Source organism: Esox lucius, chromosome 11 (assembly GCF_011004845.1).
Source record: "Esox lucius isolate fEsoLuc1 chromosome 11, fEsoLuc1.pri, whole genome shotgun sequence".
Classification (NCBI taxonomy): domain Eukaryota; kingdom Metazoa; phylum Chordata; class Actinopteri; order Esociformes; family Esocidae; genus Esox; species Esox lucius.
Window position 1 is genome coordinate 47,091,182 of NC_047579.1, and position 144,179 is coordinate 47,235,360.

The following is a 144,179-nucleotide window of genomic DNA, read 5'->3' on the forward strand; positions in this document are numbered from 1 at the left end:
GATGCAGGCAGCATCACAGATCATCTGAAACAATGCAATGTTTCCTATTCAGTATACATTTCATGCACAGACTACATTTGGGCTAGTTGACAGTAACTAAATAATTTTTACCTGAACATTGATACTGTGGAAGGATTTTCTGTTGACATAATCTCCCTCGTGGGCCCCTGAGGGGCGTTTAATGCGGATCTGTGTGCAGTCCAGCGCACCAATGACATTAGGGAAAGCTGTAACACAAAATAGTCTGAGTATATCCTGCGACTGTTGTAATGTAACACGTTTTTGTAATCTATAAATCATGTTACCTGCAATCTTGTAGAAATCTCTTTGATGAAGCACATTCTTCTGTGGCCAGCGAAGGTAATAAAGATGTGTGCCAAGGATTTCAGTGCCAAACACACTTCTGACACAACGGCAAATAGTGCCTTTATTTAGGATTTCGGCATGTCCCACGGCATATGAAAACATGCCACTTCTAAAAAAACGCAGTGCCACACAATAACGGATTCCATCTCTAGTAAATCGATACCTCACATGCGGGTACTCTAACGCTAAAGGGTCTGATCTGTCCCGAAACACCCTCTCACGTTTGAAAGCACGTCTAAATATCAGCGCTTCTTCATCCAAAACGTCATTCAGAAATGGGCATGCCATGGTGCAGGGAGAAACACCGGTGAATGGGACTTCATATATTGCCCTCATCACTGACTTCATTGAAATCCCCGTTGCAAATTATCAAACATTTCAAACCATCTAAACTGCAATAGTAGGATTTAAATCAAACTAGCAATAGTGACAAGTAATGCGTGTCAATAACAATAAAGCAGAACACATTCCGAAGACAACGGAACGACTGTTAAAGACGTTTATTTCGGATCAGAGCGGCAGCTGATTTAACACATAAGACTCCAGGATTAATCTTAGCCTGGCTGTTAGCCTGCTCTGGAGCAGGCTAGCTGCAAAGAATAAATCTCCATGGTTACTTGGCTGGGTTTAATTCAGCCTGCTTTTGTGCAACCAAGTCAAAGCTAAAATAATCCAGGATAACTTGGATATCCTGGCTTAATCCCTTATCCTGGTTTTGTGCAACAGGCCCCTGGTGTGAAGGATTGAAAACATGTGACAGTCCGGGATGTGTTTGTGAGGTATGGGAACTGAGAAACTATGGCACGGTGGCGCTGCTGCTCACCGCACCATGACACAGTGTGCTTAGAGAAAGACATTTTTGATTAGGATGGGCTGGTAAAAATCTATCCAAATGGCTTCAGTCCCCGGTATATTTGTTCCATCGTGGGTTGTTTTGAGATTCCAATAATGGTAATATACTTATTTTATAACATTTTTATTATTTTTATGAGTAATTAATTCGTATTATGGAGTTCATAGTTCAACGTGATTTCAAAGATTGAATTAACTCCTGTTGATCTTGTGGTTGACATATTGTACCTTAGATATATAGGGTGGTTTGGGGTTAAACCCCTCCCTGGGTTAAACTTCCCCCTTTATTCTCCATCAAATCACCAAATGACTGCACATTTTAGTTTCACACATTCCTTGGTTGCCACTATTCTTGTTCATCTAGAAAATGTTGTTGAATCATCAACTGAGCAAGCAATTCCACAAAAACGATTTTGACAAAGGTTTTTCTTAGTTTTTGTCATTTAGAGAACATTGTTATGGGATCTCTCCGGGACCCTATCGTGGTGGAGAGGTTTGTGTGTTCCTATGAACCTGAGGGCTGTGTTGTCCGGGCCTTAGTGCTCCTGGTAGGGTTTCCCATTGCAAAGTGGTCTTAGGGGAGGAGCCAGACTAAGAATGGTTCAAAATAACCCTATGAACAAACGAGGAGGAGTTACCATGCCTGGAGGAAGCCCGGGGCACCTGTCTGGAGCCAGGCCCAGAGGGAGGGCTCGCCGGCGAGCGCCTGGTGGCCGGGTTTGCAACGGAGCCCGGTCGGGCATTGCCCGAAAAAGCAACGTGGCACCCCCCTCTCCATCCTATGGGCCCACCACTCATGGGAGGAACCGCTGGGGTCGGGTGCGCTGCCATATGGGTGGCAGTGAAGGCCAGGGGCCTCGACGGACCAGACCCGGGCGGCAGGGGCTGGCTCTGGGGACGTGGAACGTCACCTCTCTGTGGGGGAAGGAGCCAGAACTTGTGAGGGAGGTGGAGCGCTATCAGTTTGATCTGGTGCCCCACACACAGTCTTGGTTCTGGAACCGTACTCCTGGATAGGGGATGGACTTTATTCTTCTCTGAAGTTGCCCAGGGTGTGAGGCACCGGGCGGGGGTAGGGATACTCACAAGCCCCTGGCTGAGTGCCGCTATGTTGGAGTTTACCCCAGTGGATGAGAGGGTTGCCTCCCTATGCCTACGGGTTGTGGGGGGGGGGGGGGTCTCTGACTGTTGTTTGTGCATATGCCTCGAACAGCAGTTCGGAGTATTTGGCCTTCTTGGAGACCTGTATGGGGCTCCAGTAGGGGACTCCATAATTCTGCTGGGGGACTTCAACGCACATGTGGGCAATGATGGAGACACCTGGAGAGGCGTGATAGGGAGGAACGGCCTCCCTGATCTGAACTCGAGTGGTCGTCTGTTGTTAGAGTTCTGTGTTAGTCATGGATAATCTATAACAAACACCATGTTCGAACATAAGGATGCTCATAAGTGTATGTGGTACCAGAGCACCCTAGGCCGAAGGTCGATGATTGATTTTGTGATCGTGTCATCGGATCTGAGACCGCATGTTTTGGACACTCGGGTAAAGAGAGAGGCGGAGCTGCCAACCAATCACCATCTGGTGGTGAGTTGGGTCAGGGGGTGGGGGAAGACTCTGGACAGACTGGGAAAACCCAAACGGGTAGTGCGGGTGAACTGGGAACGTCTGGAGGAGGCCCCCGTCTTCAACTCCCACCTCCGGTGGAGCTTTTCTGGCATCCCTGAGGAGGTTGGGGGCATTGAACTTGAGTGGTCGATGTTCAAAGTCTCCATTGCCGAAGCTGCGGCGGGGAGCTGTGGTCTAAAGGTCTTAGGTGCATCAAGGGGCGGTAACCCTCGAACACCTTGGTGGACACCGGTGGTCAGGGAAGCCTTCCGACTGAAGTAGGAAGCCTTCCGGGATATGTTATCCCGGAGGACTCCGGAGACGGTTGCAGTTGCAGTTTACCGACAGCTCCGGGGATTGACGAGATCCGTCCAAAAATTTTGAAAGCTTTGGGTGTACAGGGGTTGTCTTGGATGACACGCCTCTTCAACATTGCATGGGAGTCTGGGAAAGTGCCTAAGGAGTGGCGGACCAGGATGGTGGTTCCCTGTTCAAAAAGGGAGACCAGAGGGTGTGCCAATTACAGGGGTATCACACTTCTCAGCCTCCCTGGGAAAGTTTACTCAAAGGTACTGGAAAGGAGGGTTCGGCAGATAGTCAAACCTCAGATTGAAGAGGAACAATGCAGATTCCGTCCTGGTCGCGGAACAACCGACCAGCTCTTTACTCTTGCAAGGATCCTGGAGGGGGCCTGGGAATATGCCCATCCACTCTACATATGTTTTGTGAATCTGGAGAAGGCGTATGACCGGGTCCCCCGGGGAGAAACTGTGGGAGGTGCTACAGGAGTATGGGGTGAGGAGGTCCCTATTGAGGGCTATCCAATCCCTGTATGTCCAAAGTGAGAGCTGTGTTTGGGTTATCGGGTAGTAAGTCAGACTCGTTCCAGGTGGGGGTTGGCCTCTGCCAAGGCTGCGCTTTGTCACCAATCCTGTTTGTAACTTTGATGGACTGGATATCGAGGCGTAGTCGGGGTGGGGAGGGGTTGCAGTTCGGTGGGCTGGGGATCTCATCGCTGCTTTTTGCAGATGATATGGTCCTGATGGCATCATCGGTCTGTGACCTTCAGCACTCACTGGCCCAGTTCGCAGCCGAGTGCGAAGCAGTTAGGATGAGGATTAACATCTCTACATCTGAGGCCATGGTTCTCAGCAGGAAACCGATGGAGTGCCTCCACCGGATAGGGAATGAGGCGTTACCCCAAGTAAAGGAGTTCAAGTATCTCTGGGTCTTGTTCACGAGTGAAAGGACAATGGAGCGGGAGATTGGCTGGCGAATCGGAACAGCGAGGGCGGTATTGCATTCGCTTTGCCCCCGCGACCTGATACCGGATAAGCGGGTGAAGATGAGATGAGATGTTATGTGATAGGCAAGCAGCTTGGTGAGAAGGCAACAACTGTTGGCAAAATTATTAGAAAATGGAAGAAGTTCAAGATGACGGTCAATCTCCCTCGGTCTGGGGCTCCATGCAAGATCTCACCTCGTGGGGCATCAATGATCATGAGGAAGGTGAGGGTTCAGCCCACAACTACACGGCAGGACCTGGTCAATGACCTGAAGAGAGCTGGGACCACAGTCTCAAAGAAAACCATTAGTAACACACTAAGCCGTCATGGATTAAAATCCTGCAGCGCACGCAAGGTCCCCCTGCTCAAGCCAGCGCATGTCCAGGCCCGTCTGACGTTTGCCAATGACCCTCTGGATGATCCAGAGGAGGAATGGGAGAAGGTCATGTGGTCTGATGTGACAAAAATAGAGCTTTTTGGTCTAAACTCCACTCGCCGTGTTTGGAGGAAGAAGAAGGATGAGTACAACCCCAAGAACACCATCCCAACCATGAAGCATGGAGGTGGAAACATCATTCTTCTGGGATGCTTATCTGCAAAGGGGACAGGACGACTGCACTGTATTGAGGGGAGGATGGATGGGGCCATGTATCGCGAGATCTTGGCCAAGAACCTCCTTCCCTCAGTAAGAGCATTGAAGATGGGTCGTGGCTGGATCTTCCAGCATGACAACGACCTGAAACACACAGCCAGGGCAACTAAGGAGTGGCTCCGTAAGAAGCCTCTCAAGGTCCTGGAGTGGCCTAGCCAGTCTCCAGACCTGAACCCAATAGAAAATCTTTGGAGGGAGCTGAAAGTCCGTATTGCCCAGCGACAGCCCCGAAACCTGAAGGATCTGGAGAAGGCCTGTAGGGAGGAGTGTGTGCAAACCTGGTCAAGAACTACAGAAAACGTACGATCTCTGTAATTGCAAACAAAGGTTTCTGTACCAAATATTAAGTTCTGCTTTTCTGATGTATCAAATACCTATGTCATGCAATAAAATGCTAATTAATTACTTAAAAATCATACAATGTGATTTTCTGGATTTTTGTTTTAGATTCCGTCACTCACAGTTGAAGAGTACCTATGATAAAAATGACAGACTTCTACATGCTTTGTAAGTGGGAAAACCTGCAAAATCGACAGTGTATCAAATACTTGTTCTCCCCACAGTATGTCTGCTATTAGATGAGGCAGCTGTTACATCTGTAACACAAACAGAAAATGCATGATTTTGTCTCAAACACAAGGAGTGAAATGTTACAATCCACCCAATTGTCTGGGTTAGTTGTAGCATACCCTGAGGTGGAATGGTACATCAGGATATACACTGGGGTGAATTGTAACATTATTAAATAAGATTATATAAGATTATGACATAAAATTATATTAAAAGCTTTTTATTCAAAACCTAAACTACTTTTTAACATAAGGTGTGTGTGTGTGTGTCAGTTTGTGTGTGTGAGTGTGTGTGTGTGTGTGTGTGTGTATGTGTTTGTGAGAGAGAGAGAAGTATTTTCGTTACTGTCAGTTATAGTAGTGAGATAATTGAACATAATACATTTGAACAAAACTAGACAGACATATGACACACTTGGAGTGCAAGCCTAATGGGCACACAGAGTAGCCTGCAGGTTCTACACTAATATTAGGTTTGAATGTGATATTAATACCAGACAAAATGTGCAAAAGTGAACTAACTTGAACAATTAAACATTAGTGTGTGTATGCCAAGTTATAAGTCACCATCAGAGTCAAAATGGTGACAGATGTATGGTACTCCTGGAGTGCAGGCTTCGTGGGCCCAGAGACTACAGGTCATACACCGAACCCAATCTTCTTCTGGCTTTGAGTTATTCAAGTGTTCCATGCACACAATACAGAAATTCTCATCAGCATCTTAAAAATCTGTGTCCTGTGGCTCGATGTTATGCATTTTCTGACTTTTCTTTCCTGATACTTTCTTAGAGACCCTAGGTCGTTTTTGGTTTGAGTTGATTTGTCTTGTTTCTTTCCAAGACTTCTCTTTTGCTAACTGTTTTTCTGTTTCACCTTGTCAGACCTCTGCTCGTCTTCCAGGGCCATCTTGACCGGTGTATTTTTTTTTCCTCTTCCTGCGTTTTACAGGGATTTTCCTTGGTCTGGCTTTTGGTAATGGTCGCACGAGAACTGGGCTAAAGTACAAGTGACTCAGTGTTTCTCCAGCACAGCTTGACAGGGTGGTGGCCTGGTTGGCAGCTGGAGGAGTGGCCTGGTTGGCAGCTGGAGGAGTGGCCTGGTTGGCAGCTGGAGGAGTGATCTGGTTGGCAGCTGGAGGAGTGGCCTAGTTGGCAGCTGGAGGAGTGGCCTGGTTGGCAGTTGGAGGAGTGGCCTGGTTGGCAGCTGGACGAGTGGCCTGGTTGGCAGCTGGAGGAGTGGCCTAGTTGGCAGCTGGAGGAGTGGCCTGGTTGGCAGCTGGAGGAGTGATCTGGTGGGCAGCTGGAGGAGTGGCCTAGTTGACAGCTGGAGGAGTGGCCTGGTTGGCAGCTAGAGGAGTGGCCTGATTGGCAGCCAGAGGAGTGGCCTGGTTGGCAGCTGGAGGAGTGGCCTGGTTGGCAGCTGGAGGAGTGGCCTGGTTGGCAGCTGGAGGAGTGGTCTGGTTGGCAGCTGGAGGAGTGGCCTAGTTGGCAACTGGAGGAGTGGCCTGTTTGGCAGCTGGAGGAGTGGCCTGGTTGGCAGCTAGAGTAGTGGCCTGGTTGGCAGCTAGAGGAGTGGCCTGGTTGGCAGCTGGAGGAGTGGCCTGGTTAGCATTTAGAGGAGTGGCCTTGTTGGCAGCTGGAGGAGTGGCCTGGTTGGCAGGTAGAGGAGTGGCCTGGTTGGCAGCTAGAAGTGTGGCCTGGTTGGCAGCTAGAGGAGTGGCTATGACGAAATAATTACATGTGGATACAGCATTAGTTTCTTATCTATCGTGGTGTTAACCCTTGTTTCTGTTTAGACCAATGGTGAAGTCACATTTTAGGTTGTTTTTATAATGCATTTTCAGATGTCTTATCGTGTTTCCTTGGACTCAGAGGTACTTCAGCTCCTTCGGTAACCTGTCCTCACCCGCTGCCATCACGGGTAACCCCAACGTGGCTAAGCATGGGAGGACCGTGATACACGGACTGGACCGAGCTGTTCGGAACCTGGATGACATCAAGAACACCTACACTGCCCTGAGTGTGAAGCACTCATGATATATGGATAAAAAAAATAAAAATAAGAGTAGTTAGTCTGTTTGATATTTTGGAGAAAACAATCGTAGAAATTGCCTACATTTTAATGTTTGATTCCCCATGCGGTTATGTCCCGTTTTCACAGCTCCTCGGCGAGTGTATCACCGTATGCGTTGCCGCCAAACTCAGCCCCTCGGTTTTTCGATGCAGACACTAATGAAGCCTTCCAGAAGTTTCTGCATGTTGTTGTGTCGGCTCTCGGCAGACAGTACCACTAGGGTATTACTTGACAACATGAAAATGGAAGAGAGACTTCAAAATGGAACTCCAACTTCTGTCTATTAGCTTGGAAGCTGTGCCATATCTAAGAATATTGAAATAATAAAATCTATTTTAAAGCGTTCTTCATTGGATTCGATTGTTTATTGTGTTTTTGTGTTTGCATGTGCGCGTGTGTGGGGGGAGTTGATGCAATATTTGCAATACTATTTTTTTTTACTCCCACTTTCCATCTGTAGATTTTCTCTATAAACTATATAATACTTTATATTCTACTTTATAAACAAACTTTCATTACATCTGTTGATAAGCAGCTGCCTGCTATAGATTAAGATTGGGATAAAAGTTAGTGTTAGGGTTGGTAGATAGTAAGTTAAAATGTTACTGATAGTCTCTTGATAATGTCTAGAGCATCTACAGACAGAACAGACAGAACATTAAAACCCTTAAAAGTGTAGGCCTTTCCTTTAGAGAAATTGCAAAGAAAGCCAAGGTGTCAGTGAATACAGTTTCTTAAACCATCAAGAAGCACTAGCAAAGTGGAGGAAACCCAAGTTTCTGAGTGTCAACAGCTTGTGTGATAGGCGGCTCACAGGACAACTTCAGTCACAGCTTAAAAATGGTCAAAGTAAGCAAGTCTCTGTTTCATCTGTGAAGAGAAGATTTCAAGATGCTGGTTTGACAGGTCAGACATGGGGAAACAAGTGTGATGGTCTGGGGCTCTTTTGATCTAGAATCAGTGCCATCTGGAAAAATATCCTCCCAAAATCTGCTGACATTGGCAGGGGCACTGACAGAGGCCCCAAAATAATTATTAGAACATTAGGTAAAAAAAATTCAACATTCAGTTATTCACCTTTACTACTTTCTTTTCTTGTTTTTTGGCAAAAAGCTAACATCCAGAGAGCCTGTGTATTTCTCAATGCGGACCCCTCCCCCACTCACATGAAATGAAACGGTACCTCCTAGCACTGGATTACGAGTGAGGAGGGCCAGTGGAGCACCAATGATCTTTCAGCTTACTAAAGAAAAATCTGGTTCCCTAAAATGAAAAGAAAGAAATGGAGAGAGAAAAGAAAAGGTGATAGTACGTTACCCAATTTTTCACAAAAGAAGCTGGGTGTAGCCCGTGAGTAGTCCATAGCGAAACATGCTACTTTTGCTCCACTATAGTTATTTAATATCTTCACAGAAAATTCTGAGTCTTTACGTTCCTCTTTAAGCCGACATTGAATCAATGCAGGCAAACTTTTAACAAGCTATTGATACAGAATCAGTTGTCCCTGCCCCTGCCTGGTGCCACGCTCTACAGATGCAGCTTCAGGCACAGCAGCCCTGTCTGTCCATATACACCTGTACCAGCCCTACTCCCAACTGAAGGAGATGAGGAGCCTTGTGTTGAATGACATGTCAGGTGGCATAATCACAGGGGGCTGTGGGATTTGTTCATATTATGAAAAAAGAAAAATGATTACATAGGAAAGTTTTGAGTGAGGAAGAGAAACGTTCAATTTGCATTGGTCTCTTAATTTTAACCCTTCTGTTCCTCACTCAAAACCTTCCTTTTCGACTTTTATGGAAAGGAAAGAAAAAGGTGCAGTAGTGGTCTCTTAATTTTTTCCGGAGATGAAAAAAACTTAGAAGAAAATACATTTCCCATAATGTGAACTTCACATACGATTATCTGATATACAATCTAAAAGCAAGTCCTTTTTCGAAACGTATCAAGCATCCCGAGAAGCAGTCAAATATTCCGCATTGCAAGACGTGGCTGCAGTTGTAAATAAAATAAAGTGGTTAAAGATCAATGTGGACGCGAGAAAGCGATTTGCTACACTCCAAAACTACAGGATGTAGGCAGTGTGACATATATTTCTCCAATTGAGTAGCAAATCGCTGGCATCGTATGGGAGATCTGAGTGGAAAAGTCCTAGATGAGGACACCGACATGTCACTGTGGGAGGGTTGCATTAAGGGATAATTTGCCATTAGGCTAATTATAACATGTCAACCTCACATTCAAGAAACATGTCAATACAGACCTAAAATCAAAGTGAATTGGTCAAGCCCAGTTCAAGTCATATGGGCCTAGGACTCAGCCGTTATTTTCGCTAGAGAACAAGAATATGCAGCGGCCTATATTGCGGGGTTAGTTTGGCAGCGGTCGGCATGGTTTCGGGTGAGGACTTATCGGTTCGTGTCTTGAAAACGCAATCTCTGTTAAAAGAAACAGTAATGTAGAGAATGTGGCCAAGAAAGTGTATTACATTTCAGAAGTTTTATAGAAGATCAATGACTCTTGCAAAGACATTATGTTAAAGTTATTGTTCCATTTTAGTGTAATGCATTTTTCGTTTGATGCTGCATAGCTAGGCCTAGCCTACATACTAGAACTTTTATTTACAGTAGGGCTGTTAGCTGTTTTATTCGATTTGTGGTGAATAAGCGTACGTAGGCCTAGCCTATTTTGCTTTATTCATTTTAATTTTGTGAGAATTTTTAACAAGTCATTTCGGAAATGTATTGTCACTTTTGTCAAATTACAAATTGTAAGCCAACGTGTGTTAACGAAGCATGTAATATCTGCAGATGTATTCTACTACTAGCCTACTTATGCATCAGTTGGAAAATGTAATACTCGAAGAAGTGAAATTTAGGGTGGACGAAGCTTTTACGTTTGTGCTCATAAATGTGCATACTCTGGCAGAAATTCTGTAATTGATTTTGAAAATATGACTGACCTTGCAAAAAACTATTTTATTTAAGGATAGTGATCATATGAAGCCATTTATTATCACATAGTTGTTTGGATCCTTTTTAAATCATAATAACAGAAATCACCCAAATGGCCCTGATCAAAAGTTGAATGTTTCGCCTTGTTACAGACACACAAGGTGACACACAGGTGAAAATGGCAATTAACGGTGAATTTCCAACACCTGTGACTTTTAAAATTGTAGTTAGTGTCTGTGTATAAATAGTCAATGAGTTTGTTAGCTTTCACATGGATGCACTGAGCATGCGAGATATTGAGCCTGCGTAACAAGGTAATGGAGATTAATAAAGATGGAAAAGGATATAAAAGGATGTCCAAAGCCTTGAAAATGCCAGTCCGTACTGTTAAATTACTTATTAAGAAGTGGAAAATTCGGGGATTTCTAGATATACCATTGTATACAATGCGGAGTATTCAGACCAGTCTAAATAAATGTGCCTAAATAGTAACTGTTTCGATCACTCATTGCCTGAGGGAGGCGCTATTTCACACAAACTGTAAAGTGTCTGTTAAGATGAGCTAATGAGTGATTCCGAACACTCGTTAACCAGCGATGTTGCGTGCCAGTGAAGTAACCATGCTTTCGGGAAACGCACCGATAAAATAAAGAGGCACTTATGTGCATTTTACGATCATCTTAGTGTTTTGGGAAACCGGGCCCAGGTCTACTCAACCCTGTTCCTGGATATCTACTGTACTGTAGGTTTTCTCCAACACCATTTGTGACTAACCCGGTTAAGCTGGCTAGAGAACCTACGGCAAGTTTTATTGCTTCTATTATCAGCACATTTGCAAAAGGGATTTCTTAAGATCACATAGCCTTTTCAAATTATGAACTTGGATTAGCAAACACAACATACCACATAGGACAGTTTTTTGCTGGTAATGGGCCTCCGTACGCCTGCAAATATTCCATAAGAAATCGGCCGTTTCCAGCAATGGTAGTCGTTTACAACATCTACACTGTATTTCTGATCAATTTTATGTTATTTTAATGGACAGAAAATTTATTTCTAAAATAAGGACATTTCTAAGTGACCACAAACTTTTAGTGAGTGTACACACACTACCATTCATGTCTTCAGCATATGTATATATATAGGCTATATATATATATATATATATATATGCAACTAGTCTGTGTATAAATAATCAATGCGTTTGCTAGCTCTCACATATACAGGTCTGAATTTTTTTTAGATCACTGCACCTTTTTCTTTCCTTTCCAAATAGGTCGACAAGTAAGGTTTTTAGTGAGGAACAGAAGCGTTCAATTTGCAGTGGGCTCTTAATTTTAACCCTTCTGTTCCTCATTCAAAACCTTACTTTTCGACTTTTTTGGAAAGGAAAGAAAAAGGTGCAATGGTCTCTTAATTTTTTCCGGAGCTGTATGTCTTACCCAAGACATATATGGTCTAAAATGTTCAGTGAATTTGAATTTGATCGTTTTATTACATAACATAATTAACAGTTAAATGCATTTACATTACATATACTATGACATCTAAAAGTAACCTATAATGTCTAGAGTGTAGCCTAATAATTTAATAATGTAAATTCGGGGAAAAAACAAATGACAAACGACAAAACACTTTGAATTCATTTATTTGTTTATTGTAGCTTTCTTGTCAGTATGCAGTGCTATCAGTGTTTCACTAATGGATGGCTATCGGACGACAGACTGACAGCTGAACTCCTGTTTAGCGGTACTTCTCGGACAGGGCCAGAGCAATTTGCTGCAGGAACTTGTCCACGGACAGATGGATCTCTGGGGTGAAGTCGTTGGGTAGGTAGGCGGCAACTACCACAAGCAGGCTGTGAGCCAGGATCTGCGAAGTAAAATATCATAAAATATAATTGGCTATTACACCTACACACAGAAAGAAAGCAATATAAAAAAAAATATTTCCTATCCTACCTTGAAGTTTGCGGGATCCACCCTCAGTTTGGTGGCGTGCAGTTCACTGAGACTGGACATGTAAGAAACCAGGTCATCCATGTGGTTAACACAATCATCGATCTTGTTCATGATGGTGTCGCCGTGCTTCCTAACTTGAGCGGATCCGGGGGTCAGATCAGCGAAGTGGGAGAAGTAGGTCTTGGTCTGGGGGTAGACGACCAGCATCCTGTGCCCGACATTAGAAAAATAATTTAGACTAGGCTATAAGTTCAGTAATCTTAAATAATAACTCGTTATATACGTAAGTGCTCGAGGAAACATGCAAGTCAATCAAAGCTTACATGAAACTGAGCTTTGTGTTAATACATTCTTCAATGTTCTATCACATCCTATATATATCATGATGTAATTACCTGGAAAGAGCCTGATCTCCGATGTCATCGGATTTAGGGAGAATCTTGTTCCAGATGGACTTCACATTGGCTTTGTCCTTGGCTGAGAGACTCATGGCTGCGTCTTGTCTGTGTATCCACTAAAATTAGGATGCTAAGAAGTTTGTGTGCATTGATAATTCGGAGGCTGTTTTTATTGAGACACGAAGAAGGCGCACCCTGATAAAATAATGGCTCCACCTCTGATTGGGCATTTCTCCAAGACATGATTAATGATGTTTTATGTCATTTATGGAACGGAGCCAATTTGTCTAATGTCCAAAATAAGACAATTTGCAAATAACCTAGCTGAAATAAACATTTTGAAAACAATAATTCCCTTAAAATTGTTTTTACAACTAAGGTGTAGTAGGTAGGCTTATATAGCACCACTCCATAGCCATGTTTGCCTGGTATTAGATCAACGTGAACAGATGAGCACTAAAATATAGGCTTAATTAGCGATAAAAATGCTTTTTCTGGTAGAAAATCGCAGATTTTAGTTCTATCACAAAATATTCGGACAATTTCGTTGAATTTGAAAAGAATAATAGCCTAATCATTTACCGTGTCGTTTAACAATGTCCAAATTGAAGTGTTCAGATTCCCCTGAAAAAGACTATTGCCAACGAAACAATTTCCCCCAACTGCCATTAAGGTTAATCACTCACAAAAATACAATGTACAAGGAACTATCAAATGGGTGGAGCCGTCTGAATATTTAGATAAAACATGTGTTAAGTCATGCTTTATTCTAACGTTTGGCCGAATACCCATATTTTATTTGTCAAGGCTTTAGTACAAACGTTGTATCTCGGACCCTAAATAAACAAATAAATATTAATAATAAATAATGATTTTTAAAGAATATATATATATATTTTTTTGGTATAGGTTTAAGCAATAAACTTTGTTGGGCTATATACTTCAGGCTACATCCTGAAAATGTTTGATGAACTAATTGCGTCTTTTTTAATTTTTAATTTGACTTCTCCGTCGTTTTTTCTGACACAGCAGTTTTTTATTCCATCGATAATTTGAACTTGGAAACGCCTGAATGAAAAAACCTTATCTTTACAGATGGGACGATGTTGCCACAGTGACAATGTGCCACACCCAAGGACCTTGCCTCTGAACTCAATTATCCAATCATTTATTGTGTTCAGTTCAGGGCGGTGATACTGAAATCAATAAATTGGACATTCAATTAGTCAAAAAACTCAGTGATCCTTTGGAACATTTTGCTAGTGCCAACGGAAATCAACAAACAAACGTCATCATGGTCGACTGGACAGATGCTGAGCGCAGTGCCATCCTTGGTCTTTGGGGAAAGTTGAGCGCGGACGAGATCGGACCCCAGGCCTTTGCCAGGTCGATGATTATCAAATATATATATATTAGATAATAATATATAGCAACTTGTGCTATATTACCATGTAATTATTTGTGTGTGTGTGTGTGTGTGTGTGTATATATATAAATAATTACATGGTAATATAGCACTAGTTGCTTACATATCGTATTATTAACCTTTGATGCGGCTCAAAGTTGATTGTGAAGTAGATGTTATTAAAGCAGACTGTTTTATTTACTTTCAGATGTCTGATCGTGTTTCCTTGGACTCAGAGGTACTTCAGCTCCTTCGGTAACCTGTCCACACCCGCTGCCATCATAGGTAACCCCAACGTGGCTAAGCATGGGAGGACCGTGATGCACGGTCTGGACAAAGCTATTCAGAACCTGGATGACATCAAGAACACCTACGCTGCTCTCAGTGTGAAGCACTCCGAGAAACTGCACGTGGATCCTGACAATTTCAGGGTGAGTACTAAGAATTAAACGAACATATCCACTTTCTGGTGGGCTTTTTTCACAGTCGTGATACATTAAATTTTAGACGTTACGCTGTGAGCCGCTTCTGTGAATACATACCAGTATGAGGCGACCTTTGTCTGTAGGCTATATGAAGCTTATAACAATATTTTATTCTTCATTTGGTTATTGGCCCCATTCCACAGGTCCTCGCCGAATGCATCACCGTGTGCGTGGCCGCAAAACTCGGGCCCGCGGTTTTCAATGCTGATACTCAGGAAGCCTTCCAGAAGTTCCTGTCTGTCGTTGTCTCGGCTCTCGGCAGACAGTACCACTGAGCAGCATTCCACAACATCAATATGGAAGAGAGATGATACTCAAACGTCAGTCTATTCGGCTGAAAGCGGTGCCATATCTACAAATATTGAAATAATAAATAGATTTTAAAATTAATGCTTGTCAAGTATTGTATGTTTTACGGTAAACGCTCTGTTGCAACATTAAAATGTTTTGCATACGGCTTTTGAAAACCCACACCATCAAGTAATACTTCCGTAGTTTTGATAGAGATATGCCAAACAACCAGTCATTATGACAAACACATTTTATGTTAGGCCTATTTATCATTAATTGAAATAGTTTAATATTTAACATTCATGCCTCCTTATTGTTGTCAAAATTCATTCATAACAGCTTTTTTTTTTATTAACATACTTGATCGTTCAGATTAAACTGTTTGAGGAGGCGAGAAGCACATGAAACACATGCAGTGTGCTTACAGAAAGACGTCTTTGATTAGGATGTGCTGGTAAAAATCTATCCAAATGGCGTCAGTCCCCGGTACATTTGTTCTATCGTGGAATGTTTTGAGATTCCAATAATGTTAATATACTTTTATTTATTCTGAGTTTCCAAAAGCGCGTGAAATTCGTGCACAAAATATATTTAAGTTTACCATATTAAACCTAATCATCCATTTGCTTTTAGCGTTGAAGCATCATCCAGACCGTTTCTTTGGTATGCGCATACAACTCAGCTAAATAAATCTCTGAAACTGAACTTTTACCAAAATAACTGTCTGGATGATGAGTGAACACTAAAAGCGAACAATTCAACCGTTCCTATCATTAGGTTTGTATGGAACTAATAAACCGCGATTACTTGGAGTAGGGGATAGGTGTAACATGGGTTAGTTGTAACACATCCAATTTCTCTAATTTAGGAATAAATTACGAATAATCTGATTCACCCTGCACATGCTCAATTTAATCATTTTTTCACATGTGAAGAAGTAGCAATGGCAGACACAACCATTCTTCAAAGGAAGCGAATTTTGAAAGTTTTTTTTTTTACCTCATTAACTTTTTGTGATAGTATTGCCATGTATTGCTATGTAATAAAATTCATCAAACTTAAATCACGTTTATTGTGTGTCTATCTAGATATCTTCCATGAAAGTTGTTAGTGATAATGTTTAACCTGTTAGCTGTAAGGTAAGCTAGTTCATGACAATAGGAGTCTGGGTTAAAAGTTTTTCTTTTACCTCATTAACTTTTTGTGATAGTATTGCCACCTATGTAATTAAATTCATCAAACTTAAATCACGTTTATTGTGTGTCTATCTAGATATCTTTCATGCAAGTTGTTAGTGATAATGTTTAACCTGTTAGCTGTAAGGTAAGCTAGTTCATGACAATAGGAGTCTGGGTTAGTTGTAACGACAAGAGTCTGGGTTAGTTATAACAACAATTAAAATGTTATAACCTACTATATGCAAATGTATTTACATTTTTTTTAAATTTCATTATTCCTAGCCCGGTAACAAACAAGCACAGACACACAAACTAATATTCAGTAATGTTCATTTTGTTCAAATGTACCATGTTCAAATGTCTCACTACTATGACTGACAGTAACTAACATACTACACATACACACACATCAATTACATCTGCTCCAGCTTTTGAAGATTCGGCCCAAGACTTTGGATGTTTGCACCCATAATTCACAGCAAGTTCTCTCACCTGTAATTTTATATCACAAAAAAATAAAAATCAATCCCCATCCTTTAGATTTTGAATTGCCACCAATATACAGTATCTCACAAAAGGGAGTACACACCTCACATTTTTGTATATATTTGAGTATATCTTTTCATGTGACAACAATGAAAAAATGACACTTTGCTACAATGTAAAGTAGTGAGTGCATAGCTTGTATAACAGTGTAAATTTGCTGTCCCCTCAAAATAACACAACACACAGCCATTAATGTCTAAACCGCTGGCAACAAAAGTGAGTACACCCCTAAGTGAAAATGTCCAAATTGGGCCATATGTGTCAATATGTTGTGTGGCCACCATTATTTTCCAGCACCGCCTTAACCCTCTTGGGCATAGAGTTCACCAGAGCTTCACAGGTTGCCACTGGAGTCCTCTTCCACTCCTCCATGACTACATCACGGAGCTGGTGGATGTAAGAGACCTTGCGCTCCTCCACCTTTAGTTTGAGGGTTTAGGTCATGGAGACATGCTTGGCCAGTCCATAACCTTTACCCTCAGCTTCTTTAGCAAGGGAGTGGTCGTCTTGGAGGTGTGTTTGTGGTCGTTATCATGTTGGAATACTGCCCTGCGGCCCAGTCTCCGAAGGGAGGGGATCATGCTCTGCTTCAGTATGTCACAGTACATGTTGGCATTCATGGTTTTGTCAATGAACTGTAGCTCCCCAGTGCTGGCAGCACTCATGCAGCCCCAGACCATGACATTCCCACCACCATACTTGACGGTAGGCAAGACATACTTGTCTTTGTACTCCTCACCTGGTTGCCGCCACACACGCTTGACACCATCTGAACCAAATAAGTATATATTGGTCTCATCAGACCACAGGACATGGTTCCAGTAATGTCCTTAGTCTGCTTGTCTTTCTTGTGCATCATCTTTAGAAGAGGCTTCTTTCTGGGATGACAGCAATGCTGGCAGCACTTATACAGGTGCTGGTCATAAAATTTGAATATCATCCAAAAAGTTGATTTATTTCAATAATTACATTCAAAAAGTGAAACTTGTATATTATATTAATTCATTACACACAGACTGATATATTTCAAATGTTTATTTATTTAAATTGTGATGATTATAACTGACAACTAATGAAAATCCCAAATTCAGTATCTCCGAAAATTAGAATATTACTTAAGACCAATACAAAAAAATATTTTTTAGAAATGTTGGCCGACTGAAAAGTATGAACATGAAAAGTATGAGCATGTACAGCACTCAATACTTAGTTGGTGCTCCTTTTGCCTGAATTACTGCAGCAAAGCGGCGTGGCATGGAGTCGATCAGTGTGTGGCACTGCTCAGGTGTTATGAGAGCCCAGGTTGCTCTGATAGTGGCCTTCAGCTCTTATGCATTGTTGGGTCTGGCGTATCGCATCTTCCTTTTTCACAATACCCCATAGATTTTCTATAGGTTTAAGGTCAGGCGAGTTTGCTGGCCAATTAAGAACAGGGATACCATGGTCCTTAAACCAGGTACTGGTAGCTTTGGCACTGTGTGAAGGTACCAAGTCCTGTTGGAAAATGAAATCTGCATCTCCATAAAGTTGGTCTGCAGCAAGAAGCATGAAGTGCTCTAAAACTTCCTGGAAGAAGGCTGCATTGACCTTGGACCTCAGAAAACACAGTGGACCAATACCAGCAGATGACATGGCACCCCAAACCGTCACTGACTGTGGAAACTTTACACTGGACTTCAAGCAACGTGGATTATGTGCTTTTCCTTTCTTCCTCCAAACTCTGGGACCTTGATTTCCAAAGGAAATGCAAAATGTACTTTCATCAGAGAACATAACTCAGCAGCAGTCCAGTCCTTTTTGTCTTTAGCCCAGGCGAGACGTTTCTGACGCTGTGTTTTGTTCAAGAGTGGCTTGACACAAGGAATGTGACAGCTGAAACCCATATCTTGCATATGTCTGTGCGTGGTGGTTCTTGAAGCACTGAGTCCAGCTTCAGTTCACTCTTTGTGAATCTCCCCCACATTTTTGAATGGATTTTGTTTCACAATCCTGTCCAGGGTGTGGTCATCCATATTGCTTGTACACTTTTTTCTACCACATTTTTTAATGATCTTCGCCTCTCTATTAATGTGCTTGTACACAGAGCTCTGAAATAAATCAACTTTTTGATGATATTCTAATTTTATGACCAGCACCAGTACACCCACCTAAAGGATTATTAGGAACACCTGTTCAATTTCTCATTAATGCAATTATCTAATCAACCAATCACATGGCAGTTGCTTCAATGCATTTAGGGGCGTGGTCCTGGTCAAGACAATCTCCTGAACTCCAAACTGAATGTCAGAATGGGAAAGAAAGGTGATTTAAGCAATTTTGAGCGTGGCATGGTTGTTGGTGCCAGACGGGCCAGTCTGAGTATTTCACAATCTGCTCAGTTACTGGGATTTTCACGCACAACCATTTCTAGGGTTTACAAAGAATGGTGTGAAAAGGGAAAAACATCCAGTATGCAGCAGTCCTGTGGGCGAAAATGCCTTGTTGATGCTAGAGGTCAGAGGAGAATGGGCCGACTGATTCAAGCTGATAGAAGAGCAACTTTGACTGAAATAACCACTCGTTACAACCGAGGTATGCAGCAAAGCATTTGTGAAGCCACAACACACACAACCTTGAGGCGGATGGGCTACAACAGCAGAAGACCCCACCGGGTACCACTCATCTCCACTACAAATAGGAAAAAGAGGCTACAATTTGCATGAGCTCACCAAAATTGGACAGTTGAAGACTGGAAGAATGTTGCCAGGTCTGTTGAGTCTCGATTTCTGTTGAGACATTCAGATGGTAGAGTCAGATTTTGGCGTAAACAGAATGAGAACATGGATCCATCATGCCTTGTTACCACTGTGCAGGCTGGTGGTGGTGGTGTAATGGTGTGGGGGATGTTTTCTTGGCATACTTTAGGCCCCTTAGTGCCAATTGGGCATCGTTTAAATGCCACGGCCTACCTGAGCATTGTTTCTGACCAAGTCCATCCCTTTATGACCACCATGTACCCATCCTCTGATGGCTACTTCCAGCAGGATAATGCACCATGTCACAAAGCTCGAATCATTTCAAATTGGTTTCTTGAACATGACAATGAGTTCACTGTACAGAAATGGCCCCCACAGTCACCATATCTCAACCCAATAGAGCATCTTTGGGATGTGGTGGAACAGGAGTTTCGTGCCCTGGATGTGCATCCCACAAATCTCCATCAACTGCAAGATGCTATCCTATCAATATGGGCCAACATTTCTAAAGAATGCTTTCAACACCTTGTTGAATCAATGCCACGTAGAATTAAGGCAGTTATGAAGGCGAAAGTGGGTCAAACACAGTATTAGTATGGTGTTCTTAATAATCCTCTAGGTGAGTGTATTTCCCAAAGACAACCCCTGGATATGACGCTGATATGACGCTTGCACTAAAAAGTTAATGCTGGTACCACTAGAAAGGTGTCAGAACACACAGTATCTCGCAGTTGGGGCTGCGAAGCCTCAGACCAGTCAGGGTGCCAATGCAGACCCTTGTCCACTGCTGAAAGCGCCTACAATGGGCATGTAAGCATCAGAACTGGACCACAGAGCAATAGAAGAAGGTGGCCTGGTCTGGTGAATATTTTTTTCTTTTACATCACGTGGATGGCTGGGTGCGTGTGCATCACTTACCTGGAGAACACATGGCACCAGGATGCACTATGGGAAGAAGATAAGTCGGCTGAGGCAGTATGATGCTTTGGGAAATGTTCTGCGGGGAGACCTTGGGTCCTGCCATTCATGTGGATGTTATTTTGAAACGTACCACCTACCTAAGCCTTGTTGCAGACCATGTGCACCCATTCATGGCAACGGTATTCTGCGATGGCATTGGACTCTTTCAGCAGGATAATGTGCTATGCCACCAAGCAAAAATCGTTCAGGTATGGTTTGAGGAACACAACAATGGGTTCAAGGTGTTGACCTGTCCTCAAACTTCCCCAGATCTCAATCTAATCTAGCATCTGTGGGATGTGCTGGACAAAAAAGACAGATCTATGAAGGCCTCACTTTGCAACCTACAGCACTTAAAGGATCTGCTACTAATGTCTTGGTGCCAGATACCACAGCACACCTTCAGAGGTCTATAGGAGTCCATGCCTTGACTGGTCAGAGCTGTTTTGGCGGCAAAAGGGGGACCTACACAATATTAGGCAGGTGGTCATAATGTTATGGCTGATTGGTGTATACTGTGTGCAATAATAATAATAATATAATGATCATTCTTTTTATTTCATTAATTGCTGCTGCCTGCTATTTAATTCATTTTTCTGTGTGCTTGCCACTTTATTTGTTATAATTCATTTTGTATTTGCATTGTTAGGGTAATTCACCTGCAACCTACAAGGTATGACCAGATTTGTTGTCCAACACTTTCCCTGGCTGCCACTGATCTTAGCTTAACTAAAAATTGTCTCTGTGTCATCACAACTGTTGGACATATTTCCACAAAATGATTCTGATGTAAGTTGATCAAATTTTTTGGATTGTTTAATGATTTCCAGATATTTCTCATTTAAGTTAGATCTACACATTTATGTACAAGTAGTAAAGCCTTTAGATAAATAGGTATATGTTGGATGAGTGTGTTGGGGTTACTGGCCCCCAGAGGCTAATTACCCCCTTTATGGTTATGCATGTCATTTGTACAATCACAAGCTCAGTTTGTGCTTGCTAACTGTAATTAGTATTTATTACAAAACATTTATGCATAAAACACATTCAATGGATTATAATACATGGAAAACCCCATTTGGTTAACCCTACTGGCCAGTCACCAGATTATAATTCATTTATTCTAAAAACAACATTTCATCAAATATCTAGAGTATAAATTGCACTCATTTGGTTCCTTATAGTTTATTCGCCTAAGCCAAATCATCATCATCCATATAACTTTTCCCCCCATTTTATTTTTTGTGTCCGCAAGTAGACAGTGTTCTTAGGGGGGGCCAGTTACCCCAACTTACCCTATTAGTAAGTCCTGGTAAAGGCCCACTCCTGAAGTAGTGATACAATTCAAATGTGACCGTGTCACCGTAGTGTAGTGGTGGAGAGGAGGAACCAGGCGCAGGCAGAGCGGCATTCGATGTAATATTTAATATAAATAAACACAGTGTACTTTAAACAAACTGAAAGAAAACAAAGGCTTAAACAAAACGACACTCACCACTGACGTGCAACATACAGGGACAAGCAACAATGACAGACAAATGAGGGGAGCAGAGGAGAAACATTCAAACACATTATCATGACTGAACTGGGACCTGGGGCCTGTTGCACAAAACCAGGATAAGGGATTAAGCCGGGATATTCAAGTTATCCTGGATGAATTTAGCTTTGACTTGGTTGCACAAAAGCAGGTGGAATTAAACCTAGCCAAGTAACCATGGCGATAGCTATATACTTTGCAGCTAGCCTGCTCCAGAGCAGGCTAACAGTCAGGCTAAGATTAATCCTGGTGTCTTGTGTGTTAAATCAGCTGCCGCTCTGATCCGAAAAAAACGTCTTTAACAGTCGTTCCGTTGTCTTCTGAATGTGTTCTGCTTTATTGTTATTAACATGCATTACTTGTCACTATTGCTAGTTTGATTTAAATCCTACTATTGCAGTTTAGATGGTTTGAAATGGTTGATGAATTTGCAAGGGTGATTTCAATTAAGTCAGTGATGAGGGCAATATATGAAGTCCCATTCACCTGTGTTTCTCCCTGCACCATGGCATGCCCATTTCTGAATGATGTTTTGGATGAAGAAGCGCTGATATTGAGACGTGCTTTCAGACGTGAGAGGGTGTTTCGGGACAGATCAGACCCTTTAGCTTTTCCCGACGAGTACCTGCATGAGAGGTATCGATTTACTGGAGATGGAATCGGTTATTTGTGCAGACTGCTGGGTCCTAATATTCAGCACTGCACAGCACGAAGCCATGCTCTCACCATCCCACAGATGGTCTGTGTGGCACTGCGTTTTTTTTGCAAGCGGCATGTTTTCATATGCCGTGGGAGATGCCGAAATTCTAAATAAAGGCACTATTTTGCCATTGTGTCAGAAGAGTGTGTTTGGCACTGAAGTCCTTGTCACACATCTTTATTACCTTCCCTGGCCACAAAAGAATGTGCTTCATCAAAGAGGATTTCTACAAGATTGCAGGTAACATGAATTACAGATTACAAAAACGTGTTACATTACAACAGTCACAGGATATACTCAGACTATTTTGTGTTACAGCTTTCCCTAATGTCATTGGTGCGCTGGACGGCACACAGATCCGCATTAAACGCCCCCCAGGGGCCCACGAGGGAGATTGTGTCAACAGAAAATCCTTCCACAGCATTAGTGGCAAAAGTGGCCTGGGTCCGTCCATGACTCCCAAGTTTTTATGTCCAGTACCATTTCCCAGCGACTATCACAAGGTAGGCCACACACATTTCACTGATAAACACAACTGCGTCAAAGGTGACAGATGACATTAATGGCAGGCTGGTCAGAGACCAATACATTAATTATTTCAGATGAGTGATTTCATTGTCTTGTCCTTCTCTAATAAAGGATAGTTTGTGTTACTCCTTAATTAGGTCTAATGTTTTAATTCGATATTATAGTAGCTTACTTTGGTTTCATAACCTCAATTTTCATCTCACCTCACTGAACCAATAACTTTGCATAGTATAGAATACATTCATAACACAGGGAACACCACAATGCTTCTTAAGCTTTTTATTTTAGTGCTGTCACTTGTCAGTTTGGAGCTTGGGAGAGAAAAAGAAAAACATGATTAATACATAGTTTTACAGATGTGCTGACAGTGTGGTCACTAACTTCTTTTTCTAGTTTCTGTATCTCCAGATCCAGTTCCCTCAGTGTTTTCTTCTAGATTTCTATACCAAGATCCAGATCCTGGGGAGTCCTTTTGCTTACAGCAATCTGTGCATCTGCCAGCTCTATTTGCTTGTTCAGATGTCATGTATACAAACGTCTTACAGTTTGTGCATTCTGTAAACCACCCATTGATTAGCACAGCAGGAATTGTGCACAATTCAGATTTCCATTACTTACATACTTACTATGTTGCCAGGCTGGCTGTCAGACTGTACTGCGTCTGGATCCTGTTACATACATTTCTGAGTGCTTCATCACTGACTTGTCAACCATTATGGGCCAAATAGGCATTTCCATAAGATTCACATGATACCTCAGGCCTTCTGGAGTCCAGTCTCCTCATCATCAGCTGCAGCAGCCCCTTCCCATGCTGCAGAAGCCCCTTCCCCCTGCCATATTAAATAGAATTTGTATTGACAGGATGTGCCAAGCCATATTCTTTTAATAAATAATACTCACTGGATCATCGTCTGGTGGCAGGAGAGTAACTGTGTCACCGGACACTGCAAGACACACCACGGTCAGACAGTCCACATTAGCCCATTAATGGTTGATTGTGTTTGATGTGCAGTACTGGAAAATGTACCTTGTATGAAGAGGGCAGTTTCTGCAGGTGGAACAGAGCCTGTAGCTGTCCCACCCTGAATCCCTTCTATCACAGGCCTTCCTTGGTATAAATCAAGGGCCATTTCCTCAGCTGGGGTGAAGTCTGGAGCTGGTGCCCCCCACACTGTTAAGAATTAAGGCACTTACCAGCCTGCAAACTGTTTTTATACTTGTTGCCAGGTCCTTTTTTGCCCAGTCACATTTGTTCTGTATGAACATTAATTGTAGGTAGATATATAGAATTAAACATAGCTTCTAGAGATTTGTGCACATGGTTGTAAAACATATTCTCGCTTTGTGAATAAGGGTTTGAAATTAAGCCGTCTTTAGGGTACATTTCCGGAGGAACATTAATTCCCTCTGCTCACTTTTATGGCAAAGGAGGCTGAATTATAAAATGTTATTTATATTGTGCTTTACATGTTAGGCTACTCAAAGACACTTTACAGTACAACCAGCACATTTAGCACACAACGAAATACAGCACTGAAACCAACACATAAAACAAGCATATTAAAAGCAATTAAAACAGAGTGTACAACTTTGTTAGTAAGTAGATATTTTTAAATCCTTACGCATTCAGTCGGTCCGCTATTGTCTGCCAGGCTTTTTCTCTCTGTTAAATAACAGCAGCCGTATTTCCTTTTCTGCATATTATATGCTTTACCTCCTCATAACTTTGCATAATTAGTTGCTGCTCAGCGGGTGGAAAATATGTCGCACGCGTCTTCTCCATCTCTGCATCAGTAAATCTGTGATCGATACCGTGGTCTATTTAAGAAAGCCGTGGACGTGCACTTATCCCGACTATGTACACCTGGCTTGACATAGCTTCACCTTCTCATCCTGGCTCGGTAAACGTGCAACCGATTAAGCCGCGATGAGCGGATCACACTTAGTCAAGCTGCGCTTTTTCAGTTATCCTGGATTTCTTCATTCTACTTTTGTGCAACAGCCCCCTGGTGTGAGTGATGATTGGAGACAAGACACAAAACAAGTCCGGGATGTGTTCGACAATGGTAGGAAACCGGAAAAGCGGGAGATGAAGGAGATGTCCGTCACCTCACCGTCACAGTGTGATAGTGAAAAGTGAAATTAGCACTCTAACAAAACGTAATTAATTTGTCAAAACAACAGAGTGTGAAATGAACTCTTTGTCAGCCAGGGCAGCCCTGTGCACATCGGAAGTGAATTCACAGGATTGTGTGCCTTCTAAACAGTACGCGCATCATATGAGCATATTCCTCTCAAGGTATTTTAGGTATTCTCAAGGTATTCATGTTTAAAACAGCCAGGGCAAGCAAATGTCCTGCAGTCATCATGCTAAGCACAGTGTTTAAAAAAAGAAAATAGGCTTATACGTAACCCTCAGCGCTGATTGCATTTCACTAGAATGCCTTAATCAGAGATGTCCTGCGAAGTCAGGACATCTCTTTTTCCTTTTTGATTTGATACCTAAAATAACTTTCTATAGAACTAGATCTATTTATATTATGGAGGCAGACACGCCCAGCTTATAAACTTACCCCCCCCCCCGGAATGCAACCTTGTTGGTCAAAATACAAGAGCGGAACAGATATCTCGGCTTTCATCAAATACTAGGTCCGAATTTCAAAACGCCCCTTCATAAGAGGTTACAGGGCTATGTTTGCAAAAATATTTATTGTTGAATAAATAAACAGTTCCTTTTTGTACCTTACATTTTCGTCTTCTGACCAGGATACTGTATAACATGAATAGACATCAGTTACGCAACAGAGATGTCAACCATTTAACAATTTCTTTAAATTATTTTATTAAAATAAGTGAAACAAAATAGGCCTATTTGGAAATTATAGAAAAAATAATCTACCTATCTAAAATGTTCAAGGATAGTTCTACAAATTTCGTAAATATATGTTTGATAATAAAGATCGATAATATATATGCCTATACTGTGGCAAATTAAATAGTAGACTAATCCGCCTTCAAAGACCTGCATGAAATTGGAAAACAGTTTTTCGGGATGATATATTAAACGTGTATTACATCGATTACATTTCATGTTATTCCAAATGTCAAATTTGATTCATCTTCAAATGATGGTCGACAAAAGCTCATAGAAAAAGACAGGTCATGTAAGGACGTAAGTAGGCTACACACCCATCTGCATCTAAGTACATGACATTCTTACTTATCTCATGTAATGTGTTGATATTAAGCACCTAAAATGGGCGGAAACGGCCTGAATACCCTGATAAAGAATAAGCCTTACTTTTGGCATGGATAAGAAACTGTGCCAAATTGTTTGCCGGAATTGGAATTATCCGAATTAATCAAATACATAGCGATTTCCTCTGTAATTTTAATAGGGCTGAAGCGAACGAAAACATTTAATGTTTTGAATGGTTTGATGTAACTACTATTCACGTTTAGCCTACTGTATATTATATTATTCTAACTTGAACGTGCAGGTCATCACTCCAGAGCTTGGCCCACAACACTAGGATGAGTGTTGGCCAACATTAAACATCGATTGATCAAAACTACTTCTTAAAAGACCCATTTCTATACGGAACTGAATTACTCATGTCTTCGTCTCTTATTTTGGTGACCATCACTTTATATTGGGTTGCAATCACAATATTAACAAAACTTCTTGAAACTCTACTTTTCTTATTGAAAGGTTCTCTTGTAGTCGTTGTTCATTTATTAACACAATTTTGCACTGAAAGATATTATATTTGAAATAAGAAATTTAGTTTAAGAATATTACACTTTAACATATCTCTTTGACTCCTAATGATTTTGCAATTGTTAAGCCATATTGCAATAAAACATTGGGAAAATGCATACATTTGAATAGCATTCTCTAGTATTTTTATGTTACCGGTTTTTAAGAACCAAATACGGGGGGTTTTACGGGGATTATATTATTCTGTTAAATTAACCAAGTTTGCAGATATCCTTAGCTCGAGACGCCAACTTCCGTTGCGCCACACTGCAGATAGAGCTCCCCTGGGGTTTTGCAAGTGTGAAGACAATTCTGTCGGAATTGTGGGCTTGTTTACTTCAAGAGAGAAGATGAATAGCACAAGATAAACTGATCTTGGTTTGCTTAATAATTTCCTTCCTTTGAATTTACACCGGCATGTTCGAGAGGTACCAAGCCGTGAATCAAGGAACAATCGAGGGATATGCGTGCACTGCTCAGAGACTTGATATGGTGTATGTCATTGCATCTCTATAAATGTAGGAACCAGTTTGTACACACCTACTCATTCAACAGTATTTGTAGAATAATAGTGAAGACATCAAAACTATACACACATTATATATTTCTACAGTGGGTATACCAAAGTCACCACCTCCTTTCAAAATGTATTATGTTGCTAACAAACCACAATAACCAAGTTACATTTCCCCCAAAAAGGGGAGGGTGTGCAAAAGGCTGTCCTGTTCCCCTCCCCTCTACCGAACTTTCCCCCAGTCCCGCCAACTTTAGTTGAGGGGCACTGTTTCCATAACGACCACTGTTCACCAACCGAACCGCGGGAAGAGCGCGCACGAACCACTCGCTTTGATGGTTGAATGCTGTGCGTGCATCTAAGGAACCACGAGCAGTTCAGCTTTACAAATAAGTCCACAACCAGTTCAGTTGCGCAGAAGTGTGATAGAGTTTGAGTGTGTCCAAGTGTCTAAAGGTGCTCTGTTCAGATGAGAAGAAAATGTCGCTTTTTGGCTGGAATGCGAAACAATACATCTGGCGAAAACCCATTACATCTTTCCACCCAAAAATCACCTTACCTACACTGAAGCACGGCAGCTTTCTGTTGTGGGGGTGTTTCTCTTCAGCAGGGACTGGAGCACTTGTCAGGATGGAAGGGTAAATGGACAGTACAAAATATCCACAGATTCTGGAGGAGAACCTGCAGCCATATGCCAGGAAGTTAAAACTGCGAAGATAGTTCACATTTCATCTTGAAAAAACCCAAAGCACACAGCCAAAGCTACAGTACAGAGGCTGAAAGACAAGAAGGTGAATGTCCTTGAGTGGCCTAGTAAGAGCCCGTACCTAAATCCCATCACAAATCTGAGGAAAGACTTGTTTAGTGTAGTCCTTAAATCATGCAATTTGACTGAGCTTGAACAATTCAGCAAGGATGAATGGGCAGATATTGCCCAGTCTATGTGTTTAAGAATTCTGCATTTATATAAAGCTAGGAACATTTTATTATCGATCCATCAGCACTTTGGGTGATTGTGTTGACCTGGTCATCTGATGCAGTACCATCACACCCCTTAGTCAAATTGCTCTTGCACAGCCTAAAGGTGTGTTTTGTGTCATTGTCCTGTTGAAAAACAAATGATAATCCCACTAAGTTCAAACCAGATGGGGTGGCATATTGGTGTAAAATGCTGTGCTAGCCATGCTGGTTGATTGTGAAAATAAAGTTTAATCTAATCTAAACTAACAAAGCACCCTCATACTATCACATCTCATGGTGGAAACCACACATCTTCTCAGATCTTCTTCACCCACTTTGTCTTAAAAGTAAATGTGCAGTTTAAAAAAAAAACTGTCACTTTTCATTTCATCCTGCTATTTTAGACAGAGTACTGGGACCCGTGTGTGTATGACTTTACTGCCACTATTTACACATTAGGTGTTTCAATCAGAATGATAGTCAAACTGGAAATGTCCCTGTTTTTCTCCCTTTTTGGGGATTATGTTCCCAGTTTTGATCTCGGACGCCTGGTCACTTTATATCATATATCAGAATGTTCTATTTCTGTTAAGCCCACTATGAATATTAAAATATGCCGAACCATGTTTCCTGTATCATAGCTACATGTATGACCTTTGCAGCAAAAAAACACTGCGTGAAAATCAGTAAGGTATTCACTGAGGTATGATTAATTAAATGCGCTGACAGCTCATTTCACCTGCCAAAACAGATTACACTGAAAGGAGCGGCTGACCGGTCCAAGATGGCGGCCCCACGGCTCGTCAGCGCCAGTAGGCAGTAGCGCTCGATGCGGCGTCTACTCTTTTGTCTATGTCTATGGATATATCTGTTATCTATGGTAACGTTGACCTCGCGGGAGATGTATACTCGCGGGATTAGGTGGCTGCGCGAGGATACTCATCTTTGATATAAGAAAAGCTTTATAGGCTATGATTTTAATATATAAACTATGTGGATACTGTATGGTAGGAAGTAACTTTGAAGTATGTGAAAAACATTCAGGAGATTCTGGATTTTCGCAAAAAGTTGTATGGTCTGACTAAATAAAAATGCAACATTTTAGCAGAAAAGCAAATAGTTACGTTTGGCGCATGCCCAAGTGAACGTCACCCTGTACCTTCCCTACTAACAAGTATTTCCGCTAAAAGTGCTCCCACCAAATATTAACTAAGACTTACTAATGTATGCTATTTAAATTGTGTATTTTTTAATATAGAGTTTTATTTCACAATAGAAAAAAGTGTGGAGTATGGTGTTTGGATAAGAGGGGGAACATTTTTACTTCAAAATCATGAAACAATAAGAAAATGCAGTCGTATCATCCAGGGGGTTTATAGACTTTCTATCGGTATTTTAGTTTTTGATTCTTGATTATGTTTGTCAGCCATCATATATATTATTTTCAAATGAACACACAGCATTTATAGGCTACGTTCAAATGTTATTCGGTTTTCTTAATACAAAGAAAATGGTTTCCTTTTAGTCTACAATTTAACTCACAAAAGACACAGATAAAATGCAAAATCCAAAATAATAAATATATTACGTTTATTTTAGATTAATTGTCAGTATGTCCCCATTGCAAGGACATTATGTGACTGACAGACTTTAGACCGTTTAGCGGTATTTCTCGGCCAGGGCCAGAGCAACTTGCTGCAGGAACTTGTCCACGGACAGATGGATATCTGGGGTGAAGTCGTTGGGTAAGTAGGTGGCAACAGCCACAATCAGGCAGTGAGCCAGGATCTACGAAACGAAATAAAATACATAAGGCCATTTCACCAACACAGTTTTTTCCTATTTCACCTTAAAATTGGCGGGGTCCACTCTCAGGTTGGAGGCGTGCAGTTCACTGAGTCTGGACAAGAAGCACGAGGTCATCCATGTGGCTAACACACTCATCTATCTTGTTCATGATGGTGTCGCCGTGCTTCTTCACTTGAACGGATCCGGGACTCAGGTCAGCCCAGTGGGAGAAGTATGTCTTGGTCTGGGGGTAGACGATGAGCATCCTTGCCACGACATTAGAATCAGTTAAGACAAAATCTTCATTTACAAACTGGGGCTACCTAACATTGTCCTCCGTCCTGAATAATTGTCTAACGCTTATATTAATATATTGCATTATTAAGTCCTTTAATAAATAAATAAGCTTAAGTGCCTGAATGTCAATATGGCATCGCGTCCCAGGGCACTGAATTCAGAGCATCCATTACATTGTTTGAGGCATTGCTCATTCTAACACATAGTATACAATGTTTTATACATTATTATATAATTACCTGACTAAAGCCTGTTCTCCAATTTCATCGGATTTAGGAAGGATCTTGCCCCAGATTGCGGTCACGTTGGCCTTGTCATTGGCTGACAGACTCATAGCTGCGTTTTGTCTGTTTCTTCACTTAAATGAGGACGTTACGAAAATAATCTAGTAAGAATTAAAAACCAAGACGCTGTTTTATTCAGGTACAAAGGAAGACACACCCTAATACAATATTAGCTCCTCCTCTGATTGGGCATTTTCCAAGGCATGATTCATGTTGTTCTATACCTTAATTATGGAAGTGAGCCAACTTGTGTAATGGGGAAAAGATGACAGTTTGCTATTGGCCTAATGTCATTTATTTAAAAAATGCGTGCATGTATATGCTTCAACTGTTTATAAAAAAACGTAAGCATATTTCAAAATATTATCTATACAATTGAGGTTTATTTTGAAGGTCTAATATTGCCACCATCTCACTGGCAAGAAGCTCGACGCTAATCTGGCTATACAACAGGTTGATATGACTTGATTGACAACTTAAATTAAATTCACATGTATAGTCCTATACATACTGGGACAAATTAATGCAAATGTCTTTTCTTGTTGTCTATCACAAAACATTAGAACAATATGAATTGTATTAAAAAGGACTTCAAATGGGCAAATTTCCAAGTTAGTGTCCAGAATGTATTGTCATTCCCCTGATAAAGGCTAGCCTATGAAACAGACTTTTTCTCAACTGACATTTGAGTCAAGTGTGGCCATCTTAATATAAAGATATATCATATCATTATTGTATTGTTGTTTATTGTTGTCAAAAGCTTTAGTACGAATGTAACATGCTTTCCTTTTCAAACGAGACTATATTATAAACGGACTTCCTTATTTTTACAGATACTATTGAAATGTATTTGATTATTGTAATAATCAGGAAAACATTGGACTTATTAAAAGATCCGATATATGCTGTTTTGCCTTTAAATTACTGAAATTGTTTCGATTCCCAAATTGTCTGCACTTGCTGTGTTATTCTTTTGGAACCCCATTTCCTATAGCGCAGAAGCATTTATCACGACTTTTCCCATCTTTAATCATTTCACTTTGGCTACGCCTGAATGACCAAGCATTATCTTAACAGTTGATGAAATTGGCACAATCTGGATACGCGCCACACTCAATGACCTTGCCCACATAAAACATTCATCCAATCATTTGTTCGGTTCTTTTTAGGGCGGCGACAACGAACATCGATAAATTGGACATCCCCATGTGAAACCAAGCACAGGAATCCTTTGGAACATTTTGGTATTACTAACGGAAATCGCTGAAAAAACGTCAACATGGTCGTCTGGACAACGGCTGAACGCAATGCCATCGTTGGCCTTTGGGGAAAGATCGGTGTGGATGAGATCGGACACCAGGCCTTTGCCAGGTAGATGTTTATCAAAAATATTATATATAAATAATTACATGGTAATATAGCACTAGTTGCTTACATATCGTATTATTAACTTTTGATGCGGCTCAGAGTCAAACCTATTGACTGTGAAGTAGATATTAAAGCAGACTGTTTTATTTACTTTCAGATGTCTGATCGTGTTTCCTTGGACTCAGAGGTACTTCAGCTCATTCGGTAACCTGTCCACACCCGCTGCCATCATGGGTAACCCCAACGTGGCTAAGCATGGGAGGACCGTGATACACGGTCTGGACAAAGCTATTCAGAACCTGGATGACATCAAGAACACTTACGCTGCTCTCAGTGTGAAGCACTCCGAGAAACTGCACGTGGATCCCGACAATTTCAGGGTGAGTACTAAGAATGAGAAAAAATAATACACAGACGTTCTAATGGTACACTTGTGCGTAGTGATATATTGACTTTGAGAAATGAACAGCTAGCCTGTGAGATAATTAGGGGAACACAATCTATGACTTACACTATAAAGCGTTATGAGCCAATATATTACAGTATTTAATTATCCATGTGGTTCTTACGCCGTTCCTTTCCACAGCTCCTCGCGGAATGCATCACCGTGTGCGTGGCTGCCAAGCTCGGGCCTGAAGTTTTCAATGCTGACGCTCATGAAGCCTTTCATAAGTTCCTGGCTGTTGTTGTTTCGGCTCTCGGCAGACAATACCACTAGAGTGGCACTCGACAGCAATATGGAGGGAGGAAACACCAAGTCTAGTCATGTAGGTTGAAGCTGGTCATATCTCCGAATATTGAAATAATAAAACCGATATAAAATAATGTATCTTTCTGGAGTATTTTTTTACATTAAGATATCCGTCTTTTCCATACATCATCTCATAGCTGGCCAGTAGCCCGGGTGCCACAGCGCAATAGTATGGTAATAACTGTGGTTTAGGAGTTGTTTCTGTTTTTCAGGGAGGGGGTGTATCCATTGTAAAATATGGGGACCTGGTGAAACAAAACCCTGCACTGCTATTTTAATGAATCAGAAGTATACTGTACACACATTTTTCCCAATTAAGTATATAATAGTTGATGTGTAATACCAACATGGTAGATTTCACACCAGAGATTGGAAGGCACCGCTGGAAAGACAAGACTCAGCTTTCAGCAGACACTGGATACCCAGATAGGGTGCCTTCCAATCTCTGATAGACTGAATTTAATTAAGTAACAGATTACTGTTACATTCAGGGAATTGAAGACTAGTTTTGTATGTGATGTCAAAAAAAGAGCAGTTTCCTTTACTATACATGTTTCGTTCACATATTTCAATAATTTCTGTAAACTCTGCAGTGTAGTTTACATTTCTTAGATGGTGCTTTGTTGAAACCGCTGGTGTGATTGTAGAGCATGCATAGAGTGCTCGTTTATGTACTGGATAGCTGACTCACGAATGTAATTTAAGAAATTCTCCTTGAAGTTATGCAGAGACTCAGTCAACAGTTAATCATCTCCCTAGATCCCAAACAGAATTCAGTTCTTTACTGCATGAAGACTTCATTCCCCCCAGAAAAAAGGTTGAACTGGGTGGGCTGTGCTCATAGGAGAAGCATTTTTGTTTCCAGATGGAACCCTTTTTGGCTCTTATTTTTGGCTCTTTTTTAGATATGCTCTGTGAATACAACCCTTTTTGGAGTATGTTCTACATAAAAGGGTTCTACCTTGAATCCATTAAAAGGTTGCCTATAAAGGGACTGCCAAAGTCCATTTAAGAACCTTTATTCTGAGAATGTTTACTGTGCAGGGAAACCTGAATTAAAGCAGTGTGAAGGAATACATGCCCCTTAAAGGGTTTATTTGAGCTTCAGCTTGTGAAAGGTTAAAACTAACCTGAAAACATGTAGTGAGGTTGTTGTCTCCTGTGAATCCTGAACTTCTTTTAGCACCAGGACATCAGCATATCTAACCCCTAAGGTCACTGCAGAGAAGCATCGTTTTCCATGTGGGTGAATGATCTGTGCGTCTCTGAGTGACCCACAGGCCACAATCAAATCAATGTCAAAATACCCTAATGAACATTTTCCATTTCAGGCCTGCTTTTTGAATTTCATAAAGACTAATCCCTGTGATTGATCTGATAGTGCTGTAGTCACATAAGCTTCCTTGTGGAAATTGGAAAGGCTTAGAGATGTTTTAGAAAATGTTGCATTCCTATGTCGTGCAGAGGCCTCATTATGTCAAAAACATGTCGAACCTTAATGGTCGGGAACTTTTATTTTTAAGGGTATTTTAAGTGAAAGGTAAAAGAGTATGAATGCTTGAGTAATTGGAATTGGAAGGAAGTAACAGCAGCATGTGGAGTAGCATCTTTTAATTACATAGTCTTTGGGTGAAAACGGTTGGCTAGTAAGCCAACCTGAGAATTCCCTCACTCACAAATCGTAGAAGCTAATGTTTTCTGATCCTCTACAGGGCGCCCAGTAAAAACGAGAGGGATGGTTCACAGTTCATGGATATTATTCCTCCTCTTCTAGACCACCACACAGAGTCATTTGGTCCCTGGTTGTTATCTATTCACACATACAGCACCGTTGACCAAAAAAACATCCTAACAAAATGCAAGATCCATGCTTGATGGAGTAGCCCTCTTGTAAGCAGCTTCAGTACACATGCATTAACAGCATGAAGTATCCCTACCACTTCAAAGTGAAGCAATTGAGTAAATAAAACAGTTATGAACACATTAGATTAACAAATGACTTTTCATTAGTAGTTTCTTTGGTACATTTTCTCTTAGTCACAAAAAATGTGCTAAATTTGTGGATTCAATTTGTGCATTTTTGTATTTTCGTCATAATCTGTGACGCTACTGTGTGAATTGTAATTGTAAGTGTGACACTGTTGCTCTAGATAAAAGTATTTGAAACGTAAAATGTAATGTGGGATAGAATTTAGTTGCAAGTTCCAAAATTCTAGAAACAAATATATACCATATACAACATACAGTGGGGAGAACAAGTATTTGATACACTGCTGATTTTGCAGGTTTTCCCCTTACAAAGCATTTAGACGTCTGTATTTTTATCATAGGTACTCTTCAACTGTGAGTGACGGAATCTACAACTAAAATCCAGAAAATCCCATTGTATGATTTTTAATTAATTTATTAGAATTTTATTGCATGACATAAGTATTTGATACATCAGAAAAGCATCTTATGGTCCTGGAGTGGCCTAGCCAGCCTCCAGATCTGAACCCAATAGAAAAATCTTTGGAGGGAGCTGAAAGTCTGTATTGCCCAGCGACAGCCCTGAAACCTGAGGTATCTGGAGAAGGTCTTTATGGAGGAGTGGGCCAAAATCCCTGTTGCATTAATTAATTAATTCAAAAATTCTAATAAATTACTCAAAAATCATACAATGTGATTTTCTGGATTTTTGTTTTACAGACCTCTACATGCTTTGTAAGTAGGAAAACCTAGAAAATCAGCAGTGTATCAAATACTTGTTCTTCCCACTGTACAAGATCTAGGTCTGATTTATAAGACTTATAATTAAATGAATAATTTTACCATTTAATTACCCAACACAATTCCAAATATTTCAATAAACAAACAGTTTTAATTAATCTCCAAAATATGATTAAACAAAAAGTTACATTCAAGAAATTCTGCATTTGTTTCACAGCAACAATTGATTTTGAATGACTTAAAATTGTTTCTGTATACCGCTCACAGACGATCTACTGAAAATCATTAACATTTTAACTAACTTTCTACTAACCTTAACCCTTACCTTAACCCTAACCTTTATCATAACCCTAACCCAAACCATTACCCAAAACCTTATTATAAACATAAACTTAGCAAGCAGTTTCTTATCAACAGAGAGTTTGTTGAAAGTTTGTTGATCATATTACTATCTCTGGAACATCTATAGATGGAAACTTATCTCAAAATAAACTGTGAAGACAAAGATATTTAAAGTCTAGTACGAAGATGTAATACATTTTTTAATTAAATTTAATAACTTTAGTAGTTTCTTGAATGTGATGATTGTTGTTTATTGCACAATAACAGGATATGTTTCCATTATCAATCCTAACAGTAAAAAACATTTCAAAACAGGTTTGACTGATACAACTGATAAAATAATAAGTTATGGGTGAAATTATTCAAAATAAGATACACATTTACAAACATGAAAATTTTCCAGCTAATCCCGACCCAGAATTTGGTACAGTTTCATATCTATGACAAAATGATGCTTTTCTTTTTATCAGGGTATTCAGACCGTTTCCGCCCATTTTTAAGCCATTAATTTCAAGACTTTAAATGTGATAAGAAGGAAGTTAATGTACTATTTGCAGATGGGTGTGTACCCGTGCCCTGGTATGCCCTCGGCTTTCCTCTCTGACCTTTACTTGGTCATCATTTGAGTCATAATCATCCTTACATTTTAATTGAACACGAGGGGGCATTTATTAAAGGTAACTTGTCTTCTAAATGATTCGTTAGAGGTGGATTTACTTGTCTACAATTGAATTTGACAATATAAAACTCATATGCATTACATATTTCCATTTGCAAATATACAGCATACTTTTAAAATTACATCGTAATTTAGAATATTTCGCATAGGCTGCCGAAAGAATTCTGCCTAAAATATTTAAACTATTTTTGGCAAGGCATCTGCAAATTTAGAATTGGGTCATTGCAAATAATTAGGGTTTTCAAAGCGTGTCAAGTGGGAATAATTTGATATGTTAAGCACCGTAAATGTTTTCTTTGTCGCTGTTAAAGGATTTTTCTTTTTTGTCTCAGAACCATTCATAGTGCAAATTCAACTCCACCTACTTTCGCTTGTTTGCCAAAGCATTGCTGACACACGATAAGCATTGCAAGTCTCGGATTGGATCGATCGTCCATGTGCAGGGGCTGTCATTTGTGATTATTAAAATTTTACCCACCTAGATAAACGGTTTGGTTTATATATGCAATACCTTATAATCGGATAGCAAGTCGTTTCTCGTTAGTGATAGTGACCAAAGAAAAAACGGATTTGGGACTGATCGGTTTTTATTATGGGGTATTCGGAGATTGCGGAGAATAAAGCCCCCCGAAAATAGTTGGGTCCGGAAATATTTGGACACTGACACAAATTTCATAATTTTAGGTCTGTACGCCACCACAATGGATTTGAAATTAAACAACTTAGATGCAATTGAAGTGCAGACTTTCAGCTTTAATTCAAAGGGTTGAACAAAATTATTTTATTAAACGTTTAGGAAATGCAACCATTTTCATATACAGTCCCCTTATTTCAGGGGCTCAATCATAAATCAAATGTTAATTTTTAATACTTTCTCAAGAATCTTTTGCAGGCAATGACAACTTGAAGTCTGGAATGATGTACATTACCAAATGCTGGGTTGCTTTCGCAGTATGTTTTTGCTCATTGTCCATCTGTAAAGTGAAGCGCTGTCCAATCAATTCCACTGAATTTGGCTGAATCTGAGCAAAGAATTAATTAGGCTGCTTTTGTCTTCTGTCACATCATCAGTAAACACTGGTGACCCAGTGCCACTGGAAGCCATGCATACCCATGCCATCACACTGCTTCCACTGTGTTTTACAGATGAAAAAAGCAAACCTGTTCTGGCTTTAGAAGTTTTCTGGCAAAAGTCTAATCTGGTCTTTCTATTCTTGAGGCTTATGAATGGTTTTTACCTTGTGCTGAACCCTCTGTATTTGCTCTCGTTAAGTCCTCTCTTTAAGGTAGACTTGGATAATGATATGTAATATTGTTATGGCTGATCGATGTATATACATACAGCTCTGGAAGAAATTAAGACACAACTGCAAAATGATCAGTTTCTCTGGTTTTACTATTCATAGGAATGTGTTTGAGTAAAATTAGCAGTTTTGTTTTATTATATAAACTACTGACAATATTACTCCCAAATTCCAAATAAAAATATTGTCATTTAGAGTATTTATTTGTAGAAAACAACAACTTGCATTGTTTTCAGACCTCAAATAATGCAAAGAAAACAAATTCATTTTCATTTTTCAACAACAAATTACTAATGTTTTAACTTAGGAAGTGTTCAGAAATTAATATTTGGTGGAATAACTCTGATTTTTTATCACAGCTTCCATGCGTCTTGGCATGCTCTTCACCAGTCTGTCACATTGCTGTTGAGCGACTTTATCCCATTCCTGGCACAACATTTCAAGTAGCTCGGCTTTGTTTGATGGCTTGTGACCATCCATCTTCCTTTTGATCAAATTCCAAAGGTTTTCAATGGGGTTCAGGTCTGGAGATTGGGTTGGCCATGACAGGATCTTGATCTGGTGGTCCTCCAACCACACCTTGATTGACCTGACTGTGTGGCATGGAGCATTGTCCTGCTTGAAAAACCAATTCTCAGAGTTGGGGAACACTGTCAGAGCAGAAGGAAGCAGGTTCTTCCAGGATAACCTTATACTTGGCTTGATTCATGCGTCCTTCACAAAGACAAATCTGCATGATTCCAGCCTTGCTGAAGCATCCCAGATCATCAACGATCTTCCACCAAATGTGACAGTGGGTGCGAGACACTGTGGCTTGTAGGCCTCTCCAGGTTGCCCTCTGCCAGTCTGTAGCTTTGTTGTCCCCAATGTCTGTTGCTCTGTCCTTGTTCTTATGAACTGCCGTCTTTGAAATTTTCAGGATGGAAGCAACCTGAGGCTCCCTGTATCCCTCTGCCAGTAAAGCCAAATAGTTATTATTTTAATTACAATATTATTTTATTGTAATTACCTTTGAGGTAATACTTGCACTGTTTTTGTCATCCAGCTGGTCCTATTGCAAAAGGATAGTGATGACCGTAGCAGTGGTTTTTATACTTCTCCTCGTTAAATTAAATTTGGTTCAGGTAATCACCTAATCAGTACCTCAATAAGTAAAATTAGTTGTGCCTGTTTAACAGACACTGGAATGGAATGGCTGCCATACATGTAGAGATGCAGATGTAAGAAAATTAGGAGTGGTCTCTTAATTTTTTCAAGAGCTGTATGTATGTACACCGATCAGCCATAACTTTATGACCACCTCCCTAATATTGTCTAGGTCCCCATTTTGATGCCAAAACATCCTGACCCGTCGGGGCATGGACCCCACTATACCTCTGAATACAAGCTGTGCTATTTGGCACCAAGACATTAGCAGCAGATCCTGTAAATTGCGAGGTGGCGCCTTCTTAGATCAAATTGGCAATTGAGATTTGGGGAATTTGGTGACCAAGTCAACACCTTGAACTCATTGTTGTGTTCCTTAAACCATTCCTGAACCATTTTTGCGTTGTGGCAGGGCACATTATCCTGCCTAAAGAGGCCAATGCCATCAGGGAATACGGTTGCCATTAGAGGGTGCACATGGTCTGCAACAATGCTCAGATAGGTGGTATGTGTCAAAGTAACATCCACATGAATGACAGGACCCAAGGTTTCCCAGCAGAACAATGCCCAAAGCATCACACTGCCTCCGCCGTCTTGCCTCCTTCCCATAGTGCATCCTGATGCCATTTCCAAGTGACATACACGCACCTGGCCATCCACATAATGTAAAATGAAATGTGATTCATCAGACCAGGCCACCTTCTTCCATTGCTTTTGTGACTGTGATTTTATCAATCAGAACTCTTTTAGAAGGAAGTACAGAGACAAAATACTCTTGGCACAAATTAACAGTTCATTTATTAAATCATTTGCAAATGAGAGAGATGCGTCAAACGCTTACAGGCATTATCATCTGAGGAGTCTCTGACTCAAAACATAATTTCAACAGTATTTATTACATAGAAAAAGGGGTGTGGTAAGATGCTGCCATCTGTTTACCCCAAAGGGCGGGCTGTCCCCCCACCTTATCCTTCCTGCCATAATGTTTACTGTTGTATTTACCTAAGCTTCACACAAAGGACAAGCTCTCCTTCCCCCCATAGGTAACTTCTTCAATTGTAAGAGTTCTTACAGTATCTGGACAGACAATAGATGCCCCCTAGGCAAATACCAGATCCCCCACATTCCTTTTCTAACTTGAATAAGGGGCTCTCAGTCCTTTAATCAGTGAGAATACATTGGTTAGAGAAATTTCCACAACACTCTCTGATCGAGTTCTGATGCTCACGTATCCATTGTAGGCACTTTTGGCAGTGGACAGGGGTCAGCATGGGCACCCTGACTAGTCTGCGGCTATGCAGCCCCATACGCAACAAACTGCGATGCACTGTGTTTTCTGACACCTTTCTGTCAGTACCAGCATTAACTCAGCTATTTGAGCTACAGCTTGTCTGTTGGAACGGACCACATGGGCCAGCCTTCACTCCCCATGTGCATCAATGAGCCTTGGCCGCCCATGACCCTGTCGCTGGTTCACCGCTTTTCCCTTCTTGGACCACTTTTGATACTTTTGACAGGTACTGACCGGTACTGACCACTGCAGACCGGGAACACCCCACAAGGGCTGCAGTTTTGGAGATGCTCTGACCCAGTCATCTAGCCATCACAATTTGGCCCTTGTCAAAGTCACTCAGATCCTTACGCTTGCCCATTTATCCTGCTTCTAACACATCATCTTTGAGGACAGAATGTTCACTTGCTGCCTAATATATCCCACCCACTGACAGGTGTCATGATAAGGAGATTATCAGTGTTATTACAGTTTTTTACAGTCGCTAGGACACATTTCCCAATACTTTGGTCACTTTTTCTAAACTCTTCACACAGTGAGCACAACAGAAGTATAAGTGGGCTAAACTGAGGATCAATTATCATTACTTTGGCACAAAATGCATTCAATGACTACATCTTTCAAATTACATTAATTATTTTCTCACTTCGACACAACAACCGCCAAAACTCTGTGTACTTACAGCCCAATTTGCACATGCTTACATATAGTTTTCAAAACTGTTAAACTTATGTTCAAAACAATAACATAATACAAAACTGAATAAGACAGCAATTTGCAACAATTCTACAGTAATATTGTAATGAAATATATTTTAAATCTTAAAATTAGATGCTATAAAAACAATTGGACAATTGGACCAACCACAGCTGATTCTCATTGTAGATGAACATCTACACAGTTGTTACTCTTTCAATTTCATTACAAAAGGAGACAACTGCTGAGTAGTTTTGCATTGTGATGTGGACCCAGCCAGAAAATGGACCCAGCCAGAAATAGACAAGTGGCTGAAAGAGGAAGAAGAGTGGCTAGGAGGTGGTGAGGAATACGTATGCGTGGTGGAAGAAGAATAAGAGGAAGATCAAGAGCTGTAGTCTCAGAGCTACTATAATTGATCATGTAGTAAATCATGGTCTCTCAATGAGAGAGGCTGGTCAGAGAGTGCCAAATCTGCAATGCTCAACATGGCATCTATTGTTAGAGTTTTCCGGCATACCAACAAGTAACTAGTATTCTGCAAGGGCATTTGACTGAGTTGCACATTACAGAAGTAAATAGACTTGTGTAATTGCTGTTGCATATCTGCTTAGGACTCAATGGTTACCTCACACAGGTGGGAGAGGAAGGATGTTCACTGATGTGCAGGAAACTGCCATTGTTGATATGGTCATCAGAAACAATGGCATAAAACTCACTGAGATTCGAGACAGAGTCTTGACAGACGTTACTTTTGCAAATATTCACAGTGTAAGCATAACAACTATTTCTAGAGTCTTGAAAAAACATCAGGTAATGATGAAACAGTTGTACACTGTGCCTTTTGAGAGGAACTCTGAACATGACTGGGAAGAGAGCCAGAGGGGTGCCAACATCACAATGTGCGCCGCAATATCCACTGATGGACTGCTGTTACACAAACCACTAATTGGGCCATACAACACTGAACGTCTCCTCGCGTTCCTGCATGACCTCTATGGAAGGGTTGTGCTAGGTGAGGAAAGGGATGGAGAGAAGAAATCAGCCAACATTTATAATTGTATGGGACAATGTGGCATTTCACCACTCCCGTGCAGTCACAGAGTGGTTTGCAGCCCATCCCAGAATGGTGTCACTTTTCCTCCCACCTTACTCTCCAGTCCTCAACCCCATAGAGGAATTATTTTCCTCGTGGAGGTGGAAGGTTTATGACCACCATCCACATGATCAAATATCCCTCATGGACGCAAGGAATGCTGGATGCCTGGACATATCAGCAGAAGATTGTCAGGGATGGATCAGGCATGCCAGAAGATTCTTTCCTAGGTGTATTGCCCTAGATGAAATCAGTAGATTAGCATTACTGTTGTATCTGTATCAGTGGATGGTGTGTATACAAATTCTTGTATTTTGGAATTACTCAGTGCAAAATAATAAAAATGTATATAAGACATAAAACATATTGTGGCTTTCTGCATCATGTCCGATTCATTCCAGTTACATATATTGCAGTGAATTATAAACAGAGATGTGTCCTTGTTTTACACAAGAAAATATTGTAAAATGCTACCTGTTGTTAGTGTTTTTTAGGTCATTGTTTTGTGGGTGACAAAGTGTGTTTGTTGTCTGTCAACCTTTGCTAGTGTTCTGGAAGAATGAGTTGATTTGAGACATGTATGAAGTGATTTGGTAGTTTTAGTGCATTTTGAAAGTGAAATGAACTGCTGTGCCGAGATGTTGGTTTGGAGAACTGTGTGAAGAGTTTTGAAAAAGTGACCTAAGTATTTTGGAAATGTGTCCTAGCGACTGTAAAAAACTGTAACTTCACCTGTCAGTGGTCATAATGTTATGGCTGATCGATGTGTATATATACAGCTCCGGAAAAATGTCCCAAAAAGTCTAAAAGGAAGGTTTTGAGTGAGGAAAAGAAGCGTTCAATTTGTGGACTACATTGAGAAATGATTAGAGTTTAAGTAAGTTAATATAGAGAACATATCTAATATAAAAAAGTCCTATTTTGATGTTAGTTTTGTTGTTAATTTGCTTGTACTCATAAGCGCGAGAGATGGATTGTGTTACAAATCCAACCACACTATATTTTCCAGCCCCCCCAACCCAGGGTAATTTACAAGGGCTACTTTTTGCAGAAAAACTATTCAGTCCCACAATGAAAGTATTGTACTTCTCTACCTAAACTAGGATCTTTTCTCTTGATGCGCTGCACAAAGAACGTTTGGATTGAAAAAAAAACTTTTCTCTTATTAAAGTTTAGGATTTGAGATTTGATAATGAAGCATGTGTAAACTGTGTGGGGGTGCACAGCTAGCAGGCACTACTGGAATAGCAAGCCGTCTTTAGACAATAACAAGCAGTCTTTAGACATTAGGCATCTACGTGGAATAGTTTTTTTGGTACTTTTGGGTGTTATTCATATATACATTATACATTGTAATGTAAAGGAAATGCAAAATTGTATAGGCTGTATTCTTTATAAGCTGACCTGTAACAAGACATTATGTAATAACACTGCATTCATGCCCGGCGCCACGAGAGGGCGTAGACTTGCATATTTAGTAATGGACAAAAACTATCAGCGAAATATTTTTCGAGGAGGCCACCAAAAGAGGTGCTTAAATCCTGTTTTAGTTTGCGCCATCGGTATGCTCGCTACTGTAGCTCTGCAAATTCAGCTATTGTGTGTGAAGCCTACCATCATAAAAACTGACTGGATTAACCCCCGTTATCAATGCGCATTGAGTGCCTTTCGGACGGTGGACACGAACACAGTCACCTTGCCAGCTAGGGAACACTACATACATTGCATTGCAAGCTTCTCATTGACTCGAATTCAAACAGCTGTACCAAATGCATCTACAATTAAGGCTATATATATATATATATATATATATATATATACACAAGTAGGCTCTGTTATACTTCTTTTTTGTTATAAACTGTAATAATAGATTTTGCTTTGCAGTATCTGCACAGAGCTTTACTGTCATCAAGGACCGCTTGATGTACACAGTCTTTGTTGCACCTATTGCCATACTTGGACCACTTTGTTGGTGGCATCGTTGGTGGAAATGTATCTAGTGCTATGTCATCTAATGTCATGAATGATGACTCATCATCACTGCTGTACTAAGTGTTTATAATATTCAATACTTCTACCATACTGTTCGTACTCCCCATCCTACTCTTTCAAAAATTGCTGTTAGTTTACATTGTAATGTGTATTATTGCCATACTTGCCAAAGGCCTACCTATAATTTCAATACCACCTCCAATAGTGCTGCTAGTTTACAGTACTCTTTCTAAACTGTTTCTAGTGTACAATGTTTATGTATATAATTGCTTTCTCTTCTTGCTATATTTTTGCTGTGTATATATTTTTCTTAATTCTCACTATGTAGTTGTAGTGTGCTATGTCACCATTCATTAGCTTATTACATTCATATGTATCTATACTATTCAAGAATTCTACTAAATTGCTGCAAGTTTACATTTTTATGTATATGTTGAAACTCGCTTGGAATTCAAACTAGATTTTTCGCCAGTGGGAAGGAGGTGGGGGCAGAAAAGATCTACGTGGTTATTTGTAGTATACATTTCAATGATGACTTTTATTGTGACAAAGAAAATCTTGGGTGCTGCCAGAATAATATCCTGCTGCTTAAATAACACTAATGAAGCCTCGAATGGCCATCATTGGTGCCGGGTGAAGATTACGAGAACACAACCTTTCATGTGCCACATTAATGTTCTTGCATTTTCAGATGACAAGCGAGTCAATAAATGCAGGTGGGCTGTGTCCAGAGTCTTTAAATAGAATCCAGATCAGCTGTACAACCAGGTGGATAAGGACAGGGACTACCAGGTGGGCTATGTCCAGAGTCTTTAAACAGAATCCAGATCAGCTGTACAACCAGGTGGACACTGATGACCAGTTGGGCTATGGGCAGTGACAGCTAGAAGTCATCAGGCCAGGTAGTCCTGAGGTGTGGGTCCATGAATTCAGATCCTCCTAAGATTCAACAGGACACCAGAGCAATTAAAGGTCCAGAAGGAGACCTCAGCATATAATTCAGACTGCCCCCATCATATTAACAAATGCATCCTAAACCATTGGGACTGAGACAGGGGGTCTGGAGACGCTGTAGCTCAGGGTTATACAACTCAGGTTAGGCTGAACATACATAGTATTCACCAAAGCAGCACACAAAACATTTTATACATTTCTTGCCACTACTCTATTGTCCATTTCTTTATGAGGTGAAGGACATGGAATATCCCCTTCAAGACACAGATCACCTGCTCTATAACAAAATGAATATTTCTAAAATGTTGCCTTTGTTCATTCAGTATCTCATGTGACACTGAGATTGTAGGACTTTCCAGCTTTCAGGATGCAAAAAAACAAAATATTGAATCTACATATTCTTGATACTTTGTGTCTTTCTAAGGGTTATTGGTTGTCACGGTAGCGCAGTGGTGGAGAGGAGGAACCAAGCGCAGGCAGAGCAGCTTTAGATGTCTGGGATGTGTTCGAGGATGAAAGGAAACCGGGAAAAGCGGGAGGTGACGGAGCTGTCCGTCACCTCGCCGTCACATTGGTACTGAAGTGAATCACATATGTTCAGCTCCAAGACATTTGTTGGATAAACCACTGGTATTCAACAGTAAATCAGTATGTAAGAAATAAACATACCAATATGAATCTGAACAATGCATTTGACTCTGGACTCTTCAACCTCTTTTCCTGGGAGATGTTTCCTTCCTAGATCTGGATTAGTAAATGCATGAGTAAAACAAACACATTTGTAGTCTAATTGTAACAGTATTTATGCCAGTCCTTTTCATCTTGCTTCAGCTTTGAAATATATACTTGGTATCAATTTCAAATGTGAAGACAGTTAACATACCCAATTTGTACAGTAGTGATATGAAGCCTCGCTCCCTGGCAATCTGTAGGGTACATACTGTACATGTCACGGTGCGGTGAGGATCAGTGCACCTCCAGTTCCCATCACTCCACAAACACATCCCGGACTTGTCTTCGTGTCACATGTCTTCAACTATTCACACCAAGTCCCAATCATCTCGTTAGTACGTGTTTAAATGCTCCCCACATCTGCCCATCATTGTTGTTGCTGTCTGTATGCTACATGTAAACGTTTGCTGTTTAAAGATTCAGCCCCTTTGTTTTCCTTAAGTTTGTTTTGTATGCTCAGTGTTTGTTTTTCTACATCGAGTATATTCACCTGCGCCTGGTTCCTCCACTACTGCCACCCGTTACAGTACATACAGGTGCTGGTCATAAAATTTGAATATCACCAAAAGTTGATTTATTTCAGTAATTCCATTCAAAAAGTGAAACTTGTATATTATATTCATTCATTACACACAGACGGATATACACTCACCTAAAGGATTATTAGGAACACCATACTAATACTGTGTTTGACCCCCTTTCGCCTTCAGAACTGCCTTAATTCTACATGGCATTGATTCAACAAGGTGCTGAAAGCATTCTTTAGAAATGTTGGCCCATATTGATAGGATAGCATCTTGCAGTTGATGGAGGTTTGTGGGATGCACATCCAGGGCACGAAGCTCCCGTTCCACCACATCCCAAAGATGCTCTATTGGGTTGAGATCTGGTGACTGTGGGGGCCATTTCAGTACAGTGAACTCATTGTCATGTTCAAGAAACCAATTTGAAATGATTCGAGCTTTGTGACATGGTGCATTATCCTGCTGGAAGTAGCCATCAGAGGATGGGTACATGGTGGTCATAAAGGGATGGACATGGTCAGAAACAATGCTCAGGTAGGCCGTGGCATTTAAACGATGCCCAATTGGCACTAAGGGGCCTAAAGTGTGCCAAGAAAACATCCCCCACACCATTACACCACCACCACCAGCCTGCACAGTGGTAACAAGACATGATGGATCCATGTTCTCATTCTGTTTACGCCAAATTCTGACTCTACGATCTGAATGTCTCAACATAAATTGAAACTCATCAGACCAGGCAACATTCTTCCAGTCTTCAACTGTCCAATTTTGGTGAGCTCGTGCAAATTGTAGCCTCTTTTTCCTATTTGTAATGGAGATGAGTGGTACCCGGTGGGGTCTTCTGCTGTTGTAGCCCATCCGCCTCAAGGTTGTGCGTGTTGTGGCTTCACAAATGCTTTGCTGCATACCTCGGTTGTAACAAGTGGTTATTTCAGTTAAAGTTTGAATCAGCTTGAATCAGTCCATTCTCCTCTGACCTCTAGCATCAACAAGGCATTTTCGCCCACAGGACTGCCGCATACTGGATGTTTTTCCCTTTTCACACCATTCTTTGTAAACCCTAGAAATGGTTGTGCGTGAAAATCCCAGTAACTGAGGAGATTGTGAAATACTCAGACCGGCCCATCTGGCACCAACAACCATGCCACGCTCAAAATTGCTTAAATCACCTTTCTTTCCCATTCTGACATTCAGTTTGGAGTTCAGGAGATTGTCTTGACCAGGACCACACCCCTAAATGCATTGAAGCAACTGCCATGTGATTGGTTGATTAGATAATTGCATTAATGAGAAATTGAACAGGTGTTCCTAATAATCCTTTAGGTGAGTGTATATATATATATATAACACTGTACATAGCAGCAGTTAAAAAAAATAAGAAATACAGTACTGCAGCTTAGCAACAATATTGGTTGTGCTGGAAATGTCATTCATATTCGCCACAGGTCCCTTGTACCGCCGTGACATCTTCTCCCACCTGCATGGTCAGCTGCCCCTTTCTGGTACCTGGGGACCTGGTTCTGGACAGCCTCATCAGTGGCATCCCGGTTGGAAGGATTCTTCCTTATGGCTTCTGTAATACAGTAATCAGATATTGTACTTAAATGGTCTGACATGATTTTGAGAATTGCATGACATTCAAGACTAATGAAATGTTTCAAGAAGACAACATACAAGAGCAACTATAGTCTTGTTTTTACCTGATTGTGGAGCCAGCTGTGCCCTCGGCTTGACATTCTTTTCAGTCTGACGTTTATCAGAAGCTAAAAAGCACAATGAAATGTCCATAACTTAATAGTGAAATAAACTAAACTGCCATAAACAGTGGGGAGAAAAAGTATTTGATACACTGCTGATTTTGCAGGTTTTCCTACAAAGCATACAGAGGTCTGTAATCATAGGTACACTTCAACTGTGAGAGATGGAATCTAAAACAAATATCCAGTAAATCACATTGTATTATTTCTGAATAATTAATTAGCATTATTTAATCACCTACCAACCAGTAAGAATTCCGGTTCTCACAGACCTGTTAGTCTTTCTTTAAGAATCCCTCCTGTTCTCCACTCATTACCTGTATTAACTGCACCTGTTTGAACTTGTTACCTGTATAAAAGACACCTGTCCACACACTCAATTAAACAGACTCCAACCTCTCCACAATGGCCAAGACCAGAGAGCTGTGTAAGGACATCAGGGATAAAATTGTAGACCTGCATAAGGCTGGGATGGGCTACAGGACAGTAGGCAAGCAGGTTGGTGAGAGGGCAACAACTGTTGGCGCAATTATTCGAAAATGGAAGAAGTTCAAGATGACGGTCAATCTCCCTCGGTCTGGGGCTCCATGCAAGATCTCACCTCGTGGGGCATCAATGATCATGAGGAAGGTGAGGTATCAGCCCAGAACTACACTGCAGGACTTGGTCAATGACCTGAAGAGAGCTGGGACCACAGTCTCAAAGAAAACCATTAGTAACACACTACGCCGTCATGGATTAAAATCCTGCAGCACACGCAAGGTCCCCCTGCTCAAGCCAGCACATGTCCAGGCTTGTCTGAAGTTTGCCAATGACCATCTGGATGATCCAGAGGAGGAATGGGAGAAGGTCATGTGGTCTGATGAGACAAAAATAAAGCATTTTGGTTTAAACTCCACTTGCCGTGTTTGGAGGAAGAAGAAGGATGAGTACAACCCCAAGAACACCATCCCAACCGTGAAACAAGGAGGTGGAAACATAATTCTTTGGGGATGCTTTTCTGCAAAGGGGACCGGACGACTGCACTGTATTGAAGGGAGGATGGATGGGGCCATGTATCGGGGGATCTTGGCCAACAACCTCCTTCACTCAGTAAGAGCATTGAAGATGGGTCGTGGCTGGGTCTTCCAGCATGACAAAGACCCGAAACACACAGCCAGGGCAACTAAGGAGTGGCTCCATAAGAAGCATCTCAAGGTCCTGGAGTGGCCTAGCCAGTCACCAGACCTGAACCCAATAGAAAATCTTTGGAGGGAGCTGAAAGTCCGTATTGTCCAGTGACAGCCCCAAAACCTGAAGGATCTGGAGAAGGTCTGTATGGAAGTGTGTGCCAAAATCCCTGCTGCAGTGTGTGCAAACCTGGTCAAGAAATACAGGAAACGTATGATCTCTGTAATTGCAAACAAAGGTTTCTGTACCAAATATTAAGTTCAGCTTTTCTTATGTATCAAATACTTATGTCATGCAATAAAATGCAAATGAATTACTTAAATCATACAAATTGATTTTCTGGAACAAATACTTGTTCTCCCCACTGCACATGTAATTTCAAAAAGGCTGTACAGTATTGCATTTTAGTAAAGGGCACACGTTCAGACAAATGCAGTTTCATTAAGACAAGATGCTAGCGTAACTATAGTCTTGTTTTTACCTGATTGTAGAGCCAGCTGTGCCCTCAGCTCGACCTTCTCTTCAGTCAGTTACTTGATCTTCTCCAAATGTTCTGAAAGTAAAGACAGACAATTAATTATTCAGTCCTAAATATCTGGTTATTTTACAATCAGAACTCAAATCGCATTGTCCGCCAAAATGTTCATTCTTACCTTCATGTGCAGAGCTAACTTACACAGGGAGGGGACCTCCGGGGGCGCGGACACCGGCATAGGAATGCGCAGGCGCCGGGCAGCAGCAGAGATGGCAGCAAAGAAGTCCTCCTTCACTGCCGGGGGGGGGTCGACACTCCTGTTCTTGGGGGGGCACGAGCACCTCCTCCGAAGAGGAAGAGCTGGAACAACTCTGCACCCTCCTCGATGAAGTACGCCAGCCTGTCCATCCTCACCGGCAAAGGGAGGATGGAGCAGGCGTTGCACACAGGCTCCTCGGTGGCACCATCGCGAGCATGCAGCGGTCCCAGACATGCACGGCACAGTGTGTGCGCGTCCCGCCGGGTACGCTTGATATGGACATTTTGAAATAAGGTGCATTTGAGAAATGTCTGTCTTTCCATTGGCTGGTATGTAGATCTTTACTTTGATTGTGACACATGTGTCTGTATAGTATCAGAGGATTATTAGGTATTTGGACCATGTTCTCCTGCCTAGACAAAGAAGGGTGTTAGTCCTCTGTTCCTTGGGGAATGTGGTTCTTGGGGGGAGTAAGGTCAGTTGGACCCTTTAGGTAAATACAACAGTAAACATTATGGCAGGAAGGATAAGGTGGGGGGACTGCCTGCCCTTTGGGTAAAACCTGACACAAGACAGATGGGCAACAACTTACCACCCCCATTGTAACTGTAATAAATACAGATTGTGCATGTATGTTTGTAAGCGTGTGACGCGTCTCTTTTAATTGCAAATAATTAATAAACTGTTAAATTGCACCCAGAGAATTTTGTAGCGTGTGATGGAATTACCAGCAGGCCGAGAGAGACGTTGGCGGCTTGGGCGCCGTGTTAGAAGAAGCCACTCCATTGGCTTAAGTAGGTGAAGCCAACCCTGGCTTTGTAGAAATCACTGATTGCACAATAAACTTTTCTTGAAAGAAGGGAGGGAGACAGATTGGGGTATGGCGACCTCTTTTATAGCCATGGGGCAGATGGCCGTGAGAGGTGTGATTTGCATATTTACATTTTCAGCGCCTGCCTATGGGCAGAGGGGTAAACCAATAGGAGCGAAACCCTTATGGGCAAAGCTTCAAGATATAGAACATTATCCACATGATGTGGATAACGTAACACAAAAAAACATGATTTAGCTAACGTTACGTATCAGTTGATAAGCAACCAAACTTGTGGACACACGAAGAAACAAGGTTTACTGTAGGTATTTAATCTCAGGACAACACTGTTTTTTTTTTCTATAACTTGTTTTCCTGCCAATGGTTCCGAACTTGCGTTCAGCTACGAGTGACTTGACTAAATAATTTGTATGTAGAATATGGCAAACAGTCATGGTTTAATACAAAACCGTCATTACGTTCTTACTCAGTAACCTAACAACACTTAACACTAGTTATTTATAATAGAACAAGACTCACCATAGCTATGTAGGTGACTCTGCGTTAAACCATTTTCGGTCTGATGGCCAAAAAATCCTTGATCTTCGGGAGTTCATCAAATTGTAGTAAAACGATGTGATAATCCACATGTTGTATTGTCCAATTCAGAGCATATAGCTTATACCTTACACACTTTGAACAAGAGTTGACGAGAGAACCAAGTTGCTAAAATGAATGTTCTTTCTAGTTTTCATGGTACTACAGAGTGGGATCACAAAGGTCCTTTACACAAGCAATAGTGCAATAGTCAAAGTCAATTTTATTTATAAACTACCAATTTTGACCAAAATTCTGTACACTAAGATTTAACAATATTAAAATCAAATAATAAGTACAATAATAAAAGGGGTACAATAGCATCTCTGCTGGAAGAAAATGGCAACACAAGCAGAAACAGCAGAGTAAAGCGCACGCCCTCTTTTCGGCCGCTGGTGGAAAGCATAGACTGTATATAAAATGGACGACGCCCTTTCGCTCTTTTCCATTGGTGAAAAATGAAGCCACCAGTGTCCCGATACGGCGCGGACATCTTGGACTTGCGTCTGCGCAGATAGCGATCTTGGGACCAGTTCTGCGCAGTAGTTATGCGCAGTAGCGAGCAGGAAGTAAAGCCGTAAAGCCGCGAAATCAACGGCCCCTCCCCTGTGCCCCGCCCTCACTCTCCCTCGCAGAATGCGCATACCGTAATCAATCGCAAGTCCAAGTACAGTACAACCTTTGCTTGTTAAACCTAGACGATATGTTATAGCCTAACTTACATCATGTTTAACCTTAATTTAGAATAGGCCTAATACAAAAAGAATTGGTAACTTCTAGCTAACAATCCCCTGCTAGCTATTGACATGGCTATTAACGAGGCTTGTTGTCTTTTAGCTAACGTTAGCTAGCCCATTACATTTATTTACTAATTAAATAGCTTATAAATTTAACTTACCGAAAAAAATTCAAAGATCGATTGGAAATGCCAGATCGGTTAGCACAATGTACTGCAGAACAACCCATTATGTCCGTGTGAAATTATATCAATTATAGAAATTTAAAGATTAAATGTAAAGCTCCAATCTCCTCAGTCCTCCGAAGGAGGATGGCGCTTCAGTGGCTCCTTGGCTCAGATAGCTGTCAATCAAAGCTGTGAATCACGACAGCACACCACCGTTTTTAGAGCATTAAATAACTAACTAAAAACCAACTTATTTTAAAAACAAACTCTTGAATTTACATTAGCGTGATACAAACTACAGTAAATGACAGAAACCAGCTTCGGAAAAAAGATCATTGAAGGGTAATTTAATTGTTTAGTTGGTCTCGCGTCCCATTGAATAACATGGGGAGGGCGGGGTTTATGACCTATACTGGGACCACTCACCAGGGGGCGATCGAGACTTTTTGGCTTCACTTTTCAGGGCTTGTGCGGCACGCTTGGTGGAAAGCCGCATGAGATGCAAATTAGCTTATGCAAATTGAGATCAGGAGAAAAACCGCAAAAACTGGTGTCCCTTTGACTATACCACTTTATTCGCCTTATTCAACCACGTCACTTCCTTTAAACCAAAACGAGGCTGTGGGGTACGGAAGTAACGTTGGCTCGCCCATCTGTAGACTTCTGTCATAACGTTACCTACAATGCCCCCGCATTGTTGTGTTCCCAAATGTACGTCTTCAAAGAGAAAGAAATCCTATACAGGTCAAACCTTCCATCGTTTCCCCAAAGATCCTGTACTTGGCCGTGAATGGATTCATAAAATAAGAAGAGATCCAGGTCGCCATTTCAAGGTAAGATATTAACATTAGTTTACGATGCTAACGTTAGCCATATTTACGTTAACTGTCATAGAGATAGCTAGCTAAACCTTCTGGCTAAATAGACATGACTTGATTAGCCACGAACCGGTCCTTTTTAAGTTATAACAAGCGAAGGGCTGATTCGGGGTAACGTTAAGCAAGTTGTTGCTCTTTTTACTAGCCTGGGCAGCTAACGTCCTGCCGCCTTGTCTTACAGCAAAATATAAACAAGACGTGATCTGTGCCTGTTTATGATAATAACCATTGCTAATCTAGACCATGTTAAGCACACAACTACGTATAAACAGTAACATCCATTTTACTGGGTTTGGGCATCCCAGTAGACGACATTACTGATTCGTTTTTAGCATCTGTGTTACCTGTGAGACCTGAATAGTACCTTCTCCAACCCTACGTAACATCGCTATGTGAACTGAGTAACCCATGCCTGTAAACAAATTAACTTATACTTAATATTTATTAATTTTAATTACCAACAGTAGCACCCTGCCTTGCTTTGTAGTGACACATTGGAAACAAGCTATTTTGACTGATGGTTCCAATACACTTTTAGCTAAAGATCACATCGACTGCACATAACATGTTATTTTTAGTCTAGCATGGAAAGATGAACTGTTGATATGAACGATCAAGATGAACATTTGAACTATTAGCTAGCGTATTTGTTCTAGCAGTGCCACCATGATACCTGAATGATGTAAGGTGCCTCGTTTTTTCGCATTGAGCGAAATTAGCTCTCACACTGACTGTCTCGCTCCTCTTGACTGTCGGTAAAATCATTTATTGTTAACACTCAAAATAACAGTCAGTCTGGTGTGGTTAATATATCTTAACAATGCTTAGCATCAGCTTGTAATGTTGTCACGTCCTGTTGTTTTATCTAGCTAACAAGCTAACTTTAAAAGTAACGTTAACTAATGTTGATTTCAGAAAAAAAGCTGTGATCGTCTGTGCATTACCTTCCAGGTCGTGCACATATCCCTCGATCCAGTTGCTGTATCCTTTCAGCAAAACAGCCCGGAAAATCATGCAGTCCTTATTGGCCCATTTTTCGACATAGTCCACTGTTATTTCGGGAAGACATGAAAGATTTGATGTCCACACAGGTATCGCCATGATGACAGACGCCCGCTGCTGCGCTCTGTCAATGAACTTCCGGTTTAGAGTGTACCCCCTAGCCTCGTTTTGGATTTCAAGATGGAGGCGCGGTGAATAAGGTCAGCAATTGCACTGGGTAGCTATGTAAAACGATTTATCGGCCTGGTTAACTTTCATGAGTAAAACTTAAAAATAATGAAAATCAGTGATGTGTTTGAGAGTACATTTATATTTACTGTCATAAATATTAGCAACACCCCCTCCTTTTCGGGACGCACGAGGGAAATGCTCACTAGTATAGCCAGGAGGAGAGGCCTCATTTAGGGCAGTGAATTCATCAGGCTTTAGCCACGTTTCACATAAACCAATAACATCTAGTTTATGATCAGAGATTAATTCATTTACTGCAACTGCCTTTGGAGCAAGAGATCTAACATTTAGGATTCCCATTTTGAGATGCAAGGTGATACAGTCATTTTTATTTGTGACCGAGGTGGAGGAAGGCTTTATCTTAATAAGGTTGCTATTAGCACTACCTTGTTTAACTTTTCTCACCCTGGAACGAGTCACAGTGGCAATAGATAAAACTGTAACTACTCTGGCTATGCTATCGACATGCTCCACTATGCTAGCAGGCTGGCTAACAGCCTGCGGCCTGACCTGCACCCTACCTCATGGTGAGGCTATAGGAGTGAGACTCCTGTCAATGTTCCTCGATAAAAAGGAGAGCACCACTCCAGCTAGGAGTTTACACGCTGATGCTATGTTCTGTTTCGTAACCTCTGACTGTTTCATCCTAACGTCATTGGTGCCAATGTGAATAACAATATCTCTGTACTCTCTATACTTGTAGTGTACTCTCTATGCCAGTTTTAGACTTCGCTAGCACCATCCCCAGATTTGCGGCTATGTCGGTGGCTCTGCCCCCCGGTAAAGTGTACGATCGCCGGCTGATTCTTTAGTCTAATACTGCGGGTAATGGAATCGCCGATGACTCAAGTTTTTAGTTTTTTAAGGCCACCGATAGAACATACCTGCCGATCATTCCCCTTCAAAGACTGCTAGGGCCTTGACTCCAACTCCAGTGGTGAAAACCTGTTGAAAGTCTCAGTTGGATTTAGCAACGATTCAGGGTTAACTCGAAGGCATTTCTTCCTAGTGACAAAGATAACGTACTTGCCCGGCTGCAGGAGCTGTGCCGGGGGGCTAACAAGATGTAGTTTTTTCTATTTCAACACTAATCCTTGTCTGACATTTGCGTCAGAAGCCGAGGCTCTAACGCTCTTTACCTGAAGACAATAGTTCTACTCCGTGTTGTAGCTACAACAATTACAGTGATAAGGCATTTTAATGATACTTAGCATAGTGTTCAGGGGTGAGTAGTTCTATTAATTATGTCCAAAGAGTCCCGATGTAGTAAAGTTGGGTAAGAGGTCAACAGATGGAAAATATGGCGTTGGTAAACTCTTAAAATAGAATTTGACCAATTAGTTTATATTAAGTAAATTCGAAAAAAGTCTAGCCTGTAGCCAGGTAGGTAACAGCAGGCAGCTTACAGCACGTCAATGATCAGAAACTGTCCACAAGAATCGTGAGACAGATGGCTGACCAACACAGTGATGCTGAGGCAGGTTGCACAGACATTCACGTTTAGAGTTTATAAAGACATGCAAGGAGGTATGTCAAATTTAGCTGCATCTATTTACAGATAATACATCAGTTACGACTCGACAAAAACACCAGCAGTGCAAGCATCCAACAAGCAGAGCAAACCAACTTTTATTTTTAGGTGTTAATCATTGCCACATCCGCCGAGCGATCCCCAAAACAGGCCATTTTGACCCCATCAATCACAGCCACATATAGCAGTGGATGGATGCACATGTTCATTGAAACCAGGCCCTTAGATACCTGGTATGTCTTGTATGACCAGCAATCAATATATTCTTGTTCAATAAAGCTCTTATTGAAGGTGAAGTGATAAGGCAAAAAAGATATGGCATAAAGCAAAACCACTGCAAACACCATTAGACCCACCTTCCGTTTCTCCACAGAGGTTATATTGGGATTCCTCCACACCACCCTCAACAGTCCCCCGTAGGACACAAAAGTGACCAGGAAGGGAACAGTGCATCCAACCACAATCAGAAACACTTTATAATGGAGTATTGAGTTGGCAACATCCTTAGTAAAGCTGGCACAATATGAGGTCAGTACACAATGTTTCTTGTTGCGAGCTGGACAGATGGAGGCAAACATCAGCACAGGCGATGAGATGGCCATCACAAAGATCCAGACGACGACACTCGCAACCTTGGCTTTGGCAGGACTCCCATTGTTCCGGGTGAAGAAGGGGTGCGCAACAGCCAAGTAACGAGTCACGCTAATACACATGATGAAGTAGATGCTGACATACAGGTTGCAGTTGAAGAGGAAGCGTTCGATCTTACATGCTGCCTCCCCAAAGCGCCAGTTCTTCTCTATGATGGAGTAGTCAATTAGCAGGGGCAGGTTGAAGACATAGAGCAGGTCACTGATGACCAGGTTACAGGACAGCACCACACCGATGTGCCAGTTGTTCCTCTGCCTGGTCACCAGAATCCACAGGGAAATCAGGTTACTAAGCAATGCCACGCAAAACTCGACCCCATAAATCAAAGGCAGAAACCTGGCTTGGAAGTTGTTACAAGAGGTATCGTTCATGTTTGCGCTGTGTTGAGTGAAAGAGGAAAGGCACGGCCGACAGACTCCTAGAAGAATTTCAATCTGAGGAAGGAAAGGGATTAAACATTCAAATGTGTTCTTAAAACATTTAATGCAGTTTCTCGTTTATCTTTAAACTGGAACTTAATATGACAGCAGCCAATAGATCAACCACTGCAGTTCATCTTATTCTGTCACTATAAACATAGTGTTAATACCGTCTCATTTGCAAAAAATGTTAACGCTATTTTTTAGCTTACCAGCAACAAAAATCTCAGCTAAATAAAAAAAACAGTAGTGCATTCTCCACCCCAGTGTAGTGCAAGGAAGACCACAACATGAGTGGGTTGATTTAAAACAGAAAATGCTTGTCCAAAAACTAAGGTAGTTTATATACACAAGTAATTTCTTGGCTCTGTAACTCAAGACAGATAAAAAAAGAAAGAAAAATCACCATCACTCAAAATCAGGATCAACTGGTGTTGAAACTGAATTATCAACCACCATCCACATATCTGACCAAATACATATCCAGTCTTCTGCTTCTAAATATTGTGATCCTGATTCAAAGTTGTATAACACCACTTAATTAAGCAAAAATTGTCAAAACAATTGTGTAACTGACTAAAATAAAGTCAATAACGGTAAAATGTTCACATAGTGAAGTTTAGTATTAGGTCACATTTTTTGCATGCAATGACAAACTACCAACATGCAGCATTTTTAGGTTTATAAAGTCAGCTTCGCCCTTCAGATTGTCAATTTCTGCAATAATACATTTACCAATTTTCCAATGCATGTTATTACACATTACTTCAGTCTCTCCATTTAGAAATAATAGGAATGCACAACTATGCAAACAATAACTGTCACACAGCGTCAACATTTGACTACTGATCGTAATGTTGGATCAATATGCTAAAAATAAACAGACCATATATTCAAACTGAAAACTCCACAGTAACATCGAAAATATTTCAGAATGACAAATACTTACATTTTTCCAAATGGTGGTTCAAACGAAAGGAAATGCAGACTGATTACTCAGACTACACGAACACGCTTCTCGAAAGGAAATGAGTAAAACCAAACGTCTCAGTTTGACAGTAGATGCAAATCTATCATGTGCACCCCACTTCCCATTTCAACAAAACCACACCACATTTTAAAGAACTGACACAAACCCGGAGACTTTCACCATTAGAAACAGTACCAGATTCGAAACAACTTCTATCACGCTCACCAAGCTCTGACACATCCTGTTGCAGAAACTACAAGGGCCACCACCAAGTGAAAAGCAACATAACTGAGCCATACTTGGCAATAAGGAATGCATTTTTCAAAACTTTATTTAAGGAAACTTCAATCTGTAAAAGGTACAAATACATTACATTTACATTGCTTGGTAACTGGAATGATCAGACTGACTCCATGTTGCCTTCTGCTGTTCTACTGGGGTACCCCATCCACATCTATCAATCCAGTCTCTGAGGGCTGTGACGATCAGCTCTTCCTCATCTTTTGTTTGAAGCCTTGCCTTGACCCACCTCCAGGACCTTTCTTGAAACCACCAGAATGAGGTTTGCCTTTGAACTTAGAACTGCCAGGACCCCCAGAGGTACTGCCACTCCCAAACTTCCTCCCTCCAAACCGCTTGTCCTCTTTCTCAAACTTTTTGCCCCCGGCTGACCGCTTTCCAAAAGATTTGCCTCCATTCACAGAAGTCTTTCCCGCTGGTCTCCCCCCTGGACCGGTCTCCCGAGATGACTTGGAACCATACAGGTTTTTCGTCTTATCACCAGGGAACGGTTTCCTCTTCTTGAAGGGTACTTCTGAGGACCTTTCCGGTCTTTGCCTCCTCTTAACCTCAGGGAACATATCTAGACAGGGGAGAAAATACATTTAACGGAAGGCAATTGGCTAACCTGGGTTTCTGGTCCCATTACCACAAGATTTCTGGGACAGCAATACCCAAAGTAGTATTAGGAGTCAGGCGATAAGGCCATGTGAAGGACAAGGGAACGGATTGTGTTAGTCAGAGCACAGGCAGATTCAGGATGAGGATTTCTTCAGGACGTTGAGGCTGCATGCACCGTACGACATTCCCTTCGAAAAGCTAAGAAAGCGACGGCGGTTTCTAGCGAAGCATTGCCCGAAAATGAGAGCAGCCTTGGTCAAATGCCCGTGTGTTCAACCTACATAGTGTAATAGACTATTTACACTCTGCAATGTGAATTGTGATGTTACAAACGACACCTTATCTGAAATGTACTGTTCAATCTAATAAAAGAAGTATTATTCATTCACATTTAGACACTTTCTATAATAATAATAATAATAATAATAGCATAAATTGTAAAAAACACAATTCAGAAAAATTTTAACAATGTGGGACAGAAAAAACAGAATAAAACAGAATTTGTAAAAAATAAAAATAAAAAAAGTCATAGATTTCATAGGGCCCTTAAAGATCTATTTTATTAAAAGAGCAGGTATTATATGTAAGGGGAAAAGTGAGTTTTGAAAGTGGCGATCAGTGGAAAGAACTCATCCGCGTGGTCAACAAAGACATGATTTTGTCTAAGACTGCCATAACTGAATTGGAAATACCTTCATCTGGCTCCTCCCCAACAGCCTGTCTGTAGTACTCTGCCTCATCATCAGACTCAACAACCGGAGGTCTGTTATCCTGGTTTCCAGGGTCCTCCACCTCAGGGTCAACCTCTTCCTCTTCCGGTCGCTTCCTTTTCATCCCAGCCAGGCTTCTTTTCCTAAGGTCATGAAAAACTAACATCACACAGGGTTCCGCTCCATCCCAGGCAGCCTGAACAGCAGTGACACCCCATAACACTCACTTGTTCTCCTCACGTAACGCATTCTTCTCGGCAATATTCTGCTCTTGTTTTCTCTTACGTTCCTGCTTTTCTTTCATCTGCGCCTCTTTTCGGATTAATATCTCCTGAAGCTCTTCCTCAGTCTTGGCGACTGCAGAGAAGTCAGACAGAAGGCATGTGTCAGTAATTCACCAATACCCATCTATCATAGGCCCTCGTCAAGTGGGTGTGTCAGCAAGCGTTTACTTTAGAGAAATATCACAGGTAATCATAATCATCTCCTCATCATGTTCACCCCACAGACATCAGCTGTAAACCAATGCCATCCAGGCACATGTACTTACTGACTGCATGATAGAGAACATTTCCCTCGCCCATTCCCTCCTCGATCTTCACCAGCTGCATAGTGAGGCGAGGGCCAATCTGTGGAGAAAAACCCATGAGATACAAATCTCCAAAAATGCGATCACCCGGGCGGTTTCCAGGTAACAGCATGTCAAGTTGTTAGGATGTGTCAGTAAGCGTTTACTTTTGTGAAATATCACAGCTAGTCATAGATTTCTTTTCATCACGTACATCCCATGGACAGTATGACTGAAGAATGATTTAGTAAAACCTACAATTTCATGACCAACTAAGAGAGGCCAGTGAAATTCTATTGGTACAATGGGATACCAGTACGATCAACTGCACCAACACAACAATCACCTCAGTCAGCCGCACAGCGCTTTGTTGAGACGCCATGTTGCCTCGCCCAGAGTAGATCTGTGGGAGTTCCGTTATGTTGTGGTCACCATCCTGCTCCGCTTCACTTTCCGAAAGGTTAGCCCCTCTGAAATAACATTAGCAGAGTGAGAATTGACAAGGGTTGGCCAAATGCAAAACCATCAGGCATTACTGATTTATCAGGGTGGATTCTGTATGAAGAGCACAGTAACAATACAGGCATCTGCAGAACATCTCACCCATTATAGCTAGGGGTGCACAATATACTGCGATAACAGCATTGAGTCAATATGAGTCCCTTTTCTAAAGATCGCAGCACAGAAGATACGGACACGTTTCTCTTGTATCAGTAAAACATTTGCTAACAATCAGGCTATAGGTGGTGTGCAAATCATTATATCTATTTATTCATGTAATTATGCAGAAGCTCTCAAAGGTTTAGGATAAATTATGAAATCAATTTTTGCATATTTAGTAATGGAAAAATAACGATCAGCGAAAAGAATTTCACTGAAGATTAGATTGACCTTTTTTCTTAAGAGCAATTCTTGAGGGGGACACAAAAATACAAGCTGTAATACGGTTTTAATTTGCGCCATCGGTTTGCTTGCTACTCTGCAAATTCAGCTAGTGTGTGCACGAAACTTACCATCATTTAAAAATGACTGGATTAACGTTTTCTATGCGCATTGAGTGCCTTTCACAATCTCATTAAGCTTAAAAATTTGTAATCAAGTGTCTATAATCAGCACAAGTCCTTTCATTGGGTGTTATAAATATTATTGAAATTACATAGTTCTGTTTACAGTGATATATTGGGGAGGGACAAATCAGTTTTCCCAGGATGGCAAATCTGTCCGGCAGATGGGCAAATGTAAATGACAACCAGGTCTCAGAGTTACTCATCACCTTTCCTTCTCTGGTTGATAAACAGACAAAGCAGCGCCCACAAACGGTAACTTCTAGAAACTTTTTACATAATGATCTTGACCGGTTGTCAGCTCTCCTAGGATACGGTAAGATGTTCTAGTCTCTAATATAGTGTTTTCATGTCAGTCGTATAATATTTCTTTTAGAAAAACATGACTGCTAGTGTTGGCACATAAGTAACCCTTGTCCTGATTTGAATGCTTGCTACCTCATTAATATCAATATCTAATATCAACAGACCTACAAACAATTACAATGACGAAATAATGTTATAAACACTTGAGATAAATGTGAGTAAATAAAAGCGCGGCCGGACCAGAGATTGTTGTCACACGTATCTAGACGTCCTAATAATGCTTTCTAACAATACGTTCTGATCATGGGACAGTACACTTCAGGGACCACTCTAGCACCATCACACCAGCGTGGTGTGATCAAAGGGTTTGTTTTTATATTTTCAAAATGATTAAAAATGTTGTGTTGTTTCAGTACTGTGTCTAAAAAGCCAATACCTGTGATTGGACCTGTTTGAGAGTTGACAAGCGTTCCTCTACTGTAGACTAAACTTGGGGGCATATCCTAAGAAAAACTTCAGATTACATTCAGCGTTGTCACTGAACAGTACAACGAAATGCAGTTGACATCCAACCGGAAATGCAAACAGATAAGGGCAGAACATGTGCACGTATGTACAAGAGGGATGTATAGTTGTGCAATGAACACACATGCAAGTGACAGTTATTACATATATGTTTTAGAATATCAAGTTGAGTATCGATATCACAATATTCACAAGCAATCGTGCAATATCAAATTCTCTATATCGGCAAATGTTATGCAACGCTGACAGTTCAATACATGGAGTTACTGTCAGAACCGTACCCAGGAAAAAAGACAATACTCGGTTTTGCAGGACTACATCCTAAAACAGCCACTGCTTACTTCATCAGCAACTCACTGATGTCCTCAAATTTGCTCATGTTGGGAAACTTCTCCTGCATCAGCTTCTTCACACCACGACTCATGCCCACAGGAACCACTTTCAGGCTGCTACAGAGGGACAGGCAAGACATGAGGGGTTAGAGTGGACTAAGTGATTAGTCCTCCACGGTGGGGGGGGGTCCGGGCAGACGGGCTCATCAGTGCGTTTACTTTGAATATACATCACCGAACAGTCAATTCACAAGCTGTCATCATCTGAGCTCAAGCAGTGATCCCACAGTAAATCAAGACATTTGGTATACTTACTAATGTCGAAATTCTATCTCTTGTGACACAGGATCGTAGTTCAGCAACACACATCTCTTTATGGTATTTAGGGCTACCTACACAGGAAGCAAACATCAAAACGCATACCAATGTGTTAACTAAAATAGACACAGGATGAAAGAGTGCCAGGCTATCAGAAAGCATTTCTTTAAGATTGATCATCACAGTCAATCAGAAGACTATACCATCATCACATTTCACTAGTCCTGAACTGCACCAAAAAAAAGCTAACAATGTACTGATTTACTTGACATACCGTGTGCACATTTATTGAAGGAAACATGTTTTGGAACATAGTGGCCATTAGCTTGACTTGCATGCCATCTGAGCCAAAGTTATTGAGCACCAGCAGTGGATGATGTGTGAACTGCTGGTCATGCATTCTATGCCTCTTCAGTGACGAGACCACATCTTTGATGAGCGAGTACTGAAAATGAGAAAGCACATTCAGGAGAAGCAACCCAAGCCCCAACATCTCGTCTGTGTCTACTAATGGGCGCACCAGTGCGTTTACTTTGAACAAATATCACTGAACAGTTACGTCAAAATATTTCATCCGTAGAGCTCATTTAATTTATCATGTAATATTGAAGTCAGTTGGTGTACTCACTTTGGTCACTCTGAAGTGGAGCATAGGGCCTTTTGGCAGGCGAGCCAGCCTCTGAAAAAACATGAAGTCAAACTTGGGTTACTGTAATTATGGTTTGGTTGGTTGGTTTGGGTAGCAATATCTCCAATATCAAGCTGCGGTATTTCTTTTGCTCTAAACTAAACCACTGGTTTCCAGAGGCAAGACTGATTTATTTTCTAGAAACACCCGTGTTCCCGCTACACAACACCTAGTGAGCACCATTGGAATTAAGCCCCGCAAAAGGTATTTCAGGGGTTGGAAAATTGGTCAGGCATCACTGATTCCCAACCACATTTTCCTCTGACACGGGATTCCCGTTTATGGATGCCTGATTTACAACGAGGCTGGCCTACTGTAATCCACATGCTGTTATTAATGCATCAGTTATCAAATATCATCATGAAATCGGATATTCTCATAACTCATCATCTGCATTGGCCAATTGAATACACCAAGTCGGTGGCGACACAGCAAGCACTTTATTGATCAGTGGTTGATAGATGAAAAATGAACTCCATGCTCTTAATGCGGTAGCATTTGACAAAACCCCTCAAATTAACAGATTTAATTGAGGGCTTGACGATAACTGAGTGTTTATTCAAGGCAATAATATAAAAGGCTTAACATTGAGTCCAGTGGAGTTGGGTAACTGTAAAAACAACTGTTACATTTGCCAAATGTATAGTAACACAATCAGCGTTTTTCTAAGTTATTTACCATGTTGATACTGCTGAGGGTCTTGGTGAAGATCATGAAGTGCGTCACACCCAGTGGCCCTGCCATAGCCACAAAGTCCTTCAGCACATTCTTCTTCCGCACCTGTCAAGTAAATGCAGCCAATAGTGTCAGATTCAGACTATACCTCATCAAAGGGACTGCCAGATGTATGCAATTGCGTTACAAAGAACGGTAAGGAGTTAAGGTCAGGTTACACTCCAGAGGGTTAGGGGCAAGGTTAGAGAATAAATAGTGCATCTCTCGTGATTCAAACTCACAAGCATTAGGGCCCGACTCCGCAGCGTTGCCCAAAATCCCTGACCACTACTTGCAAAAGGCAACCTACTACTGCCCCTAGTGGCCATAGTGAACATGGTGCACTGTTTCCCAAACCTGGGGACCCAAAGGGGTGCACATGTTGGGTTTTGCCCTAACACTCACACACCCGATTCAAATTAAAGACTTGATGATAGGTTGATTACGTCAATCAAGTGTGTGAGTGGGAGGGCAACATTTGGAACAGGTGTGTGAGTGCTAGGGCAAAAACGTGCAACCCTTTGGTACAGTAATGGAAGGAATTTAATTATCACCTACCTGCAAAAGGTGATTTTACAGTGAATTGCACAAGGTGCATTTATTTCCGCATGGTATGTATATATGATCTGTGTTGACGCATATTTTTTATTCATGCCAGTTATAAAGACAAGTTCAGACGTAAGACAGATTAACAGACCTTCAGGGATTCTGCGGTGAAGGGCTCCATGACACGCCGCATGTCCGCCACGAGTTGACCGACATTCTTGCCAACTTGACCACGGTGAAACACGAACGAGTGAGGAGCCGAACCAAACACCTCTTCCGCCACGTGGTTGGCATTCAAACGGGATTTCTTCTGGTTTTTAGTCTGAAAGAGGGGAATCAATTTATTTTGCTGTTCAGAATACTTGACAAATGTTTGGAGTTAGCTATTATGTAGATGTAATCAGTCGGAAATATTATTTCAGATATAACCACTCATTGATCCAGCTAACTAAACAATACATGGTAATGAAGTTGGATGTTCATTATTTCATAATTAGTTACCAGTATATTCCATTTATTAGCTTAAAAGTACGATAGCGCTTTTCTGTGAAAGTACTCTACAGTTACTGTAGCTAATGCAGCATTTTAGCTAGCCAACGCAGCACTAAAAACTACCCAACTGGCTGCTTACCTTTGACTTTCCCATGACGACAGTTGAATTTTACCAAAACAATGTAATGACAAAACACTTGTTCAATTAAGCAAAGTTTATCTACATTTGTAAAGCGAGCAAGCTCCGATATGCGTCTCCGTGTCCTCCATTATCAAAAACGCACGCTATTGAGCCAATGCAGGACTGACTTCTTTGCCTCCAACCACGTGGACCTCACTGCGCATGCGCCTCTAATGTGTTACCAAAAAAAACGTCCGTGTTGTAAAATTGCCTTGAACACAAAATGGTTTTCTCGGTTTCCTGTGTGTGGGGTTTGTGTTTCTGTATCGCTAACATTTCGGGACTACAAAAATAAGTGTTATTTGTGTTTTTAACAACACACACGATCAAAGTGGCTACTCTTACTGCATTGTACGAACTCAGCCCTATCACGATATTGAGCTTCAATTATTTTTTAGAATTCTTATTATTTTTAATTCCTATTAGATTAGGAAAGTTATAATCATCCAGCTACGGAGAAACACAATTTCTTGCTTTAGGATTTTATTACAACTGAATTCTTACCTCTGAAATGAGTAAATCAGTTCTGTATAGCAACCAGTAATATTTAGAGATTGGCATCAAACCGGAATATATACACTATCAGTTGCATAAAATCATGTACGTACTGGGGATTCTAAACGACAAAAATAATTATCTTCCCTATTTAACATCCTCTTTCTGATGTACAAACTCAAGGCAGGCGTACCATTTTGAAGAACCCTCCCTATATCCCTAGTATGATCTACTATATCAAATGTTACTCCTCTACATAACTTATTTACTGGACTGCTAACAATTGTGCAGAAGCAGATGGATTGTTTTTAAAGCTAAATCCAAAGTTGGGGTGCCAGGTTTAAAGAGCTTTAAGAGTGGAAGCTGCCCTCCTGTTGAGGTACAAGGAGCTAGTGTATGACGTGTTTTACATTTTAGTCATTCAGGAGACATTCATATCCAGAGCAACTTACAGTTTGTGGATATGTTTTAAGAGAGCTAGGTGAAACAACACTTAGTATTAAGAGCATTTGGATGAATTAATTACTAATTGGAAAAAGTCATTGCAAAAAAAGTACATGCAAATAAATCTAAAACTTAAGCAAAATGTACAAACTACACAATGAGGTGATGGCAGTGGAACTCAATAAATCCAGTTTATCAGCAGTTGTCATAAAATGGTTTACAGATAACCAACCTGAAACCCCAAAGAGTAAGCAACACTCATAGTTGATGCACAATGGCTAGGACATACTCCCTACTAGGGTCCAAACTTAGAGAGGATGCAGACTCTGAGGGGTGGCAACTCCTCTTCTGGCTGTGCTGGGAGAAGATTAGAAGAGTACATGACCTTTTGGACCACGTCAATAGTTTGACATGTTCAGATGACAAGCGGGTCAATAAACAGGGACGGTAATTTGGGCCAGTTAGTCCTGAGGTGGTCCAAGGGCTCATGTCCTCCTAAGGCACTAGAAGAGTTAGAGAGAGCAGTCCTTGGATGCAAAAGGATGCCAGAGCATAGTTTTCAGACTGATCTTTGTCTCCCGTCACACAAACAGATGCAACATAAACAGAACTTAAGACAGTATAAACTGACCATAGCCCCTGGTACAACAACAGATCAGTGTAAAACTGGGGCTGAAACAAGGGGATCCAGAGATCTGTTGTCCTATCCGAAGGTAACCCCAAACCCTTAACTACACCCACTTAACTACTGACCTAAAGGGACACCAATTAACCGCAACTTCCCTGAAAGAGGACCGAGCGGAGCCGATAGCGTTTACTCCCATTGCACGAGGACAGCAGGGGAGAGCAAGACTAAGCCAGTGACTTCACTCTCGAATGACATTATAGAGAGGACGTCCCAGTGGAGATGAGAGCCCACCAGGCAAAGACAGCTAGGGTGATTCGTAAATCAAGTGCCTTTCTGTTTACCTTTACAGCCCTGGGCCAGATGACATTTAATCATACGCCTTGATGAAGAGGAGATTCTTTAGTAGATACTAAAGGTTGAGACAGAGTCTGTGTCTTTCACCTTAATTGGCAGATCATTTCATAGTTGTGGAGCCTTGTGGGAGAAAGCGCTGCCTCCAGCTGTTTCGAAACTCTAGGTAGAGTAGGCTTATTTCATTCTGGAGTAGATTTACATTCATTATTCAAGGGAGCAACTTTTCTATAAGCCAACGATGAAATATGTTCCCCCTGACAATTCAGTTAGTTTCGGAAATTACCTGTTGACCATCACGCAGACCAAACGCAGTCTGCCCGCGGTTTTGTCTGCGGACCGAGAGTCTGTGTCTCTTCTCGGCAACCCGCTTGATGGACACCCCCTAGGTACCGGACGGGGTGACCCACCAAACCGCAGCCCTGGTATTACAGATAGGAGCACTGCACCACCAGGAGACTCAAGTGCTGGTACTAGTTTCTCCCAAAAATCCCTTAGTGCTTGGCCTTCCTTGGCTGTGCCTACACGATACCACCATCTGCTGGCGAGAAGGAGAATTGACGGCTTGGAGTCCCCCTTTGTTTCTCCCCGTCTGCATGTTCCTCACTTCTGAAATGGAAGCCATGGATCAATACATTGATGAATCCCTTTAATTAATTTTGGATTACTTCAATTGAAAAAGAATAGGTGCGCGAAATAATGTTGTTAATAAATAATAAAGTTTCATGTTTGAGTTTATTATTTAATGTTTTAAAAACGTTGTTCTTTGCACCAAAATAAGGATTGCGCCTCAGTTGTGTGTGATCATCATGAGTTCAAAGGTGGCCTTGCATAACCAGATTAGTGATGGAGGAAGCGCTAGTTTAATTTTCTCCAGTTTTGGTTGGTTGGATGGCTGGTAAAAACACAGTATATCTACGATAATATTAGCAGGGCCAGTGGCGTCGTTAGGACTGGGCGTCCAGGGCTATAGCCAAGGATCTTTCAGAAATTGCCCCGGATCTCAAATTGACCCCAAAAAAATGTGCCCCTTATCTATTCATCTATAATTCCGATAGCGCATTATGACAATGTAGACATTTGAGCCGCTAGCAAATGTAAATTTTCCGCATGTATATTCAAAACCCGGGTACTCTCTGTCTCGGGCGGGAAGGTGGGCTAAGCCCCGAATATATTGTGCTCCTAGTGACGCCTCTGGCCGAGGCATATAAAATGTTATCTAGTCATCTACTCAACGCATCTTTTTCCGAACAATGATAGGCGGTAGGCCTACCTGGTATTATATCTTTTTCAAGGTTTTTGTCAAATGCACTGAACAACACAGCCAGTACGAGTTGCGCCGAAGAACTCAGACAGGAATTTTTTAATAGATAAGGCAACTATTTGTTAGATAGCTGTAACATGGCGCTGCCTTCAACATAAAACATTATATGTACAAACCTGATTCCAAAAAAGTTGGGACACTGTACAATTGTGAATAAAAACAGAATGCAATGATGTGGAAGTTTAAAATTTCAATATTTTATTCAGAATACAACATAGATGACATATCAAATAATGAAACTGAAAAAATGTATCACTAAGGGAAAAATAAGTTGATTTTAAATTTCATTGCATCCACACATCTCAAAAAAGTTGGGACAAGGCCATGTTTACCACTGTGTGGCATCCCCTCTTCTTTTTATAACAGACTGCTTGCTTTGCATCTCTGAAAATGATGTTGATTGGTTATCATTGGCTGCTGACATCATTTACTTGAAGCTAAGAGTGCAGGTTTATAATCACATTCTTTCATTTGCGTTTTGAAAATCTGTCACTGGTGGTCATAATAATCGCTGGTTATGTTCGCGCGGGTAAATCTTATTTCTATGTGGCTGTTAATGATTGCGAACGTGCCATTTCGTGCCTGGGGTTTTTGCAACATTTTGACAATGTTGTTGGTTGTGGAGCAAATCATCAGACTACTGCAGATTTAGTTTTTTGCGCGAAAAGCTACGGATATCTTATTTTTTTAATTTACAACAATGTCAATACTCTTTGAGTAATTGCCATTTATTTTTCAGCAATGTTTTGAAGCAATTAAAAACATGATAAAAACACAAATAACAGAATAGGCTTAAGCATCACTAGATATTGGGTTATGTTCAGATAAAAAGTCAGATTCTGGAAGATCGAGGGTTATTGGATTAATTGGAATGACTGAATATCTGACAGACATTTAGCGTGTAATGAAATGTAGCCCAAACATATTGAAGTAGAAAGCAATGGTTTAGAATCCCTTTCCAAAGGCACTGTACACAATCCATAAGGTAAAATGCAAATTCAGTTTTTGGCCAGCTATGTAAACTCTAACATTGATTGATCCTGCAAAAGGTGTTCAATTGGTTGTAGGCTATTCCAAATTTTTTTTTTACCAATACTTTGATTAAGTTACTGGGTTTGAGTAATAAAAAATTTCCATTACTGATTACATATGTGGACAGGTCACTTGTAACTGTAACAGATTACATTTAAAAAGTAACCTACTCAACCCTGCGTATCGACTACAGGTGGCTGAACAACGGAATCGGGAAGAATGATTTTCCACAGCCTCTCATCCCAGCCACCTTGAAACAGGTTATAAATGCTAACATATACACCAAGCTAGATCTCCTAAGTGCCTATAACCTCATCACCCACAGAGGCCATTCTTCAAGCCTTCATGAATGAGATCTTTCAAGACATGTTGAACCAGTTTCTCTGTGTACATGGACAACATCCTCATCTACACGGATAATCTTTCAGATGACATCCAGCACGTCAAACAGGTTCTTCATCGTCTACGAGACCTCTCTCTTTATGTCAAGGGAAAAAAGAGTGAGTTCCACATTACCACCATCGCCTTCCTCGGCTTTATTCTGACCGTGGGCGTGGATGAAAGCAAAATCTGCGCTGTAGCACACTATCCTAGACCCCTCACCATTAAAGACCTCCAGCGGTTCCTTGGGTTTGCCAATTTCTGTTGGCGCTTCATAAGGAACTACAGGACAGTCGCCACGCCACGCTGCACTCACTTGCCTAAAAACGAGGACTCTGCCTTGGACCAAATCTGCTCAGACTGAATTCAACCCTGACAGCTCGGTTCACTACTGCCCTTATTCTCAAACAGCTGGATCCCTCTCTTCCATTCAGCGTGGAGGTCGACACATCTGAGGTAGGAGTTGGGGCAATTCTGTCCCAAAGGCAAGTCGAACCCCTTATTTCTCCCCCTGTGCCTTTTTGTCCCATAAGTTGATTCCCACTAAATGTAATTATGATGTGGGCAATCGGGAGCTGTTGGCCATCAAATGGGCTCTTGAGGAATGGAGACACTGGTTAGAGGGAGCAAGTTATCCCTTCTTGGTACAACAGACCATCGTAAACTAAAATATACAGTTCCAGAAAAATGTTTGACCATTGAATTTTTTTCTTTCCTTTCCAAAAAAGTTGAAAAGGAAGGTTTTGAGTGAGGAACAGAAGCGTTCAATTTGCAGTGGTCTCTTAATTTTAACCCTTCTGTTCCTCATTCAAAAACTTCCTCTTTCGACTTTTTTGGAAAAGAAAGAAAAAGGTGCAGAGGTCTCTTCCTTTTTTCCGGAGCTGTACATGGGTACCAAGGCTGAGGGGTCACTTGAAGAGAAAGGTGGCACGGCGGTTCTTCCTCTGGGCAAACTTTTTGATGACTTTGGGAATTAAGTAATGTAGCTGCTGAATCAGCTGGGTTTGGATGGACAACATGGCAAGTGCGTTGAGTCGCGGCTGTCACATGGTATTGCAAGTGAAGGACGACTCGGATGTCGTCATAGATGTTATGATAATTTTCAGCAGAGTGACGGCCTCAGCAAAAGCTTCCTCTAGGTTGTTCTCATGGATGTATCTTAACAGGGACAGGGCCGTCCTACCAGTGTGAAGCTCAGTGTGCCGGTACAGAGTGGTCAGCTCAGACTTAAAACTTTTCCTCGTTTCCTAGAGGCCATAGTTTCACCACACAGTGAAACGGGTGAGGGCACTCCTTGAAACGGGTGAGGGCACTGCTAATCCCAGATGCATCGATGCTCCGTTTTTGCAGAGTGTTGTATTAAACATCAACTTCTGGCATAAGAAAGAAAACAAATTACAGCAGCTGCAGAAAGGCTCAGACCCGGAGGTTTTTTGACAGGCCGTATGCCCCACTTATGGTGGCCTCATCCCATCCTGGTTGGAGAGGGGCAGCACAGCGCGGTTTTACCAAATTGCATTGACAGTTCCTTTAAAGTTCCATCGTACAGCGGGTGGCCTTGGAATGCGTCTCTGTGTTGCCTCAGCAAATACCGCAACACGTTTTGGAGCGCCAGAGAAAAAGGTGGCAAAAGCAGTTAAATCTGCAAGAAACACCTTCAGGATGCTCATCCTTGCTGAACATCAAGCAAGCAAGCAAGTTTATTTATATAGCACAATTCATACATCGAAGCAATTCAATGTGCTTTACAAAGAAAAATATATGGAAGTACAGTAACAAAATCCATTACTCAAATGAAAACATCAAAGCAAATTAATACATCATAATAATAAAAAAATACAATAAGAAAACATATAAAGATTAAAAGTGGGATAAAAACATAGGAAGCTATAAGTGTGGTTAATGTTTAAGTGCTCAGTCATAGGCACGTGAGAAGAGAAGTGTTTTTAACCTGGATTTAAAAATTGATGCATTTGGGGCATGTCTTAGATCTTGTGATAGAAATTTGAAATTGAGAAGCAATATAGGATGTTTTGATGTTATTATCATTTTATATTACATTGGCAGTTTATGAGTTAGTATTCATTTCTATGGTGGTTACATTTAGTATGCATTGACCTAGGTAAATGAATAATTAACAGACCATAGGGTCCTCTGTTTATCTGTTGAAGAGATCTTCGCTTGACCAGAGAATGACCTGGCATCTGTTCTGTGTTCCATGTGTGAGTAATTTGAGTAGGGGGCGTGGCCAGTGAAGAAGTTACAAAGACGCCTGTTGTACCTAGATTCTTTGATTACTCGGAGTGCGGTCATACTAGGTGGCCGTATATCGATTATCCCATGCACATGTACACATTTTAAAACCTTTATAGAACTTTGGACTCAAGACCAATTAAATGTAATTTTACATTCTTCTGATAGTTTATTCCAGTTTTGTACAGCATAAGTGCTAAATGCAGCTTTTCCATGTTTAGTTTGGACTCAGGGCTCTACTAGCTAACCTGTGCTCATGGGGTCTAAGAGCCCTGCTCGGTATATATTCTGCAAACATATCAGAAATGTATTCTCCTCCCTGTACACCTCATACACATAGCCTAACAGTTCGTTTTGTACAGTGATAGATGTCCCTTTGAAGATAGCAGACATGGAAAACAGAAGATTGCTTTTTTTTATGCTAACTGTTAGCCACTTTTTCTTCAAAAACCACTCCACGTTATACCCGTGGTTACTTTTACCAGCAGTTTGAGTGATGACAATATCCTGTGGCTGATGGCCACCAAGTTGCTTTACTTCAAGTTTCTCCTCCAAATTATGGGTTTCAAACCGGTCCTCGAGTATGAAATCCACTTTAGTAATTTTTCAAGTTATCTGGCATTTGTGAAGCTAACAAGCTAGCTAAGACAGTCTACCCTCCTCGCTTTTCTTGCCGACTGATGTTCAGGTCTGAAATAGTATGCTGTAGTGGGGCTACCGGCTGTCAGCCCCACTTGGCATAACATTTGTGTGACCTACATTGATCACACTAACATTCTGAGCATGCATATTAATATTTTCACACGTACAATCTACATTGCATTGTGAGAGAGGGGCTAGCCCCACATTCACGCTTAGCCTATGGCCTACTACTGCGAACTAGAATCGGCAGAACGTAGTCTGAAGCAGCAAGACAGGGACCAATGAATATGAAATAAAATGCTAACACAAATGATATGCAATTTAGGAAGATGCTATATAATTGGCCTCTGTACACCTATGTAGATATTCCATAAAAAATCTGCAGTTTCCAGCTACAATAGTCATTTACAACATCAACAATATCTACACTGTATTTCTGATCAAGTTGATGTTATTTTAATGGCCAAAGAAAATCTGAATGTGAAGACATGTACTGGGGACTGGAGGCAGCAGAGCTATGGGATTGGATGGAGGGAGGGGGTGTCATAAGGGCCATTTGTAATTATGTCTCTCTTTGTTTAGAGCGCCTGTTGAAGGGGATGGAGTAAGAAGGCGGTCTTGCTGTTGAAAAAACTTGGTGTCACAGCTTAAGTGTGACTTTTCCTGTGGAATCTTTCTTACTGTCTCTCTAGACCACGTTAGGACGAAGGGTTCTGTATGCTGTAGCCACAGTGTGGACATTCTCTTTTTGGCAGAAGAGGTAGATCGTTCTAATGTCTATGCAAATTGACGTTAAATAAGTTCTTTCTTCTGGATATTAGGTGGGAATTCAATTCTCTTCCAAAATCCTGGAGCTCAGGATTTCTGCATACAAAGACTCCTACAAGAGTTTGCCTACTCATAATATAAATTTGGACTGAGGTAAGTTATGTTCTTTTTTATTATAGTTGAGATAGGATCCAATTTGAGAAGCGGCCAATAGTAAAGTTTTGACAAAATGGCTTCTGACACTACTTCAGTCAATTAAGAGATTACATTTTAAACCATAAGAAGTGTTGGCACCATTAATGTGTTCTGTTGTGGTTAAGGAGTCATGCTATAAAACAGTAGGTTACGTTATTGCTATAGTTATAAGGGTGTTTATGGCTTTGACAATGGTGGGAGCCAAAGTTGACCCTGAAAAGATTTTGGTTCCAAATGGGATGGAAGTGTGAGTTCTGACAAGGATTAGTGGACCAGACAAACACCAGCCATACAGACAGGGTTAATTAAACAGCTTTAAAAAGTGTTAATTAATCATTTGGCATCTTAAAAGGCAGTCTGAGACGTATCCTTTATACTGCTACCCACTGACAAGTATAGCTGTCTGACTTGTTGGTGTATGACTATTTTTGTTTCAAATAGGTAAAAGCTATTTTCACTGCATTTATAAATGTTCATCAGTATCATGGTCTGCTAATGAATGCCCAATCATTGCTTATTTCCAATTGAACACATAGATGGAGAAGCAGCTGACTTTGGGCCTTTCTCTGTTGCTGAGTCTTCTCCTAGTCCTGCCTGAGGTGTGCGGGATAAAGGAGGAGCCTCCGAAGAAATTGTCCCACTCCTCAGATCAAAAAGCAGGCAGCTGCTCCTACACCTTCATCCTACCTCAACAGAAACTGAAGGGGGCTCTATGCGTGAATACAGGGCCTGCCTCTGGTGCCACCAACCACTCGGAGGTGGTGGCCCTGCGTGAGGAGCTGAGACGGCAGCAGGAACAGCTGGAGGAACTAAGGCGCCAGCTGGAGCAGGACGGGGCCCTTGTCACAGAGGTGCGGGCGCTTCGGAAAGAGAGTGGCAGCATGAACACTCGCATTTCCCAGCTCTACGCCCAGCTTCTGCATGAGGTCATGTACAAGAAGGATCAAGTGGCTGAGCAGAGGCGGGTAGAGAACTTACTGCTCAACGCCACCACACAGGTGATAAGACAGAGAGCGGGTATTGTGGGAACTTCAGTGGTGTTCCTAACAGGGAAGTGATATAACTGTACCACCTGCTCCAACCTAGGTCTACTGTCTCAGAATAATTTTTCTATCTGACTGGCATACATTGTCTACCCTCTGTTTCCTCATCACGGTTGACCAACATCCCAGGTGCTGCAGACCTCTGCGAGTTACAGGGAGCTGGAGAAGAAGTACGAAGGCCTCACCTCTATGATGAGGAACCACAGTGAGCTCATTTCTCAGCTCGAGAAGCAGTGTCAGGCCACCAGGGACACCATCTCACCCGCACAGGTGTGTGGCACACAGCATTTATCAAACAAAATATACAAATAATATGCCCTTGCCAAATGAACAATTATTCTCGTTTAATTGTAAAATTACACTGAAGTTATCAGATAGTACTATAATGCCCTGAATGCTCTGTAACTACGTCCTCATATGGTTGTGTTGTTTTGGACAGATTCCCACCAATCCCTGCAGTATCCAGTCCAGAACACCCATGAATGAAAGCGCAGATTCCAAAGAGATGGCCAATGATGTTCAGAGAGACCAGGGCACCCCTCTACAACAGACGCAGGATAGAGAACCCCTCCAGGGGCGAAAGGTGCTCTCTGCCCCCATGGCCCCTACAGACTCCCCCTCCATCAGCTTTCCTGTCACCAAGACACCAGGTAAATCCCGGCACCCTTTACTGTTACAGCTACCAACACTGCTTTCAGTGGACCTAAACCTTCTTCTTACAGTTTTTTGTTAGTGTTTTGGAGTATGAAAGAGTAACACCGCAGAATGCACACATCCTCCTTCATCAAATAGTTTTATTTCAGTCAAGCTGTGTGCCTGCTTACTAAGTCCGCATGAACCGCACTGTATAAAAAAGTAGATTCAAAGTACAATAATAAAGATAGAGTGAACAACTTTTATCTGTGAGTTAGCTCAGTGAATAAAACCAAATGTTGAGCAAATTCCCAATCTGTCCTACTAACACTGGTTTCCATTACAAGTCTAATTTGTTTCTGATTGATGTTTTGTGTTATTGTTCTTCAAGAACTGCAACAAGCAAGCGTTATTTTTTAAAAACTATTATTATTTGCTATAATTAATGATTTGCTATTAGAATCTCAAGTAAGTTAAACAGTGTTAGTATTAATAAACATTGTCAGTGTGTTACTCAACACTCCAGAAGACAGAGCAGAAGCGCTGGGAGTTACTGACCCACTGGTAGCACTTTATCTTTTTGCCTAAACAATGTCTGAGCAGCGCCAGCTGTTCTCATCAGTAGATAGCTTTGTTAATGAGGAATACACACACACACACAAACACACACACACACACACACACGCTAATGTTTACTTGAATCTTGTGGGAACTGTACTATATGGATAGGACTGTATGTAAATGTTTTATACAGAATAACAGTATGGAAAGCATTGAATACCATGAAAGCAATTGAAGGGAGCTGTTTGGAGAGAACAGTAACCTCTACACTGTTTATTATAAATATGCATTTCCTATAGTTGTACCTTTCTTTGCATTTGTTTAATAAAAGTATTGGTATAAACGTTTCAAGGAACCTTTATACCTTAATGAATATTCTTCAACTATAAGGTATTCTTTGCTCACCCAGCTGTGCCGAAGAAACAGAGCAAGCATTTGTTGTGTAGTTCTTCTGAACACCAACCTGTCATTAACACTGATACTGTTGTTGTTGACCCAATCAAAAGACAGCCCAATAAAAATTGCAGTCTGGGTTAGGTCAAATCAAATTTAACACACTTTATAAAGTTTGAACATACAAAATATGTTATTGAAATAAAAATATAGTAACAAAAATGATGGGACGGATCAATGCAACAAAGTTGAGAAAAAGGCATAACAATAAATAAATGCATATCTGCTTAGTGAGTGACTGAGAAACTATTGGTACACCACACAGCTCTTCCCTAGATAACGCTGTTAGGAGCATGGCTCACAAGGGGGATGGAGTGTTTACATTTGTCACCTTACACTGAGGAACCCTGTTGTGCCTGCCTAACAGGAAATGCCAGCCCAGTCTCTTTAGATCTGCGTCCCATATGCACGCAAATGCATGCTACCTATGCGTCAATACGTGAACGCAAAAGTCCACACAGTGTGGACCTTGAGGGGGCGCTGCTGGCGTGGACCTGAGGGAGACCCTTGACCCCCGCTTTTTCCCTCCACCCTGAACAAAACAAATTCACTGTCTTCTTTACGTGAGAGGTTGTGTTTGAAAAACAGTACTTCCGTATTCGGGTTACTATAGCAACACACATTTACTGTGTTCTAAATCATTCATCCTCACTAAGATATGTTTCAAGAATGACAGAGCAAATATTGTGCTTTTTAATAAATGTGAATAAATACTAATAAATGAATGTGTTAAATAACGTCATGGGCCTATATAGTCAAGTGGAGGAATTCCTAGTTTAGTCAGAATAACGACGAAAAGGTCCAGCAAACGGAATTAAATGTATAGAATATTTTTAGGTTGTTGACCAACAAAAGACATACTTTGCTTTCTTAATATTGTGACGTGGTCTTCACATCAATACACAAACCTCTGTGTCTGCATTTGACTGTCACTCATCTGCGCTAACTGGGGACGATGTGTGTTTGCAAGGGGTTCAGTGCTGATCTACAGTTTTATTTGGTTTTATTAAGTCACAAATCAATGGCCTGCAATAACAGCACCGAGTCTGCAACCCATGGACATCACCAAACTTATGACATCGTGTTTTCAGATGCTTCGCCAAGCCTTTACTGCAGCCGTTTGCTTGTTTGGGGGAGTTTTTGACTTCATTCTCCTCTTCAGCAAATAAGTGCATGTGGAATCGTATCCTGAACACTCAACTGATGGAATGAATAGCATGTAACTGTACAGCCACAACACTCCAAATGAAGTGGCTATAAGTGTCCAGCTCTTCAATTTAAGGTGTTACAATTTCTGTAGACAGAGAGGAAATTGCCTTTGGACCTAATACAATCCTCACTTTTTGGAAATAAATTAACACTTAAAAATAAAAATAAAATAAACACAGAAAATGAGTACTTATAGGATAGGTCACCAGGAAACACATTTGTCTGCATAAAAATGCTCCCATTTGAAAGGAGCCCTTTAAAACCTCCCATTAACCAGCAGCGTGTTTAATCACAGCCCTCCACAGGGCAATGGAATTACTAGGTGAACCCCCTCCGCAATGCACTTTGTGAACCCAGCTGGAATGTTTGAGATTACAAGGCAAACCATTTAGATATGCGGCCACCTTGATGGACAGGGTCTGGCCAAAGTGGAACCAGGCAGGAGTCGGCAGTAACCGCGGTGCTACACTTTAATGTATATAATAACAGATTGTCAGGACTGCCTCCCGGCTTAGCCTAGAGCTACTCGTCGAACCCTTGCGAGCCTTTGTCTCTGTGTCGCGCAGAATTAGCCTGCCATTACTAAATATCTGTATCATGTCAAGAAGGGCTACATATGGGTCACTCTAGGGTCTAAAATTCACATTTCCGACAAATATCTTGCGGCGCGATTAGTTGGTCAAGAGAAAACTATCGTAGTGATAAAACTGTAGTGGGTGACATTTGTGTGTTCACCATAAACCTTTCTGTGTCTGTTCATGCAGCACATGGTTATCTTTTCCGGAGTGACATGAGACATTTAACATGTGTTATAAAGGAATTTCAAAAGCAGTATAAAGGACAGGCCTGGGTTAAAAAAAAGAACTGTTTTCCAGTATTTGGTGAGAATTTAAACTTTGAGTTTGAGTATTTGAATGGTCATGTGAAAATGGAAAATACAAATTTGATTATATAATAATTAAGAGGACTGTATTATATTTCTTTAGCCCATGTTGCACAAAAGTATATGGTTCTCATGTTCCTCGTACTCTGCTGTATCAGAATTATATGGTTCTCGTGTTCCTCGTACTCGACTGTATCAGAAGTATATGGTTCTCATGTTCATCTTACTCGGCTGTATATCTTACTCGGTTTGTTTTGGAACAGATTATGTTGCTGGGGAGCATGTGGATAAGTTGAGAAGTTGTTCAAATTTGCAGATTGAGCCAAAGGCTGTTGACTTGTCTTGAATGTCTGGTGCCTTCTCAGAAGAAATATGATATGATATTGCGGGAGAGAGAAATTTTGCTTGGGTCCTATCTGTGTTTGAGTAGGCTGTTGCTGTCCTGATCAAGGGCATATAATAAATACATATCAGAACCTCCATAATCTCATAGAGGACCTCAAAGGAGGTGTCAGGGAATACCCTGTGGTGCGTAGGCTTGAAGTAGGCTTGATTAAGTAGGGGAATGTTGTTTTTGACTAATGAAACACGCTAGCAGGTTACAGATCTGGCTAATCAGAAAATGTCTCTCTTACAGTTGAGTTTTGACTTTCAGGACTCTGACGGTTTCAACTGGAGAAATGAAAGTATTTAATAGACTTAATAGACTAAACTAAAACGACTTCAGACTGGGCAGGTTTGTCTGGCTGCATTCATGAATCTACATACCTGTCTGACCTCCAGGACCCTGGCGGGACTGCAAACAGGCGCTGGATTCGGGCGAGACCACAAGTGGGATCTACCTGCTACGCCCACTTAGCGCCAACCGTCTGCTACAGGCCTGGTGCGAGCAGACCATGGCCCAAGGAGGCTGGACCGTTATCCAGAGAAGGCAAGATGGATCAGTTAACTTCTTTAGGACCTGGGAGCAGTACAAGGTGCTTTTCAGTCCATTGTGCAATGAGCCAATATAAGTGAGGCACTCAGTAGCTTGTAATGAAATCTGACTGTGCTGTTGCCACCATCGTTGTGCTGCATACCCATACGTATTTCATTCCTGCATACCCATACGTATTTCATTCCTGCATACCCATATGTATTTCATTCCTGCATACCCATATGTATTTCATTCCTGCATACCCATATGTATTTCATTCCTGCATACCCATATGTATTTCATTCCTGCATACCCATATGTATTTCATTCCTGCATACTCATACGTATTTCATTCCTGCATACCCATACGTATTTCATTCCTGCATACCCATACGTATTTCATTCCTGCATACCCATACGTATTTCATTCCTGCATACCCATACGCATTTCATTCCTGCATACCCATACGTATTTCATTCCTGCATACCCATACGTATTTCATTCCTGCATACCCATACGCATTTCATTCCTGCATACCCATACGTATTTCATTCCTGCATACCCATATGTATTTCATTCCTGCATACCCATACGTATTTCATTCCTGCATACCCATACGTATTTCATTCCTGCAAACCCACACGTGTTTCATTCCACAGTTTCAGCTGATAATGCAATTGAACATTAATTCTTAGTTACTTTACTCGACAATCAACCAGATGGGCAATAAATCCAGAAAAACAGCTCAGCGACTCAAAAGGATCTTTCTTTTCAGAAAAATGTAACAGAAATATACCACAGAATTAAATAAGCATGAGTAAACAGTAAAACACAACTCTAGTCTGTTGTACCCTCTGCCCACAGCAAGGCTTTGGGAACCTGGATGGAGAGTATTGGCTGGGATTGGAGCACCTCTACTGGCTGACCAGGCAGGCCTCCTACAAGCTGCATGTGGCAATGGAGGACTGGCAGGGGCGCCATGTGTTTGCGGAGTACAACAGCTTCCGTCTGGAACCTGAGAACGACTGGTACCGTCTGAGGCTGGGGGAATACCAAGGCAATGCCGGAGACTCCATGTCCTGGCATAACAACAAGGCATTTACCACTCTGGACAAGGATAAGGATGCTTATTCTGGTGAATCCTCTCTCACATTTGTGTTGTTTGCTTTTTTTTTTCACATGTTTTGTTCTCTGATTTTGTCTGCTCTTTGGCCACTTCTCTACTATCGGCTATTCAACACAGCTCCACGTGGTTCCCATTCAAGCTCCCTTTGGCTCGCTTCCATACTAATTGTGAGGGTAGCGATTTACTTTACATCGGGCTGATTTCGAAATACTTCTACTGATAACATGATACTGTAAATTCTTTATAACATAACACTCTCCCTCTGGTCCAACACGCGCCCTACTCCCAATAGAACCGTGACTGCCTACCCCCTCTCCAACCTACCACAACCTATAATCTCACCCTACCCCTCTCTTAATACAACCTTTGCCCTTCTGAACACTCGATCCATGAACAGCCCATCTGCTCTGTGAATTGATACTTGATAATAACCTTCACATTATCCTTCTGACTGAAACCTGGCAACAACCTGATGACGTCTTCACTCTCAACCAAGCTCCTCCTCCTGGGTTGAGCTCTCTTTGTCCCCCCCCCGCCCCGCTGGTCCTGGTGTTGCTGGACTCCAAATCTGTAATCCAAATAACTGAACTGTCTCTCCCTACTGTCTCCTCATTGGAAATCATTGCCTTCGAACCATTCAGCTCTATCACAATGATCCTTGTTTACCATCCGCAAAAAAAGCTACCGAATCATTTCTGTCTTATCTCTCTGAACTACACACCGTTGCTTTTCCACTCGCCCCTCCACCTTCTCCCTGGAGATATGAATACGCACATGGACTTACCTAATGCAAAACTGACTTTTGATTTCACTGTTGTTCTGAATTTTAATATTACTCAGCATGTCAATTTCACCCACATCAAGGGGCACATAATATCTTGTTTTTCTCCATTGACCTCAACGTAACAACCTAATATTTCCTTCTCCATGTTCCCACTGTCTGACCATAAGATCATACATTTCTCTCTTCCCTCCTGACAACACTAACAAACGACTTATTTCATTTCGCAACATCAAAACAGTTGATTAAACTAAACTCTCCAATGCCATCTGCTCTGCTCTGGCCCTTAACCCGAGGCACTAGCTGCCAAATCTGATCATGTTTGGTCAGTTTCCCTGAACTCTCTGGCCCCACTCCAAACTAAACCTGTTTCCTTCTCCACTTCACCATGATTTACTCCTGAGCACTGAGTCCTAAAACAATTTGTCCACTGTCTGGAGCACTTGACCAGGACGTCTGGGGACGCCTCACACTTTGGGGCCTATAAACTCCACCTCGACTCCTGACCAACATCCAATCCTGACTTTCTGCAATAGAAAACATGGATGCATCTAATCTTCCTCAAGCTCAACAGTGATAAAACTGAATTCCTCCTCATAGGCACCAAATCCACCCTTGTCAAGGCTGGTAACCTCCCCCTCACCATCGACAACACCACCATCTCCACAAGCACACAGTCTGGGCATCATCATGGACCACACCCTCTCCTTCAGACTCCAAATTCTTCCACCATTGCCAAAATCCAGTCCAACCTCTCCCTTTCTGCTGCTGAAATGCTCATACACGCCATTAATCTCCTCTTACCCGGACTACTGCAATTCACTACTCTACAGCATCAATTCAAGCTCCCTCCATAAGCTCCAATTGCTTCAAATTCTGCCGCCTGACTTCTCACCTGCACTAAATCCTTGAAACATATTACCCTGGTCCTCTGTGAACTTCACTGGCCCCCCTGTCTCCCAACGCATTCATTAAAACATTCTTCTTGTGACCGATAAAGCCCTCCACCACCTTGGCCCCACCTACCTCTCTGAATTTGGAACGATCTTACCATCCTCAGACACAAGCTCCATAGCTTTGGCTACAGGGCATTCTCTTGGGTTGCTCCTAGGCTCTGGAATTCCCTACCCCAAGTCATCTGGGGGTCGGACTCCCTCACCATCTGTCTGTCTTGTCTCAAGCAAACTTCACAGAGGTCCTCACCTAAGGACCCACCCCCAACTGATCCAGCTTTCAATCTTTCTTTTGTTTTATTTGTGTTTTGTTTAGTCCAAACCTTAGTTTGTCTGCTCCTTAGCCATAATGGTTGTGTACTTTGGGTCATTGACCCAAGCGCTATATGAGTTGTATGTATTGTCATTATCCACTTATACCATCCCACTTGTCTGGTTTCATTTCTATGTCTTCTCCCTCTCTTTCTTTGCTGCCCAATTTCCTTTTTGGATTTTCATGGTTGCCTGTATTAACTCTCAGGTTTGGCTTGACGTGTTTGTTTCTTTCCATTTTCACATTAGGTAACTGTGCCCACTTTCAGAAGGGAGGCTGGTGGTACCACATGTGTGCCCACTCCAACCTCAATGGTGTGTGGTATCGAGGGGGTCACTACCGCAGCCGATACCAGGATGGGGTCTACTGGGCCGAGTTTCACGGGGGCTCCTACTCCCTTAAGAAAGTCATTATGATGATCAAACCCACTGAAATCTCTACACCATAGAAATTCACCCATGAGATTGTTTGAGGACATGAAGAATGTTAATAAGACAGCATTAAACTAACATGCCACATTCAATTTTGTGAAAAGTGGAATTGTTTTTCTAAATGCAATGTATTTTTTGAATAAAAATTGCCCAAACAATGTTGGAACATAACGTTTTGATATTATATTTCACACATAAACATACAGTGAATTTGGACAGAGACCAAAACATTTTTTGTCTTTGTATTTCACCACCTTGAATTGAAATTGTACAGAAATTATGACGTTAAAGTGCAGACTATATGCTTACATTTTACAGTATTTATATCCATATTCTATGAACCATTTTGAAAATATAGTTCAAAATGCAAGGTACATCCAAAATTTATATTTTTCTGTAAATCCTATTACCAAGAGATATTTCCTCAGTCACTTTTTGCAATAGGGGTCCATCCATCCATCATCTTCCGCTTATCCGGGGCCGGGTTGCGGGGGCAGCAGTCTAAGCAGAGATGCCTAGACACTTCCTCCAGCTCTTCTGGGGGGACACCGAGGCGTTCCCAGGCCAGCCGGGAGACATAGTCCTCGGCTGGCCTGGGTCTTCCCCGGGGTCTCCTCCCGGTGGGACGGGAAGGTGTTCCCGACGGGAAGGTGTTCCAGAGGCATCTGAAACAGATGCCCAAGCCACCTCAACTGACCCCTCTCGATGTGGAGGAGCAGCGGCTCTACTCTGAGCTCCTCCCGGGTGACCAAGCTTCTCACCCTATCTCTAAGGGATCGCCCAGCCACCCTGCGGAGAAAGCTCATTTCGGCCGCCTGTATCCGGGATTTTGTCCTTTCGGTCATGACCCAAAGTTCATGACCATAGGTGAGAGTAGGAACGTAGATTGACCGGTAAATCGAGAGCTTCGCCTTGCGGCTCAGCTCTTTCTTCACCATTACAGACCGATACATAGGGGTATGAATTTTTGCAATGCTTATAATGCTAATAACTGACTGAGACCGAGCTGAATAATGGATTGTTTTTTTTAAATGACTATGTGCCTGAAGGAACAACTCAGGGTAAGGGGACTGTCACCGAAATGTGATTTTTGGATGAACTATCCCTTTAACATAGTTCCCCAATTTCAGAGTACCAAATGTAATTCAACAATAGGTCCAAGGTTCAAATGCAGTATTTCATTAGGCAGGTGTGTTTCTATTATTAGTGCATGCACAAGAGAGCTGTCAATGCATCTGCATTTGGAGGCTGTTGCTGGTGACTGGCAACACGAAGACCAGTTCAAGTTCAGCTGGTCATTGTGATCATTTTATATATGAAATGATCCAGCCATACATAATACACAAACTAAGCTCGCAAGATGCAGGCCTTCTAATTCTACCTAGAATTTCTAAACAAACAGTCGGAGGCAGGGCTTTCTCTCATAGAGCTCCACTACTGTGGAATGATCTGCCAATGAAGGTTAGTAATGCAGAATCAATGCAAACTTTCAAGTGTCTACTAAAGACTCATCTCTACAGCATGGTCTATGATTAAGTGTAGTCTGGCCCAGGGGTTTGAAGGTGAACAAAAAGGCTTGATACGGTCCACCCTTGCTGTCCTGCCAGGTGGGCTCTCATCACCACTGGGATGCCCTCTCTCCAATGCCATTCAGGGGTGGAATCACTGGCTTGTTGTTGTCTCTACATTGCGCCCATTGTGCAATTGAGGTGAACTCTGCTGGCAATACTCTGCCCTCGTTTCAGGGTGGTTGTGATTGGTTTGTGTCCTTTAAGTTGATGCTAGGCAATGTGGGTGGATTGACTTCCTGCTTGTTGGGCCCTTAAGAGGACATGAGGTCTTGGCCCACACCTCCTGAGTACCAGGCTTGAAAGACTTGTTGTTCTCCCTGTCCAAAGTCTTCCTGGTTGTGTTGCAGATCAAGACGATACCTGACGATTCCAGCTGCCACTCTGCTGACCCCCCCCCCAAGTGCTATTGACAGATGAGATGAAGATTAGCCTTTACCATTTTAATGAAAAGTGGAACTGCAGATGATCCAAAGTGTACCAGCTCATTTGTGGAACATGGTGAAGGAAAAATTACTGTTTAGGTATGTATAGCAGCCACTGGAACTGGCTCACTTGTCTTCATTGATTGTGACTGTTGAAAGTAGCAGCTGTAGGAGTTCAGATGTATACAGACATTTCTGCTCCGATTCAACCAAATATCTTAAAGATTCATCACGCATCATGTCAATGACATCAAACAGACTGTCATAGCTACCAAGGAGGTTTTCAGGGACAAAAAGTATGAAGTTCCTTACTGGCCAAATTCAGTCAACTGATCTCAATCCAAATGGATGAAGATGCCCCCTTTGGAAAAACTGCAGGATATACAGAGTATAGTTGAATTCTTCATTCATTTATTGCATGGAAGGAAGTATAGTGGCAAGCAGAGTTCCTCATATGAATACACAGCCAGTCCTTGTCATAAATAGCAAAGTAATAAACATAAAAAGTGGATGAAAGCAGAACTTAGCAATTCAATTGACTGATATTTCTCTTGAGTGAGCTATCTTTGGACTGGAATCTTCAACATATTACTCCATAACAGAAAGAGAACAATCCTGCACATATTCAAAGGATGCCATTAAGAGTCTCAGAGGCAACCCACACCTGCGATCCTAAACGGTACATGCTAGCACACTAACAAGCACGAGAATGTAACAGGAGACAGCATTAACAGGACAGAATGTTATAACCAGGTCATAATCAGTTCAGGTTACATTTCTACCACACCTCAAAATAAAACTGATGTTCTGCACTAATCCACTTTAAAATCCAAAGTGCTGGAATGCAGAGATAATAAAACAACAGTTGTTGTCACTTTTTAAATACTTTTGGATGTTACTGTATACATTTGCCGGCACACACACCGTGGGAGTCCTTTACCTCTCCTCTAGTAACAGACATTGTGGTTTGATGTCGTGTTTCCGTTTTCACAGTTTCCTCACTAGACTCAGCAAGGCTACATTTGAATTTCCTCTTTCAAACGGTCTCTGCACATGGCAAGGCGAAGGTGTTGCCTCCACCCTGAGATGCACTTTCTGGCTCAAGCACAGCTGTAGAATCAAGCCTCGACCAACTATCTGACCGTCAGAGTCAGGGCAGGCTCTCTCACTACCCGTCCTCATTTTCTCAGAAGAGTTTACCATAGAAATACCAGTCTGTCACTCCGGAAGATGTTGGCCTTCCTCGTGCTCATGTTGTTAGACAGAGGTGAGTTATGTGTTTCACATATTCGTCTAGTGTAGTATGAATTTTAACAATTGTTATTTACACTGGTGCTGTGGCTAAGCAACGTGTTTGCATGGGTGCTACATGTGCTAGCCTCCCACTGACAGCTGAACTAAATCTGATAGTTGACAAGGCAAAAGAGCTTAAATCCCACATCAATCAATTTGATATCTAATATTCTGGAGCATTCCAGGAGGAATTAACATTAGCCACACTAAGTATGTACTGATATTTTGAAACTTAATTAATAATAGGAGTAATTAATAGACAAGGTCCTGAGGCTTTACTAGACAATAACAACCCAGGACCCAAGGCCCTAAAATATAATAACACAAAATAAACATGTTTGATGGTACTGAAAGATGCTAGGACTAATCAGGTCTGGTTAGGTGTGACTTTCACGGGTTGTCAGGGTAACAGTTATGTATGCAATGAGAGTGCTCAAATAATTCTGTGAAAACTGATGCTGGGTGTGGTATTTTGTTGTTGTAGAATGGTGGTTAAGCTATATGTGCAAACAAACCCACTGAACAGTTTTATTGGACAGAACCACCATTGCAACTCAGGTCTTAAAAAGAAAAATCCTTTTACTCACATTTTGCTTTTAGGGACTTCTCAAGCAATTTGAAAAACAAAATACTGTGCTTGCACAATAGGAAATGGTTCAGAATATTGCTGTGAACTTAGGAACTTTAATCCGGTTGACAATGAAGCAAGTTAATGCATGATCCTTAGTCATCAGCATTCACCCATGCAAAATTAGCTTCTAGAAAGCCCATTGTGACATCTGACAAAAGACTAAAGACAACACCCAATGACCACATCCCCAGCTGCAGATGGAGCCTGTCCTCCAGACACCAACCTACAGACTGTGGAGCTTCCTGAGGTTGTGGTGCGTCATGCTGATCTACTGCAGATCAACTGCACCGCTCTGTTCCACAAACAACTGGGGAGGCACTGTGTCTTCACAGAAGAACACACCAGCCTGTTGGTTGCCAGGAACCTGACCAGGGTGGACTGGGATACACAGGCTCATTGCAGCTTAAAGTTAAATGAGAGTCTCCAGTATAAAAACCTGACTATTACCGTGTACAGTAAGTGGGTCCACGCCAATATGAGCAGATATAAGTTAATTGGAAACATTCTTGTGTTGTATTATTACATTTTTTTACATGCATTGTTAAAGTCCACTTTTCGGTTAACATACACAGGAAGGAGGAATGTGTAAAAGATTGTACAAGAGAAACTACGAAAAATTTGGAAATTAATAAGAAAATTACTTCTATCACAGAGACACCAGACAGCATGTCCATCTCTCTACTGAACCACTCTGGTCCGATGGTGGAGGGGACAGAATACCATCTGCAGTGTGACATCCTGAACGTCGCTCCTGTACAGAACCTGATTGTCAAGTGGTACAAAGGGAATGAATCCTTATTAAATGTAACTTACAGTAACAGTACGAAGACACCAGTTGATGTGTTTCCAACCCTCATCGTCACCCCCAGTAGTGATGATGATGGAGCTCAGTACAGATGTGAGGCAGAGCTGGACCTGGGACCAGAGGGACCACAACCTCCTCCCACAGTGTCTTCAAAATATCAAATATATGTGGTACAGCCACAAAATCAACCAACACCGTTTCCTACAACTCCAGGTTCAAAGGACATTGTCCAACCTACAGCCAAGCCAAAAGGTATTTTCTTTTCCATCTCTGTGCCACACATAATGTAATTAAACTACACTTATATCACAAATTAGAAAAAAGTTGTGATTACTAATTTTGTTTGGTTTCTAGAAGTTCATATTTGCCATGAATTCAACCCTGATGAACAGTATCTCCGATGTTGTTGTTCTTTTGTTTTTAAGGACATAATGATCTTCTTGAGTTAAACCCTCCCATTGTGGTGGTGGAATATGGAGATCCAGTCTCAGTCAACTGCAGCACATCATCCACAGACCACGAGGGGATGGGCTGGGAGGCCACACAGGGAGGTACTGATTTTCAACTGAACGCCACCATTGTCACCTGGATTGTGGATAACCTTGAAGATTGGACAATAAAACCTATGTGCTACATCACCACTAGTACCAACCAAGTTACTAAAATGCTTCCAGTCATTCTGTACAGTGAGTTCTTTCCTTCTTGTGAATTTGTGATGGAATAATTTTTGTGTATTCAACTAACAGCTTTGTGGATTAGGTTCATAACCTTGTGGACTTCTTCCACAGAGACTCCAGATAACATGTCCATCTCTCTACTGGACCACTCTGGTCCGATGGTGGAGGGGACAGAATACCATCTGCAGTGTGACATCCTGAACGTCGCTCCTGTACAGAACCTGATTGTCAAGTGGTACAAAGGGAATGAATCCTTATTAAATGTAACTTACAGTAACAGTACGAAGACACCAGTTGATGTGTTTCCAACCCTCATCGTCACCCCCAGTAGTGATGATGATGGAGCTCAGTACAGATGTGAGGCAGAGCTGGACCTGGGACCAGAGGGACCACAACCTCCTCCCACAGTGTCTTCAGAACCTCTCATCATCACTGTGCACTGTGAGTTGGCTATTAATCTTGATTTATTTAATGGTAATTAATCAAAAACAGCATTACATGACCACTATAACTCCCAATTTACTCATTTTGAATTGATGACTTTTCTGTCTGACTGTCCATTTGTAGATAAACCAGATATTAAATGCCCACTCCAGTATATTGGTGTGGAGAAGAACTTTACCCTGGACAAGTATTGTGTAGTCATGGGGAATCCTCCTCCAGACACTGAATGGAACTGGGAAGGCAAACATGTCAATGCCTCAAAACCACTGAACAGGAAAGAGTCAGGCCGGTATACCATCAGTGCCTTCAATCACCAAGGCAGCACCAATGCTACCGTTGAAATCATAGTGGAATGTAAGTGTAGGACATCTAGGATTATATTGCCAGAACAAATGAGTTAGATGGTTTCCTGTCGGATGCTTTTAGAAGTGTCTGTTTTCAAAAGAATTAACTCTATGCTAAATAATTCTCTACCTTGTGTTTTTAGATGCTCCTGAGTGGACCTGTCCTTCTAAAATTGAAATTAAGGAGAACGAAAGTCTCCTCGAATGTAAAGCTAATGGCCAACCTGAACCTGAGGTCCGCTGGTACAAAGACCAAACCTCACTGGATCCTCCTAGGACCTGGACTAGACAGAATAGAGGGGAGTACACACTGGTATCAAGCAACAAACATGGTGAAGCATCTCACACAGTTCATATTGATGTCTTGTGTAAGTACTGTTCCAGTCTTTATCGTTATTATTCCACTATCTAATAAAACTGGAATAATTCTAGGTCAATATGCTATCAGCTATAGGTGGTTCTAGTCATAGATCTCTTGCTACTGCAGCAGTATGAGTACATTGCCAACAGTCTTAACAGCGTGGCATCTGAAATCTCTTCTAAAGCAGACCATTTTCTACCCAGATGCTCCTGAGATACACCTGACGACACCAGGGATAGTGAGAGCAGGCAGTGATGTGTCATTGGGCTGCAGTGCTCAGGGGAACCCTCTTCCTGAGGTGAAGTGGAACTACACGGTTGCGGACAATGTGAATTTGACCAATGATGGGCACCAAAGGACTGTTCGAATCACCAGAGCCACGTCTACCAATGCTGGGATCTACATCTGCACTGCCACGAATAGAGTTGGGAGGGACACTAGAGAGACAACAGTAACTATATCTACAATAGGTACTACGACTGACTGTGGACCATGTTATGGTAGAAGCTTAGCAAGACATTATGTAATCAATCATATTATAATTATACACTACAACATTTTACAAAACACCATTTGTTCAGTATTTTGAGTTAATGAATCACATTTAACACAACAGTATCATTGAAAGGTTTGGACACACATATTTCTCATTCAAGGGTATTACTCTTTTTTTCTATTTTCCACATTGTAGAAAAATCGTGAATACATAAAAATTATGAAATAACACATGGAATCAAGTAATAACTAAAAAACTATTAAAAATACATTTATATTTTACATTCTTTACATTCCTTTATTAAAGATTTGTCCTTGGCATTTTCTCAACCAGCTTTGTGATGTGGTCACCTAAAATCCTTCTCCAACAGTGCTGTAGGAGTTCACCCATATGCTGAGCACTTGTTGGCTGCATTTCCTTCCCTCTGCAGTCCAACTAATCCCAGACCATCCTAAACCATCTCTTTGGTCAAATAGTCAGGAGGTGTGTTTTGGGTCGGTGTCCTGTTGAAAAACATTATAGTCCCACTAAGCGCAAACCAGTTGGGATGGTTTATTGTTGCCATGGTAGCCATGCTGGTTGAGTGAGCCTTGAATTCTAAATTAATCACAGTGTCACCAGCAAAGCAACCCCAGACCATAACATCTTCTACACCATGCTTTACTGCGGGAAAAACACATGAAGAGATCATTTGTTTTCCCACTTTGTGTCCTACAAAGATAGGTGGAAAGAAAAATCTGAAAGTTGGACTCATCAGACTGAAGCACTGATTTCTAATGTTCATTAGTTGTCTTTCTTGGCCCAAGCAAGTCCGCTCTTCTTAATGGTGTCCTTCTGTAGTGTTTTTTATGCAGCAATTCAAGCATGAACACATGAAAGCCTGAATTAAGCAGTTGCCTCTGAACAGTTGATGTTGAGATGTGCCTGTTACTTGTGAACTGTGTGAAGCATTTATTTGGGCTGCATTCTGAGATGCAGATAATTTCCAGTATTGGTAATTAATTTACCCTCTGCTGCAGAGATACCTCTGGGTCTTCCTTTCCCTTGACGGTCCTCATGAGAGCCACTTTCATTATAATGCTTGAGGGTTTTTGTTACTGTACTTTCCTGATTTGACTGACCTTCATGTCTTGAAGGTCTTCAAGTAATGTTGGAATGTTTCTCTTTGCTTATTTGTAGCTGTTCTTGCCATAATATGGACTACTACAGGACAGATATAATGATGTTCTTCTGTATACCCATCCTACCTTGTCATCCTCTATATACCCACCCAAATGAATTAAGAAGTTGACTTTTAACAAAGCACACCCGTTATAATTGAAATGCATTCCAAGTGACTACACCATGAAGCTGGTGAGAGAATGCAAAGACTGTGCAATATTCTCACAAAAGCAAAGGGTGGCTACTTTGAAGAATCTAAAATATTACACTTTAATGGTTGCTACATGAGTCAATGTGTTATCTCATAGTTCACTCTTATTCTATAATGTAGAAAATAGCAAATATACCGTTAAATGAGAAGGTATGTCCAAACTTTCGACTGGTACTGTATATGCACAAGTCAATATGAATTGAATTATAAATAACTTTGGTGTAAATAATGTCTAAACTCTAACTTTGTCTCTCTCATTCTCTGTTGCTCTTCTCTATAGATTATTCAACAATCCTCATGGTGGCTTCTCTGATAGTTTTCCTGGTTATTCTAATATTACTAGTTTACTACTGCAGACGGAGGAAGAGACGAGGAGATTATCATTTCCATCCAATCAACAGCAACATTCAAATGGCACCATTACCACCGGATAGCAAGTAGCCCAGTGGTCAAAGGTTGCTGTTTCTAACTTTGATTTCATGATGTAAAAAACAACACCTGTTGTTGAGCTCTTAAGCAAGACACAACCCTAATTGCTCCCTTTGTGCCTTTCGATATGATATTCTATTAAAATGTACATTAGATGCATCTTAGACCTAATTTTCCACTTAATTATACAGTTGGGGGATCACCAAGACAGTCAGATTTTGCCCAAGTTCCATTTCGGAGATCTATTTTGTTTGTCTAGTTGGGGGCCTAGACCATATTCTGCAGGGGTTGGATATTCCCCAAAACCTGTTCTAAACCGTCTCTACATACAATTTTAAATGTTTTTCTGGGGGGACTTTTCAAAGAGGGGAAGTATTTTCTTTGCTGGACTGCGTAAACGAAGATAACCACTACACTATTGTTAAATAGAGTTGTTGTTAGAGTCACAGACTTCCATGCAGAGGGACCGGTGTTCAAGCCTCAACAAGGCCAAAACAAATTATGCATTAGGATTTGTTCAGGATTGACAAAAATGTTGCTGTCTGCTACATTAGGATTTGTTCAGGATAGACAGAAACTTGGCTGGCTACAACCTTGAGTAGCTACGTAATAGTAAGCAGTACAACTGTTTATGGTAAAATTGCAACTATTATTGGAAACAAAATATAATTTTGCCTATTCAATCTATAAAAGTGTCTTCAGATTGGAGATAGGGGTTCAGTCAATCATGCTGTTTAATAAATTGTTTGTTTGTCATTTCAATGGAACCCCTCTGCAATTTAAATGGAACCACGACCGGAATGTGTTCACTAAATTGTTTAACTGTCAGGCAAACATGGCTGAGCATGTTCAAGTACCTGTTCGTCATTTGGAATTTACTAGGGGATGACTAGACTATGAATTACACAGTATTTAGTGTAGTAAAGAAATAAATAAAATTGTGTTTATGGTTGTGGTTCTGAGCTAATTAAATCAGAAGATTTTGACAAACAGGGCTTCTTTCCTGTCTCCATTTTGATAAAGAAAATGTTGTAGCATAAAGTGTAATGTTTAGTTACAATTATGGGTAGGGTTGGAATTAGGGCTTTCCCATTACCAGTTAGGTTTAAGGTAAGGCATTAGGGCTAGGTTAAATGTTAACATATTTTTTAGTTGATTTATTATTATTAGTTAGTTTGAGGATTTGGTCAAGGGAATGTTTAGGATTTTTTAAGGTCAGTAAACTTTGGTGCCCCCTTTTACATAGTTAGGTCAATGTGTGTGTGTTTGTGTGTGTGATCCACATTAGCGACTTCCTGCTAATGGATTGGGTTTAGAGATAAATCTGGTGTTTCTTACACCTTATGTACAGAGAGTTTTGTCCAACTTCAATTTCATTTAGATTCATCTTATCTGAAACTTGGTTATCAATGAAAACATCTGATGCAGATATTTCTTTAGGGACATCGAACTAGCACTAAAGTATTTCACCAGTGTTTTCACTTCAGTTACTGACAGGCAAGTGCCAAAAAAGTAAATAAGAATCAAAAACACATTCAACCCTTTGTTCACTTCTGACAAACATGTATCTGACAATATTCATGAGAAACATTTGGCATGGGCTAAGGCTACAACATTAGCACCTGCATTGCAGCAGGGCATCTTTATGATAAAACACCAGTCCCTACCTCAAATGAATGAGGAATAGAAAATGTACAGAAATCGTAATGGGCCTGTTCATGGTAAAATAAATTCTAAATGCTTTGCTAGGAATCAACATAAAGAAATCCACAGGGGCTGATAAACTTGATGCAGGTCTGCTGGCTAGTGCTGCTCCTTTCATCTCTAACACACATTTACAACCTTATACTAATTTCTGGAGTCATTCCTAAGGTTTGGAAAACCACCCATGTGATGCCAATACCAAAAAGGGTACAGATTCTAGTGACCTTGACAATTATCATCTTTACTGTCTTGCGTAGCTGTTTTGCATGCTGGAGTCTTTGGTAAACATACAGTTGTGCTCCTGATCAGAATATTGCAATTTGAAAAGATATCAGTCTGGTTTTAGATCGGTTAGTACGGTTACTGCAACAACGTAAGTTGTTAATAACATTGCCAAAGCCCGCAGGTTTGAGAAATCACATTGTGCTGCTTTATTTATTGACCCGTAAAAGGCATTTAATAGAGTTGATTATTCCTGATAATGGACACTTGCTTGTGAGTTCAAAGAGAATGTTCACAGAGAAAGAATTCAGGCATATATAACAGATGGGGACACATCTCAGTTTCTTAAAGTTCACCAAGAGGTTCCCCAAGGTTATATTTTAGGTCTGTTGCTGTTCAGTCTGTATGTGTCTGATGTGTACTTTCATTAGAAACTGTACATTTCATTTTTATTCTGATGACACAATACTGTACACGTGCTCCCTCTCTTGCACAAGCATTTGCACACTTGTGTGATTTACAATTGTACATGTGGATCTTAGGTTGTACAAAAATGTACTTGTGGATCTTAGGATGGTGCTAAATGCCAATATAACAAAGTATGTGCTATTCACTTGGTTCCAAAACATAGGTTTGGATGATCTCATTGTGTTCTCTCATACAAATACCTTGGCATTTGGTTAAAAGACAAGGTATCTTAAAAACACACACTTCAGAACTTTTTAAGAAGTTAAAATTGGTTTTAAAAATGGTGTCTGTCATCTCAGCATTAAAAATGAAGTAAAATCAGGGGTGAGTCAGGGGTATGGAGGACCAAAGTAGTCATAATTAAATAATTAAATCAATTATTTTAACCGGATTCTGTCCTGGTCGCGGAAACAACCGACCAGCTCTTTACTCTTGCAAGGATCCTGGAGGGGGCCTGGGAATATGCCCATCCTGTCTACATGTGTTTTGTGGATCTGGAGAAGGCATATGACCGGGTCCCCTGGGAGATACTGTGGGAGGTGCTGTGGGAGTAGGGGGTGAGGAGGTCCCTTCTGAGGGCTATCCAATCCCTGTACGTCCAAAGTGAGAGCTGTGTTCGGGTTCTCGGTAGTAAGTCGGACTCATACCAAGTGGGGGTTGGCCTCCGCCAGGGCTGCGCTTTGTCACCAATCCTGTTTGTAACTTTTATGGACAGGATATCGAAGCGTAGTCGGAGGGGTTGCAGTTCGGTGGGCTGGGGATCTCATCGCTGCTTTTTGCGGATGATGAGGTCCTGATGGCATCATCGGTCTGTGACCTTCAGCACTCACTGGACCGGTTCGCAGCCGAGTGCGAAGCGGTTGGGATGAGGATTAGCACCTCTAAATCTGAGGCCATGGTTCTCAGCAGGAAACCGATGGAGTGCCTCCTCCGGGTAGGGAATGAGGCGTTACCCCAAGTAAAGGAGTTCAAGTATCTCGGGGTCTTGTTCGCGAGTGAGGGGACAATGGATGGGGAGATTGGCCGGAGAATCGGAGCAGCAGGGGTGGTATTGCATTCACTTTACAGCACAGTTGTGACGAAAAGAGAACTGAGCCGGAAGGCAAAGCTCTCGATATACCGGTAAATATTCGTTCCTAACCTCACCTATGGTCATGAAGGCTGGGTCATGACCGAAAGAACAAGATCGCGAGTACAAGCGGCTGAAATGGGTTTTCTCAGAAGGGTGGCTGGCTTCTCCCTTAGAGATAGGGTGAGAAGCTCAGTCATCTGTGAGGAACTCGGAGTAGAGTCGCTGCTCCTATGCATTGAAAGGAGCCAGTTGAGGTGGTTTGGGCATCTGGTACGGATGCCCCCAGGATGTCTCCCTAGGGAGGTGTTCTAGGCACGTCCAGCTGGGAGGAGACCTCGGGGTAGGCCCAGGACTAGGTGGAGAGATTATATTTCGACACTGGCCTGGGAACGCCTTGGGATCCTCCAGTCAGAGCTGGCAAATGTGGCTCGGAAAAGGGAAGTTTGGGGTTCCCTGCTGGAGCTGCTGTCCCCGCAACCCGATACCGGATAAGCGGATGAAGATGAGATGAGATGAAGATTCGATTTTAAGTGGCACATTATTATGAAATCTTTTTTATAATGCCCCTTTTTAAAATAATGGTATGATATTTCATAATAATACATTGTATTTCCCCTATGTTTCCTTTTTCATCACAAGATGTATTTCATAGAAATGTGGCCTTTTTCATAATACTGTCACCTATTTCATATTATCAAGAAAGGGGTTCAATAACCTTGGCATGGATAAAAACCTTGGCTGATTCATTCCGAATTTGTCTGTGAAAACAGCTAGCCTAAGAAAGTTGCACCCAGACTCAGTGTTCCAGTTGGGTCATGAGCATGAGGAGTAAATGGAACTTCTATGCATTCTTAGAAATGAACCTCTGCTGACCTTCTTTTGCCCTAACAAAAATACTAAAATATCAACAGATGCCTCCGAGGATCGACTGGGTGCTGTCCTGCTTCAGGCAGATGAGGGAGGGTGGTAAACGATGGCATATGTTTCTCGATCGATGACGGAAACCGAGTGCAGGGATCCACAAATTAAAAGGGAATGCCTGGGCTTGGCATTTGAGTGTGAGAAATGTCATAGTTACATCTATGGACTGTTGAAGTCTAACACTTCCCCGAGTTGGTTTGTTGGAAAGGAGAATAAAACACCAGGAGTCAGGTCAATTACCGTATCGTATATCCATTTATTACAGAAGCTTCCGGAGACAAGTGTCGCCGCACAATGTCTAAGGATCAACAGTCAAATCATCATTTTATACTTCCACTACGCCCAAAAGATAGAGGCGTTAAGTTACAAAGCAAGTGTGCCATTGGCCCAATCCCAGTTCTATTCCTTATAAGGATAACTGCAAGTATCCCCTTGCCCCCCTTGTGGTTTCTGTGTTGTCTGAACGACTATGTGTGTGTCTCTAACCTGTGTCCTGTTTCTCAAAAGACAGATATACTAAATCTTTCTCTCCCCGGCAACTGCTTGAACAGGGTTTCCTATTCTCCTACTTGCACCTTCCATTTTAGCTCATATTACAGACAATTCATATTTTGCTTCATTGGTTACAACAGCTTACAACAGTTCACTAACGTATACAATCAATACATCTACAGGACCAATGTTATTTTGGAGACTGACCATAAGCCACTGCTTGGAATTGCACAAAACAATCTCTGCGACACGTCTCAGAGGACTCAGTGTCTAATGAGGGGGCTATATTGCAACGTTCTATGTGACGTGAGATGTTGAGCAGGATACACAATGTTCATCTGGGTGCTGAAAGTAAAAAAGGAGAGCACCCGAGGCACTCTATTGGCCAAATATGATCTCTGGTATTAGACCATCTGATCAGTGAATGTGCCACATGCCAAGAGTATCACTACAAGCAGCCGAAAGAGCCCATGAACCCCACAGAGCTGCCTTCGAGTCTCTGAGAAAAGGTAGGAAGTGATATATCTCACAATGATGGAAAGGACTTTTAATCAACTACTTTCCTAATTACCCAACAATAGCGTTGTTGTCTAATTAAGAGCTGTGATTACCCACATTAAATCAATCTTTGGGTATTCTGCATACTCTGGTCTCTGATAATGGACCTGCTTAAGCTAGTTATGAGTTTTGTTTTTTTGCTCCTCAGTATGAGTTTCAACATGTAACTTCCAGCCCTCCCCACCCTCAGGCATATAAGAAAGCAGAGAAGGGTGTGCAAATTGTTAAAAGACTGCTAAAAATGTCACACAGTGGCACAGGATCCATATCTATCCCTGATGTCAGAAGACAGCTTCTTAGAACTTCAGAAACATTACCGCCTTGTTGACATTATGTCAGTTGTTGACATATGCCAAGAAAACGAAACGTCAAGTGAGAATGGTAATAGAAAGGACACCAGGGACCTGGGTGGTCCAGCCATGAACAGACAGCTGGAGTGACTCCACATAACACTTTACATGTGTGCAGATCCCAGTGCACAAGAAAGCTGTTGTTAAAATTGACTTTTAGGCAGGGTGTTGCCAACACTAAATAGTTGGAATGGAAATGTATATGTATATGTCTTCAGGTTGATACATTTACAGTTTAAATATGCAAGTTGGTTAACACTGATAATTTGGTTTATGTGTATGTGTCAGGTTTGGAATTTCATCATTTTCGGGGCAAGGCCATTTAGCCTTCGGTTTCACAAAAATGTTTAGGGCACAAAGGCCATTGAGTGAAATAAGAGGATTTGGAGCTTACAGATAAACAACTTGACTTGTTGATAGCAAGAAAGAAAACATGCATGGCATAAAACTATTCTTTTATATCATATTTTGAATAATCACTTATTATAACTGATGTTTTTAACCCATAAAAAGTTCATTTGTCATGTTTTTGTCCTTGAAATTACATCTACTCCCCCTCTGCATTTTTATAGATTCCGAAATCTGTTTCATTTCAGACGTTTTAGTTGGGAGCGTTCACATGACGACAACCAACAGTTAAGTAACGTTAAGGCTAGCTAGCCTGAGGCATAAAATTACCTCAGTTACCCAAAAGTAAACCAGTATCCTTTAACACCACAATCAACTGCGCTGAGACATGGAGAACGACCTAAATAAAAAATATATACTGACCTATTTGTGAGCGGAGCAAGTAATTCTTATTTTCCAATCTTTCAGCACAAACGCTGCCATGTCGAGTAATGTCAAACCTAACGTTACTTCTCGTTTTTTTGAAAAAGCGTTCAGGTGTATTCTCCCACTCGGTGGTCGGATCTTTCCCACCTCCCAGTTGCTCATGAACGCACCTTCCAAAACAGAGAGGTTTGATTCAGTTAATCACTGAACGAGTCAGCTATTTATTCGCAAAATTCCTTCGCTGGTATGTATGTATGTATGTATGTATGTATGTATGTATGTGTGTCTATATATGCATAGACTTAAAGCAGAGTTTGAACACAACCAGGGCCAACCAACTTTTTTGACACAGTGACTGTCATGGATACCGGCAGGGCTTGACATTGGCACCCGCCCACCCGCAAAATTCGGGTGGAATTCGGCTGTGGCGGGTAACGCAGTCACTCTTACTAGCCACTTTTGGCGGGTGGCATTCCATATCTATACACAGGGTTTTTCCATTTTTCTAAACTCAAATGCGACAGCCTTCCCAAAATGTCGTACCGGCTCTGTGTGTTGGCATTGTAAAACATTATTTTGTGCATGAGAATAGCCGTACTGTCAATGACATCTGGCAACCTTGCATACAGGACCACAACCGTTGAGTAACGTCGGAAATACAAGTGGATCATAGTTTTCTTTTACACCCAAGCATGTCAAACTATTTAAAAAAAACGTAATAACCTCAAACTATATCCAATCCGCATAAAATTTTTTAACTTTACAGGTGACTTCTAGCCTACAATTACCGATGTATTTAAAGAAGATGAAGATGACTGGTAAAAAGATCCTCAGATTAGGTTATGTACTGTCACCAAAACATTGGGCTATATATTCAATATACAGTGAAAAAAATATACGAGTAACATATTCAAGTTACCAAGAATATAAAGATATGAACGTGAAGACTGGATCAGCAGCAGAGCCTAGTACAGCTGAAGGAAGTCGAGAGAGGGGAGATTAGCGATGTGAAAAAATTACGTGACAAGACTGTAATACATACAGCTCTGTTTCGTTTTTATGCAAGTCTATATTAACAAGAATAAAGCATAACAACGAAAATAGACAACAATAATATTGACTGCTATTAATTATATAGCTGATGAGTGAGTTCATATTTAAATAAAAGGTTAATAGGACTATGTTAAGAATAAATATATTGCATAAATATTTTGGATGATATTAGGGAGGACATTGCAGCGTGCATTAGCTGCTCAAGTGGACATGGACAACAGGACGGATTTAACACAGGGCAGATTTAATAGTGTTTTTTTACAAGTGTGTAGCCACATATTATATAAAGTATTTCACAAATAGGAGTGCGAGGGTTGGGGTACCACTTTTGCTTAATTTTCACTAGCCAATATATATATATGGTGGCTAGTGAAAATGCAGAGTGGCTAGTAACTTCGGAAAACCACTAGCCACAGTAGCTGGTGAGCCAAAAAGTTAATTTCAAGGGCTGAATACCGACAAGATCACAATAGCCATAATTATTTATGGCCAATTATTCAAGGCTGAATTGCACTGCTGACATGTTATTTCTGACAATACAAATTCTTTATATATATATATATATATATATATATAGAGAGAGAGAGAGAGAGAGAGAGAGAGAGAGAGAGAGAGAGAAGAGAGAGAGAAAGAGTGAAGAGAGAGAGAGAGAAGAGAGAGAGAGAGAGAGAAGAGAGAGAGAGAAGAGAGAGAGAAAGAGTGAAGAGAGAGAGAGAGAAGAGAGAGAGAGAGAGAAGAGAGAGAGAGACACTGGTTCTGTGTTGTTTATATCTTGTTGCCACGCACGTGTTATGGCAGTTTGTAGTAAGAATACAGTAAAGACACTCACTTATCACGTGCTAGACTCCAATTATATTAATTATCATTACACCAGGTAGACAATATGCTTTATACATTTGGTCGCTAGCAGATAAAACATGTGTAAATGCCCACAACTGAGCAACTGTTGCTCATCTTTTACATAGGCCTACAGTAACAGTGTGGCATCTGAAATCCGGTAAATTAGATAATTTTGACTCATCTATTTTAAAACAGACATTTTTCTACGCAGATGCTCCTGAATTCCTGCTAGAGAATAGGACACCAGTGATGGTGAGAGCTGGCAGTAAGTGGAACTACACTGTTGCGGACGATGTTAATTTGACCACTAAGGGGCACCAAAGGACTGTTCGAATCACCAGAGCCACGTCTACCAATGCTGGGATCTACATCTGCACTGCCACGAATAGATTTGGGATGGACACTAGAGAGACAACAGTAACTATAGCTACAATAGGTACCATGACTGACTGTGGACCATGTTATGGTAGAACCTTAACACAACCTGATGTGTGAAGAGAGATTTGAGGAGTAGCAATTAAATATCAAAATTTCCTTTCAGCTACTCCAATCTACTGTCTTGAAACTTAAAAAAAAAAAAAAAATGCAAATTGAAAGCATTTTATGTGTGTTTCTATGTATACTTCAGTTTCCTATAAAGAAATTATATTTTTGTTTTTTGTCATGATTTTAAATAAATACCTTTTTGTCATATTACTGTACTATATAGGAAACAATATATACAATTTCTACTTGACTTTTCATAGGAACGCATCTGCATTAAAATATCTTATAGAATAGCTCCAAATGATGATAGAACATATTAAATGATTTTATAGAAAGGGAAAAAATTAATCAGTGTTGTTCTTTATTTTTTATTCATTTTAGGGATTTGTTCAGTTCAAGCAATCGTAGTAATCGTATAATCTTAACATATATTTTGCTTCTTGAAAGTATTTTCAAATCTATCCATACGTAGACGTATTAACGCCCATTAAATACGCCAGGGTCAAGGTTTGTCACTTGCCACGGTCAGTCTGCTACCAGGGAAAATTCCAATGTAATCACAGAAAAAGGAGAATGGTCCCTTTAAGAATTAGGATTTGGGGAGTGACGCGGATATGAAAGCTAGTTTATCCCTATTGCAGCAAACATTGTTTAGATTAACTAGGCTAGCTAGTTAGTAAGTTAGCTAGCTAGCCAGCCAGCCAGCCATAACAATATAAATTAAAAAGGAGACATGTTTTCTGCTGTTTAGAATCTGAAAGGATACCAGATAAAGTCCTTGGAATACATACATTTCTGGATTTACGCGTCCTTCGAGTTGGAATAACTTTGAAGAAGTTCTTTGTATACAGGGATCTGCTGATAAGAAGACGTTTAACATGGACTGGGGCACGGATCTCTGGGTGAGTTCGCGAGCTCGCTGGGATCTGCCAATCGGTTTCTCTTGGAAGACCTGAATCTTGATCTTTCTGCTTCTTAATATTGTGATTTGGTTATTCTAGGATTAAGGTCATGCACATATTAATAATTTTATGGTGGTAGCACTTTATCACAGAACTAACATATAGTTGCTAATTATGCACCAGGGCATCACTCGCTGAACCGATACATATGTTGTGCCGTGTAGTCCCAGCAAAATGATGGCAAATACATACAATTACAAATACTAGCAAAGAAACATTAGATGGGTTCCGATTTAGATTATGGTGCACGAAGTGCCAGGCACGCAGAATGTTTTGGCATTTACTTTAATGTTTTGAACTCAAGTTAATAAAACATTTTTTTTTTGTGGAAAATCCACTTTTGGGCGGGCCATACCCCTCGGCCAGTCTATGGCAAATATGCAACAAGTTGTCACACAGTTGGGCGTTACTTCAGTCTTAGAAATAGGACACAATAGCATCGTCAACACAGGCAGCTCAATACGGATATTTTTTTCCTCTACATAATGGTTCTTTTGACCAATCACATCAAGATATCGACACATTCGATCGTTTTAGAACTGATCTATGTAATTTGGTAAATTAGAGAAAATGTATCAGAACTTTGCTTGCTTTCCTTCTGTTGTCCAAATACATTTTCTTTTGGTGACTTGCATGATTAGGACATCCTTCACTGAATATTTGAGTGATATTGGTTACACGTTTACATGTTTACTACAGCTAGTAGAGGATGACAATGTTCTCCAATCTTTTATATTGACAGTTGCAATTGAGGGTCACGTGATTTGGAATAAGTAATTTGTCATTACTTTCACCAACGTTTACTCTGAAAATGGTACCTTTATGTTGAACAACCGCAGTTTTTCGGGGGTACTGCAATGTACCTTACTTTTAATAAAAATTATATTCTTAATGAACGCGGCTGAAATACTGCCACCAACGTTTTCCACAAGAAAATGTCATCTTAAAGAACAGCAAGACCTGGACACAAAGTAACGTTGGCTTCATTTTCTACTGTTGTATCTAAGTTGTACAGGTAAACATTTGGGACAATTAAAGTTATCAGTGATTACTGGAATGGAATGTGTAAATCATACATGTGGGTGACAAATTGAAAACCTGAATAAATGAGTGGAGGAACGTAACGAATGCAGTCACTTCCTTGAAGGTGAACTATATGATACAATTTAACAATAATGAACTTTAGCTTGTATAAAAATGCTGAGTAGGCCCAGTTCCCCTTGATTTTGGATCAAGACTGCAAGAAGACAGGATCTACAGTGAATATAAAGTCTACACACCCCTGTTAAAATGCAAGGTTTTGTGATGTAAAAGAATGAGACAAAGATGAATCATGTCAGAACTTTTTTCACTTTAATGTGACCTATAATGTGAACACTTGAATTGAAAAACAAACTGAAATCTTTGAGGTGGAAAAATAAAAACCTTACAATAACCTGGTTGCAAAAGAGTGCACACCCTCTTTTAACTGGGGATGTGGCTGGGTTCAGAATGAACCAATTACATTGAACCTCGTGTTAAATGGAAGTCATTACACACCTGCCATCATTTAAAGTTTAACTCTGATTAATTACAAATAAAGGTCAGCTGTTCTAGTAGGATTTTCCTGACATTTTCTTAGTTGCATCTCAGAACATGAAGCATGGTGGTGGCAGCATCATGCTTTGGGGCTGTTTTTCTTCAGCTGGAACTGGGGCCTTAGTCAGGGTGGAGGGAATTAAGAACTTTTCCAAATACCAGGCAGTTTTGGAACAAAACCTTCAGGCCTCCGTTAGAAAGCTGAAGATGAAGAACCTTTCAGCACGACAACACATCCAAATCAACAAAAGCATGGCTTCACCAGAAGAAGATTAACGTTTTGGAATGGCCCAGCCAGAGCCTAGACTTGAATCAAATTGAACATCTGTGGGGTAATCCGAAGAGGGCTGTGCACAGGAGATGTCCTCGCAATCTGACAGATTTGGAGCGCTTTTGCAAAGAAGAGAGGGTAAATATTGCCATGTCAAGATGTGCCATGCTAATAGACTCCTACCCAAAAAGCCTGAGTGCTGTAATAAAATCAAAAGGTGTTTCAACAAGTATTAGTTTAGGGGTGTGCACACTTATGCAGCCAGGTTATTGTGATATTATTTTTTAAATTTTTTATTGAATTGTTCACTTTATAGGTCACATTAAAGGTGACATGATTTATCTTTGTCTCATTCTTTTACATCACAAGCACCAGGCATTTTAACAGGGGTGTGTAGACTTTTTACATCCACTGTAAGTGCCTTTAAAATATGGTTATTTATTGGGTCTCTTCCGGGATTGCAATGCCCTAATCCACAGGGAATGAGGGGTTACGGGATGGTTTGATTTGTATGAAAATGTAGTGGATTATATGGTCACCAGATCTCAACCCAGTTGAACATATTTGGGAGATTTTGGACCTACGTGTTAGACAACGCTCTCTACCACTATCGTCAAAACCCCAAATCTGGGAATATCTGGAAGAATGATGTTCCATCCCTCCAGTAGAGTTCCAGTGACTCATATTCTGTATGCCAAAGCGCATGGTAGCTGTTCTGATCGCTAGTGGGGGTCCAACTCCTTAACTGGGATACTTTGTCTGTTTTGTTCATCCGTGTATATACAGTGAAATACCTTTTGCATTTGAGGTAATGGGTTAGTTATAATTAGATGTGGAAACCCTTTAACTTTTAAACAGCAGTGAGATTACTTAAGTTTGGAAAAGTCCTGAACTGAAATGATTCATACATTTTGTTCTTTGCTAATTAAAATCAGGGTAGCTGTAAATGCATTTCCTTCTAGTAACCAGATAAAATGGTTACTAGGCTGCAATGGAGATTTAATATTACTGTTGAACGTGGTGAGGTTTTTTGTAATACCATGCTATTTCATTTGGGACTGTCATGTTGCACATTGTGACAAAACTTGGGCGAATGGTGTGTCTTGCTGTTAACAGTTGACATTTTGAAAATTACTTTGAATGACATTAGATACCGAAAGATGTATAAATCCGTTAATAACAATTTGCAAGCTGCAGCATGGTGCAATGTTCAGCACAACAGTCTTTGTATCCAAAGCTTGGGAGTTCAAATCCAGGTAGGTCAATTGAGATTAGGCTATACTTCAATCAAAATTCAAAACAACTGTAGTTTACTTAACAACTCTGTATAATTCAAGATCAAAATGCATTTCCCCATGATTCTGTTTAAGAGAAAATTGTTACTTGGCTACAATGAAGTATTCTTTTTTATTGAATGTGATGATATGTTTTGTTATAGCCTGCTCTATTATCAAGCTATTACATTTAGTTCTGTAATGTAGCACATAGTGACAACTTGGGTAAAGGATGTGTTGTGCTATTTAGAGACGCCATTTGATTTGCATAAGCATTGATGTAATAAATCTAAAAACACGTGTGCTTGCTTGTTTGTATATGAAAAACTGCTGTGTATCTCAGTGGTCAGTGTGAGTGTCAAACACAGGAGGATCTGAAAACATAGACTACCCCCTTGAAACTGATTGAGATCAACGGATAGGCTAGTACTAGAGGGAAAACAACAGATTTATTTAGCTGTTTCTTGTAACTGTAAATCAATCTCTTAAATTGACTGGACCGGATTTGACTATATAGTTTTGCTTCAACTATGTCATGTTTAAGGGCTTTCTTGCATGCTGGGCACTTAAAGTCCCCAAACAGCATTTCAGTATGATTCAGATCTTGGATTTGACTCAGCCACACTTGCAGCTTTACTTGTGTGTTTTGACTCTGCCATTTCATAAATCAAAGATATTTTCTTTTTAACTATTTTAGCCACATTCTGTTGTAGTTTTGCTTGTATGTTTTGGATCTTTGGCCTGTTGTATGATACATGTTTGTTTCAGCTTTTTGACAAGATGGCTTCTCAGGGCTCAACTTAAAAAATAAAAATAAATGCCGGACCTGTGGATTTGAAACTTACAAAAAATGTTTTACTGTCCCCCAAAAACCTTTATACTGTCCCTCCTTCCAAAAGTTGTAATAAATCAGCGTTATAACATATATAATCAAATACTATTGTTATTGAACATGTTTAATCCTTTATGAAATGCATTCTGAAATGCATATTTTTTTTTATTTATCACATTTCTAATTAGAATAATTCTAAAAAGATAAGTCGACAAAAGATTTTACTTTTAAACAAAACTAACTAATTCATCTTTGAGGAACATGGCTACTGGCTTGTCCTGCTTAGTTACTAGGTATGCGGTTGTTATAAGTTGTGCAATCACCCAATGGGCATTTGCCATTTTTTGGAAACTGGAAGAGATAAAAATGCTTATTATCCTTTGTTGCCTTCTTCAATCGAGTAACTCGCACCGTTTTATATATTTTTATTTTAAAACAATACCAGGCAGCCATGTGTCACATCACTGCTCAACTCTTGAGTACCCAACATTGCGCGCAAAGAGCTGCAAGGTCGTTATTTGTGTCACAGTTTTTGCTCTTAGCCTCTGGATAATTCCCTCAAACACAGAACATCTCTTCTCCAGGCCCCCAGTCATTGTTGCTGCCATTTGTTTGCAAGGTTGACATGTTCTGCTAAGAAAAACGAAGGGAACACTTAAATCACATCGGGCGTCGATGAACAAAATACAGCCCCGGAAAAAATTAAGAGACCACTGAGACCAAAAAGTCGAAAAGGAGGAACAGAAGGGTTAAAATTAAGAGATCACTGCAAATTGAACGCTTCGGTTCCCCACTTAAAACGTTTTTGGAAAGGAAAGAAAAAGGTGCAGTGGTCTCAATTTTTTTATATTTGTATATTAAAGATCAAATTCTTTACTGTAAATTGTGTAATTCGTTGAGAACAAAATTACAGCAACGGTCAATGGAAACAAAAACCCTCAATTGAGGGCTGGATTCAAGCCTGTATGCACTCCCAATAACGTCTGGGCATGCTCCAGATGAGACGGCGGATGGTGTCCTGGGGGACCTCCTCCCCGGACTGGGATCAGAGCATCAGTGAGCTCCTGGACAGTCTGTGGCGCAACTTGGTGGCGTCGGATACACCGATGCATAACGTCCCGGAGGTTCTCAATTGGAATCTGGTCTGGGGAACATGACTGCCTCAATGGCATAAATCCCTTCGTCATCCAGGAACTGCCACATGAGGCCAGGCGTTGTTCTGCCCCAGGGGGAACCCATGGCCCACTGCAACAGTGTAAAGTCTGACGATAGGTCTGAGGATTTCATCCCGGCACCTAACTGCAGCTAGGGTATCGTTGGCTTGCATGCAGAGGTCTGTGCGACTCTCCAACTATATGCCTCCCACCTAGAGACCATCACTGACCCACCGCCAAACCGGTCATGCAGGATGATGTTGCAGGCATCATAACGTTCACCACGGCGTCTCCAGACTCTTTCACATCAGTCACATGCTCAGTGTGAACCTGCTTCCATCTGTGAAGAGAACGGGGCGCCAACAGTCATGTCAGAAACATGCACACCAGTAGCCTGCTGGAGGTCATTTGGCAGTGCTCCTCCTCTGTTCCTCCTCGCACAAAGGGGCAGATACCGGTCCTGCTGCTGGGTTGCGGCTCTTCTACGGCCCTGTCCAGCACTCCTCATAATGACCTATCTCCTGGAATCCTCTCCATTCTCTTGAGACTGTACTGGCAGGCACAGGAAACCTTGCAACGACACGTATGGATGTGCCATCCTGATGGAGCTGGACTGCCTGTGCAACCTGAATTTGCAGCAGTTACAGCCACTTGCTACCAGTGGTGATTAGGACACTAGTAAAATGCAAAACTAGAGAAGAATCATTCAGGGCGGATAATGAGAGAGCAATTGTCTGTGGCCACCACCTGTAAAACCAATCCCTTTTTGGGGGTTGTCTTGCTGTTGCCTCCAGTGCACCTGTTGTAACTTTCATTTGCAGCAAAACAGGTGACATTCATCCACACTCGCTTATGCTTCCTAACTGGACAGATTGATATCTCTGAAGTTTAATTGTCTTGGTGTTATACTGTGATGATTGTGTTCCCTTAATTTTTTTTGAGTGGTGTACACAGATTAGCCATAACATTATGACCGCCTGCCTAATATTGTGTAGGTCCCCCTTTTGCCACTGACTCCACTAGACCTCTGAAAGCGTGCTGTGGTATCTGGCACCAAGACATTAACAGCAGATCCTTTTAAGTCCTGTAAGTCGCGAGCTGGGGCCTCCATGGATAGGACTTGTTTGTCCAGCACATCCCACAGATTCTTGATTGGATTGAGATCTGGGGAATTAGGAGGCCAAGTCAACACCCTGAACATGTTGTTGTGATCCTCAAACCATTCCTAAACCATTTTTGCTGGTTTTGTGGCAGGGCGCATTATCCTGTTGAAAGAGGCCAATGCCATCAGGGAATACCTTTGCCATGAAAGGGTGCACATGGTCTGCAACAATGCTTAGGTAGGAGGTACGTGTCAAAGTAACACACACGAAGGGCTGGACCCAAGTTTTCCCAGCAGAACATTGCCCAAAGCATCACACGCCTCCGCCAGCTTGCCTCCTTCCCATATGGCATCCTGGCGCCATGTGTTCTCCTGGTAAGCGACGCAGACACATCCAGCCAATCCATGTGATGTAAAAGAATATGTGATTCATCATACAGGCCATCTTCTTCCATTGATCTGTAGTCCTGTTCTGATGCTCACGTGCCCCAGCCTTCACTCCCCACGTGCATCAGTGAGCCTTGACTACCCATGACCCTGGCGCTGGTTCACCGCTTACTCCTCCTTGGACCACTTTTGATAGGTACTGACCACTGCAGACTGGGAACATCCCACAAGGGCTGCAGTTTTGGAGTTGCTCTGACCCAGGCGTCTAGCCATCACAATTTGTCTCTTTGTTTCTAACACATCAACTTTGGGGACAATGTTCACTTGCTGCCTAATACATCCCACCCACTGACAGGTGCCCTGATAATGAGATTGTCAGTGTTATTAACTTCACCTGTCAGTGGTCATAATGTTATGGCTGATCGGTGTAGTACAGCTATTAAAATAAACGCTGGAAAACATAAATCGTTGATTTTTCTTGTGCTATTATATACTTGAGTTCAGATAATGATCCCCCCCCAAAAAATTTATCACTTGCACGGTAAAGAGAACTTTCTGTCCACCCACTAAAGTGGCTCGGAAAATAAACATTCTACCTGCCAGTGCCAAAACCTACCCACATTTGGCAGGTGGAGGTTGTTACAGTGGTTCATAAGTATTAATCCCACTCTCACTTTTTCACATTTTGTTTCAGTTTCCAACATGAAATCAAAAATGTATTTAATTAGATGTTTTCAAATCAAAGTCTGTAATGTCAAACTGAAAAATAGTTTACAAATACTAATTACACATACTAAACAGCAAATAAATTATCTTCCTTTCTACAAAAAGTATTTTAGAGTACGTCAGGTTGGTAAAAAGGTGACATAAATACAATGAATTGTTATTATCAATCATTACCGGCCCGAGACTTTATCATTGTAAGGGCACAAAATTAACACACCAAAACTGGGCAATACAATGGAAAGAGAACTGCACCCTGTGGCCCCCTTCATTGCAATGCACAATGCTGGTGGATTCTGCAGTTGCCAGTTTAAAAAAAGACTGTACTGTCAACGCATGGACATTTTATACGAAAACAATAATGACATCGGGATCCTCCAAAGGCAAATCTGTTGTCACTGATCGTTTTCTTTCTGGGGTGGGGGATGCCATTAACATTTGTGATTTGACCTAACCTTGGGCAAATTTGGGAGAAAGTCCACCTCTTCCATTAGCAATGTGTTGCACCCAACCTGGTGATGCACAGCAAACGATTCTGGTTCCGCAGCGCTTACCACACATCCGTTATGAGACGACGGGAAAGTATGCCAACTCTGTGTTCATGATGGAAACTGGGCAATGTTGGGAATTCTACCAGGACACCAGGATTGGCCACCTTACTCTTATTAGTGCCAAAGGGTTTTTGAGACAAACGTTAGGATGCCTGTTTAACGGCCCATTGGAAAGGGCTTCATACACCATATCCAGCTGCAGCTGTTCTCCCACCCAGGACCTGACAAAGCCTGACCATGCTGAGCCAGCAGTGGGATGTAGGGTACTGTATGCCTCTGGACAATTAAGTCAACAAATAACATGCCATGGGCTGGTGCCTGGCCTTTCTGGATGATAATTCAGGATGGGCCTCCCTGTAATTATTCAATCTTAAGGTATTATACATTCTGCTGACCGGTAAATTTTGATCTTGAAATATTTATGATTTGACTTTCTAATATTTATGTATTTTTTTCCTCTAATACAATTTAATTTGAATGACAAGATTTTAAGAATTATTGTTTTTGACTTTAGCTTTGAAATGGCAATTGACGTTATAACCTAGGACTTATCTCCTGTATGACTCTCAGGATCATATACATCTCATGTTTCCCTCCAAGCTCACAAGCCATGTAGGACATTTGTAAAGGGACTGACAAAATCCCAATTGAGAAGCAAAGCATTTATTTTCTAGCTTAATTTTTCAAACATGACTAAGTGCACGTTTTGGGGTATAGTGTAAACAATCAATTGAATTTCACAAATTCATTTTTACATCAGCACTTGTCAAAGTTATTTTACACACACCCAGCCTGAAACCCCAAAAGAGATAGCAACAAGAACTGATCCACAGTTGTTCGGGAAAAACTCCCTAGTAGGGTTGAAACTCAGGAACAAACAAAGGCTGTCTCCAGAGTCTTTAGGGCTGACCAGGTGGGCTATGGGCATGGCTGACCTGCTGGGCTATGGGCATGGCTGACCTGCTGGGCTATGGGCAGGGCTGACCTGCTGGGCTATGGGCAGGGCTGACCTGCTGGGCTATGGGCAGGGCTGACCTGCTGGGCTATGGGCAGGGCTGACCTGCTGGGCTATGGGCAGGGCTGACCTGCTGGGCTATGGGCAGGGCTGACCTGCTGGGCTATGGGCAGGGCTGACCTGCTGGGCTATGGGCAGGGCTGACCTGCTGGGCTATGGGCAGGGCTGACCTGCTGGGCTATGGGCAGGGCTGATTTGCTGGGCTATGGGCAGGGCTGACCAGGTGGGCTATGGGCAGGGCTGACCAGGTGGGCTATGGGCAGTAATAGCTGGAGTCATCAGGCCGCAACAATATTTACCACCCAACCAGGAGGACTTTGGACATGCTGAGTCATCAGGCCTGGTAGTCCTGAGGTGTGTTCCAAGGTCTCATGTCCTCCTACGGTTAAATAGGACACCGGAAACATTTGTGAACATTCCTTGGATCCAAAAGGTGGCTTCAGCATATGAACGGACTCTTGTCCCCGTGTCACAAACCAATGCAACCTGGACAGTTGTGACTGAGGGAGGACAGTTGGACTCCGTGGTCCCCAGGCACAACACTATAGCAGCATAAGAAGTGTCCCCTGTCGAGGTACTATTGACAAATCAGGTTTAGTTTGTACGTTCTGTGAGACTCAATAAAAACATTTATGATTTTGCCCACAGATGTGAGTTCAGATTCCTTGGTTTAGCCCTCTTTCTTTACTCTCAGTCATTGGTGTCACATGTTTTATATGTGTTGGATGCATAATCAATTGAATCCTCAAACGGTCACTGATCGTTATGAACTCCCCCGTTCAAATGTGCTAGAGTGAGTTAGTGGTAGGTGGTAGGCGACACAGTGGACAAGACAACCTGAGAAACAAGCAGTCTTTTCACTAGCAGAACACACTACCCCCCACCGATTCTGTTACACTGTCTGACACCTAGACTATTGGTAGGCCGACAGACTGGCAGTATATAAATGTAGCGTTACCGAGAGGCAAGTCAGACTGGCGGTTCTGACCTCATTACCCATGTTCCCCCTGGGCTTGTGTTTTTCTTCCCACTGTAGGTTCTGTCCCCTTTCAATCGTCAGTGCTGTGCTGGATGGAGCGCCAGCAACCTAATTAGTTTTGCCCTAAATTGAGGAACTAAGAACATCCAGTCCATGCTCTTATATACATTTAGTCCATGCTCTTATATACATCTAGTCCATGCTCTTATATACATCTAGTCCATGCTCTTATATACATCTAGTCCATGCCCTTATATACATCTAGTCCATGCCCTTATATACATCTAGTCCATGCCCTTATATACATCTAGTCCATGCCCTTATATACATCTAGTCCATGCCCTTATATACATCTAGTCCATGCCCTTATATACATCTAGTCCATGCCCTTATATACATCTAGTCCATGCCCTTATATACATCTAGTCCATGCCCTTATATACATCTAGTCCATGCCCTTATATACATCTAGTCCATGCCCTTATATACATCTAGTCCATGCCCTTATATACATCTAGTCCATGCCCTTATATACATCTAGTCCATGCCCTTATATACATCTAGTCCATGCCCTTATATACATCTAGTCCATGCCCTTATATACATCTAGTCCATGCTCTTGTAAATGGATATTTCAGTTTCTCTAGAAACGTGCGAACAGCTTTATTTCCTAATAGTATTTTGGACCCCCATCAGGTTTTGTTTAGTTATAATGATTATATGAGAACGATTTCACACAGACATAAATAGCATTTCACATTATAAGTATGTTGATCTTATTGAATCTAGACAGCTTTAGCTTATTCTCTCTCAACAATGTCCAGACATTGCCTAATTGGCTGTAATTGTGTTTGATAAATAACCTTTGAGGCCAACATTGCTGCGTGTGTTGTGGCATCTGTCTCCTGCTTTCCTTGCTTTTAATCCAGCAGCTATTTTAAGAACCTAGTGTTTAGTGTGTGTGATCGCTGCGTCGGGCGTTAGTCCTGGCAGCTAGTGGGACTGAGTGAGTACAGGCTCTGTGTGTGTTCCGCAATCCAGGACTGTGTAAAAAAAAAAAAATGGAACATGGCAAACGGGCCTCTTTTTAACGTTCCTGAAAGACTGTGACTAAGGAAGGAAACATTCTCCATGGTCATGGAGCCAGATCACTTCCTGCTCTCCATTAGTGATGCCTCACACTGTTCATCTGTAGGCTGAGATTGAAGGAACCAGCTGCTGGTTGAGGTGGGGCCAACATGGATGGATGGGTGGACTGTCATTTTAAATTACATTTAGCCTTACTGTTCTTTGATGTGTTTGTTCTAAGCTAGATCTTCAAGCCATAAAGCTAACTGTCAGTATGCAGAACATCAATATTTGGTCTGACTGGCAAGGAGTCAAAACAATGCAGATGAAGAACAATGGACTGCAGTCCACTTTGTCATATGTTTCAGCATACTGAAACTTTTTAATTTGAACCATCATTGGCCGATGGACAGGACAGAAAGTTAATTTGGTTTGGGAGGGAAAAGAGCAGAAAGTAGTAAGTACAGTAAACAAATAATTGTTTGTTACAACTTGTGGTCACTTAGTAGGATGTCTGAGCTCTCAATTCTGAAGTCAGTTCTTATGGGCAGTGAGTATGCTAACATGAAAAGACTAGGGGGGGGGGGACATTTCCACCCTACTGTTAGAAGCAGGTAAATTAGTCCCCTGAATATTATCAACACTTGGTGAAAATATGCCCCTGTCCCCCGACTTTAAAACTCCTATACCCTGGCTTTGTCCTCTTTAGCTTCAGTTGACGCTATGATGTAGTGCCACAAGGAAACTCCCACACAGCCAAGGGTCAAGGGTTGTGTATATGTAGGGCATTGTTGGAATTTTTTGGCATGTGGATAGATCTAGTGAGTTGAACCATAGTATTCAGTACCATCAGTTTTTCGAGAAAATGTTACAGTACATCCAACACTCTTTGGATTACATAAAACTTCAACCTCAACCAATGAGTTCCTCCCAGATGGTGAAGCTGGCAAAGTGTTCTTCCGTAGCCCCGTGTTGATCCCAACTGGTTAGGTTTGAGCCCTAACTGGGCCGCTTGCTGACAAGTACCTGGGAAGCCCCATGGATGATGCAGATTATGATGGAAAGTGTCTTGTTAGCTGGGATTTCCTGGTCTCGTCAGGGTTTAGCAATGTATTCAAGCAGCTCACATTGACACGAGACAATCTGGTTAATGAATGCCTGCTTGATCAGCCATTGTGTTTGTGCTAGTTACTGGCATGTATGTTCTTTTTCCTCTTTTAGAACGCTTGAGTGAAAGCCTTTTAAAAAGGCACAAACATTTTAGCATTTTTTTAAATGCACAGTTTATGATGCTTTTTCAACTACCCGATCACATTCTATTGTTTTAAGACAGTCACTTCCAACATGAATCAAACCCTTTAAATAACTACTAAAAAAGTAAACACTATAGTAATTTCCCAACATCATTCACTTGCATTATGATCCACTAGCCTGCTGCACGTCCTTGGTTTTGATGAAGTTCGTATCTTTCTCTCTGTCCCTCTCCAGGACCAATATGATGTCATCGACAAGCACACTCAATCCGGTCTGGAACTGGTGGAGAAGTATGTGAAGTTTGTAAAGGAGAGGACAGAGATAGAGCAGAACTATGCCAAGCAACTGAGGTAGGCCTCATTCCTCACATGGTTCCCCATTCACTGCATAAAATTAAAGTGTGTGTGTGTTCACTCCAGCACTGTTTATTGAAGGTATGTGGTGTCCTGTGACTTGTTTGGGGCAGATTTGAACTTGCCCCACCACTGACAGTCACAGAAACACTGCCCTCATTCTCAAGCCTGAGCTGGCCTGCCTTGCTCCCTCTGCCTGTACTCTTCATTCCAGTCTGCTCTGAGCAGGGAGGTCCATATCTGCCGTTGAGCTCTGGGAGCGAGGAGGGGAAGTGGGAGCAGACTGGCACATGACAGCCAGGATGTGGTCAGGGAGAGAGAGAATGAAAAGGGGAAGAGCAGAAGTGGAGTTATTTTTAAATGGACCTTCTTTGCTGTAGTTTTTGCTTTGGCTTTTATTTAATGCAGTTGTTATTGGACTGGTGCTGCCATGACCACCACGAGAGGGGTTTGGTTTTTCCAAATTGAACAATTCAAAGAATGTAAATCAACTGATTAGTCATTCTATTTTTTTATTTTATTTAATCAGTTCAGGTAAACATCATACTGTTAGCCTTATAATTTAGCACCATTATGTAAGAATTAGTCCAAAGCACAAACCTCCAGAATACTTATACACATCTCTCCCCCTCTCCGAATTTTAACAGAAATCTAACAAAGAAATACCATCCTAAACGGGGCAGTAGAGAGGAACTGGAATGCAGGTGAGCTTCTTCGTGTCCTGGATCCCGCTCCTGGTTGTACTGATCTGTCCTGGGTGGGAGAACAGATGCTGCTGGAAGTGTTGTCCGAGGGCCCTTCAATCAGGGCAATGATGGGGACATTGCCTTGCGCAGGGGTTCCTCCTCTGGACGGGTGTCCCGACGAGTCACCGACGTCACCGTGGCACTGACCGTGGGGTTTCCGGCCGACTGTCCGGTCTGGCCCTCGGATTATTGGATTATTTGCTCTAGGTGCTACATGTATGGCATGTTGTTTGACTTGCGCTAGGTGCTACATGTATGGCATGTTGTTTGACTTGCGCTAGGTGCTACATGTATGGCATGTTGCTTGACTTGCGCTAGGTGCTACATGTATGGCATGTTGTTTGACTTACGCTAGGTGCTAAACGTATGGCATGTTGTTTGACTTACGCTAGGTGCTAAACGTATGGCATGTTTTTTGACTTACGCTAGGTGCTAAACGTATGGCATGTTGTTTGACTTACGCTAGGTGCTAAACGTTTGGCATGTTGTTTGACTTACGCTAGGTGCTAAACGTATGGCATGTTGTTTGACTTACGCTAGGTGCTAAATGTAATGCATGCGGTGTGTTAGGCAGTCACCTGGTGTGTCAGCTCAATTACATGAATCTGTTCTGGCACCTCCGGTCTCTTAGCTGTTCCACCTCTACAGTGAAGTCCCTGTCAGCCTGTCCACGCTGATCTCTGTCCTGGCCCCCCAGTGGTGGAGCCAACGTCCCCTGAAAGCTAGGACAGTAGTCCCCGCCTGTTTCAGAAAACCTCTGAAATGCTAAATTAACTTATTTTTAAAAGATTTCCTCTAAGCCTGATTTTGCTGATAGGTGTCCTGTCAAGCATTTTTTTTTTAAAGGTGATTGCACTAGCCTTTGGAAAAGAGGATCACCAAAATGTAAATACATAATTGAAATGTGTGTGTTTTTGATGGAGAAGGAAGACATAGCATGACTAAAATCTAACACCAACAGTGCATGCGCGGTTGCATGCTGGCACACTGACTCCTGTCTATAGCACTGTGACTGTAGCGGTAGATGGCTGTGGAGGTTGACCAATGCACCTGCAGAAAAATGCAAATAACTGTCACCACCCCATCACTGAGAGGGAAACCTGAATAAGGAAGTCCTAAACCTGTTTGGCCAACATCACTTTTATTTTGTTGCCAGTTTGCTGTATCTGCACCAAAGTCATGTGATTTTCTTTCCAAATGTGTTCTTTGTGTCATCTTTTTAAAATATTGATTACATTTGGCTTCAGCCCTTTTATTTCCGTGATGGTCTTTCTCATGTCTCTCTGCTGGGCACTTTATGGCAAGGAAAGATTTTTGGAACTAACTTTTTGGTCAAACTGCAATAATTTTAAAGCGTCGACTCCCTAACACTTTGGAAAATCATGAGGATCAGATCAGCACCTCAGTAGTGTGATAATATTGTGCTGCTCCTGGCAATTCCCGGTCCTACTGCATACATCTTAATTAGGCCCATCGCAGCTCTGACCTCTGACCTCTGTATCATTCCACCCCCACCTGTTCCCCCCTTCTGCCCTTCTCCAATAGGTTCTCCAACCACCAGGCCTTCCTGGACATCCTGAATGAGATGAATGACTACGCAGGACAGAGGGAGCTGATCGCTGAGAACATGATGATGAACATCTGCATTGAGCTCACAAAGTACCTGCAGGAGCTCAAGATGGAGCGCAAGACCGTGAGAGACCAGGGGGGAGAGGGTGGTTGGAGTGGTTGACCTCAACATTACAATGATGAGAAAATAAGAGCTCTGGGAGGAGGGAGGGATGAAGAGAAAGACAGAGCTTAGATAAAGAGGGCGTGTCAGAAGAGGCAGGAAGTTGTCCTGTGAGGCTGTTGTCTGAGGGAGTGGTCACAGTAGTATAGTCATCCTCGGAGAGGACAGGAATGCCTTGGCCCACCCCAAATGGAATGAAGACCACACAGGGGAATAGTATGGCATCTCTCAGAAGACATGACCCACAGACAGACATACTGGCTACTATTCTTGCTATGTGCTTTGTTCAATGGTTTGTGGTGACCGTGGTTTATTCTGTTGCCAGTGCCCGAGCCCAGCTTAAGTACAGTAGGGACTGTCATGGCATCACTGTCTCATATGTCCTCGCTCTGTTCTGTCTGTGTGCAGCATCTTTCAGAGGCCAAGAAAGCTCAGCAGAGTTTGGAGAGCACCTATAAGCAGCTGGACAGCGTGAGTTTATTTGCATCTCAGCCCCTCTGCCAAATCTTTGGTCTTTTCAAGAGTACATCCCCGATGTAGTTAGATAGTTAAACATCCCCTCTCCTTACTGTGGTTTGCTTGTCACTGAACAATTTCCCTGTTCAGTCAAAGGACAGTCTTTTGTTTTCTCCTCTGTCCCTTGTTGTTCCCTTGTTGTGCATGGGGTTTTTGTTGAATGCAATGGTTGTCATTGTAACATCAGGGAAAGATACGTTTGCTGATTGGCTGTGAAATGTCTACATGTGCTTGTGGCCACTGCATTCGTAATTTGTACAGTAGAAAGAGATGAGGAGCCATGTTTACCATAGCAACCAGCAGTTCTCCAGCCCTGTGTGGGTCACCACCGTTTGCTTAAAACAGGGACGTTCTACCCGCATGTGTCTCTATGGCAAGGTTTCACAACCCATGGCGGATTTGGAGGCCCCTGCATGTTTAGTCTGTTCTATTCCATTCAAACTTCATCGTCATGGATGTGTTCCTTTCACACTCTTTCTTTTAGAGTAAAAAACGTTTTGAGAGGGAGTGGCGGGAAGCAGAGAAATCTGCTCAGTATGCTGAGAAAACCGACCAGGACATCAACGCCACGAAGGCTGATGTTGAGAAGGTAGTAGAACGCTAACACAACACCCCTCTCACGTTCATGCTAGCGTTGCACTCTGTGGGCACAAAACGGTAAGAACGTGAAGTGAAATGGTCGGGTTAATGGAGGGAAACATAAATACAATAGGCCCTTTTCACATGACGTCAGACGACTTCCGTTTTGCCGCGATGCGGGTTATGTTTACATCCGGTGTCGCAGTGGAATGCTAACTACCAGCGGCACATCATTATGGCTACTGAGTTCACCCAGGCGCTTTCACATATGCCACCAATACGACTTAACGACGCAGAACGATTTGCTGCCATCAGTCCCTTAATTCAAGATCGAAGCTTGTTAAAGGCTACAAGTTCTTCGTTGAAGGTACGTGTTTAGCTTAATTTAGCTAACATTAGCCCTATGCTAGCAAAGGTTATAAGCTGACGATCTGATCAGAATCATCCAGGACAGCAACACCAAGACGCTTTCTTGCTCGATGGTAAACTGACTCCCGAGCTTCTGAGCCGCCTCCTATGTGTGTGAAATCAACCATACACTTGTCATGATACATTCCGGCAATCATTTTTCAGTCCCCAAAATGTAACAGCTATATTGCATCAGGATTCAATTATTAAACTTGTTGTACAAGAAATATATTATTGGATTAGGATTTAGTTTAACACCATCCAACTACCCTTACCCCAACATTCCAGTGGAATCTAGACGGCCCTGTTTTATACGGATCCGTCCACAGGCCGATGTGCATCTATCCTCAGGGGGAAAGTGCTGACTGCACACAAAGGTGCTCCCACGAAGAATCCTAAAACTTGGTCCTAAGACTTGGTCATCTCTCCTGATCGCCCTCACCCAACGGCCACGTATTTCTCCATCAACAGGGAAATCGTGAAAACTCAGATATACGGGAATTTTTGTTTGTTGTTTGAACAAAATGGTACACTGCAATAGCATCTTCTTGAAGATTGTGCCGTGCTTAGATGTTGGATGGGATACTGTTGCGATACAGACACCGGGAAAGAAGAAACGGCTAAATTAGCATTCAGCTTTGACCAAGAATCAATATTTATCTAGCTATCCTGCACAACAGTATTGAAATAGGTGAGTTACTATACAATCATGAATAATATAACTGCCTAACAAAGCATTAAGTAAACTTGTTACAGTACAGGCTGCAGTGTAACATTATCGGCACCTGGTACTAAAGTTGTTGCCAGCTAACGTTAGCCCACTTTCCTAAGGCAGTTTACAATTGTGAATTAACAATAACGTTAGCAAGTACCTTATCATTGCATATACGTAAACATGTATTACTCTTAACTTTACTAACTTAAATGTACCTTTTGGAATTTCTTCAAGTAGCTAGCTAGCTAGTTAGTGGTCAACAGTTGTATTTCGTCGAGAAATCTCAGGTTACCGGGGTAAAACGGAAGTGAAGTTCAACTGCTACGCAGAAAGGCGGAAGTTAGATGATGTCATCGTGAAAAGGGTCTATTGTACGAGATGTGCCCTCCTGAACATGACCCAGCTCTCCTACTGGTCCTTGTTTACCCCAGTGTAAATGTGTGTTGTTACCTGTGTGTCCAGGCCAAACAGCAGGCTCACATGAGGGCTCACATAGCGGATGAGTGTAAGAACGACTACGCCGCCCAGCTGCAGAAATACAACAAGGAGCAGAGCCAGTTCTACTTCAGCGACATGCCCCTCATCTTTAACGTAAGGCCCGACCCCCTCCTGACCTCAGCCCTTAGCCGACACGCCCCCTTTCCAAGAGCTACTAAAACACAGTCCGCACGCTGGATGTATCTGGACCTGACTTGGGTCAGATCGGCAAGTGAAGCCCCCCTGATCCGTGTGTCTCCTCTACCTGTAGAAGCTCCAGGACATGGATGAGAGACGGGTGAAGAAGCTGGCCCAGGGATATGTCTTGTTCTCAGACACCGAGAAGCAGGTGACACCCATCATTGGGAAGTGTCTGGAGGGCATCACTAAAGCCGGCGCTAATGTCAATGAGAGGAATGTGAGTATATCAGTCAGACACAGGGGATACAGCAGAACACAGACCCAGTTGTCATCCACCAACCATAGGATTTGAGCTTGTACCCAACTGCAGAAATAACCAGGATTGCTAAAACATTTTAGCGTTGATATTAGGGAGCTGTTATATCATGAATGTATACTGTTTGACTTGTAGTGATAATGGTGTGGTGTTTGGTTATAGAAATAAAGGATCAAATGAATTGTGGGTGTATAGCTACATTCCAGAGAGTAAGCCTAGTAGTCTGAACTTCTAGGTTAAAGAGGATCAACATTGTTTCAGCCAAGGGATGGCTTTTTCAATGGGGGAAGTTAAAATAGTTAACTCTCCATTGAAGGCCTCACATTGGCGACTTGCCATCCCTGCAAACTGTTTGCTTTTGATAAGAAGGCTTTGATGAGAATGTGTTTGATCAAGTCCAAGTACTACTTCAATATCTGTGATTGGTTTATATCGGATTTGTCAGTGGATGTAATCAATTTTCCTTTGGCATGGGACAAAGGGAGCGGCCGTATTTGTATCGAGCGTAGTGAAGACTTCTGGTGTTTAATGCAAATGTTTGGACTGATCAGCCATCCTTTAATCTTTTGCACATGATAGCCTTTGTTATTGTTTGTCTGATTTCCTGCCTTTTAATTCTAATGGAACTACTGTCTCTGCAGGACTCCATAGCTCTTATAGAGCAGCACAAGTCAGGCTTTGAGCGTCCTGGTGACTTGGACTTTGAGGACTACAGTCAGGGCATCAACCGGGCCTCGTCAGACAGCAGCCTGGGTACCCTCAGTACTCCCAAAGGGCCCCTGGAACTGCTGGGCAAGAACAAGAGTAAGCCATTCTGGCTGTTTGCCAAGAAGAGTAAGGTAGGCTGCTATTACCACCACCTCCTCATAAAGACACGTGACTTCAAAATAACCGCTTTAGGCCCATGATTCCTTCCACTCCCACTCTGAATGAGACTGGACTAGCTGAGTAAATGTTTGCATTACGGATAGACATTATCCTGAAGAGTGGATTAATTAGTGGTTGAAATGATTTATGCCTTGAGGTTGATGTTAGGTCAGGCATGAGCAGTAAGGGTCAGTGCTGAGGAATCAGGGCGAGGGTGCCTGTCTGGGGACTATGACCGTCCTGGAGCCGTGAACAAACCCAGACACTGACACCCACACACATCAACCGACAAAACACACCAGGTTTGGGCAATGTCTGGAGTGACACATTGTCTTATCGACCTGTTCAAACGTTGTCGATAGATGATTCCGTTATCAGTTGTTTGGTTATTTCTGCTTGATCAACCGGGTAAGCACACACTCTCTTTCTCCGTTAATCTACTTTTGGACAGTTTTGCCTTTAGGGTGTGACCAATCTGACGAGTAGATTATCTCTGTCTGTGATTTCCAATGACGTGTCATTGGGAGTGGTGTGTGGATGGCGAGCACTCGTGACGCATCCTTAACGAGATCGAAATCAACGTGTCTGAGAAAGTGTCCTTACACTGGCTTTTTAGGGCGTCTTCACAGCTGTAGCCCAGCTTATTATATGTTATGAAAAACGTCCTATACATATAACCTATTGGTTGATGCATTTCATATAAATGGACCATTTGTAAGTGCACGATTCAAAATTAAGTTGTTTATTTTGTTCTTCCTGAAAGTGCTGCTTGTGGGGTTTTATTCCCATGGAACATGTCATGGACATGAATTCACACTTGGACAATATTAGATACATTAGTGATTAATTTGTGGACGTAACATTTACTGCAATCTGTTATGGACGTTAGCCTTTCTGGTTTGGTGGAGAAATTTCCACTTCAGTTCAGACATTTCTTTTTCTAAACTTCAATCAAGTAAAACAGAAATGTCTGAGTTTCTTTTGGCATCCTTATAGATTTTTTGCAATTATTTTCTATTTTATTAGGCACCACTTTATTATTTGTATAGTCCATCTGTAGATGCTGTACAGACCACCTGCTGACTATCAATAACATTTCAAATAACTATCTACTAAAAGTTATCTTAAACCACATCCTTTTCCTAACCTTAACCCTTACCCTAACACTTGTTCTGAGTGTTTCCTTAACCCTTACCCTAACACTTGTTCTGAGTGTTTCCTTAACCCTTACCCTAACACTTGTTCTGAGTGTTTCCTTAACCCTTACCCTAACACTTGTTCTGAGTGTTTCCTTAACCCTTACCCTAACACTTGTTCTGAGTGTTTCCTTAACCCTTACCCTAACACTTGTTCTGAGTGTTTCCTTAACCCTTACCTTAACACTTGTTCTGAGTGTTTCCTTAACCCTTACCTTAACACTTGTTCTGAGTGTTTCCTTAACCCTTACCTTAACACTTGTTCTGAGTGTTTCCTTAACCCTTACCTTAACACTTGTTCTGAGTGTTTCCTTAACCCTTACCCTAACACTTGTTCTGAGTGTTTCCTTAACCCTTACCCTAACACTTGTTCTGAGTGTTTCCTTAACCCTTACCCTAACACTTGTTCTGAGTGTTTCCTTAACCCTTTCCCTAACCTTATCCTAACCTTAGCAAGCTTTTGCTTTTGATTACCTCTCTACTACCACTAACCCTAGCCTTAAACCTCATCCTATTCCCCAAACCTAACCCTTTCCCTAACACTTATTGCATGCATTTACTTTGTTGTTTGATAGTTTGTTCACTGTATGAATATCTGTAGAGCATCTCCAGATGGTAATCTTGACAATCCAAACATTATGCCTTACAGTCTACACGCCCTGGGGATATGCAATTATCCATGATCATCTGGCGTTGTAGATAGAGGGGAAAAACAAATTAGGCTCATGTGATATTTGGTGTCCTCTGCTCACTCTACACTGTTCTCTTGTAATATGTTTTCTGTTTTACTACCACATACGTGTTGAATATGTTGGCTCTGGCGATCAGGGAATAGGCCATTTGGCTTGTTGCCCTGCTTTGCACTCATTGTGCTAAACCGTGGAACGCTGCCAGACTCCTGCGGCTCGAGTCAAGTACAAATATGCCAAAACTCGTTTGTGACATGGTGATGTCATCACCTTCGACATTTGGCTGTCAGTCATCGACCGTAAGCAACGGTGAAGAAGCACAGCCCAACCCTAGACATGTTCACACGCACCCCTTCCTCCGACAGGTCTTTGCATGGCTGTGTTCCTGGCCTGGCTGTGAATAAGCCCTCTCCTTCCGCTCTCTCTCTGTCTGTCTGTCTGTCTCTCTCCCTCTACAGTGTTTGACTGACCGTGGTTTCCAATAAGGTCAACTCTACTGGCTGGCAGCATTCTGCTAGGCTTGTGCTTTCATCAGCACAGGCATGCACAAACACATAGGATTTTCAGCTATGGGCGACCCACACACGGCCACTATTGTGCTCTTCCAGAACACAACATGAGCAGTCACACCCATCACCGCAGTGACACCTTGGGTCAGTGTTTCTCAACGGGGGTGTAACCACCCCCCAGGGGGTGTTCAGAGGACGACGGGGGGGCGCTTGAAGGAACTTTTTGCAAAGGGGAGCGTTGAAGTGCCCTTAGTTTGTTTTAAGGCGAGTTTACACCGAAGATTCAAAACGATACGAGTTTAAAGTTTCAATTACTTGCAAAAAACTGTAGTCCGCAACATTAAACGCTGCCACTTTAAGCCACTGCGTCGGGACGAGACGTTGTATCGTAGCTCTTCTCTTCAGTTTCTTGTGGCACAGCTCTGTGCTGCCTTCACGGGAACGGGATGTCAGAGTGTCATCTATAACATTTTACCTACATGAATTTCTTTCTCTTAAAAGCGTTAATTTCTCTGAGTGGTACACCGTGAACGCCTCGTTATCGCAGTACTTACACGTTTACAAGAGCGATGTTCCGCTGTCTGACTTCCCCTGGAAGCAACTTAGCATCCAGCATCCAGACACGCATTAAAACACTCTTCAATACAAGTGGCTTTGTCGACATGACTGCAATACAACCAGGCGCAGGGCTCTCACTAACTTTGAACGGTTTTTAACTTATTTATTTAGAAAGTTAATCCTTCTGCTTTTACCCCGTGATAAGTGCCAGCTTGTTTTCCGTTGGAAGAATTCATAAAAATGATTATTGTTTGGCATTTCTGATTGACTGTTGTTTAATTAAGATTATTGTTGTTAAATTGCTAGCTGTTTCTGATTGGCTGCTGTTTGTTTCCCGGGGAAACTAATACATCTGTTTCTTTTTTTGATAATTTTTTGATGATAAAAATAGTAATAATAATAATTATCATCATCATTAATATTCAGGGCAATTAGCCTTCATCTTATTTGATATTTGGTAAGGGACCTGGAAAATGGATAGGGGGGCGCTGGCCCAAAAAAGGTTGAGAACCACTGCAATGTGAAACGCCATCGACCATCAGGGATGATACTAGGGCAGGGAGGGATGACTAGTTCGAGGTGAAATCATCCACTGATGTTTGGAGAAATGTCCAGTGTTTCGACAGTGTTGAGGTTACACCATCAGTGGATGAAACGGATGATGTTGGACTATCACTAGGGGCCTGCAGATGAATGTTGAATCTCCCTCAGAAACGCCTGCTGAGCGAGACTCAAATTAATAGTCATGGATCACGAGTGAAGCAAATGAACACCTAGCTTAGCTTCATCAACCACAGTCCCTACACACCCACTGCTGCTCCCCTGTCTGTCTGTCTACGTGCCTGTCTCTCTTTCTCAATTACCCACTGCTGCTCCCCTGTCTGTCTGTCTGTCTACGTGCCTGTCTCTCTTTCTCAGTGACCCACTGCTGCTCCCCTGTCTCTCTGTCTACGTGCCTGTTTCTCTTTCTCAGTGACCCACTGCTGCTCCCCTGTCTGTCTTTCTACGTGCCTGTCTCTCTTTCTCAATGACCCACTTCTGCTCCCCTGTTTGTCTGTCTACATGCCTGTCTCTCTTTCTCTTGCAACCTCCATCACTTTCTTCTGTCTGCATTTCTGAATGGCTTCCCTGCTGACTGCTGTCCTCAATAGACCTGGATTCACATACTCTAATGTATGTATTTGACAATTGGGTCTCACCTAAAAATCAGTCACCATTTCCAAAACCTGCATTAATTGCATGGCAGTCTCATTGCCAGTTTTTAATGTGTTTTCTAAGTCCCATCTAATAATTTGCTGGCTGTCTCCTCCCTCCATTTTAACCATACCCCTTTCAAGTTTTGAATCACAGTGGTACCCAGCGGTTAATGCGCCAGCTTTGGTGCCTGGGGGTGAGATGAATGCATTGCTGCTACATTTAGGTCAATGTATTTCAGTTGAAAATATTTTCTGGGTGTATTTCCGATACAGTTAAGTAATGGATTGTCTTTTCCAATAAAACATTTAAAATAAATTCACATATTTGTATTTGAACCCGGGTTTGCTGTCCAGTCCGTTTTCTGTAATCCACCCTGGCCTTCGCACGTCCTGCCTGTGGTTTGCCGCTCGGTGTCATCGCTCCTGTTTTCCACAAGGAGGTTGCTCTATAATTATCTGCTCATATTGGCCTGTAGAAAGAGCGTTGTATGTAATTTGCCAGTATGCCCTCTCCACTGCACAACACTGATTCAAACAGCTCCTTGTTTAAGTTCCTTTTGTCCAAGGCCAGGCTACGGTTAACTTGCCTGAAAAAACAGCCTTTAGTGTTTTCCAATGTCTCCCCCTCTGCTCCTCACGTAATCATGAGGTTGCATCATCGTGTTAGTCTTCAGTAGTTCCCACCAGCATAGACCCCCCCCTTACTCGCTTCCTACCAGCACGCACTTCTAAATCCAGCCCAGTAGGCTGTTCTATCTACAACATTTAGTCCATCTGTATCCCGTCTGGCCTGTGTTTGATATACCTAGATTACCCTAGTTCTACTTCAGTTCTTAAACCACCTGTGTAGGTAAACAACCGCGGTACTCCTTGGTATTCAAAGCTACTGATATATTAGAACAGGCCCTCCATGTTACCGCTTCACATCTGCTCATGATTGACTGATTTATACAAAGCACCTAAAGAAGCCATTCACAGATTGAGGTTGACCAACGGTAACCCTGTTGGTCTGCTCCAATCAGTCCGTTGCGTTCCTCACATAGGCCCGCTCTGTCCTTCATTGTGGCTGGTCTTTTACTGCTGGTGCCTGCTAGCGGCGCTGTTTGAAGGGTCCTAGGACTCTGGGTGTCTGCCGAGGTTATTGCAGCAGTGTTTCTTCCTTTTCTGTGTGGTGTGCTTAAGGTGTTGACAGTGTCTTTCTTCCCCTTGTCATTTTTTGTTTTTTGTTTTTGTCCTCCCCCTCTCCCTCCATGCCACTGTATTCCCTGCTCTCTGCCCCCTCCCTGGGTGTCTGCCTGTCTGCCCTGACCCCAGCTCTCTCCCTCACCCTCATCACTCACCCCATTCTCCACTCCCCCTGCCCCCTCGCCCGCTAACGGACCCCACTCCCCTAAGTTCGGCCGGGACCCTCTGTCGTACTGTTTGAAGGAGATCAATAAGACAGTCAAACCCAGAATCTCCTCCTTCCGGACCCTCAGGCGAACGGTGAGTCATGAAGGTCAAGGTTCACAGAGGCGGCCCAACATTTTAACGCATCAACCTGTTCTCTCGTATTCCAGGAAATGACTGAAGAGGTCTAATCAAACCTGACTATGTGGATAAGTGAAATGTTTCCCGGCAGAATATTGCAGAATATAGCACATACAGATACGACAGGATGTATTTGTTTATAAATGACCAAATTGATGTAATGACCATGAATTGAATCAGATGTTTAACCTGAATTACATTTTAATGCTACTACTAGTTGTTTGATTGTTGTTGCCATTAATTGTCCCATTAAAATTTCATCCAAACTAGCAAAGCATTTTAATTTTCAACTTAACATTTCAGTAGTATAGACAATATATCATATATTAATAAACAATATCAGCTAAATATCTGAGATGAGTTGTGGGTATGGTCTGTGTTAATATGTTTGGTAGAGATTTGGCAGATATCTCAATGAAACCGTTCATAGATGGGTTGCCTGTAAGGATGCACATCATCATAAAGACAGATGGCTGTACGTTGTTCTGTATGGTCAGATTGCTAGCAACAGTGGCAAGACGCTTCAGTGTGGTTACCGTGTCTTGTTTTGACTGATGTCACATATGCAAGTACGGCTCATATTTACCAGATGGCTCGCCAACAACTACAAAGTTTTGGAAACAGGGAATGTGCACGGTGTCAATAATTGCTTTGGCTGTAAGCCAACCCCATCTGTTCAGCACATCTGGTTTGTTGCTGAGCAACCCGTTATTTGTAGAAGATGAAACGACACAATCCTGATCTGATCTTTCTGACATTGACCTTTCAGCGTGGAAAGGCAGAGTCTTTGTGAAGGTGTCCGTCTGTTTCTCTCCCTCAGAGGTTCACCCCAGAGAGGATCTTGGTCTCGGTAATAGTCCTTCTCTGGGCGTATCTGTCTGTGTGTGTGTGTGTCTGTGTGTGTGTGTGTGTGTGTGTGTGTGTGTGTGTGTGTGTGTGGGGGGGGGGGGGGGGTTAAAGGGTGTCACTACCGCTCACTTTCACTGGGAATGCCACACATGATCACTTCTCCATCAGTGTAATTGGACTAGTGTCTTAGCCTCAAACATCTCACTAGAGCCTGTGCCTGTTCGCCCTTCAGTTCCGTGCACGACTATTCGTGCTCCAGTTTAGCAGCTAGGCAGTTTTAAATGGCTCCCTGCCGGATTCAAATTCAGTATTTGTTGCTAAGCAGAGGGCTGAAAACATGGCCAGTCTGAACGTCCGCCTGGTGTTCGAGTTGAAGAGGTGGCCACCTGGTGGATGAAGTCTTTAGCCGTGGGGAACGTGATTTTATGTGTATAATTTGAGGACCATTTTGGGTTCCGTGCACCTCCGTTGTGTCACGGTTGTCTGGTGTCGTCATGATAAGGGGACGTTTAGCTTTCGCTACACAACCCAGTGGTTGTGTCGTGAGGGCTGGGTCTTACGAGGTTGGGTGTGTTCAAATGAATGGATTGGTTCTGGAAATTGGCGGGTGGAATTGGTGGTGGTTTTGGGTTTCACACAGCTCACTGTGTGAGACTGTAAACAGTCTGCATGTCCATTCTTTCTGTGTCAACGGGAAATGTCATTACAAGAGATTAAAGTTGTTTCCTTGACAAAGCGTTGTCCCAGGAGTTAAACCGTAACCATAGACCAGCCTTTCCTTTTAGAGGTGTGAGTGGGTGTGTTCTGTTTTTGCCACATGCCATGGTGATGGAGAACATTCGCCGTGTGTTGTGTATAAAAACAACTGTTCCTCCCTGTACGGTCCATCAGCCAACTGTGTCTGAGGACTTTGGACATCTCCCCCCCGAGCAGCGCAGGAAGAGGTTACAACAGAAGCTAGACGACATTGGCAAGGAGCTGCAGAAGGAAGTGGACCAGAGGTGTGTGTATGTGGGTGTTTGTGTGTTCATTGTTTACCCAGTACTGGACTCCACGGGGGGTTGCTGTTCCTCAGAGAATAAAACCTAACCTCCTCCTCCCTCTTTTGTTTTCCTCTCACTCACTTATCTCGCTCTCCCTCCTCCAAACTGCCCGTCTCTGCAGTGAGGCTCTGGGGAAGATGAAGGATGTGTATGAGAAGAACCCTCAAATGGGAGACCCTGCTAGCCTGGCTCCCCAGATCACCCAGACAGCCCAGAACATGGAGAGGCTAAGAGGAGAGTTCAATAAATATGAGGTAAAGGTCCCTCTACTGGCCACAGTGATGTACTGCAGTCAAATGTTCACGTTCGCTACATAGGTTACCTGTTCACGTTCTTTATAAACACAGACACAATGTTTTCCTTAGTTGAGTGTGGTCACTTGTGTGTGTCTCTCTGTCTCTCGATCTCTCTGTCTTTGTCTTGGACTTGAGTCTCACAATGTGTCCCAACCAAAGTGTGAAGGAAGAAAAATTTGATTCTGAAATCAATAAATGAATAATATATAAATACAATATCTATATATTTACATTGTACATAAAAGACTAAAGAAATAGATTGCAAAATACTTAAATGTATATAATATAGCAGTACATTATTTTTGTCTTTAATATTGTGCATGCATTTAATAAAGATGTTGTTGCTACTTTCATCTGATTGGACTGGAATGCTGGAATACCCAACTAACAATGCAGTGTCAATTAAATAGTGTTACGATGTGTGCTTTATTCCTACATACTGCTACTGCTTGCACTGCTATCACTACTACTACTAGCACTACTACTAATACCACCACTACCACCACCACCACCACTACTACTACCACCACCACCACTACTACTACTACTACTACTACTACTACCACTAATACTACTACTACTACCACCACCACTACTAACACCACCACCACTACTACTACTACTACTACTACTACTACTACTACTACTACCACTACTACTACTACTACTACCACTACTACTACTACCACTACTACTACTACCACTAATACTACTACTACTACCACCACCACTACTACCACCACTACTACTACTACTACCACTAATACTACTACTACTACCACCACCACCACTACTACTACTACTACTACTACCACTACTACTACCACTAATACTACTACCACTAATACTACTACTACCACCACCAATACTACCACTACTACTACCACCAATACTACTACCACCACCACTTCCACCACCACCACTACTACCACCGATACTATTACCACCACCACTACTACCACCGATACTACTACCACCACCACTACCACCAGACAAAACCAATCTTATGATTTGTAAATTTAAGACCTAATGCTGCTAGCTATCAGGCAGTGATTCATACTGTTGTTGGCCAATAAGTGTAGCACCAGAACGTTTGACCCTAGCTGAATAGCCCATATTCACCCAGGTTGTAACAGGTGATGTGTGGCGAAGCTGACAGAACTCTGTGGTGAGGCAGCCTTGAAAAGAGGGACTAATGCAGGTCGACCCGAGGTGGTCACTTTCCTTCAGTACAACATTATTTAGCCAGCCTGATAACTTCACTCACTACAGACCCAAGCAAACTCTCTGAAGTGAATGCACCAGCCAACCTCCATTTAAATTGTGGTAATCTTACAATCTCTTGTCTGAAAATAATATTTTGTCTGAAAATAATGTAAGCTACTAGAGGATTTGTAAGTCTAGTCTAACCAACTATGCACCTTGTCCCTCTGGATGGATTAAAGAAAGCAGTGATGTATATTAATTGGCCATTTGTTTGTGAGAAAATGTGAATGGTATCAAATTTGGTTATTCAAATTCATGCTAATCTACCTAGACATTCTTAATCCGCAGTAATGAACTGGAATTACTAATCACAACAGCTGAAATACGGTTTTAATTAGGCCTACAGTTGCAGAGGGCCAGACTAGCCTTTGTGATGCAAACCTGTGTAAAACTGGCTCAGCCCTCATTTTCACCATCCAGTCATGTTGTTTTGTGTCTGTGTACAGGAAAGCACAAAACCCCCTACTAAATATAACTGTCATAAGCAGTTATACCTCTCACTGTGTCCTTTACCACAGTTTATAAATGTAATTTCTTTGTAAAAAGACTGAGAACATTTCTAATGAAGCTGACATTATTTAAAATATAACTTCAAGGAATGTATTGTATTAACTGTTGCCAGGATGGAAGTAGATACAGTCTCTTCTTGGTAAGAGAGTGAAGACGTGTCTGTGTGCTTGGTCATTCGTTCAGTATGATCTCACTGGGCCTAGAAAGGATTGCCATAACATCTGCCATGTTCGATTACCTTTTAGTATGGCCTAAACATAACCAGTGATGAAAGGCACTCCTGTTTGATTTATGAATTAATTTATTTTCAACCTCCTGTCTGAGCCTCTAATTATGTAATTATGTTCTCGAAAAATACACATTTTAAGGTTTTTGATACTGCCAAGGTATTGCATACAATATTATATATATTTGTTTTAAATTTTGGGCCCTTTGCGCTATACATTTTCTCTGAGTAACGTTTTTGCCGGAGTGCGTAAGCGGAGAAGAGCGAATGTCTCTTACTGAGTGACTGACCGAGTGACCCTTGTTAAATAGCGTAGTGGTTAGAGAAGCAAACTTGTGAACTATAGGTCCCGAGTTCGTATCTCCTCGAATGCGAAGTACGCATTGTGAATTATTGTGTATTGATGAAAACTTTGCTGGCTAAAACCGAAACCTGAAACTGTATACGGTTATATTGGGATTGTTTCCGGCATGGAATAGTTCATCTTCAGTCTGGCTAGCAATTGCTGAATTCTTATGACTATTCCAGTAAATTAGTAGATAACTGTAAGGCTTATTACTGGCTGATACGCTGTTAAAAAGGCAGTGGCTAAAGCGGCATTTCTTTACAGTTTTAATTCATGCTGAGGAATTTACCATATTAAGATAATGTCATGGTTGAATTGTATGATTATTTGTTTCTGTTAGTTTACACATTTTAGGGTTTGTTAGGAAAAGATCAGTGAAGATGAGAGGAGATTCCAGAGGCTTCTACATAGCTGTCACTGTCTTTGTGTCTCTGCACAACATGGGGCTTCTTTATGATGTCTAAAGTTCAGCATGCCTGGCACCTAGCAGTGGGACAATAATTAAGTCAAGCTAGTTGAGTTGGTCAATATTTGTTTTCAATATGATACATTTTATTTGATTCATGATTATTATTTTAATTGTTTCGGAGTGTGACACATTTTGTCCTCCATAGTAAAGTGTACAGGAAACAACCCTTTATTTCACATGTGCTTTGTGTGGTAGTTGTGGTTAACAGAGGCTGGAGGCCGAGGGGATCCGTTGCTCAGGAGAGACACCTCACGAGACGACACGCACAGATCCCACTCCTTCAACAACAACGGCAGCACCCACGAGTCATGCAGGTTGGCGCCGACACCCTGACCTCATGCATGGCTGTCAGTGAACCTCTGTACGGACGTTTTTAATATTAAGTGTATGTGATCCTCCCTTAAGCCCGGATGGAGCCCAGTCCGATGAGGGCACCCCAGACCCCTCTCAGGCCATCTACGCAGAATTTGATGATGAGTTTGAAGAGGAGGAGCTTGTGCCTCCAATTGGCCAATGCACAGCCATGTACAACTTCCCAGGTGGGCCTCAATCTGTGCAATGTGCTCCGAACGATGACCCGTAATAAGGACGCATACTGTAGACAGTATTACGTACGTGATGAAGTGTTACATGACATCCTGTCCCTGCTAGGTGCAAGTGAGGGGACCATAGCCATGCAGGAGGGGGAAGTGTTGTCTGTGGTGGAGGAGGACAAAGGCGATGGCTGGACCAGAGTCCGCAGGGCCAACGGAGATGAGGGCTACATTCCGACATCCTACGTCAGCATCAGCCTTGGAAAGTGACCCTGACAGCCGTCCCAACCACAGCAGGCCTGAGAAAAACTGACAATCGTCACGGGTGATGATGACCCCAAAATATTGAGCAGCTGTCCCATGGGGCCATTTAGAAAGAGGTAACAGCACTGTGGGCAGGACCACCTGGATGTCCGTAAGGAGACTATTCAGCCAATCTTTACTATTTCCACAGAGATGTGCTCTACGTCCACGACTTGTTTCCCCTGCTGGCCAGAGAAGATAGTCACTGGGGCTCTAGGTTCGTCCTGGCTTGTACCAGATCACTATATTGATCCCAGTGAAGTCACACTGTTGTTCAGCTCTCATTTCACTGTGGTGGTTCTACAGTAATGGGTATCATAGCAGGACTGATGATAGAACCAACCAACCTGCATAATCCATCTGCCCTCACATCACTGGGTGATGGCTTCTGGGAGGTAGGTTGCAATAAGTTCTGAAACGGAGTGAAAACGGGAGGACGTACCTGAACTTTTCCTTGAAGTACCCAGTGCTACAGACCCCTTGTGACCCAGAGTTCATAACCCTAACCTGCTCTCTAAAAGCATGTTAACTACATGATCACCGATGATGTTTTTGTGAAATGATCCCAACTTTGTTAACTGGTCACACCCTTCCTGTTCCTGTTTGCACTTCCTCTTTCCTTTTTGGACATTGGCTCGGATAATGGGCAGGCTCAGCGCACGTCTGTACTGGATTGCTTTCAGCCTCTGCAGTCCCCGTGACGCCCAGTCTTCTGTTTAGATGTGCTCGTATGCAAAGGGGCTTTATTTCCTTGTGCTTTGACACACTGTTTAAAAACATTAGCCCTACACAAGGCCAACGACTCTGTTACACGAGGCCAACGACTCTGACAGTTGAACCACCATAGAAAGACAACATTTCAGTCAATTACAGCCGTATCCTCATTAAAGCTAATCCCGGCTAACTCAACCATACTTTTAACAATGGGCTTGTGTAGGGACTAATTACATAAAACATGTATTTCAGTCCCTAGAGTGCAGCAAACAATTACACAAAATTGCGTGCTATTCTTTGGGTGTTGAAATCCCTGGTAAAAAAAATCTGTAAGAAATCTATAAATGATTGCTGTATTGCGCTGTATTGGCGCTCCAGTTTGTCCACCCTGCCTGCGCTCATTGTAAAACATTGGGCTGATGTAGCTTGGCTGATCTACAACTCCGCTTCCAATTACCCGCTGGTCTGCTGGAGAGCACTCCTGCGTTATTCTGAATGGTAAAGAATTCCTTTGTTTGCATTAAGAATGTAATTTATTAAGTATGCGTAAGTTGCTACATTTAAGGATTCCAGTTTCAAGTATGTTTTGGATTACTATATGAGGTGAACCCTGTTTGTACTGAGCTGTCTGTTTCTAAAGCTGAGAGATTCAAGGAAAATGATGCAGACAGAATTACTGCAACGTTATAACCCTCGTATTTATGTTACAAATAATATATTTTAGCTATCACAACACCACTATTGTCTTATTAGCTTTTTAACCTCATAAATAAAGATTGTAAAGTTGAGACGTGTAAAATTGCGCTGAGGTGAACGTTTCCATTTTGTCTGGATTTGAGTAGTAGACCTCCAGTTTTACATTGAGCCACACTGCAGGGGCACCCCTATGTGAAACTCACTCACGCCAAGGTGCCTTCATGGTTGTAAGCATTGTGTGTGTTTGTAGCATATTTTACTGGGTAAATCCATCTGAATTCAATCACTTTTTGACAGCACATCTGTTTATTGCGCACATGTATTTTCCAATTGCAGAGGTATTCTGAATGTGACTTTATTTTATTTTTGCCTGAATGCCAAAACATTCTAGAGCTCACAGTGCTCTAATTTGAAATGTGGTATTTTGCACACCCCACCTACCATAAGACATCTTCACTGGAGAAGAGAGTTGAAATTCACATCATGTAAAAGCCAATAATCAGGGTTGTGAAATCGCCCCTTCATTAATTGATCTTGCTTTAATCTAAGTATAATTCATGATCTTTATAACTTAAATAGAATCCCCATCCGTGGGGAGGTTGTTTGGAGTCATTGCGTTTGCTTCAATTATTTTTCATGTTGTAATAGTCCTTCTTATGATCCATGAATAGCATGGGATTTCTGGGCATTTGTAAACCAGATACATTATCAATCTTACAAAAGGCAGTTCTAGTTTCGAACACTACCCAAAGATCAGCTGTACACATGGGTAGCAAACTCTTTTCTGTAGTTTCTCCAGCAACATCTGGATTCTCTTCATGCATTGGAACTTTAATGTAATTTTCTGTTGTTCATTCAGCATATATCATTTTTTTTACCTTATATTTGAATTGTGCCTGTTATTGACTAGACACAACCGGGTCTTGTATACAGATTGGGAATTATTTCAGTCACAGAATTAAGATAATGGACCTATTCCTGAAAAACTACAAATCAAATGATGTGTAAAATAGCAGAATATTTATTTATAGAAAGTACCGCAAAGATGGCCAAAGATGTACTCTCTGTTGAATGTCAATTTAAATGGTTGTTTCTACTCTAATATTTTTGTGATTTCAGTTGATTTCCTATGGAGCAATAGCTGCTAATTTTTTTAAACAACATATATTCAAGAACAGAAAGAGTTTCAGTAAGGCCATATAGTGTGTGAACTTCCCCGTTAATCAGCCAAAACATGACATGCAACCTGTTTTGAAAGCATGTTGTTATAACTGATGGCTGGCACTACATTAAGGGTTTAAGCTTCAACCAATAAAAAGAATAGGAAACGATTAAAATGATTCATCCCAACCATTAATCTTTTAGGTGGTGAGCATGTCTTTTGGCAGGCTGAAGTCATGTTCTAAGTACTTCTGTAGTGCGAAAAACATTTATGGAACGTTTAATACAAATCAAAACGTTTTTGACGTATTTGCCCATTCAAATGTCTTCTATTCTCAAGACTTAAATAAATGTAAAGTACACTTAAGTTCAAGCATTTGTATAATTTATTCTGGATTTTTGTTGCTAATGTGTCTCTTGCATAGGCTGTGTTTATTTTAAGGGTGAAAGTTGCTTACCCTTGGAATAAAGGCCCAAGTGAATTATTTTTCAAGTTTGTATATAAAGCGAAGTCCCAGCAGGTGGCAGTATTGCTTAACTGTGTAGTTTCTCTGGATCTTACCGCTTGCTGTTGTCCTTCACTGTTCTGTCTCTCACTTAAATATGCATTTTTAAACTTCTTTATTATAATGTTGGCCAATAATTTGCATGCATCATTATTGGCCCTTTACTGGTGTTCACACTAGCTATATAAGTTATTTTCCCAAACATTTCTTACTAATTAGGATGCATTTGTGCTCGTTTCAAACACTGGCTTCTAATTGATCAAATAAAGACATGGTGAGTGAAACTGATTGATGTTTGGGGTTTCGATCGGCCCTTTTTCTACAACAACAACAAAGCAATACACTATGTGGCGCCCATACAGGGGAAATTCTACCTTTACTTTCGAAAACCTAATTGGCTTAACGCTGCGCTAAAGGCCAAGCGACCACTGGGCAGCGTTGACGGGTCAGTTGATTGAACTTGGTCATTTGTATGCACTGCTTTTACACTCTGGATACGGTAAAGGTCAGGTTCTACATACGACTGCCTGTCTTAGCTGATATGCCATAGCTTTGCTAGAATTAGAGTTGCCTGGGTAACAGTATGGGCAGCTTCAGTGAAGAAGCCTCCCCCGTGGCGACTGTGATAAACGGTCCAATGTTTTGCCTCAAACTTCCACTCTGTCATAACCTGATGCATTAACATGACTTTGTCTGGACACAATCACTCCACCATGTTGAAATGTTTGTACCATTATATGTTGGCTTAGGTACTAAATGCCTCATTAGCCTGTGTAAATTTAGATCAAATGAAGCAAATGCATTCCATTACGTTTTTACTTGCCAGTATTACATTTTCTGTCATCTGTAGTTAGGGATTTATCTTGTTGGTGTTTTATATAATATTTTATTTTCATAGAATTGTCTTGATTCTAAATAGTTATCACATTAATTTGTTTCAAAATTTATAATTTTAATCTGATAATTGTACATATACACTGAGTTCCACAAAAATATTTTTGTGCAGTCCTAAAAGAGGAATATAATTGCCTTTAAAGTCACTTTATATGTAAAGTGAATGGGTCATATAATTTAAAGACCAGAAAGACGACTTTAGTCAAGTTTGAAGAGTGTATTGCTTTAAAATAAGCTAAATTAAAAAAAAACTTTTTTAGTGAAGAATAAATTAATGTAACTATATACAGCTCCAGAAAAAATTAAGAGACCACTGCACCTTTTTCTTTCCTTTCCAAAAAAAAGTCGAAAAGGAAGTTTTTGAGTGAGGAACAAAAGTTAAAAATTAAGAGACCACAGCAAATTGAATGCGTCTGTTCCTCACTCAAAACCTTCCTTTTCAACTTTTTTGGAAAGTTAAGAAAAAGGTGCTATGTATGTATTTGAGCATCTAGACATACTGTGCAGTGGCTCTCAAAAGTATTCACCCATCATGGACTTTTCTACAATTTATTGTGTAACAACATGAAATCAAGATGGATTTAATTATGAGGTAATCAATCAAAAGGAAAAATAAAATGTGCAAAATGTTCTTCATTATTACGTAGTTATGTAATGCTTAAATACTTCTCAATACTATACCTATAGCAATTACAGCAGTGAATCTATTTTGTTGAGTGCCTGCCAATTCTCAATTGGATTGGGCCACTCAAGGACATTCACAGACTTGCCCCGATACCTCTCCAGTGATGTTTTGGGGGCTCAGGGTGTACAAGGGCTGGGCAGCAGATTGTTGCAAATCGGGTCATTGTTATTGTGTAGTTTGCGTAATTAGTCTTCATGCCAGTCCGAAGTCCTGTTTGCTCTGGATCGGGTTTTCCCTGTCACTGAGATGATTCCCCATAGCATGATGCTGCCACCACCTTGCGTCACTGTAGTGATGGTGTTTTCAGAATGATGTGTGGCTAACCGACTGTGGGACCTCCCAGAGACCGGTCTATTTACCCTGAAGTAAAATTTACCCTGAATGTGAAATTCATTAATTGCAAACTAGTGGAATCCATTCAACTAGTAATGTGTCTTGTGGAAAAGTTCAAGAGGGTGAATACTTTTCAGAGCACTGTAGGTTTTCATTCTTTCCTTTTAATCAGTGATTAATCTAGATCTGAGACACCAAATTAGTGCAATTATCTAGCAGATACAAACAAAGACAGGTTTTGTGGACCCTCCCGAACTGGAGTTGAATAATGATCCCAAAATATTTATCAGCTATGCTTTTTGGATCATTCTCCTAGGAGGTATGTGAAGATTAATAAAGGGCATACACTCTATTTTCTCGAAAGTGATTAACAATCAACAAACAACTATTGATTATTTCTCTGTACTGCCCTTTGTGAAAAGGTACTAATCCTACATCTACTCAAGACATTGACTTAATGAATCAATAGGGTGGAGAGCCGAAAGAGAGACACTGCTTGAGAAAACCCATAATGATCTCCTTCTGCGCATTCATGTAAAATGTCCCAAGACTGCAGGATGGTAGATTCCTCAACAGGAATGAGTCTGGAGCAATATTCGTTGCAGGATTGACCATAGCTGTCTGTAGTGTATTTGCTATATCCTACTTGTGTAAGGGATTAACATTGATATTGGTGTATTGGATGTATTTAAGGTTGATATTGACACTGTTGTCCATACAAGAGTCTGGGTAGGTTTTTAGTGGAAATGCAATATTCAGTTCAGTGATATATCCATGTTAAGATATACAGTACTTTAACCAAAGTATTCAAAATCATTCTTTAATTTTAGTAAATTACAAATTGTACATTGACATTTTGTTGTTTTAGATATTTTTATTTGAAAACATTGACCTCAATCAATTGTGGAGGGGTCCCATTGGTTTTATGTTGGGTAATATTTGTATTGTTTTGGGACTAGCATGTTGTTTTAAGACTAGCCATCTTGTTAACATTTCAAGAGGAATGGATGGACTAAACACAGGGGGAATTCTCAAAGAAAACCTACTTCAGTCTGCCATAAAACTGAAGCTTGGGAGGAAACTGACTTTAAGTCAGGACAATGATCCCAATCTCAAAGCCAAAGCAACATTGGAGTGGCTCAGGAAGAAAAAGCTGAATGTCCTACAGCAGTCCAGTCCTAGTCCTGATCTCGGTCACATTTAGAACCTGTAGCACTGTTTGAAGATTGCAGTCCACAGGTCTTGTTCAACCTACCTGGACAACCTGGAGTATTTGTTCCAATGCCTTTGCCCCCTTCTTTCAGGGGTGGGTTGAGTATTGAAAATCTACTCAAGTAAAAGCACTGTTACTCGTCCTAAAATGTACTGGGGTAAAAGTTGAAGTACCACCTGAAAGAAATTCTCAAGTAAGAGTACTTGGTCAAAAAAGTGCTTGAGTACCTAGTTACATATTTTGTTCAAGACAATATAAAGCCACAGTAACAACAAGGAAAAATGATTTAAGTAAGTACAAACGCAAATTGCATATTTAATGTTTGAATAGGCTTTTTTTTCCCAGAGCCCATAGCAATGCAGAATAGAAAAACAAAATCAATTGCAGAAGTAAATAATACTGTATTCCTATTATTAATCTGTGTTGCAAATAAGATTCTTGCAAATTAAGGCCATCCTACATTTTACTGGTAAAAAAAATTGTTTTGTATTAATGCTCAGTACATCTTGTCAATCAAATAGTTGTTGTTAGTAAGTCAGGTCTTGGGTGGAATTACTGACTGCATTGCAACTAAGCCACCTGGTTAGCAGCAATTGCTTTCAACTAAAATCTAGCTAGCTAGACTGGGTATGTTGATGTTAACTAAATTGCAAGTTCAAGTTAAGCCCAATGAAGCACTAATACAAATATACTAACAAGTTGGCATAATCCAACGTGAAGGCTAGGGAAGTGTCTATGAGAGAGAAGTGATTTGGATGCTAAGAGATAAAGGAACTCAATTAGAACCTTTGCACGAAAGTTGGGCATAGCTAAATCAACAGTTTGAAATCTCCTAAAAAATAGCCTCTGGTGTCTTCTACAATGACCAAAGATCATGACTGGCCGGGAAAACAACAGCAGTTGATGACCGAATAATGACCAGAGCTGTGTAAAACAACCCTTACATATCAGTGAAATCACCTGCAAACTCCACAATGTTGAGGGTGAAAGCGTCACAAACTCCTGTTTACAAAATACTTTAGCTGTATAATCACAAAGGCTGCATTGCAAGATGCCAGATGAGATAAAAGTGAATCTTTAACAAAGTAATGGGAAGGCAAGTGTGGTGGAAAAAGTGGAACTGCAGATGATCCAAAGCATACCACCTACAGGACTACTTTGTCCCCAACCAAAAGCCCTGGGTTAATGGTCATGTCCGTGCTATGCTCAGAGCACGAACCTCCGGCTATAGCTCTGAGGACCTGGAGGCTTTGAGGAAATCCAGATATGACCAACGGAAGGCTATCAGGGATGGAAAAAGAGGGGTATTTTAACCACCACAGCTCTGACCCCAGACACGTGGGGAGGACAGTGACACATCACAGAATACAAATCAAGAAACGTCAATGCTGCTTGTCCCAACGCCTCGCTCAATGATGAGGTCAACACCTATGTGCAGTTTGTGGCGACCAACACAATTCCTTCAGTGAGGCTTGCTGAGGATCAGGACGACTGCAGTCTGTCACTAACCACTTCTGATGGGAGGAGAGTTTTAAAAAGAACTCTCGGAAGTCACCAGGCCAGATGGCATTCCAGACCATGTCCTCAGTGGGGGCACTGACCAACTAGCTTTTAGGTTTTCACCTCCATATTCATCCTCTCCCTGATTCTGTTTGTAGTTCCCTCCTGCTTCAAACAGACCACCATCGTCCCTGTACCGAAGAAACCTTCCATCACCTGCCTGAATGACTACCACCCTGTAGCACTGACCTCCAACATCAAGACGTACTTCGAGCGGCTGGTCAGAACTCACATCTGCTCCACCCTTCTTGACTCCTTGGAACCCTTTTTATTTGCACAGCGCCCCAATAAATCTACGGATGATTCCATCGCCCTGACGACACACCGCCCTCTCCCACCTGGAAAAAGGCAACACATAAATGAGGAAGCTGTTTGTGGACAGCAGTTCTGCATTCGACATGTGCTCACCAAGCTTGTTCCTAAGCTCGGGACCCTGGGACTTAACACCTTCCTCTGCAATTGGATCCTGGACTGCGTGGCCACACACAGCTCTAACATCATCCTCAAATTCACGGATGACACTACCATCTGGGTTCCATCTCGGACAACAATGTGACCGCTTACAGAGAGGAGGTAAAAAACCTGGCTACATGGCGCCAACAACCTCTCTCTCAACGTTTGCAAGACTTAAGGGATGATTGTGGACTTCAGGAAGTGGCGGGGGGGGGGGGGGGGTGTCATGCCCCCATACACCGATGGAGAGAGTCCCTGATTTCAAGTTTCTCAGCGTGTTCATCAAAGATGACCTCACTTGGTCCAGACAAGCAAACTCAACGGTGAAAACTGCCCAAAAACGCCTGTACTTCCTGAGGAGACTAAATGTTTGGCATGGAGAAGTCTGCGAAGCTCTTCATTGGCTGCCATCTCCCCTCCATGCAATGCATCTATTATACACAATGTCATAGGAAAGCACAGAACATCATCAAAGACTACAGCCACTCAGGCTATGGTCTGTTCACACTGCTGCCATCTAATAGATGCTACTGGAGCATCGGAGCACACACTTCCAGACTCACTTACAGTTTATTCCCTCAGGTCATAAGGCTCCCTTAACCAGCAACACTGATCGATGATCATACTGATCACAAATGAACTTTCCAGATCCTCTGATGTCCTTTCAGGTTCTTTTAATGAGCATTCAAATATTCATTTGCATGTACCATTCATACGCTTATTACACTCATGTATCTATAATATTCAATATCTCGAATTACGAATTGCTGCTAGTTTACACTGTTATATATATTACTGCCATACTTGCCATATCTAAATGTTCAATAATTCTACCCAGTTTGCTGCTAATTAAAGTAATCTGTATTTTAATCTGTAAACAGTACCTCACATGTAATGTATATTTTTGCTGAATTCTATTATTATTTTGTTTGGCTATATTTTTGCTTATATATTCTTCTTCCTAACTCTCACTACATAGTGGTCAGGTGCCATTTCACAGGAATTTCATTGTGCAAGATGACGCTGTGTTGTGCAGTGCATTTGACAAACCTTGAGACTTCAAACTTGAAATCTGAACTACACTGATAACTTTCAGAAGTACGTTTCTGGCCATTTTGAGCCTGTAATCAAACCCACAATTGTTGATGCTCCAGATACTCAACTAAGTTTTATTGCTTCTTTAATCAGCACATCAGTTTTCATCTGTACTAACATCATTGCAAAAGGGTTTTCTAATGATCAATTAGCCGTTTAAAATTATAAACTTGGATTAACAAACACAACGTGCCATTGGGACACCGGACTGATGGTTGCTGATAATGGGCCTTGGTACGCCTATGAAGATATTCCATAAGAAATCTGCCGTTTCCAGCTACAATAGTCATTTACAACATTAACAACATCTGCATTGTATTTCTGGTAGATTTTATGTTATTTTAATGGACAAAAAAATGTGCAATTCATTCAAAAACAAGAATATGTGAATGGCAGTGTTTGTTAAAACCACCAGAAATAAAAGGTGACATTCTGGACTCTTGCGTCATATTCATCTCGTATTTTCATGTGCCTTGTACAGCAAACAAAATCATTTAGATTTTACTCTTCCAATACTAATGATGGCATTGCATTGCATGTATGTGAAGGGGTTCAATACTTATGCAAGCAACTTGCAGTTTTTATTTTCGTACAAATATTATTGCAACATACAATCTATCTCCTTACAATAATACATTTCGAGTGTCAGTGTTTCAAACATATAATGAAATGTCAATGGACTTCTTGTAATTCAGTAAAAATTAAAGCATTGGTCAGGGGTTTGAATACTTGGTCATTGGTCAGGGGTTTGAATACTTGGTCATTGGTCAGGGGTTTGAATACTTGGTCATTGGTCAGGGGTTTGAATACTTTTGCAAGTCATCGGGGTGGGGGGGCTGTATTGTGATCCCACCAACGACTCTGTCAGTCACTGTAGATTGCATTCAAGTAGTGCCTGCATCTGAGAAGATGAACAAAACATTGTTCCCATTCGAGAAAACCCCAGAGGTAGAGATGAATACTCACTAAGCATATGGTGCCGTGGTTATTAAGTGTTTTTCTCAGTGCAAATCATGAAACATTACCCATGTGTGCATTTAATTTATGGGTAAAGAGTTTGCCGTACTATAACAGGATTTGCTGTGGTTTGGTTAGCAGCTGTTAAATGACAGTGGTATATATGAAATAATATAAGGAACAAATTATAGCTACGGGTTATTGATTAGTTACTGTACATTTATAGGCAAATATAAATCATTTGGGCAGAATGGAGATAGTGTGTGGATATTATGAGTAACAAGCTCTGTAACTCTATCTGCACTAAAAACCTGTGTCAGCCACCATCAGGCTGTCACTGATGTAGCACTCATAGCATGCTCCAACAAAACAAGCAATTATTTTGGTGCCTACCACAGCATAGGTGATTAAAGATTTAAAAACCAGATCCACTATCAGTTGCTTCTCCAGGAAAAAAGCGTTTACTGGAGAAAATCTAAAAAAGCTTCAAGTCTTTTATGTAGTGTGTGCAGGGCTGTGACTTGTATAACACTCGATTGATTTTAGGAACAGTGTACAATTCTGAGAATGTTGTGTTGGAACTATAAACAGAAAACATAATAAACCCCACTCGGCTGATAATAGTCCACTACATCTTTACATTTACTGCAAGCTCACACCAAAGCAAAGCCAATCTTGCATTATGCAATAATTCTTGATGCAGCTGTAGGCCCTGAAAGAACCAACAACAGCAGGAATAACAAACAAATTTAAGTGTAAGGATGTAGTGAGAAAAGGTAAATCAGTGAACAGTTTATATTTCCCTCCTGCCTGCTCTGCCTGCCTGCTTGCCAAGGGGGATGAATGGGCTTCTTTAAATAGCTCTGATTAATTAGAGGTTTTAATTGCAAGCGTGTCGGTAGCAGCACCAGCAGCTCCGACTCTGTCAGTCACGCACTCAGGGGTGGGGCGGAAGTCGCGGAAGTGCGGGCACCTGCCCCCCCCCCCCACCACATCATCATACCCCCCCCCAATCTCTCAGTAACCCAGTAGGAGGACTTCAGCCGCTGCACTCGGTCCAGCAAGAACTGTTCCTGTTCCATCTGCCTCCTCTATCATTCATGTGCTATAATTAGGTAACCCACAATGCACGCCCTCGCACGGAGCTTGTTTGTCTGCCCCCATTCCCCCATAATGTTCTCTTTCTACCCTGTTGCATCAGTGCCCTCCTCCTCTTTCTGGTTGTCCCTGTGGTGTCCACAGGACTCTTGTCCTTACATCGGTTTGCGTCAGTTAGTTGATTACACCCTGTTTTGTGTGTTGACCACAGAATCCCATTTCACCAACCGGGCAGTCTAGATGAACCCAGAACTAGTAATATTTCCCATGCTGAATTTACTCCTGTGTCCAAGTGTGTTAAGAGATCAGAACAAAGACCCTCCACCACACTCGCTTCAGGACGTTACGATCAAGGGTAGTGTGACCAAATGTCACTTCGCCTTACAAAATGCAAAAGAAATGCCAACGGCTGTGAATAACTGA

At 41.6% G+C, this 144,179-nt stretch overlaps 8 protein-coding genes, 1 long non-coding RNA gene and 1 pseudogene across 19 annotated transcripts; 5 read left to right on the top strand and 5 right to left on the bottom strand.

Annotated features, from left to right (window-relative positions):
• Positions 1 to 11,990: 11,990 nt before the first annotated feature.
• On the bottom strand, positions 11,991 to 12,862 carry LOC105028449 (hemoglobin subunit alpha-4-like). The gene is given in 3 exon segments (NM_001303871.1): positions 11,991 to 12,230; positions 12,320 to 12,527; positions 12,715 to 12,862. Coding segments are annotated over 3 exon segments (432 nt in total). The 5' UTR covers positions 12,810 to 12,862; the 3' UTR covers positions 11,991 to 12,101.
• Positions 12,863 to 13,954: 1,092 nt separating this feature from the next.
• Positions 13,955 to 15,956, top strand: LOC105028448 (hemoglobin, beta). Its single transcript, NM_001303868.1, is given in 4 exon segments — positions 13,955 to 14,103; positions 14,331 to 14,553; positions 14,751 to 15,114; positions 15,397 to 15,956. Coding segments are annotated over 3 exon segments (447 nt in total). The 5' UTR covers positions 13,955 to 14,011; the 3' UTR covers positions 14,883 to 15,114; positions 15,397 to 15,956.
• A 7,213-nt stretch (positions 15,957 to 23,169) lies between these two features.
• Positions 23,170 to 28,857, bottom strand: LOC117595266. 2 transcript variants are annotated; one of them, XR_004576455.1, is made up of 4 exons: positions 27,916 to 28,857; positions 24,110 to 24,253; positions 23,983 to 24,026; positions 23,170 to 23,912 (listed from the first exon to the last, which is right to left on the bottom strand). It is a non-coding gene; the product is annotated as an uncharacterized LOC117595266 (long non-coding RNA). The 2 variants fall into 2 exon arrangements; XR_004576454.1 differs by having other exon boundaries at positions 23,170 to 24,026.
• Positions 28,858 to 29,882: 1,025 nt separating this feature from the next.
• LOC105028447 lies at positions 29,883 to 30,791 on the bottom strand (annotated as a pseudogene).
• Positions 30,792 to 31,903: 1,112 nt separating this feature from the next.
• Positions 31,904 to 32,877, top strand: LOC105028446 (hemoglobin subunit beta). Its single transcript, NM_001303858.1, is given in 3 exon segments — positions 31,904 to 32,056; positions 32,211 to 32,433; positions 32,640 to 32,877. Coding segments are annotated over 3 exon segments (447 nt in total). The 5' UTR covers positions 31,904 to 31,964; the 3' UTR covers positions 32,772 to 32,877.
• Positions 32,878 to 54,304: 21,427 nt separating this feature from the next.
• On the top strand, positions 54,305 to 83,245 carry angptl6 (angiopoietin-like 6). 4 transcript variants are annotated; one of them, XM_034295332.1, is made up of 8 exons: positions 54,305 to 54,325; positions 73,643 to 73,742; positions 74,321 to 74,782; positions 74,957 to 75,097; positions 75,267 to 75,477; positions 79,350 to 79,543; positions 80,348 to 80,618; positions 82,905 to 83,245. In XM_034295332.1, exons 3-8 carry the CDS (start codon positions 74,321 to 74,323, stop codon positions 83,102 to 83,104), a joined length of 1,479 nt encoding a protein of 492 aa, XP_034151223.1. In that variant the 5' UTR covers positions 54,305 to 54,325; positions 73,643 to 73,742; the 3' UTR covers positions 83,105 to 83,245. The 4 variants fall into 4 exon arrangements, with proteins under 4 accessions (XP_034151223.1, XP_019906422.2, XP_010899503.2 ...); XM_020050863.2 differs by lacking the exon at positions 54,305 to 54,325 and adding an exon at positions 69,948 to 70,382; XM_010901201.3 differs by lacking the exon at positions 54,305 to 54,325 and having other exon boundaries at positions 73,321 to 73,742; positions 74,321 to 74,635.
• On the bottom strand, positions 55,963 to 57,975 carry p2ry11 (purinergic receptor P2Y11). Its single transcript, XM_020051293.2, has 2 exons — positions 57,907 to 57,975; positions 55,963 to 56,972 (listed from the first exon to the last, which is right to left on the bottom strand). Exon 2 carries the CDS (start codon positions 56,907 to 56,909, stop codon positions 55,992 to 55,994), a length of 918 nt encoding a protein of 305 aa, XP_019906852.2. The 5' UTR covers positions 56,910 to 56,972; positions 57,907 to 57,975; the 3' UTR covers positions 55,963 to 55,991.
• Positions 58,241 to 65,437, bottom strand: ppan (peter pan homolog). The gene is made up of 12 exons (XM_010901202.5): positions 65,230 to 65,437; positions 64,750 to 64,920; positions 64,017 to 64,118; positions 63,279 to 63,329; positions 62,925 to 63,095; positions 62,648 to 62,724; positions 62,342 to 62,449; positions 60,452 to 60,575; positions 60,088 to 60,166; positions 59,765 to 59,894; positions 59,520 to 59,680; positions 58,241 to 58,789 (listed from the first exon to the last, which is right to left on the bottom strand). Exons 1-12 carry the CDS (start codon positions 65,242 to 65,244, stop codon positions 58,413 to 58,415), a joined length of 1,566 nt encoding a protein of 521 aa, XP_010899504.2. The 5' UTR covers positions 65,245 to 65,437; the 3' UTR covers positions 58,241 to 58,412.
• Positions 83,246 to 86,112: 2,867 nt separating the features above from the next.
• icam5 (intercellular adhesion molecule 5) lies at positions 86,113 to 92,922 on the top strand. 4 transcript variants are annotated; one of them, XM_029123035.2, is made up of 10 exons: positions 86,113 to 86,347; positions 87,196 to 87,459; positions 87,657 to 88,061; positions 88,235 to 88,495; positions 88,598 to 88,721; positions 88,815 to 88,927; positions 89,054 to 89,284; positions 89,418 to 89,642; positions 89,839 to 90,105; positions 91,784 to 92,922. In XM_029123035.2, the coding sequence occupies exons 1-10, from the start codon at positions 86,311 to 86,313 to the stop codon at positions 91,942 to 91,944; spliced, it is 2,088 nt and encodes a 695-aa protein (XP_028978868.2). In that variant the 5' UTR covers positions 86,113 to 86,310; the 3' UTR covers positions 91,945 to 92,922. The 4 variants fall into 4 exon arrangements, with proteins under 4 accessions (XP_028978868.2, XP_028978869.2, XP_028978867.2 ...); XM_029123036.2 differs by having other exon boundaries at positions 87,657 to 87,780; positions 87,874 to 88,061; positions 88,598 to 88,927; XM_029123034.2 differs by having other exon boundaries at positions 88,598 to 88,927.
• An 8,578-nt stretch (positions 92,923 to 101,500) lies between these two features.
• trip10a (thyroid hormone receptor interactor 10a) lies at positions 101,501 to 135,756 on the top strand. 4 transcript variants are annotated; one of them, XM_010901194.4, is made up of 16 exons: positions 101,501 to 101,774; positions 114,257 to 114,372; positions 115,023 to 115,079; positions 116,667 to 116,814; positions 117,262 to 117,324; positions 117,854 to 117,958; positions 119,534 to 119,662; positions 119,820 to 119,966; positions 120,647 to 120,844; positions 126,335 to 126,505; positions 127,371 to 127,400; positions 128,291 to 128,400; positions 128,564 to 128,696; positions 131,751 to 131,869; positions 131,961 to 132,094; positions 132,207 to 135,756. In XM_010901194.4, the coding sequence occupies exons 1-16, from the start codon at positions 101,751 to 101,753 to the stop codon at positions 132,356 to 132,358; spliced, it is 1,836 nt and encodes a 611-aa protein (XP_010899496.1). In that variant the 5' UTR covers positions 101,501 to 101,750; the 3' UTR covers positions 132,359 to 135,756. The 4 variants fall into 4 exon arrangements, with proteins under 4 accessions (XP_010899496.1, XP_010899497.1, XP_010899498.1 ...); XM_010901195.4 differs by lacking the exon at positions 127,371 to 127,400; XM_010901196.3 differs by lacking the exon at positions 126,335 to 126,505 and having other exon boundaries at positions 101,503 to 101,774.
• The last annotated feature ends 8,423 nt before the right edge of the window (positions 135,757 to 144,179 follow it).

What these genes read in the sequence shown, in the direction of transcription:
- p2ry11 (XM_020051293.2), bottom strand. Translation starts at nt 56,909, where the DNA reads ATGAACGATACCTCTTGTAACAACTTCCAAGCCAGGTTTCTGCCTTTG.
- ppan (XM_010901202.5), bottom strand. An exon ending in GCGCTGTGCGGCTGACTGAG is followed by an intron (nt 60,167 to 60,451) that starts GTGATTGTTGTG and finishes TTTTCTCCACAG; the next exon opens with ATTGGCCCTCGCCTCACTAT. An exon ending in TGTTCTCTATCATGCAGTCA is followed by an intron (nt 59,895 to 60,087) that starts GTAAGTACATGT and finishes ACTTCTCTGCAG; the next exon opens with TCGCCAAGACTGAGGAAGAG.
- angptl6 (XM_034295332.1), top strand. Translation starts at nt 74,321, where the DNA reads ATGGAGAAGCAGCTGACTTTGGGCCTTTCTCTGTTGCTGAGTCTTCTC. An exon ending in TGCTCAACGCCACCACACAG is followed by an intron (nt 74,783 to 74,956) that starts GTGATAAGACAG and finishes CCAACATCCCAG; the next exon opens with GTGCTGCAGACCTCTGCGAG. An exon ending in TCCTGTCACCAAGACACCAG is followed by an intron (nt 75,478 to 79,349) that starts GTAAATCCCGGC and finishes TCTGACCTCCAG; the next exon opens with GACCCTGGCGGGACTGCAAA.
- icam5 (XM_029123034.2), top strand. Translation starts at nt 86,311, where the DNA reads ATGTTGGCCTTCCTCGTGCTCATGTTGTTAGACAGAG. An exon ending in ACCTACAGCCAAGCCAAAAG is followed by an intron (nt 88,062 to 88,234) that starts GTATTTTCTTTT and finishes TTTGTTTTTAAG; the next exon opens with GACATAATGATCTTCTTGAG. An exon ending in TCTCATCATCACTGTGCACT is followed by an intron (nt 88,928 to 89,053) that starts GTGAGTTGGCTA and finishes GTCCATTTGTAG; the next exon opens with ATAAACCAGATATTAAATGC.
- trip10a (XM_010901194.4), top strand. Translation starts at nt 101,751, where the DNA reads ATGGACTGGGGCACGGATCTCTGG. An exon ending in ACATGCCCCTCATCTTTAAC is followed by an intron (nt 119,663 to 119,819) that starts GTAAGGCCCGAC and finishes CTCTACCTGTAG; the next exon opens with AAGCTCCAGGACATGGATGA. An exon ending in CAGAAGGAAGTGGACCAGAG is followed by an intron (nt 128,401 to 128,563) that starts GTGTGTGTATGT and finishes CCGTCTCTGCAG; the next exon opens with TGAGGCTCTGGGGAAGATGA.